The 134,067-nt window shown below is 41.9% G+C and overlaps 2 protein-coding genes across 5 annotated transcripts; both read right to left on the bottom strand.

The window, feature by feature from the left end:
* Positions 1-45,150: 45,150 nt before the first annotated feature.
* LOC147640663 (peroxygenase-like) lies at positions 45,151-46,862 on the bottom strand. Its single transcript, XM_086813981.1, has 6 exons — positions 46,593-46,862; positions 46,260-46,409; positions 45,999-46,084; positions 45,820-45,914; positions 45,613-45,738; positions 45,151-45,446 (listed from the first exon to the last, which is right to left on the bottom strand). Exons 1-6 carry the CDS (start codon positions 46,705-46,707, stop codon positions 45,290-45,292), a joined length of 729 nt encoding a protein of 242 aa, XP_086670107.1. The 5' UTR covers positions 46,708-46,862; the 3' UTR covers positions 45,151-45,289.
* LOC147640662 (Pseudouridine synthase family protein) lies at positions 46,394-101,605 on the bottom strand. Of its 4 annotated transcripts, none has more exons than XM_086813959.1 (8): positions 101,215-101,604; positions 91,545-91,688; positions 67,322-67,594; positions 55,826-56,028; positions 51,138-51,216; positions 50,411-50,586; positions 50,129-50,282; positions 46,394-46,409 (listed from the first exon to the last, which is right to left on the bottom strand). In XM_086813959.1, exons 1-7 carry the CDS (start codon positions 101,482-101,484, stop codon positions 50,174-50,176), a joined length of 1,254 nt encoding a protein of 417 aa, XP_086670085.1. In that variant the 5' UTR covers positions 101,485-101,604; the 3' UTR covers positions 46,394-46,409; positions 50,129-50,173. The 4 variants fall into 4 exon arrangements, with proteins under 4 accessions (XP_086670085.1, XP_086670076.1, XP_086670067.1 ...); XM_086813950.1 differs by lacking the exon at positions 46,394-46,409 and adding an exon at positions 48,888-49,329; XM_086813941.1 differs by lacking the exon at positions 46,394-46,409 and having other exon boundaries at positions 49,880-50,282.
* Positions 101,606-134,067: the final 32,462 nt, after the last annotated feature.

Raw genomic sequence — 134,067 nt, 5'->3', positions numbered from 1 at the left:
AAACCAGCAAGCTCAAGGAGGGTTGTTTTTATAAGGTCATCCTCCCTTTAGTTGGCCACCACAGAGTGATGAGCATCTCAAACTCTCCGTCTCGCCCTAGAAAGCATCAATTGATTATCGATTAATAATCAATTGATGCCTACACTAGCAAGCAATAATGAATACTGAGACCACAGGCTCTTTTTTTTTTTTGTCATGATTCAACCTTACCTTTCTCTTGACCTTAACTTTTGTTGTGCAAAGGATTGGTCAATTGAAACTCCTTGGTTTTATTTGTGTCTTCCCAATACATATCAATGTGCCATTTTGTTGCCAAGCTCTCTCTCTCTCTCTCTCTCTCTCTCTCTCTCTCTCTCTCTCTCTCTCTCTCTCTCTCTCTCTCTCTCTCTCTCTCTCTCTCTCTCTCTCTCTCTCTCTCTCTCTCTCTCTCTCACACACACACACACGCACGTTGGGGGCAAACGGCAATGCCAAAATTGTGAAGGTCCAAAGGGCCTTATATTAAAGGTTGGTTTGGTTGGTGAGCTGTTATTAACACTTTAGAATGGGTGAAAAAGGTGACGAGTTTAATGGATAGAGATGTATTTAATGTAGTCAATGTTATGGATGAGTGTGTCATGATGTGGATGATATAGATTCAACCACATAGGTGGGAAGTGAATTGGCAATCTTGTGTGGTATATAAGCTTATTGAAGTTATAAATCTTGATGTACTTGGATTAATGCAATGTATGGAGATGATTATTGTGTTTAGCCTTGATTAGAGTGCCTTGCTTAAGTCTTTTTAAATCCAAGGTTAATTCTCATAATCTCTTTATCACAAGTTTATTGCTTACTTTGAACCAAGCTAGTTTGCACAATATGCCTTAAGGTTGTTTCTAGCAAGTGATATAGAGTAATCTAGAAGAGGTTAGAGTGATTCAAGTTGTTTTATTTCTATTTTACATTAAGGTGTACTTAGAGAGGTTTGAGTAGAGATGTATTTAATGTAGTCAATGTTATGGATGAGTGTGTCATGATGTGGACGATATAGATTCGACCACATAGGTGGGAAGTGAATTGGCAATCTTGTGTGGTATATAAGCTTATTGAAGTTATAAATCTTGATGTACTTGGATTAATGCAATGTATGGAGATGATTATTGTGTTTAGCCTTGATTAGAGTGCCTTGCTTAAGTCTTTTTAAATCCAAGGTTAATTCTCATAATCTCTTTATCACAAGTTTATTGCTTACTTTGAACCAAGCTAGTTTGCACAATATGCCTTAAGGTTGTTTCTAGCAAGTGATATAGAGTAATCTAGAAGAGATTAGAGTGATTCAAGTTGTTTTATTTCTATTTTACATTAAGGTGTACTTAGAGAGGTTTGAGTAGAGATTGCATTGGAGAGAAAGAGTATGAGCTCTTTGAATTTTTTGCTTGATTTATTTCTTTGAAGAGAGAGAGAGTATTTCCTTTGAAAGAGAGAGAGAGAGAGAGAGAGAGAGAGAGAGAGAGAGAGAAAGAATTTCCTTAGAAAGAGCTAGAGTATTTCCTTTGAGAGAGGGGAAGTATTTCCTTTGAGACAGAGAAGTAGCAATTCTACATTGCACTTAGAAGCTCTTCATTGAGTAACTCCATCAAGCAAGATGGTCTACTAACACAACATTTGGGGCTACTTCAGCAGCATTAAGAAGTAAGAGCTTTGTAAAGTATTGGTGGCAACATTTAAAATCACATCCTTCGCTCTCTGCACCTGCAACACACTAACTTGACACCTTCTCTATTATAGTATCGACATGTTTCTTTGATGTGCAAGCAGCTATGCAAATTTGTAACAATAGAGAAGCCACTAGTAGCATTGTACAAGTTAGAGAAAGGACAATTATCCCACTTAATTGTACCATTTCAAACTAGAAATGCAAAGCAATTTTGCTCTAATCTTAATAAACAAATAGCTAAGGCTCCCACACACAGTCAAATTTGTTTTTGCCTCTCCATTGCTCACTAAAAATGCTACCACACTACTTCGAACACCTCTACAGTTCAACGAGATGGCAAGAAATGGAGAAAAGAAAGGAAGTAGAGCATAATCTTCTCGATAGTGCTTTGACTATAGTAATCCAATGATGCAACTCTAATCTCATAACCTTGCAAAGCTCCAGGTCAACACCTACAACAAACAAACAACTTATCCATCCTCTGGTAGCGCTATTAATCACCATGGTTAACATGACCCTATCCACTATATTACATCCTTATGTTTTGTAAGTGTGATGGTACAATAATGTTTATCCCACACTAAGTGCATAATGAATAATAGATAATGACTATCCACACTCCAAAGCATAAATCTATGAGCAAAAACCATCTATAATAATAATAGATGGTATCCAATCTTGAGTGTACTCTTTGTTACTCTCACATGTGTGATGCTCTCATTGTGTGCTAAGTGTAGTAATGTGCATGATTGAGAGAGTGATCACTTGCAAGTTGAATACAATAAAGATGCCCTTGTGTAGAAGACCAAGCATTGATCATATCTCTACCATAGAGACTTCACCCTTTGTAGCCATGAAGGTGTTAGCATATTCATCCCCATATTCTACCCATGTATTGTGTCCATATTTGATCCCTTTTATGGCCCTTGGTTGTGGGTTGGCCACCCCTATTTTTTCCCCATTTTTCTAGTATTTGTCCAGTCGGCCCATATTATTTAACCAGTCGGCCAGGTCTAGTGCTCTATTCGGCCAACCCTTCATGACCTATATATAGGTGGGATAGCCTCTTCACTTTTGTCATAGCTTGGTCATCTTTTGTATCCCTCACTTATGAGACCTTTATGTCTCTTGCTCGGGATTGCTTTCATTGCAATATATTCAGCATAGTTGCTTCATATCTCTCTCTCTTGCACTTCTCAGATCAGCACACTCTAGTGCTCATCTTGCTTCCACTTTGTGCATTCTTTCGGAAAGACACTCCTATGAGTAGGATCTAGAGTTGAACTTAATGAAAAAGATAACAATTAGATTCTTAATGGTGAGTACTCATATAATGAAGGATATCAAGATTACGACCATTTACACACATTATTTTAGAGGAGATGCATCAACCTCCATGCATGGGTAATAAAGAGGCATCCTCTACATTACATGATGTGTCTAGAGAGTTTTATTAGCCTACAATGAAAAAAGGATATAGCTATATTTGTTGCCAAGTGCATCACTTGTCAAAGATCAAGAGCTACAAAGGCAAAACTCAAGGCCTATTGATATCATTACCCATTCCTAATGAACCATAGGAGCAGATATCAATGGACTTCATTACAAGCTAGCCTATTATTGTTGCGAGTCACAATGATATGATTTAGACAATAGTGCACCGCTTTAGTAAGCAAGCCTATTTTATTCTATGCAAAAAGACATCAACATCTTAACTAGTCGTATACTTGTTATTAAGCAAATCTTTAAACATTATAGCTTACCCCAAGTGATTGTGTTTGATCATGATATAAGTCATTTTTTACTACACTCTTTGAGAACTTAGCCACTAAGTTGGATCTCATGACCACATTTTATCTAGAATCTAATAGACAAACGAAAATTACTAGTAGTACGATTTGGGAGCCAATGTTTCATCCTAACCTAGACTTTGGGACAAATACATTCAGCTTCTTCAATTTTCTTACAACAATACACCTTATCCAACTACTATAGGGCCCATGCACCATTTGAGGTTATTTATGGGAAGGCTTTACCCATTCTTACCTCTTACCTTTGTCATAAAGTAGAGGCTATTAAGAGTTTACTCAAGATTTTGAGAGGATATTTCAACAAATACACCAAGCTATATGAAAATGTACACTAAACAAGCAAACAAGAAACATTAAGCTATATGAAAATGTACACTAAACAAGCAAACAAGAAACATAAAGCCATGAAGGTGATTATGTTCTCTAAAAATTTGAAAAGAGGCATGTCAAAGGTGTTGAGAAAAATCAAGTAGTGAAGGTTTTATGGACCATTTAGGGTCATCAAAAATATAAATGATATAGCATATCGATTAGATTTGCCATCACACTGGCACATTCATAATTCTTTCCACATTACTTTGTTAAAACCATTTAGAGTACCACTTCCTTCACATCCTACTAGCGAAATCATTTAGAGGAACACTTCTTTTCACATCCTACTTATGAAGAGCCACCTCTAATTGTTGATCAAGAAGAAATACCTAAACCTGACATAATCATTGATCATCATCAACACACTACCACATGCAAGAGAAACATATACACCAAGTATCATTTGACCTTAACCTATAGAAGATGGTCGGTGGATGCCTAAGTAATCTTTTTACACTTGTCTAGACCTCATCCACTCATATAAGTAAACATGCAATTGAGAACAATTGTCTAGACCTCATTCACTCATATAAGCAAACATGCAATTGAGAACATTTGCCAACTCAAGCAAGAGGGATGTTAATTAGATCCTTCTATTGGTAGATTGGGGATGCTACAAATAACATTGCACCATGTTTAGTTGGTATTATGGGTTGTTTCGTATGAAATACTAAACATGCTAGTGTTAAGCTAGTGTTAACTAGATCCTTCTATTGGTAGATTGGGGATGCCTAAAATACCATTACATCATGTTTAGTTGTTATCATGGGTGATTCCATATTGAATACTAATGTGCCAGTGTTATTGCTATTGTGAGTGATTCAATGTATATATCAAGCTAGTGTTATTGCTATTGTGAGTGATTCAATGTATATATCGAGCTAGTGTTATTGGTATTGCGAGTGATTCAATGTATATACCGAGCTAGTGTTATTGGTGTTTATGTTTATGCCTATCCTATGTCATCATTTTGGGATTAATTGTGAAGAGTCCAATTGATTATATGTAACTAACATGACTGGAATTGTTGAGTAAAAAGTGATGAGCACTATGATGAAGCCCCAACGAGGACATTGTATGGGTGCAGCATTGTGCATAGCACATATTTATCATTTATGGTATCATAGGGCGTTACTTGATTTATTTGGCAACCTGTAAATTATGTATTTTACCCGTTTTGTACAGTTGGGATGTGTTATATTTTATGCACATCTGAGTTTAATTATTTACGGTTGCAACCTTAGTTTGTAAGACTTATGATTATTTATGTAAAATACAAGTCTAATTTGGTTTAAAAAGCTATTTATGACTCCTTGGGCCATTTTGAAATATATAAAAATACTCGCATGTGGGAACTGGAGCCACTCAGGGGGGGAGATTACACCCAATGATTTGCCTTATGCTATTTTATTAATGCTTTTATGTAATTTCATATGCTTTTGCCATTTGATTTATTTGCTCACGTGATTAATTTCTTGTTTGAAAGGTGAGTGGTGAGAGATTTCTCCTTATACCAAGGTCCTATCATGAAACCATTGTGTAAGTAATAGTTTTAAACCACGGGCACCTTAGACACATAGTCTTGGGACCACACATTTAACTAATAAGAAGGAATAAAACCCCGGGTACTCTCTCATGTGTGATGTTATCTCATTGTGTACTAAGTGTGGTAGTGCATGATCGAGAGAGGGATTGCTTACATGCTTGAGTGGTAGAGTGCTTCAACTCTTCTCTATCATCGCGAGAGTGCGAGAGATTATCAATGTTGTGAGAGAGGCAATACCCATATAGCCTTTTCTCCAAGCATTAATCCCTACCCAATGGATTGAGGACCACAACAATAATGTGGTAATGGAGTGGTAATGTATGCACAAGTTGCTTCTGCCACCAACAATAGGAGGTTAATTGATTAACTTTGAGGTAAGTCCCTTAACAACAACATACATAAGGCAAAAAAAAATTATCATCGTTTGTGGGGAATAACCCCCTTATTTGTTAACTTGGGTTGTCGAAGCAACTATTGCCTAGAGGTAGGCATTCTAGGGGGGCTGGGTGGGGGGGCTCTTGACTTGGAACGCCACTAGTGCTTTCGAGGTGGCACCTAGGTCTCTCCACCCTCATGTAGTTCTACATGTCTAACTATAGAAGGATCTCTCTCTCTCTCTCTCTCTCTCTCTCTCTCTCTCTCTCTCTCTCTCTCAGGAGAACAATGCATTTCTTCTTGCAAGTGTACATAGAGGAGGGCATAAAGGCAAAAAGATAAGGGCGAGGAGTTTTATGGAGGAGAGGGGGCACATAGAGGTGCTCACTTACTATGCCAAGATGCACAAATAACTGATAGGGGCAAGGAGAGCGGTTTCACCAAAGGTTGGTGGGGAGCACTTGGGTGGATTGAGGAGTCAAAGCAGCTGAACTACATAGTAGAGTGTGGTGAATGGAGGAGGTGAGGGTTATTTTTATATCCTCCATAGGACTTGGGGTTTAAATTCTAATTTCTTTGTTGTACTAGCTTGTAAAAGATAATAAAGAGTCTTAAGATCGTCACCTTCTACCTTAGGAGGAATATTGTCTTCATTGTATGGTACTGATGCTATAATGTTGACTGCTAGTACATAACTGCTGGTATGAGAATGGTAATCCATCTCGCAACAACTGCTGGATCTGAGAAGCCAATGTGGCCATGGAGTCTTGAAGTTGTTGTTGGAACTGTTGCTGCATCTATTGCAAAGCTTGCTGCCGATTTGCTGGAGCTCAATTGCCAAGCTAGTGGGTTTGGTCCTCCATACTAGTAGGCTAAGATGAAAACAAGCATCTAAATGAGAAAACATTGTGCTTGGAACATGGTGGTTGTAAGATCATCATCAAAGAAGCTCTATCAAAAGAAGTTATCATTGCTTGTGAGATATGCACCATCATTGAGCTTAAGAGCCCTACACTGTTGTTGGCCATAGCTCTCATTTAGAGAGAGTAGAGGCAACAATGTGGGAAGAAGAAGAAGGCACAATGGTGAAAAGAACCAGACTTTGTGATGTCATCAAGATAGTGTTACTACCTTTATGCCACTGGTAATTACCACTATTCTGATGCTAATTGTTGTAGATGATGCTAACTCATGTAATGTAGATGGTCACCTTCTCTACTAACTTAGGTAAGTGGTAGGAGAAGCTCTACAAGTGTGAGTTTTTAGAGTGAAATACCCAAATGTACTATTATAACCACTCCAAACGATAGTTACCAATTTGTTACCGCTTGTCCCTTTATATTGTTACTAGCCAATGCAAGCATGAACCACATCAAAGATGTCATCAATGTCAAAGGATAGATAAATATCTTGACATCCACAATGTTAGCTCACAATTACTTTGGAATCACTCACAAAAATAATACCGACAAGTGGAAATCATTATCTAGATTCACTACCATGCTTCACACATAAACCATGCATCACACATAATTAATTAGATTCACTCCCACATCATTGGATTCACTCGTAATGTCTTCACACTATGTGAAACATAATTAATTGGATTCACTCCCACATTGGATTCACTCACAATGTCTTCACACACGTCGCACGTGTTCACAGAGTTGATCGGATTCATTCACAATCAAACTCACACCACACGTCTCACACGTTACCAATGATCAGATTCACTCACAATCAACTTAGCCTGGGCACATCTCACATGTGTCACTGTTGATCGGAATCAGTCACAATCATCTTGACCCAAGATATTCTTTTCACTAGTTAGGTCACCCAACAATTAATAAATTAATTACCGTAACATCCCTCTTGCTTGGGTTGCAACTGTCCTCAGTTGCATATTTAAATTTTAGCAAGTGAAAGGAGTCAGGATAGAGTATTCGTCATCACAGATAGAATCCTCTCAATACTTAATTGTGATAAGTTATCCATCATAGACAAATAAATATCGTTAAAAGTATCCATCATGGACATCAAAAAGAGTATCCTTCACGAAAACCAACACGAGTATCCTTCACAGACAACTCATTAATTTTTCTTAGTATTGAGATAAGGATAATTGTAATAAATTGATATAATTTTATGTATAATAAAATCTACGGGCTCAATGTGAAATGAAAATAAGTAAGTCTTAATAGTGACTGGTCTAATATGAATTTTCTTCCACGTTTAGAAAGTATATATTAGTCATTTTCAAAACTATTATGACAAATAGTTTGAATTTAACTAAGCACTATTCTTGACTTTAGGAAAGCAATAAACATATTGTAGAAGATTTTTTTTTGGGTTTCCCTTTTGCTTGGAAAAAAGGCCACCTATGACTAAATTTATTTTCATATTGAACAATGTATAAGAAAGAGTTTTAGGCTTACCTTGCTAGTCGCGTAGAAGTCATGATTTGGTTGGTCACCATTGTCTTCGTCTTCAATCACATTCGTGGTGCAACTTGATTCTTTGTCTTCTTTGGGCACTCATATGCATAATGTCTTTCTTTGTCACATCTATAGCATGTGATTGCACGAGGCTTTTGATCTCCATTATTATTCTTCTTTGATGATTCGGTCTTCTTTCCATTCTCTTGTGAACCATTGTCCCTCGTTGCTTCACCTTTAAGTTGAAATTTCTCAAATTTTTGGGAAAGAGAGTGGGATCAAAGAAACTGAGGAATGTGAGAATCCGCCACTGTAGTGTCTCTAGAAAATCCATTTTCCTTCTGATAGTTTGTCGCTAGAGAAATGGCGCTACTAAGAGAATAAGGATGGAACATGTTCACTTTTGCTCTAATGACTAACTTCAATCCGACTATGAACTGCTTTTGGTCCTTCGATCGCACTCTCCCGATGGCCTGAAGTTGGATAAGTGTTTGCCAAAATTTATCCACATACATCTGCACAGCTTTTTTTATCAAGTTGGCATAACATATCCCATTGTTAACGCGCACTGGCTTTGTATTGAGGTGGAAGAAAATTGTTTCATGAGGTTTTGAAATTCCTTCAAGTCCTTGGTCTATTTGGTCCTTTCTTGATGGCATTCCACCATAGAGATGCACTTTCAACCAAATGGTTGGTAGCACATTTGACTTTGTCCTTCTTAGAAAATTCTTCCCCAGAAAAATAGTCATCAAGTTGACTAAGCTATGACAATACGATCTTTGGTTCATTTTTACCATCAAAATTCTAAAAAGTGAAAGATTTGTGGCTAATCTTGCTTTCCTTCTTCATTTCTTGTGCTCGAAGAGTAGCTTGTATTGCATATGCGATGCCCCTCAGAATCTGAAGAATCATATCTAGGAGATGACCTTCTTCTTTCCTTACATGAGATTCTTCTCTCAAGTTCTTCTCTTTAATTACGCTCATTGGCGAGTTGAGCTTGAAGTGCATTTAATTGATCTTGGATAGTTGGCGATACAGGATAGGTTGCCATTGTAGAAGAAGCAAGCAAAATAATATGGGAGTGCGAAAATAAAATAGAAAAATAACAAGCTTACCTTACTCCTGTGTATTCTTGAAAGAAGGCTTGTTGAAGCACTTGAAGTCGACTGTGTCCAATGAACAATAAGAATAATAAGTGAATATTGCCTTGTTCTCAACAATTCGGAAAGAAGCCAAGAACACTTGTTTTTGTACCAAAATTCAAAAATTGGAGAGTCGAGGACGAGTAAAAATTAATGGCATGGAAACTCCCTCTATCTTCATCTTTGACCAAGAAAAAATTAAAATTTTGAAGCTCTCTGTTATTTGGTACAGAATATGGAATTTGCAAGAAGGGGTTTTGTAGCCTTTATTTCACTTGAGAAAGCATGGAGTTTGAAGCTTGATTTATGAAGAGTTGAAAGGTTAAAAGCTCAATGATAAAACTTTAAAAAGAAGCTATTTTAATATAGCTTATAGGTTGGGTAGGTAGCCAAAGCTTAGCTTATAGGTTGGGTAGGTAGCCAAAGCTTAGCACATGCTTAGTTATGCTTAAGCTAAGCTTAAACTTAAGCACAAGTTAGCGCAAACCAGCTCGTGAGGCTACTTAAAAAAAGTGTGGATTTGTAGGATGAATAGGAGCCTTCCATTATACAAATTATGTAGAGACCAAGGTTAGCAATTGTGAAATTAGACCAATAATCTCCTCAAAAAGCTTATTCCATCCTTAAAGATGGATTATAAAGAGGATCAGAATTGATGAAGGTGGTTTTGGGAGTCAAAGAACAAGTGGTTTTATGCATGGTGGCTTTAACCCTCAACCCTTGATCCAAATCTTGATCTGACGGCCCAAAAATTTCCCATAAACCATTGAATCTTTACCCAAAAGGTCTCTTTGCTTTTGCCACCTTTTCTCTTTGGATTTTTGAATGAATCTTGTCTTTGTCCAAAGCCCTTGTACCCTTGCTTGCAGATTCTCCTCTTCTCGTGAAATTTGAATTTGTAGAAAAAGCCTTCAAATTTGCTCCAAGCCAATAACCTTTGAGAAAAAATCAATTTCTTGATTTTTCTTCAAGTCTCCAATGATCCAAATTCAATACTTGAATTTGCTATGCTCTGATAACATTGTTATAGGACTTTTGGTACATGGAGATTTGAATATTCCATAAATTGAATAATAAAGGAAATAAACGATAGACACCATAGCATAACTCAAGAGCATAAAATCAAAGAACACAAGACTGGGTACAATCCTCCCCCACTGACGTATGTGGCTTCACTCCCACACGCGGTATTTAAATCATATTTCATAAATTTATTCCTTGGAGCCGTAAATAGCATAGATTTTTCAAAATTGGGCTTTTATAAAATTGAACCATAGTCCGATGCTTTTAAAATATGTACAATGGGACAAACCATACAAAATTAATTAATTTGCACACATGTGCACAGCTAGATAATTCTGTCCAATGTCCACCTTTGTTGTCCAGAACTTATGATCTATACTAAAAAACAATCCATAATGTTAGATCATAATGATTTCCACTTGTCCGTATTATTTTTGTGAGTGATTCCAAAGTAATTATGGACTGTTTTTTAGTATAGATACTTTGGAATCACTCACAAAAATAATACGGACAAGTGGAAATCATTATCTAGATTCACTACCATGCTTGTAGAGAAGAGAAGAAGATAGAAGAATATTCATCCATCCATTTCTCTCTTGTGCCTTGCTCTCTCTTATGTGTGTGTGTTTGTTTACAAGGATTTTAAGCTTTCCCTCTCCCCTACATTATCTTTATGGTATCAGAGCCTGGTTCAGGCTAAGGAGTTGATCAGAAATCAAAGGAAGCTATGAAGGCAAAGGAAGCGGTACACAGCTAAGAGCATCATTATCTCTTCCCCTTCTTGTTTAGGTACGACACGTCCTGTGTAGCTTCAGGAGCTACACATCTTTGATTGAGGAGCTTTCTTCACAAGCGTGGAGGTGCCTGTGTGGTGCGCAATACTTTGTACTTAATTTTGTGGGCAAATCCACATTTTGGGTGCATTTCAATCTCTGTTTGGTCAATTGCAATGTGTTTTTAGGTATTTTTAGAAAGTTTTGGTAGAGAACTATCTCTGGTTGAAACTTGGTTATTGCAGTGCAGCAGTGCATTTTAGGAGTGCAGACAATGTTCGCATATGTATTACTGATCTTGGGTGTATGTACATGTACTCTATGCATGTCTGGTCACATACAAGTTGTGTTGAAGTACCGTTGTAGGGAAGTCACATAGGATACTACTATGTTACAAGTTGCATACATAAATTATATGTTTGCAAGTTTCTGGTTATTGTAGGCAAATATGTTTGATGGACTCAATTAGATTGTTAGTGAGAAGCTAGACAAGAATAACTTCCATGCTTGGAAGTTTAGAATGACTAATTTCCTGATGGGTAAAGGATTTTGGGACCATGTCTGAAGGAGACAATGAGAAGCCTCCAGAGTTGCTTGAAGCGAATGTCCCTTCAGTAGATGTAAAAGCATTCAAGGAATGGAACTAGGGTGCAAGGAAAGTCATGTATTGGCTTTGAATCAGTGTCACAAACACAATGATAGGACATATATAGGATTCCAACACTCTAGCAAATTGTATGACAGAACTTGGTGCAGATGTTCCAGACCAATACAAAGGCAAGGAAACTACAGTTAAGACAAGAGCTACATATTGTAAAGAAGAAAATCATGTCTATCAATGAGTATGCTTTAAAGATTAAGGGCATTGTTGAATCCCTTGGATCTATCAATGTATTGATGGAAGATGAGAATTTAGTGAGCGTCTATTTGAATGGGCTTGGCAAAGAGTACAAGTTATTTAAGAACTCCATTGCAGTCAAGGAGAATGCTTCCAACTTTTGGGACTTAGTGTCTATGCTGATTACTCTTCTTCACAAAGCAAAAACATATTAAAAAAGGCATTTTACTCCAATTCAAGTAGAGGTAAAGGTAGAGGTCGTGGGTCGAGGTCAAGGTGGTGGTGACCGACATGGAAACCAAAATTATGGACAACAATAGTCCAATGATTCGTAGTAGCAACAACAATTATACACATGTGTAAGAGCCTAGTCTAGAGGCATGGGAAGCCAAAGGGCCCGAGATGGTTGGCAAAGAAATCAAAGTGCAAATAGCGTAGAGTGCTATTATTATAGCAAACCAAGGCATATAGCAAAGTAATAAAAGTGCAAATAGTGTAGAGTGCTATTATTATGGCAAACCAAGGCAAATAGCAAAGAAATCAAAGTGCAAATAACATAGAGTGCTATTATTATGGCAAACCAAGGCATATAGCAAATGATTATTTTTAAAAGCAGAATGACATTAAAAGTGGGAAGTAAGGTAACTATGCATCATCTAATAAACAGGGTGGTGATGAACAGAAGTCAGGCTGTTTGTGATGCAACACATGTTCAGTTCCACAATAGAAGATGTGTCAAGATCTAAAGGTATATGGATGTAGATTTTGGCACCTCTAACCATATGACCAGTCATGGTGAGTGGTTTAGAGACATGCAAAAAAAAGAAAAACTAGGTTATGTAGAAACAGGTGATGATACTGTGCATCCCATTGCACATGTTGGTAAAATGCCATTGTCTATACATGATAGAAAAATGAAGTAATTGGCAGATGTACTTCATGTTCCAAATATTACAAAGAATCTGGTTTTAGTTGGACAGATGTGGTTGAGCAAGGTCTACAAGAGAGATTTAATCCTTAAGGATGTTTTATGGAAGACTTCAAAAATTAGTGTCGCTTAGTTGCAAAGGGTAACAAAAATGGCAAGATCTTTAATTTGGATGTGAATATGCCTCGGGTAAAGGCATCAATGTTTGTTCATAGAACATGTGTCATTGTTGTAGATATTAACATACGATACAAATGCATTGGTCATGTGAATATATAGAGCAGCTGAAGTCTATGTAGGCCCAAAATATTATTGTAGGTTTGCCAAAGTTTAAGATTGATGGTATGCATAAAGTATGTGAAGCATGCCAGCTAAGTAAGCAGGCCAAACATGCTTTTAAAACTACATGAAAAGTATGTTAGTGCAAGGCCATTAGATGTTATACATTTAGATGTATGGGAACTGACAAAGACTGCAATAATCAAGTTATAGGTATTATATTACATTCATTGATTATCAATGAGGAACGTGCGGGTTTATTTTATGAAGGAGAAAAGTGAGGTGTTTGCTCACTTTTAGAGATTAATAAGTCTTGGTCGAGAAGGAAAAAGGCATACAAATAAAATGCCTGAGATCAAATGGTGAGGAAGAGTATTTCTCCAATGAACTTATAGTTCTAAGCCTTTTCCCACTAGGCCGCTCGAGAGTAAGAGACCCAAGGTGCCCGTAACATAATTATAAGGCTTTTCTTTATGGTTTGGCTAATTAACTATGATCCTCTTGTCTATCCTTTGAAGCTCTAGACTTGGGAGCATCTTTATGGCATTTTCCTCATCAAATGATGGGATTTACAATATAGTACAGGTGCTTGTTACATACATGTGCGGACATAGTTGTCATAAAAACATGTTAACCACATGTGGTTAACATACTCCCCTTCTTAAAATCGATCGCATCCTTATGATCAGTGAAGAAATTGTCAAGGCATGCTGGGAAGTGTCGCACTTGGTTGGTCCTCTTGTCTCTCTGAAAATGAGAGGGGGGGGTTAGTAAGATGAAAAGAAATAGTGGAGTAATGGCGATTATCCATCTAGTCATATGGGCTCTTATGAATTTTGTTTTCTTGTATATGCCTACTAGTAGTACTCATTATTTTGTTTCTGTTGTTATCTTTTTTGCTGCCTTTGTGGCTTTAACATCCTCATGGGAGGAATTAGAGTACTTGAATAAGTAGACTAGCACGGAATACTTAATGACTAGTATTCTCATGGGAGGAATGAGAGTACTTGAAAGAATTGACTAGCACAGAATACTTAATGACCAATATCCTAGTGGTAGGTGGTGGTGTTGATGAGGGGTTAGTAAAACAATGGTGTTAGTAAGCAAGGGGTGAGGTGGGGGTTCTGGAGGGACAAGGAGGTAACTTGCATGGAGACTGCTTACACTCCGAGATGTTGTATTCCGATGGTGATGTACATGTAGTTGTAGCATCTTCATCAAGACACCTTAATGGGCATCTTGGCTCCCTTGGGGGTTGATCTTTTGGTGGTCAATGTTCTCTCTTTTTTTTTTTTTTTTGTTTGTTCGTTTGTTTGTTTGTCTTCTTCTATCAGTGTAGCTCTTGATTGGGATCCTTTTTTTGATGAGGATCCATGGGTGTAGCGGCTTTTGATTATGAAAGTAGAAGCTATTGTAGATCATGATTGCAATATGCATATTGCAGTCAACTTTTGGCTTCCAAAGCTAAGGTAGCATAAGAAAAAGTTGTAGGTAGGGTCAATGAGGCATGAAGTACAATTATTTGGTCGAGGCTGGTGTGATCAAGAAGATACAGGCTATGGATCGTACCATTGACCAGGCTTGTGACCTCCATGGTCCCCCCCTTTAGAGATGTACTTGGATGGCTATCAATGATGAAGCTTTGTACAGTGTGTGCTCAGAGCAAAGTGAGAATTGCAAGTGCCATGCATGGGCAAGGGAAAAGGGTGTGCTTGATGGATTTGTTGTGCTTGGGGTTGCCTAACTTTTGGCCATTGCGCCTTTTGTCACAGCTCCTTGGGGATTTGTTGTGGTGGATGAGCACAGGCTGTATTCTTAGGTAGCCAGAGGTGAGTGTTGCCTTCATAGTAGCCTCGTGCTCTTAGCAGGCAGTCGGGGACTAGCCAACATTGAAGGTTTGGCTTAGGGTTGGTTTTTGTCTGCTTGGTTTACATTTTGCTATTATGTTTTTGAGATGGCCGTCTTGGGATCCATAGTTTTGTGCAGCCATCGTAGAATCCTTGAGCTGCAAGAAGATTCTTGGGCACCCATCATTGATTTTGATGTTAGTGAAGAGATTGGGGTGCTTGTGGTGTGGAGATTATCAAGGATGTAGAGTTAAGGGTGATTGTCGATGATGATGAGGCTTGATTATCTGTGTTGGATGGTTTTGTTAGTGTCCCTTCGACCAACTTTTGTGGGGCGCGAGTTGTGGTAACAGGGGAGACTGCCGGTGATGAGGATGGGACTTGAATGTGGAAGGCTATCAAGGCTGAGGCTGTGTGTATGATTTCCTCTTCTGTGGACACAAGAGGAATGTGGATTTTTTGCCGTTGACTTCCATGGTGGCCATTTCTTCTCGCCAATTGGTAGTGAGTGGCATCGATCCATTCGTTCCCACTTATAATTCGGCCTTGGAGTGCTCTTACATCAATGACATGAAATCTTCACTCCAACTGGTTTTTCTAATGGATATTTTAGAAATGAAATACCCAACTCTTTAGATGCATTTCATGTGAGATTTGAATGTAAGTGCTTTCAGGTGTAAGTGTGGGTTTTCCAAGAGTTTTCCACGCCTCCAAGAATATGAGATTGGTGTGGATCATAGGATATATGTGGGCTGGTCACCTTTGTAGACCATTCTCAATCGAGAATCCAATCCATATTCTTGGTGGGTTTGGTTCTTGTGGTAGTTTGGGGGTAGTGGAAGACTTACCAAATTGGTGGGTGAAAGAGTACCCTTTGTGGGGAAGCAGTTGGTGCCGGCATGGTGTCGGCATAGGATTGGATACGGTGGACTCCCCTTCTTAGAGGATCATCATTACCTTTCCTGTGGGAAGCTTGAGGGTGGATATGTTGTCAATTGAGTTGACTGTACATGGGGTGTTATTGACCCAGCTCCCTCTAAGGATGATTGCTTCTTTGGTGTCACCTATGGGAACCACATAAAACTTACAAGCCAATGGGTTAGTCATACTAAGTACCGTTTGTGTAAAAGATCGAAGGCTTCGTATCCGTTTTCTACTAAGCATTTGAATTTTGGCATGAGCTCTTTGAAGAGATGGTTTGCCTAGGGAGACCCATGTTTCCCATGGCAAAATTTGTGGCTAGTTGTTGGAGACAACAAGGGACGCTTTTTTTTGCATATTTTTGCCAAAGGGGAATCTAACCATACCCAAATGGTTACGATTTTGTGTTGGGGAATTGCACGTACACTTATGGTGTTAAGCAAGGCATACGGCTTGTAGGGTTCATGAAGGTAATAGTAGGTTAGGACCAAAAATGTTGTTCCTTGTTTGTGATTTGGGAGTGTATCGATTGTAGCTAAGATTTACATCGAGTCTTGGTCAGCTTTGTCATCAATGACAGAAGCGACTATGTTTGGCTCCTGCTCTTCATCAAGGATTTAGTGAAAAGCTTGGCAAACAAGGAGATCATTAGTCCTGGATGTGGTCACCTAATCTTTTGCGAAGGGACATTTCATCGTGGGATGTGCCTTCCATGTACGTAGGTTCACTTTGAGCATTTGATCCCATTTGCAAAGGTAGACATGATTTGCATCCTAGTCATAGACCATTCGTGTCAATCTAATGAAGGGCCTTCCCAGGATGCTATCATAGCCAACCAGTTGTTGAGTAAATTCCATGACTACAAATGTGTGTTTGAAGCTCATGTCAAGGACTTTAATCTTGAGGTCCTTCTATAGTCTAAAGGGTTTTGCAGTTGTCCCGTTCGCTAGCCTTATCACCAATTTGGTGTCATCCCAGGGGTGGTTCTCCCCATTTTTCCCAATATTTTCTTGTGATGATGCTTATTCTACCACCCCCATCTAGGATGGCTGTGACCTCATGTCCTTTGTAGGAAATGGGTAGGGCTGCATTTGTGTCATTACTTTCAAAGTGGTGACTCAAGGCATTTACTCGAATTATCGGTGCACCTTTGGGTTATGGGCTTTTCTCATGAAGTAATTCAAGACTATGTGGCTTAGATTCATCTGAGGAATCTGAGCTATCCACATCCTCTATGGGAGCCTGTAGTTTTTCTTCCATCCAATCCTTGAAGTCATTCCATAAATTTGGATTCCCTTGTAACAAGGTTCTAATGGGCATTTGGATTTGGGAGGAAAGAAAGGGCTGATAGGCAAGCAACGTCTCATTGATGAGAGGAACTCCTTCATTTTCAGGGCATGGTTCATAGGTTAGACCAGAAATGGTGTATGGAAGTTCAATTTGTCCTTGTTCGATGAGCTTTCAGGTTGACACTTGGGTGCTATAGGAGGGTAAAATATTTTAGCAAAATTTGTGTGGGCACCTTGTGGGTCTTCGTTAAACTCTGTGTCATTGTTCGCATCGAGTTCTTCGATGTGAACATGGGATTTGGTAATGGCCTCTTGTAGAATATGCAATGGAGGGGTAGGAGGCACAGGTGGGACAAGATCTTTGTTTGTCTCAACGTTAGGTTGGCGAATGGAACTTCCTCGTCCTCGAGCATAAGCTCGTGGGCTCCTTCCTTACATGTTGTGAAAGTTTAGGTTCTTTTCTTGGACATTGAGTAAATAGATCAATGGGGTATCGCATGTCATGGGGTGTTCTTGCATAGGGTAGTGGTAATTTCCCTTTTGTGAGTTGGCTTGGTTGTCTCGTAAACCAATACTTGGGCATGTTGAAGACGATTCTTCTCTTTGATGGGGTTGGGATATTTGACTGGTCACTTTTGTAGTTTGTCTCGATTCCTCGGGGCGACTTAGTGGAGTTACATTTTGGCACTATCATCACTCCCTGAGGATGATGATGTGGCAATGGCCTTTGTTGAGCCACTTCTAATGGTAACCTGATCTTCACCTTTGCCGATATGCTTGGAGTGTTCTTTCTTTTTGGATGTGGCACATTTAGTAATTAAGGTGTTGGAATGCTTTAGTTCTTTGGCCTTCTTGAGTTTGGCCCACAACCGTGTGATTATACTCAATGGGATAATGGATATCTTCCCATGTTGAATGCTCAACATGTTGAGGGGGGATGGCATGCCTTCGACCGTGGAGTTAGGAATTGATTGAAAAGGGAAATCCTTGAAGTAAATTCCACATGACATTGTGGTGTCAATGGCGGCATTTTCTTCTAAGGGCATTCAGCCACTCTATGGGGTCCATGGCAAAGGAAACACTAAAGAGGTGGTTTCACTGCGGGCACACCTATGGTGTGCACAATTGGTTTAGGGTCCATGTGAGGCACATGCAAAGGAAGATGATGTGTTATGGGTGCCTCAGGGGTGTCGGAGTGCATGGGCTTCATGGGCTTGGCAATGGACCAGGTGCTGATCTTTCCATGATCAATGGGGTTTACTCTGAGAGGCAATGGTTGGAATGGAAAGATAGGCACTATAGAAGGTCATGGTGGCTTTATGTGTATGAGTGAGGGTTGGGGACGGTGCCACCATTAATGCATGGTGCTCGAGAGGAGATGAGGGTAATGTTGCAAATGCGATTTGGGTTGTCATTAGCTCAGTGGGCCAACTGTGTGGAATCACTTTCTCACATATTTTCATCAAGAAAGATTGCCCATTTGTGTGGGCTTGATCAAAGGTTAAGGATCCTTCACTAACAGATGGTCTCGTGAAGCTTTGGATTGCGCAAGCCCAAGAGGAAATAGTCCATTAATTGCTTGTCACTCAATCTTTCCCTTTCTTGCAACGCGAATCGAGGTACTTAATGTGTGCAATGTAGTCGCGTAAGGTTTCCTTTGGCTTTTGTTCAACGTGGAACAATTGGATAACGAGGCTCCATTTGGGCCCGTATGGTGTAAATCCAAGAGTGAAGGCCTCTTTCACTCCTTTGAAAGTGCCTTTGTGCCGAGGGTCCAAGTTTTGGAACCATTGCACCGTCTTGCCTTCAAGGCTTAGTCCAGAGATGGACCTTTGTTGCATCATCTAAATCTTCAAATGCTTGACAGATCTGGTTTAAGACCTTAAGGTGGGATACGGGGTCTCCAATACCGTGGAATTTTGGCATGAGCTTGAAGATTTCCACCCATATTGGTTGTGTATGTGATGTCCATGGGTGCAATTGATGTGCCACTCCCCTTCCTATAGCTTGTGCTAAGCTCAAAATGTCAATTTGGGGATCAAGGGGAGGTGGTACATGGGTGGGGGGTGAGAATAGACCCATGGTTATAGGAGGAGGCATGTGTGTGTGCTCGGGGCATCTATTCACGTCTTGGTGCATGTACATAGGTACACCACTAGATGATGGGTCATCATAAATCATTTCCCCTCATGGCTAAACATGCTTGGCATGTCAACCACATATGAATGTACAATGGTTAGGGTGCCGTCCAATGGAATGGGGGCACTCGGGGCATGCAGCCATGACTGAAAGGTGTCCATGGTGTGCAATGAGGCTTAGAAAAGCTTCAACAGTGTTGGAATTAGGGTTGCAGGAATGCACACACAACTTCAAGAAGATGAGGAAGCTTGAGCACAACACAGTAGTGTATTATGAGTGCCAAAAATGAAAGATTACAAGCCCTAGAAGATAATGGGCGTATATACAATGCACGGGGGAAAAAACCTCCTAGTGAGGGAAAAAGTGCCCCGGCGGTCCTAAGTGTGTTCACACACATCACTACTATAATATGGTAACAAATCCCCCCTGGAGTGATGCGGTGAACAAGAGCTAGCACTCATGTATAGGGAAGTGTCTAGCTATGTGGACGAATCCACAAAAGGGAGTAAGCCCAAAGCTTTGCGAAAAGCTTCGAACTTCTCACGAGGCAGAGCCTTTGTGAAAAGGTCTGCAAGGTTATCCTGTGTTGGCACATAAGCCAAACTGATCTCTCCTGCAGAGAGTCTCTCCCTGACATAATGGTAGTGCACCTCAATGTGCTTCGTACGAGCATGGAACACTGGGTTCCGCGCAACTGCCAATGCGCTCTGACTGTCAGTGAAGATGGTGGTGGCAGATGGCTGCCCAACACCCAAATCAGCCATAAGGCGTCTGAGCCACACACACTCAACCGTAGCTGTGAAAGCTGCCCTGTACTCAGCTTCACAACTAGAAGTGGCCACAGTAGGCTGCTTCTTGCTCAACCATGATATGCATGAGCTTCCAAGCATGAAGCAAAAACCACTCGTGGACACGCGTGTGTCATAACAACCAGCCCAGTCAGAATCTGAAAAAACATGTAAATCTGGCGGCAATGATCCCCCCTTGGGATAAAACAACCCAAGATGCCGAGTACCACTCAAATAGCGAAAGATACGCTTCACTGCCTGCCAATGCTTAATGCCTGGGCTATGCATAAATCTGCTCACCTGTGAGACTGCAAACTGAATGTCTGGCCTCGTAATGCATACATAAATGAGGCAACCAACAGCTGTCTGATAGAGTGTGACATCAAAGTGATCTCCAGCATCATGAAGACTCAACTTCAAACCTGTCTCCATTGGAGTAGCAATAGGCTTGCAGTCTTCAAGGCCAAATCTCCGCAACAATGTTTCAATATACTTTGTCTGACACAAAGCAATACCTCCATCACACTGCTTAAATTGTATCCCCAAATAATGATGCAAATGCCCCAAATCTGACATCTCAAAAGAGGCATTCAAATCAGCCTTAAAATCAGCAATATGACTCTCATTTGGTCCTGTGAGCAGCATGTCATCGACATAGAGAGCAATGATTAGATGTACACCATCCACACGTTTAACATACAAAGTGCTTTCTGTTGGACTATTCTGAAACCCATGTGCAGTCAAATATGCATGTATTTTTTCATACCAAGCTCGTGGAGCTTGCTTTAAACCATATAAAGCCTTTTTTAACCTGCACACTTTGTTTTCCTGCCCTCTTTGAACAAAACCACGAGGCTGCGATACATACACCTCCTCATGCAAATCTCCATTTAAGAACGCAGTCTTTATGTCCAGCTGATGTACATTCCAACCATTATGAGCTGCTAATGCACAGATGCTACGAACAGTGGTCATACGACATGTGGGAGCAAAAGTTTCATCAAAATCAATGCCCTTCTCTTGAGCATAACCTTTTGCAACAAGCCTAGCCTTATGGCGATCCACTGTGCCATCAGGCTTACGCTTCAATTTGTATACCCACTTAGTGCCAATGGCCTTCTTGCCAGGGGGCAAGTCACATAAAGACCATGTACTATTCTTCATAATAGCATCGTATTCTGCTTGCATAGCAGCCATCCAATTTTCTAAACTTTGTGCCTCATCAAATGAAACAGGCTCACTTTCATCGCACATACTAGAAACAGCCAATGCATAACAATCTGACGCATAAGAGGCACCATGAGAGCCAGAACGAGTGCGACTAGACAAAGGGGCATCCAACTTGCTGTCACGCAAAGTCTGCACCAGCCATCTAGGCATGTTCCTAGAGCCCTCAATCTCTTGTCTCTCATCCTCAAGTGCATCATGCACATCTGCATCAGATATAGGCTGATCTGTGCCATCATTTAAAACCTGCATAGGCTGAGAAACTGCCTCATGAGGTATTGCACTTGACTGTGCACCACTGAAAAGAGGCAACAATGTATCATAGACATCACGTGAGCTGATATTTGTCTCCTTAGTACATGAAACCAAGGGCTGAACTGCATCTTCCACAAATACAACATCACGGCTAACCAAAATGCGCTTTGTCTGTGGATGATACAAACGATAGCCTTTGCTCTCAGCACTATATCCAACAAAAATACATTTGACAGCTTTGTCATCCAATTTTCTGCGATGTTGCACAGGCACTAATGCATATGCCAGGCAACCAAAAACACGTAAATGGCCAACAGATGGCTTGCGGCTATGCCAAGCCTCATATGGAGTGACAACCTGTAATGCTTTGGTGGGACACCTGTTTAGTACATAAGTGGCACACATGACAGCCTCAAGCCAAAAACCATGTGGTAGACTTTGACTCTTAACCATACATCTTGCCATTTCCATGAGAGACCTGTTTTTTCTCTCAGCCACACCATTTTGCTGTGGTGTATACGGCACTGTACATTGGTGTTTTATCCCACGCTCAGCCAGAAATGCATTAAATTCTGAAGACATATACTCCCCCCCTCGATCTGAACGGAGGGTGCCCATCTTACTTTCTGACACATTTTCAGCCATAACCAAAAACTGTTTGAAGCACAAAAACACTTCGGACTTTGCCTTCAAAGGATATACCCATGCATGCCTGGTAAGATCATCAATGAAAGTCACGAAGTAAAGGTAGTTTCCAAATGATGGAGTTTGCATGGGACCACAAACATCACTGTGAACAAGCTGCAATCTGCGTTCAGCTCTCACTGATCCATCTTTGGGAAAGGAAGCACGCTGCATTTTACCCAATATGCAGCCCTCACAAACATGCTTGACAGGTGCCTCAAGCTTAGGCAAAGAAGACACCATTTCAGATTTCTGCAGGCGCAGCAAACTTGCAAAATTCAGATGACCAAAACGTGCATGCCACAGTTTTGCATCTGAAATAGCCTGCGTATCCATAATAGCACATGCTGAATCCTCTACACATTTGCCATCCATATTGAGCTTATACAGCCCTCGACATAGTGAACCAGATGCTACAATGATGTCACCACAAGAGAGATCATGAACAGTACATCTGTCATCCACAAATTTTACAACCAAACCTGTTTTGGCAAATGCGGAGACTGACAGCAGATTCTTTTTGATCCCTGGCACATACAATGCATCAAAAAGTGTAAAGGTGTTGCCATTTGCAACATTCAGCACAATCTGTCCAACTCCTTTAACGGGATAAGAGGAGTTATTGGCACAAGTGACAGTATTCCCTGTGGGAGCAGACTCAAGGAAAGTGAATAAACTGCGCTGCGAGGTGATATGCTTAGTGGCACCACTGTCAAAGTACCATACATCTGAATCTACTGCAGACATACATGTGTCATGCAAAGATGGGTCATAACTGCACTGCGCATTGAATGCCCAATCTGTATCTAGCACAACATTAGCAGATTCATTGTTAGAAGGAGAGGCATCTGCAACAGCCATACCAGCCTCTTTCTTCCTAGCCTCTTTCGCAGCCAGCTTAGGACACGCTTTGATGACATGATCATTTCCCTTACAGTACTTGCAAAATGTCTTCTGTTTGTCACCCTTCTTCTCATCTTTGTCTTCCTTCTTTGGTTGCGCAGCATTTGCAGATTTCTGCTTACTAGAAGAGAAGCCAGCTTTACCTTTCCCGCTTCTCTGACTAGCAACAAAAGCTTGATCTGCGACACGCATAATATTCCTGTTTTGCCTTGACTGGTCTTCTTGCAGCAAAACAGAAACTAACTCCTCAAATGATAAGGCATTGGGATTGCCTTTCATCATCAAGCGAAGAGTGGAAGCAAAACCCTGATAAGAATCTGGTAGACCATTCAAAACAGTCTGCACAAGTGAACTGTCTGACAGGATTTCATCTGCAGAAATGAGCTGCTCTTTGAAATCCTTGATCTTTGTCAAAAAGCTATCCATAGAATCACCTTCGTTCATATGCTCACTCTCCAACTGTTTTCGGAGGTAAGCAACACGAGCCTCATTTCTTGCCTGATACAATGTGGCAAGTACATCCCAAGCATCCTTAGAAGTCCTGCAGGAGCGAATATGTGGGATAATGGTACGTTTGACAGACAGCGCAATCAAGGCATGAGCCTGCGCATCTCTACCATCCCAACGAATCTGCTCTGCTGAAAGTGGTGGTTCTCGAACAGCTGCTACAGCACTTGTGCCTGCACCATCATCAACAGTACCTGTTTCTGATGTGTTTGCAGCATTCCCAGCCACAATAGGACGTGCATCAATACCCTGCACAATATTCCATAACCCCTTTGCTACCAATACATGTCGCATCATATATGCCCACAATGGATAGTTGGTGCCATCCAACTTATCCTCAGCAGCCAACATGCGGAATACATCATTGTTGTCAGCCATGGCCAATGACTGTACTACTAGATGTAAATGCTGTCTGCAAGAGGTAAACCTGTATAAAATCGACCTGTGCTATATAGCACAGCCCAAAACAGACGAATGGGCACCTGTCCTGCAGATTTTAATCTTGACAGAAAATCTGCACAGTAGGACGATTTTGCCTGCGCAGTACTTGGAATGCAAAAACGGAGGGCGAAATGACTTCAGATCAAAATTCTGAAACGACCAAGCCCTAAGGGCTCTCCCACGGCATATACTAACCTGCAGACGCTCGTGAAACCTCGTCGCAATCGGAGGAGATGAAGCGGCAGGTGCCGGTGATGCTGCCCGGGAGGAGGAAGCCTGCTCTGATACCAATTGTTGGAATTAGGGTTGCAGGAATGCACACACAACTTCAAGAAGATGAGGAAGCTTGAGCACAACACAGTAGTGTATTATGAGTGCCAAAAATGAAAGATTACAAGCCCTAGAAGATAATGGGCGTATATACAATGCACGGGGGAAAAAACCTCCTAGTGAGGGAAAAAGTGCCCCGGCGGTCCTAAGTGTGTTCACACACATCACTACTATAATATGGTAACAAACAGTGTGCGCACGGATCAAAATAATAAGTTTTTTCTCTCTTTTTCCTTGCACATGAACACCTCCTTAGAGTGAAATAAGGTCTTTTCAGGTGTTTCATGTGTGTAAAAACCATCATAGTGGGTCGAGGAGACACCTCTAAATATTTGAAAATCTTGATTTTTTGGAGAGTTTTTATTTCGGGTCGGTACGTTCGTACGCTTAGCATCATATGTCTGTACGCTTATGAGTGAATGGCCATGATTTCGTGTGAGCGAATGGTTGTTTCTTTGTGAATGAATGGTCGTTCGACTTTTTAAGTGAGCAATCTTACTTTTGTAAACGAATGGCTGTTCAATTTATTTTTGGAATAGCTTTTTTTCCTTTTTTTTTGGGTTGATACATCGGTACGCTTAGATCGGTATGGCTGTACACTTATGAGTGAATGGCTGTATGCCTTTTTGGGGCCACGGGCGTCGGGGGGGAGGGGGGGACTATCCTGCAATTTTGAAATTGGGGGATGGGTAGGGATTTGAATTTTTAACTGGGGGACAACTAAGATTCCCTCTTAATGACAAGTAGGTGGGAAGAGGCTAAAGTTAGATGTCAACTCCAAATTAGTGGTTTTCAACTAATCTAGAGATTCTCTAACTTAACTAAAAATTAATCCACCCTAATCTCATTGTTAATGACCCTTTAACCCACTTTTTTCTCTCTCTAATTACTCCTTAATGGTAAGGAGTTTTGAGATGGGGATTTGATAGGTGGATTAGCAATGTCAAGGCTAATCTAATGATGTGATTATCTGTGATTAACTTTTCTAATTAAGTCTCCAATTAACTTTTCTAATTAAGCCTCCAATTAACCCACTCAAAAGAGGAAAAATTAGGTAAATGAGACCCAATTAGTGCTAATTCTCATTAATTGTGACATAATGGGAGAGTTCTAAGCATGGATTTAGGTCAAGGAAAGTGTTTAGAATACTAATTCCACTTCAATTAGTTTAATTGTAAGCAATTAGGCTCAATTTTTTGGTTTTCTCTCTCTTTAAGCTCATTAATCACATAAAATTAAGAGATTATTTGTGATTTTTTGTGTGTTTTTTGGTTGATTAAGGTTCTATCTTACGTTCCTAACCTACAAAGATGACAAGCTCACCAATTAAGGACTTGAACAAAGATGGAGAGCCTACAACAACATGAGAAAACCTGATAGATACTTATTCAGACTAGTATAAGTTAAAGGAAATAGGGAATTGGTGGGACAAATCAGGGATGAAAATGCTAAGAACTTGGGGGAGATTGACCAGGTAGCAAAGAGATGGGTGGAGTTCCTAGGTTCTACTTTAAGCCTCAAAGAAGATTTTTCAAAAAAAAAAAGGTTCCAAGCTGAGAACAATCTTTTAGTATTGATCAACCAAAGGGTAAATGTAGACAAGGCTAGATGGCTGGAGAGAGAGGTGGAACTTGATACATGTTGGTTGGCCCTACTAAAGCTAGGGAAAGACAAGTCCCTTGGTTGGGATGGGCTATCTGTGGACTTCTTCATTGCCTTTTGGACTTCATTAAAGGAATTGATATGGAACATATCCAGAGAGGCATATACACACTATTAGGCCTTCAAGTTGGCCTTAGGGGGATGGATGAGCTCAAAAGAGCCCACGCCAGCATGGGGCCATAACCTAGGCCCATACATGGATCCCTATCATGTCCTACATTACCTGGTGCTGGCCTAGGCCCTTTATAGGCCATACACTCCACCTTGAGGACTTTGAGAGGGCTTGGAGGTGTAACAATGAGTACTAAAAAATATTTTTAAGGCATGCAAATTTTGTTTTTATTTTTTGAAACATTGGATTTAGTTTATCATTGCAAGAAATTAAAAAATGGGATAAATTTTTCATATACATTTTTTAAAACCACTTAATTGATTTTACCATTGTAAGATTAAGACATCCGAATTTAAACAAAAACATTATTAAAAATAGAAATAGTGAGCTTGACACAAATCTCAAAGAGCATAAAAACATATTATTATGTTGGACCACATGTTTGAAAGCTAAAAATTAGCATAAAACTCCCTAGGTTTAAGTAAAAAATCTCACTTTTGAGCTCTCTAATCACTCAAATCTCTAGTTTTTTTAAAGTTTAAACACTTACTAATCCTACTCCAAACCATAAGCTATGCACAAAATCAAATCAAAAACAACAAAACAACCAAAATAATCAACAAAACAAATCCAATAACCTAAAATTGAATGCCATAGTTACTTACTTGACATCAGGCAATGAAGACTTCGTCGAATTCAAACAAGGAAGGCTTCGACAAGAAGTGTCTTAGCGCTCCCCGATAGTGGCGCCAACAAAGATGGTAACCAAAACCTTTCAAGGGAAGTTGCCAATCCATCGAGCTTGAGCCATGCTCAAGAGCTTCACCATTGTGTGTGGATAGCTACTCGTTGTCATGATCCTTTTGCACTTGGTACACCGAGGCGGTTTTTGATCCTACAGGAGGGTGGTGCAACTGCTTCCACAAAGATTATGTGGGATCTCTGTGAAAGCTGATCACAGTGATAGCCTAATCACTCAAGCAAGAGGGAGAGAAGAAGCAAGAGGGAAGCATGAGAGAACGAGCGATTAACGTGTTAATCACACCTAAACCCTATGCTAAGCATACGACACTGCTAGATTAGAGTTGTAAGAGAAAGGGAGAGAGAACACTAAAATTCTATTGCATAAATGGAAGAATGGGTTATAAACAAGAGAAATTGGCTTTTATAGTTCCAAGCCTTTTCCCATAGGCCGCCCACCACGAGTAAGTGATCCGAGGCGCTCGGAGCATAGTTATAAGGCTTTTCTTTATGGTTTAGCCAATTAGCCAAGATTAGAGTTGCAAGATTAGAGAGGGAGAGAGAACACTCCAATTTTATTGCATAAATGGGAGAATAGGTTACAAATAGAAGAAATTGGCTTTTATAGTTCCAAGCCTTTTCCACTAGGCCACCCATGAGTAAGTGACTGAGGTGCCTGCTGAAACATAGTTATAAGGCTTTTCTTTATGGTTTGGCCAATTAGCCAAGATCCTCTTATCTATCCTTTGAAGCTCCAAACTTTGTAGCGTCTTTAGGGCGAAATGATGAGATTTACAATATAGTATGTGTGCTCATTACATAAGTGTGTGGACAAAGTTGTCATAGAAACATGTTAACCACATATGGTTAATAATCTTCATTGGTTATACTTTGGAGTAAAAAGGTTATAGATGTTATAACCCTACCACTTGTGAGATGCGAGTAAGCGGATACGTTGTCTTTGATGAGATGAGTAGCTAGTATGCACCAATGAAGGCAATAGAATATGCAGATGTAAGTACTGATGAGAAGCAATCATAGGTGCTTAGTGGACCTAGAGAGTCTTCTAACAGTGGATCCAATATTAGTCCCTGTTTAGACAAGTTGAGGATACACGTAGGTATACATGTATCACACAAAAGGAAGGAAAAGGTAGATTAACCTTTTAAGCCTGATTTGTTAGCAGGTCACTCATATGTGGATGGTGACTCTAGTGGCTCTAAGCAAAGCCTTGATAAGGAGCTTAGCATTCTATTTATGGTTACTCCTGGTGTAAGGAGAACCAGGGCTGTTTTGAAGACACTTGGCAGTGATCCAAGTGTATGCAGGTCTACGAGGGTTAGGTACCCTAGTGATAGGTTGAGATATGATGGATATACAACCCATCATTATGCTTACATGGTTAAAGAAATACAAGAGTTGGAGCCCACTTGTTTTGAGCAGGCACTTAGAAATAAAAAATGGGAAGATGCCATGAATGAGAAGATGGCAGCATTGGATGCAAATGTAACATGGGAGTTAGTGCCTTTGCACGTAAGGAAAACAAGGCAGTTGGATGTAAGTGGGTGTATACAGTCAAGCATAACACAAATGGTTCAATGAGAAGGTATAAGGCGAGATTGGTTGCCAAAAGGGCTATGCGTAGACCTATGGCATTGCCTATGATGAGACATTCAACCTGGTTGTGAGAATGGAAACTGTGAGAGTTGTCATTGCTATGGCTGTAGCAAAGAGCTGGTCTTTACATTAGATAAATGTAAAGAAGAACTTCTTGTATAATGATTTGCAAGAAGAAGTATACATGATGTAGCCACTAGGTTATGAGAGTGATGCACACCCAGATTTTGTGTGCAGGTTACGCAAAGTTGTGTATGGCATGAAGTAGGCACCTAGAGCATGGTCAACCGTCAAACAAGATCAGGGAGAGTATCTTATTACCATTTGGTTTCAGATATCCAATATAGATTTACCACTTTATGTTAAAAAGACACATAGAGGGATCATGCTATTAGTCATTTATGTGGATGACTTGATTATCACACTAGTGATAGTGATGCTAACATACATGATGATGTTAGGAGTCTTTTGAAGGAGAAGTTTGAGATGAAGGATTTGGGTGGGCTACGATATTCCTTGGGCATAGAGGTGGTGAGATCACCTTATAGAATTTTGTTATTACAGAGATAGTATGGCTTGGACATATTGTCTAAGTATGATATGAAAAGCTGTAAGCCTATTTTAGTGCCATTAGAGCAAAACACAAAGCTTTCCACATATACATTTTGGAGGACCCCACTATGTACAGGTGCATAGTGGGTAGCTTGATCTACATGACCATTTCTAGGCCATACTTGAGCTATGTTATTAAACTTGTGAGTCAGTTTATGTGGGCCCCTAGGAAGCCACACTTGGATGTGGCTAGATGGATTCTCAGTAAAGTCCACAGTTGTTCATGGACTTTTCTGTGAGGCTAGTATATAGATATAACTACATGGCTACACAAATACTGATTGGGCTGGTAGTGTCACAGACAAGAGGTCAACCAATGGCTTTATGTTTTTGTTTGGGAGTGCTGCAGTGAGTTGGATCAGTAAGAAATAACCAATAGTTGCTTTGTCGAGTATAGAGGCAGAGCACAGGGGTGCTGCTATGATAGCTTGTGAGAGGTAGCTTGGTTTCTAAAGCTACTTGGTGATATGGGTGAGCCCATGGATACGGTAGTTTCCATTTATTGCATCACAACATGAGTAGTATATAGTTGGCCAGTAACCCAGTATACCATGATCGAATGAAGCACATCAAGGTGCATTATCACTTTGTCTTCTAGTAGATGATGTAGATCTAGTATACGTCAGCACAGAGGATTAGGTGGCTAACAACTTCATGAAGGCATTGGGCATAGAGAAGCTCCATAGGTTTAGGAGCCTACTTGGAGTACAATATGTGGAGTTGAGATCGAGGGGAAGTGTTGAGATATCGAGCTTAACTAGTGCTACAAACATTGAGGACCCACCTGGGTGATAGCTTCCACACTTATGTCGTTGGCATGGTTGGTGAGATTATGATTGATATGCTACCAGTGGTGGATGACAAGTTGTGTGTGACAGCCACTTTGGAGTACTAGAGCTATGGCATGGTTATAGCGCCAACTCATATAGTCGAGTTCACTTTTTGGAATGACCATTATATGTTATCGTAGGAGAGTATTTTTCCTTATAGTGTGTGCTCTTATCTTTTTAATTGTATGGTTGTAGAGAAGAGAAGAAGATAGAAGAAAATTCAGCTATCCACCTCTCTCTTATGTCTTGCTGTCTCTTATGTATGTGTGTGTGTGTGTGTGTGTGTGTGTGTGCTTGCACAAGAAACTCAAGCTTTCCCTCTCCCCCACATTCTCTTTATGGTATGAGAGCCTGGTTCAAGCTAAGGAGCTGAGCGGCAAGTAAAGGAAGATACGAAGGCAAAGGAAGTGAAACACGAGTAAGAGCATCATCATCTCTTCCCCTTCTTGTTTAGGTACGACACCCCCTAGGTAGCTCCGGGAGCTACACATCTCCGATTGAGGAGCTGTCTTTGTAGGCATGGAGGTGCTTGTGTAGTGAGTAGTACTTTATATTGAATTTTACAACCAAATTTGTGTTTCGAGCCATTCGATCAGTGTAAGGTGTTTTTAGGAAATTTTGGGAAGTTCTGGTAGAGAACTGTCTTTGGTTGAAACCTAGTTATTGCAGTGCATTTTGGGAGTACATATAGTGTTTGCACATGTATTATTGATCTTGGGTGTATGTACATGTACTCTAGTGACATTTGCTGACATACAAGTTGTGCTGAAGTATTGCTGTGGTGGGCAGTCTCACATAAGATATTGCTTTGTTATAGGTTGCATACAGAAGTTATCTATTTGCAGGTTTCTGGTTGCTGCATGCAAACATGTCTGGCGTAGGGAACATTTTCCCTCAGGAGTTTTTTTTCCTCGAGCATGCATACACACTCTTATGAGTGTAAGTGACCTTATCATGTCATTTCACTGATTCTTGTGAAACTACTCTGAGTGTTGTGCTTCTCTCTTTCCCTCCTTGCTCTTTGTGTGTGTGTGTTGCTACCTTGGTAGTATCAGGGCAGGTTCCCTTGGTCCTCACCCCCTTGTTATTTTCTCCTCAATCTGATCATTTGATTGTCTCAGATTAAGCTATTCTCTTAGGTGGGGAAGGTATACCCTATACTATGCTGTCACTATTTAACAACTATTAACTATAACTATATTAACATGGATTTTATGCATTCTGGGGCATTTCGAGGCTCATTCACATGCTAAAAGGTTTCCATAGACATCTTGGGGAAGTGTCACTTCAGACTATCTTTGTTTGAATTTGGGTTTTCTACACTACAACAACATTTAGTGTGCAGACACGGTCATCGTTGACATTGACGTCGCATCTTTAAGCTTATCATTGAGACAACTTTGGTAGTATCATCATCTACACTATAACAACATTTATATACATCTTATTCATTTGTGGATCATGCTCTCATTTTCAGTATATGCAATGAAAAGAAACTTCTTTCCTTTCAGGAAGCATATGAAAATGATCATTGGATGCGGGCCTTGCAAGATGTGTACGATTTAATCCTAAAAAATGACACTTGATTTATGGTATTTCGTAGATTACTTTTATGGTGAAAAAGTTGATGGTAGAAAACTCTATGAGCTCTATATATAGACAGAGTTACCTTATGCATGCATAGGTCTCTCTATGCATGTGCGTACATAAGGTAACTCTCTACTTCCTACTCTCCATTTCCTACATAGGATTGAAATCAAAATATTCCAACATGATTATGGGTGAGGAGAATTACAATGAAAAAATCAAGTTTTGGAGTGATTTTTTTCATGCTAAAATAAATGCAAACAAAGGGTATAAGCTATTGCAATGAAAGAAGCTGCCGTAAAACTAATAAAAGGATTATCAATTAGGTGTTTAAATTATGATGTTTAAGACTTAATCAAGATTAATAGTAAACTAGTGTAAATTAGGGATTTTGCTAAAAATTAGATCCCCACAGCAATAGGAGAAGTTTGCTTGTGAAGTTAGAGGGTAGGTTGGCTTAGTTACATGAAAAAAACCAAAAAAGCTAAAAATTTACAAGAGTATATTTGCTCTTGGTGTAAAATAAATGTTGTAGAAAAAGATGGTGTACTATTGTTTTATAACCACTTACAGACGTATGTGTCTAGTTATAGGAAAAGATAGGGTGTACTATTGTTTTATAACCACTTGCAGATGTATGTGTCTAGTTATAGAAAAAGATAGGGTGCAAAATAATTTTTTCTCTTGGTGCAAAATAAACAATGTAGAGGGAAAATATAGGGTACTATAGATTTTATAGCCACCTCCAAATGACCATTGGCCTTTTGAGCCCCATCAATCACTCCTCAGTAGTAGGCACAAGCTCTAGTGCCTACGTATCAAAACCCCTTACTACAAGACTACCCCAGATCTTGCCATTTGATACTACCACCCCAATCGGTTTCTCTTAGAATTGCACACCAATACAACATCACTCATTGTTGGTGACCCTACCTGCTTTGCCTGCTTGTAGAGAGATAGAAATCCAAGAATAAGAGAGCTATGAGACTTATGACCAACAAGACTCGTATATGAGCAACAACAAAATACGATACTTATGGGTATCCTTGAACAAGCTTCACCCATGGACTACACTGCTTTGTTTGAAGCCATGATGCAACAACGAGGGAGAGACCTTAGTAATATGGTATGGAGGCCACTGTTATAATGATTTCAGTGTAAATATCCACACCATATTGCAAAGTGTCCTCACAAAGAGCTGGCACTTAATCTCCCAAGTTCTCCAAGCACTTCGAATCCCATGCCCAACTCGAATGTAACTCCTTATGGAGGCACATGTCATAAGTGAGTGTGGATTCGACCATGCTTATTAAGATTATCCCAAAAAAGTGATAATTGCTCCCATGTGGCAGAAGCATCTACTTCCACTTTGATGAGCCTTAGCCTATTATAAGCATACAAGGAGGACTTATTCACATAGTCCCTCTTTATACCATTACAAGGCTCCATGCCAAAGGAACATCCAAGGCTACCAACAATAAGTAGAAAGCCTAGGCTTCAATTTTGAAGTAAATATCTAAAGAGCCAGAGGCACATGCCCCAAAGGATACAATAGCCCTTAAAAAGGCTCATGAACTAGAACTAGAGGTCTATTTGAAGAAGACCTCAAAGAGTATGCTTAAACGCAAAGAATAATCAGTTGTCTCAATGTAATAATATCATGACCATTGAAAGTGGTTTGGACAAGAGCTCTGAAGTTGCCTCCCTTTATGGAGATAGCCAAAAATTTGAAGAAGACCTCAAAGAGTATGCTTAAACGCAAAGAATAATCAGTTGTCTCAATGTAATAATATCATGACCATTGAAAGTGGTTTGGACAAGAGCTCTGAAGTTGCCTCCCTTTATGGAGATAGCCAATAATCAGTTGTCTCAATGTAATAATATCATGACCATTTTGGACAAGAGCTCTGAAGTTGCCTCCCTTTATGGAGATAGCCAAAAATCTCTCACTCAAAATTGCTCTTCCCAAAGAAAAGAAACCCATAGATGAACCTTTTTGAAGAAACTCAAGGAGTACCCTAACCCCATGTTGCAGAAAGAGAGAATGCAAGAACCCCAAGAGCTTTTGAGGAAGGTATAGGGTGAACTAGAGCCAATGTTAGAGCAAGTGGTCGAGTACAAACCACTAACCCCATACAAGCATATCCCAAAGCCAATCATAGAACCAATGAGGAAACCTCAAAGTTTTACCAAGGCCTTAGATAGACCTGTATCCATTCTTAAGAGTCACAAACAGAACCTGTTTTGAAGCCTCTACTTTTGGAACCAATCTAACCAAGTGCCACATTACTAGATGCAGTGAGGGAAGACTCAGTGGTGGGAGGTGAAAGTTGGCCTTCCATGGAAGGCCAATTTTCATGGAGAAAATGTTGTGGTCACCATCGTAACATTTTCTCCGAGGTGATTCACGGTGTTTTATCTCATCCCCTTTAGAGGCACCACCTCCTAGGGAAGGATTAGTGTATATACCTTACACATTAGTAGGTCCTAGCCCATTTCAAAGTGAAGTGAGTGTGAATATCACCCATAGGATAAGCATGCCTTATAGCCTTCTTGTCCTCAGAGATCGGAGTTGCGATAAGTTGTCTTCTACAAGGAGATTCACAAACTTTGGAGAGACTTATTAGACTGGATGAATGGGAATTTAAGAGCCCACATAGCTGAACCTTAATCTAATGGAAGAATTAATGTACATACCTTACACCGCCTCCTAGGGAAGGATTAGTGTACATACCTTACACATTAAATGTGCCTCGACTCCTCTAGATTGCTCATGCATGTGTCAATCCATGTCTACAATCCAGTAGACATCACTTTGAGCATCGCAATGCTTGGGTGGTGCATCTATGTGATGAGCCCAACCGCTTTCACACCATCTCAAATGATAAACGTTGAGGTTAACACACATGTAAACAAATTCTCTTTTGAGCTCTCAGTGGGTTGGGTAGGAGAACCCTCATACTTGGGTGAAAAATTATAGAACATTTTGGCTATAGTCGAGCAAAGGACTCATAAGTGAAAACATTTGTGGGAATAAATGTTCAACGGTATGTGTGTGAATAACTCCTTAGGTTGACTAAGGGTTAAGCTATCACTCCATTTTGCCTAAAAGAAAAATCGAATCTTTAGATGAAATTTTTGCATTGCATTGGCACCTTGGCAGTATGCGCCAAAGTCTGCTATGTGCCAAACCAGACCCATGCAGGCGCTTGGTGTCACCATAATCACCAAAGCCCTTACACGCGCATGTGCACATACCCACACACATATTTACACTGAGCATGCACCCACACGCATGTATGCACACACTTTCACCATGTATTACACACATTCACGTGCATATTCATTCACATGCATGCACCCAACATGTGCATATTCTCCCCCACATGTGCATATCCTCACCCACACGCATGTACGCACACACTTTCACCATGTATTACACACATTCACGTGCATATTCATTCACATGCATGCACCCAACATGTGCATATTCTCCCCACATTTGTCGTGCACACGCATGTGGGCATACACCTCTGACCTACACCCCCCGCATGTGCACATTCATTCATTCACATTTGCGCATGCACGTGGGCACACACCCCCCCTTTTCACCTACACCACCTGTGTGTGTAGATTCATTCATTCACATTTACATGTGTACGTGCACATTCAATACACCTTTGCATGTCCACACCGCATATATGCTTGCATGTGCATCACATACGCATGTGCATCACATACGCATGTGCACCACATACACTTACCTCTAGACATGCACACCCATCTACATCACACATGTGCACCCACCTACTTGCATTTGCACCCACTCTTGTATGCGCACATGTATTTCCATTTGCACATCATGCACACATTTACGCGTGTGTGCACACATTTATACCCCACCCTTCTTTATATCTCGCACATCACACGTGCACTCCACCCACGTACACCATATGTGTGTACAACGCGTGTGTGCACACATTTATATGCCACCCTTCTTTATATTTCGCACATCACACATGCACTCTACCCACGTATACTGCAGGTGCACGTACATACACCTTGTATTTGTATGTGTATACCACACCTTGTGCATGCATGCTCTTTCACTCATGCACAAGCACATGCACCCCCCACACATTCCCATTTGCACATTGTGCACCAATTTACACAGTAGCACATGCGCACACATGCACATGTATCCCATGCACATCCGTTTACATGTGCACAAACCTTTACACTCGTGCATGCACCTCACCCCCTAGGCACCACCCCATGTGCGTCCACACACTTTCACACCATGCACGTGCACACTCATGCACATCATATGCACGTGCATCATCCCATATCATTCACATGCGTATGTGCACCTACACCTAGCACATCGCATGTGCACACCATCCACACATTCTCACCTATGTTACACACATGTGCATGCATGTGCACAGACACATATGCACCCCAGACACTTACACCATGCACCTACACTTGTTTATGCACATGCACGTACATCTCACCCATGTACACACACTCTTGCATTCGCGTGCATGCAACCTGCACACATGTGCGCCCCTATATACACCTACCCCCTACGTATACACATTCATTCATTCACATCCACACAATTGTGCCCCATGCAACTATCCGGTAATCCATTTGGACGTTTCTTCCCCAAGGGACCACAAATAAAAAATGGAGGAACCTTCAACCAACCACTCACTCCGTTGGCTCTAGCCCAACTTCCGTGACCTCAACCAACCACACCATTGGCTCCAGCCCAAATATGACCTCAACCTCTTGATACCACCTTCTATTTTTCCTAGTCCACCCAAGAAGAAGAATCTCCTCTTGGCTCTGCCAGTGATATGTTTGAGCCTTAAAACTTCTTCACCATTTGACCACATCTGGGAGACCGAGAGAGGCATGTGGAGCCCATGCTAAAGATGCTCATCAAGGGAGTCACCTAGTGATACATGAGACTGAGACGGCCACCACCCCAGGTCACCAATTCCCACTTCATCCCAACCTCCACCACATCCACTTCGGTCGGCCTTCGACAACCTTCTGTTATGGAAGTAATACCAAACCCACCTCCTCAACACCTCAAGGATGTTATTGATTAGTCTCTCATGGACCATCTCTTTCCCCTAGAACTGGCCCATGATTTTGCAACTCCCCCCAATACTTCTGTTATCGACACTTGCTGGTGGGTCGAGCTTATCGACCATTTCTCTAAAACTTCCAAGCACCACACCTCTGTTACTCGAGAGTTGGGATGCACACATCAAAGAAGAGGGCTGCAAACTTAGGCATGCCCAACACCTACTTTAAGCCGTCCATGAGGAGAGTGCCATCATGCACGAGGTTGAACTCAAGAAAGCCATGCATGAAATCCATTGTCTTTAGCATGGACGTGTGTGGCAACTGGAAGCCACCCCGGAGAAGCTATCCACCAACACTCATGAGCAAGGCATGGATGCCCTCTGCCTTCAATACTAAGCCCGAAAGATGGCCAACCTAGGCACACGAAGCTGAAAGAGACTAACTCTAAACGAGGTCAAGCAAGCAAAAACCAAAAAGGCCCAAGCGGTCTATGCAACTAATCAATTTTCCAAGGGTGTGAGTGATGATGCCCTCATTTTTTTGCAACACCTTGAAGCCACCAAAACCCTCACAAATTTTCAAGAGGAGTACAACCTAGTATAGCCTCATAGTGAGCAAAGCGGCTGCTAGGGAAGCGAGCTACTAAGATATCCTCCTCAATAAAGAAATTGAGGGCCGAGGCACATGCCAAAATTCATCAAATGCAGACCTCCCTTATCTTAGCTCCAATGATACCCATTGGAAGGGTGGGACCAAAGGAAGCTAGACATGCTTCTCTCATGGGGCCACATACCTTGACACACTACCAACCGTGAGTCAGTCTCCCGTGGATATGCTTATCGTTCATCAATCGTACCTTGATCTTGTATTTGCCTCATTTAACATCTTTTTATCGAACCCTATTTCCACCCCCACCTTCCACACCATCTTAGCGTGCATCAACACCACGTGGTAACCCACCCTTGCCACCCTCTTCTTCTTTGGCCAAGCCATCTCTTCAAGGACACTACACTCCTATACTCGATGGAATCTAGCTTGTGTCTAATCTCACCACTTGGTGTCATCTATTTGTCAATTCCACACTCTTTACCAAGAGGAAGATCATTTCCTTGACCTCACAAAAATAGCATCCGGCCTCAACTACCCCATTCATGTAGACTCAATTCACTCGGCCATGATAACCATGAAGACCCTTGTTCACCAAGAGGTAAAGTCTACCTTCTGCTAACTTTGTAGCATTCCCAATCATTAGTACAACCCACCGGCATGGGCATCCTCTGACTATATCATATAGTCTTCTCTTACACCTAGAATAGAACCTTGTCGTTTGATGAAGCCAGCATTCAGGCCATCCATGTGGCTTACCCTATAGGACATCTTTGTGGATGAGGCACACCAGGCTTTCACCTTTTTTCGCAGCCACAAGAGAAGATGAGAAGGACAACCTCGACAAGGCCTCACATTGGCCACATGTAACCCTCCCATCAAGCTATTTGTAGCATCTTCTATGGGAGCCCCTTTGTCTTCCACCACTCAAACCCTAAGCCTCAACCTTCTCAACCAACTAAAACCCCTCATTAACTGCATCCAGGAGTCCCCCATCCTTGAATCATTCCACAAGGGCAACAATGAGGAACCACAGACTACTATTATGAAAGAAGCTAGCGAAGATAACGAGAACAAAAGTTCACATATCCACACCAACCATGCTGGATCTCTTGTTCCACGGTCACATGCAATCAGTAATCGGAGCAAAATCGATGATTATTACAAAAGTTCAATGATTGATGAAGCAATCAGGCGATTGAAGGCAGTTTCGCGACAACAATCAATAAGCCGATCGACGATTTTACAAGTATTCCAATCGGCAATTAGAGGCATAGGCAATTGAGGATTGGATGATGAATGAGGAATGAGCTTTTAAATAGGGTGAGGATACAAGCTTGAATATCACTGAGATGATGATGATTGAAAGTGCCCATCATACTCTCTTCCATTCTCTCCACGATTCTCTCTTAGATTTGAATAAGACATATACTCCATGTGCCTTCTTGATGAACTTCTAGATTTCTACCTAAAATACAAGGATGCTTTTATAGCTTTTACTTATGCAGAATAACATTTGGTTCAATCCTTTATGCAATCCTAATCTATTGGGCATCAAATGATCTCATAGAGAAGTGTACATACATGGGTACACCTTTTGCCCCATTCACATTGTATGTAGGCCATTTTTGACAATAAGCAAGACACAATCATTACTTTGCAATAGTTTTCTTCTGAGCTCTCCTTCTTCCCCCTTCTTGCTGGCTTACATGCTATTGTATTCTTGCTTGATGGTGTGTGTTTGAATAGGTGTGATTGTAGGTTTCTCTCTTCCATTAGCTTCTTTTTCTCCCACCTTTTGTGAGAGAGAAACCATTATGAAGGACCATCTCTTCTTACCTCTAGCTAGGCACTGAGATCTCTCCTTTACCCCTTTGGCAGCAAGGAGCATTCTGGTATGACAACATAGTGCGGATACCACAGATGAGCTAGCACATCCACAATGGGAAGTTTCATTTGTCGCTTAAAGGAAAGATCTAATGACACATGCTTTGGTAGGGCTAAGGTAAGCTCTTGACTTGAACAATGCTGCCCCACCACTATAGGAGGCTCTTGTAAATTCATAGTGCGAGTGCCTCGACTATGTTGGTTGGAGGGGATATGGGTTTGGGAAAATTTGGGTGTAGTGATCTCTACTCTTTGGATAGTGCAAGCACAGTGGAGAGCCTTCTGGTATTAAAAATTGATTCTGGTAATATCCACTCCTGCTGCCACATCTAGGCCTAGTGGGGTTGTTGGCTAGGGGATGCTGGTTGGTGGTTCTCTGAGGTGGCCTAGCCCCATATGCAAGATTAGTAGGGGAAGAAGCTGCATACACCACTGGATTAGATTTAGATTTAGATGGTAGACCTGGGCCAGCTGAGGGATTGGCGCACGTGATTGGATAGGTTTGATAGGTAGGGAGTGTACTAGCTTGGTATTACACTTGCACCACCGAAGTTGTATGTCATCTAAGGTACCCATGATTATGGAGTGTACTAGCTTGGTATTACACTTGCACCGGAGTTGTATGTCATCTAAGGCACCCATGATTATGGAGCTTGTGCATATGTGAGCATGGGGTTGGGTATAAGTGGATACACCCAAGGCTACGTAAACTAGTAGAGAGGCAGAGCTGGAGCAGGTGGTGCGCCAACAAAAAGGATATCACTGAGTTCACCCATTGGCAAGTAATTAGCTAGGGCATGTGTGGCCATGATGGTTCTAGTGGGAGACCTTAGCCGTGTAGTGGCATGGTTGGAGCCACCATGTAATCTTTTGCAAAGGGATTTAGAGGGGTAGCTCGATTGGAGCCACCATGTAGTCTTTTGCCAAGGGATTTAGAGGGGGGTAGCTTGGTGAAGTTGTTGGTGCATTAGCCAAAGACCCTTCAGGGTAATAGCATTCCTTGTCCTTTTATGGCCACCTTTTGAGCAAAACGAGCAATTCTTCTTGGGGGAGGAAACCCACCTGAGAGAGGACCTTGAGACTTGTATACAATGCCCCACCATGGAATGGCTTTGGTATGCTTTGGTATCTTTGGTCTTGAGCTCTTTAATCTCCTTCCTAAGGGTCACCAAGGTTGCATTCTCTTATTGAGACCTCTTATAATATTCAAGCTCCTCCTTGATCTTGATCAGCTCATCTAGGGAGGCCGATGTAGAAGTTACCAACTAGAGCTAGCGAGATTATGGGTGGACTTTAGGTCGAGGAGACAGACCATGGATAATGGGAGGCCACAAGGTATTATGCTATGCTATGAGTCAAGCAATATCCTGTTGAGTGGCTTGGTCTTGAAAGTCCTACAAGGGTGCCTTGTGGTGGAGGGAAGCTCTGTGTCTCAACTTCTACTCCATCTATGTAGGGAGGGCTCTAAAGCATTGTTTGCAACTTGTAGTTTCCAAGGTCTTGAGGTAGCTAAGCTAGCATAACCTTTGCCCAAGTGTGGTGAGATAGGCCATTGACTCTTACCGGCCTTCATAGAAAGTGATTAAGCACTTGGGAGATAAAAGGTCATAGTAGTTCTTGGGCTAAAATTGTTGCTTACGGTAGTTAAATCTAGGAAGTTATTAGCAAGGAATTGGCTATGCCACTGGTCTTTGCACTTTCTTCCAAGGTAGTTGGAAACAAAACCATTTGTCCATCGTCTTAGTTGATCCAACTAGTCTCTGCACTTTCATCCAAGGTAGTTGGAAACAAAACCATTTCTGCATCATCTTAGTTGATCCATGGGAGTTGGACAACACTGTGAGAAACTAACGCACATGGTCTTTAATGTCTTCTATGAATAGCCCATTTAAAGGTCGATAGCTTCACCTACACATGATTGATTATTGTTTTGAGGGGCTCTAGCCTTGAACGGAGCAATCATAGGAGCAACCGTAGGTGTAGGAGAAGTAGCTGTAAGGGGAAGAATAAAGGATTGGGGGCGCGGGGGGAGGGGGGGGGGGGCAAAACCATACAACTAGTTGGAGAGGAGGCAATAGAGGTGAGGTACCACCAAAATCTATAGTCTTTGGGTGCATGCACTACCCTTAATAAACACTCACCATAAAGAAAACAAAAATGTAAAACTATCCTTTACCTCTAGAAGTGTCCCATCGTGATTTTGCCAAAGTTTTAGCTATTACCTATAGATGACTCCGTCAATCTCGGCTCACTCACACAACTATTAAGACGAGGAAGAGAAGGAGATAAATAAGGCCTTGGGGTTCTCTTTGAGAAGCATACCCACCAAGGAGGGCTACTCTCACTCACTACCTAGACTTGCAAGCCTTCTACTTACACCGTCTACAGTGTTATTCAACCATCTTGCGTTGCATATCCCTTCAAGTCGGCCACCCTCTCGCTCAGACTACACTACTCTAACAACTCATAGTAAAAACATAGCCACAAGAGGAGAGCTAACAACATGTTTATTTCTCATGAGCTTCTACAATAAAACACATACTCTTTTCCTCCTAGCTCAAAGAGGACATGTAAATCACCCAATATGCTACTCTTGTTTCTTGTTTCTAGGGATGGATTCCTTTTTCACAATACACATGTTGTGCACTATATAGGTTAAAATCCTCTTGGTAACACTTGCCTGCCTCAAGATATCTATTACAAGACATATCTTTTGATCTAGAGTTCATCGAGGAAGGGGAGATAATGCGTAACAGAGATCTCCCCCACCTTGGGAGAAAGGGAGGGGGAGATGGCCTCAAGAAAGATCTCCGCTCACCTTGGGAAAGTAAGGGGGAGATAGCACTCAAGAAAGATTTTCGATCACCTTGGGAAAAAGGGAGGGAAGGATACCGCTCATCAAGGGTGATCTTCTCTTGCCTTGGGAAAGGGAGGGGAATGTGCAAGACTTAGTCATGAGTAGCCTAGCACAAGGTGGTCACGCACATTATGAGTGCACATGGTGGTGCATCAATGGACTTGACATTATGAGTGCACACAGTCGCACATAAGTGGACTTGACGGTCGGAGAAGACTAAGGGCACTAGTGGTGATGGTGAGTTGAGGACGTGAGAGCTTGACAGTTGGAGAAATCTGAGGGAACTTGTGGTGACGGCAGAGGCGAGTGGGGAGAGCTTGGCGAGTGCACACAATCAATGGACTTGGGTAGTTGGAAAAGTTTGAGGCCACCAATCGGTAATGGTGGAGGCAAAAGGAAAAAGAGAGCTCGGAGAGACCACCAATGACAAGGGGGGCCAGTAAGGTTGGAGAGCTCAGAGAACACCGATAAAGAGATGTCGATGAGGTTGGAGAGCACCAAAGATGATGGCGAAATGATCGATGAGGTCAAGAGTTTGGAGAGCACCGACAATGAGGTCAGAAATCTCGAAGAGTATTGGCGCGCGTTGAAGGTGGCTGGTGAGTTCAAAGAGCTCAGAGAGCACCAGATGGTTAGTGAGGTCAGAGAACTCAAAGAGCACCGATGATGATGGTGTTGGTTGAGGTCGGAGAGATCGGAGAGCACTAGCGATGATGGTGACTCGTGAGGTCAAAGAGCTTAATCAGTATGGTGGAGGAGGCAAGGGCAAAGTGCAGAGGACCTGGCTAGCCATCTATTGGCACGAAAGAAACCACTAGCCCTACCATCCATACCAAATTCTTCTTGATACATAATCTAGTGCCCATTTTTCAAAACACCTTATTGAGAGGTATGTGCAAACTGCCCCATCAACACCATACCCACCTCCAATATTACCACCCCAACCCCCCCAATCCATTCCTCCTAGAACTATCACCAATACAACAATACTTGGTGACCAAATACAATGTATATGGATATTCAATGCAATCCCCACCCTAACCCATTCCTCCTAGAACTGTCACCAATACAACAATACTTGGTGAGACCAAATACAATGTATATGGATATTCAATGCAATCCCCAACCATTGAGACTGACTCCTTGTTCAAAGCTATGGCGCAATAAAGGGTTTCTTGAAACCCTTTTGAGTTTTCAAATCTTGCAAATTTTTGAGTTTTGAAAACTTAAATCTATAAGGCTTAATATTTGAGAAGCGTTACACATTAAAAGGAGACATGGGTCCTCAATACTTTTCAATCTGAGTAGCCTAGTAGGAAAAATATTTGAGAAGGAAATGGCTATGGTGATGGCAAAATAGTAACCTAGAAAGAAAAACAAACCTAGAAAAAGCGTAGGGGAGGAGGAGAAAGAAAAATGTACAATAATAAAATTTCTTGGATCAAATAGCAATATTATGGGAATTACTTTTTACTTCAAATTTTATAATATTCTCAAGAGATTTTCCATGTGGATAGAACCATTAAGCTCGCTTTTTTTTTTTGCCATGTGTTGCCTACCCCAATCATATGTTACTTAGAACTTAACTTTGCTCTACCCTATCTATTAGTACACTAAAATTGCAAATAGGGTTTTTTAGAATCACAAGTGTTCCATCATCTTGATCCAAGTCTCAATATATAGATTATTTTTGCACATTAGAAATTGAGAGAGAGAGAGAGAGAGAGAGAGAGAGAGAGAGAGAGAGAAGGCATGATCTTGTAAGAAAGAATCTTATAGATTAAGGTGTGATTGTCAAGAACGCAAGGGCAAGGGGGCAAGGTGTGATTGCCCCTTGCAAAGGAGAGTACTAGGTGTATATAGTAGGTGCATATAACTCGGGTTTTTTGCTTTATCTTAGAAAATTCACGCATCCCCTTTAAGGCATCTTATATTAATTTATAAATTGTGTTGACTAGTCCCTTTCCACTTCCAGAGTCCCTTCCATTATTACATTATTACCTTAGCCACTTCGAGGTCAGACTCATTATACACTATTACAATGCCATTTCAAATGAATTAAGAGTACTAATAATACACATCACCCTCATATTAATGTCCCACCTTTTTTAAATAGTTGTAATAGTACAACTATTCACTTCCCTCTTATTTAGTGGTGAAAAATTAGAACTCATTATACACTATTACAATGCCATTTCAAATGAATTAAGAGTACTAATAATACACATCCCTCTCGTATTAATGTCCCAACTTTTTTAAATAGTTGTAATAGTACAACTATTCACATCCCTCTTATTTAGTGGTGAAAAATACTAATTATACACTATTACATTACTGTGGCCTAACTCTTTCCTTATTTGTTCAAAAATAGTAGTACAATACACACCCTTGATTTAATGTTTTATTTTTCTTAGTCTTAAGATCCCCCTCTTGTAGTGGTCTAATTGTCAATTGTCAGCCCCTTTTTAATAAACTAGTACAAATGTCTTCTTCCTTCTCCCAAGGGGGAGGACTCTCCCTTTGCAGGTTCCATGTAAAAGCTTATTAGTACAAACAGGATGTTGTTCCCTTTCCTCTCCCTCGAGAGGGATCTTAATAATAATCCCACTTTCCCCTTAAAATGTCTAAGAGGAGGGTTGTCCCATTTCTCTCTCCTAAAGGATGTGGAGGATTAATAACCCCTCACTTCTACAGGCGCGAGGGGGAAAGTAATAATCACTTCCCCTTAAAACAACCCTTAGTTCCCCTTCAATCTCTTGAGACAACCCTCACTTCCCCTTAAATCTCTTGAGACAACCCTCACTTCCCCTTAAATAATCTCTAAGAGGAGGGTTGTCCAATTCTCTCTCCTAGAAGGTTGAGGAGGACTAATAATCCCACACTTCTACAACTGCCCCTAGAAATATAAAACTTCATGTTACTTCCTAGTTTCTAAATTACAACTGCTTACAATTGTTTTGGGAGCATTCTTGGCAAACTCTTCGAAGACTCAAAAACTTCACACTGGATGGATATTTACATGACGCGTTCGTCTTCGAGCATCTGATTACGGCTACAGCCTTATTACATGATGGTAATCCACAATGGATGAACCAGCTAAAGATCTGAAATCACAGTTTTTGCTCAAAAGTACTTAGCAATACTCCTTGCAGACTCTTTCTTCTCCAGGTAATAGAAAATGCTGCCATCATACACAGCCCTTATTGCCTCTTTGGGTACGAAGCACTTTTCATCTTTCACCAACCAGTAGGTAACGCCCCATTCTAGCTTATTTGCCACCCTGCAACACAATGCGGCAACTCGTCAGTGCCGCAACCAGATGAGATGCTGGGACATACATTGCCTTGATTTAACCAACAGATCAACACCCCGCCCCCCCCCCCCCCCCCCCCCCCCCCCCCCCCACACACACACACACACCCCACACACACCCGAACTTCCATTACCATCCGAAGAAATCGAAAGCATCCCTAAGGGCCTCTGTCATGTCCCACAACTCGCCAAACGTTAACCTATCCGGATAGGTTCTCGCGAACTTGCTAAAAATCTCCTCAAACTTGGCTGGAATAAACCTGCACATAGTAATAATCCATGGTTTAATTGCCATCCCTCGTAGAGTACATGGTAGCAATCCATGAGAACTTGCCTTTTACCTTCCCTCTGTGTCGTAGACCCCGGTGTCGCTACCATGCATAGCTCGATGAATGTTCTTTATGTGTATGAAGAAGAGAGGGGATGGGATCCAACTCTGCAAAAGAGAGAAGAGGAGGACTCACAAGGATTAAACTTGGTATGGAGAGAATGGGAATATGGGGGGAGTCATGTGAACCACCTCTTGTGTGGGATAGCTCATAGAGATGTTGATGAAGAGCATCCCCAAGAAGGAAATGGTCCAGCCAAAGCCGATTGCTCTGAAACCTAAGATCATGAGATATGGGATCATGTTAATACCTACGAGGCCGCGGATGAAATACCGCAGGGGGTCATGCAAAGACTTGTAACAGAACATGCGCATCAGACAGGAATCTGAGCAGATTTGATATAAATAACATAGGAATCTGAGCAGATTTGATATGAATAGGGCTGTAATTACCAGCAAACGTTTCCCATGGGTAGATGATGCCGTCTTTGTTGCGGTCGAAGAACTCCACATGCTGCTGCAGCACCGTGTAGTTGCGATGCTGGTGCCCTACGGAGCCGTGCGGGTGATCGTCGTCCGCGGCGACGAGAGCTCTCGGAACATCTGATATGTAACAGGGTACCGATCATCATGTTTGAAAAAACAAAAAAAAAACAGCAAGAATCAAACATCAGAGAACAGAGATTCATCAGCAGAGAATCAAACATCTGGTGTAACAGTATCAATCATCATACAAACGAGAAGAAGAAGAATCAAACATCAGAGAACAGAGATTCATGATCATACGGGGCTTGGGCAGCTTCATGTCACGCGTGTACACTCTCCTACGAAGGGTGACGGGGGCTCTGCGGGTAACGGTCTGCATGGCTTCGTTACCTGCTGCTACTGCCGCCGCCGCCATCACGTACAAATCTATATCTACGCACGAGGGCTGTTATCAACCACCTTCATCATCATCATCATCATCATAGGAGGAGGAGGAGGAGCAAGCAATACCACCACCAGCAGCCGCCGCCTCCTCATTCCAGAGCACTGCTATATTCTAAACCGGCATGGCTCCACATGCACAGACGTGGCATAGCACACATGGCTCATTTTCTTAAAACCAACAAAATTAGAATCTTGGGTGCAAACACACTTTCACAAGTATTAATTCATTAATACTAAGGTTTATCTTTAACACTAACCCCATCTTTAACACTAAGGTTTAACCCTCCACACCCTCTCTCTCTCTCTCTCTCTCTCTCTCTCTCTAGATCAATAAAGTGGCTCTGTCTCCGTCTCTCTCTCTCTCTCTCTCTCTCTCTCTCTCTCTCTCTCTCTTCCCAACCATTGTATACCTTAGTGGTAAAGTAAATCTTACCCCTCAATAAATAATCCAAGTAGCACCAAGGCCTTAAAAGCAAATTGTGCTCCTCCATGTAGCCCTCGCTCGTCCAATGCACTATCATCCACTTCTTGTTATCTTCTCTCGAACAACTCTTATGTACTCATCTCTCATTGTAGTAATTATTTTACTTCACATGCGTGCGTGCGCATGTGTGTGTGTGTGTGTGTATGTGTGAGAGAGAGAGAGATGCAGAAGGTTCCCAAAGAAGGGATGTTTTCCATAAAGTGAAGATATGTCCTTAGAAAAAGAGATCCTTTTCTACATGCTTTGCTTAATACACTTCCTCAAAACACAACACAAAAGCAACATATTCCTTCGGGTAGATATCAGAATGGCATAAGAAACCACTAACGAAGGGGAAAACTTTCACTTAATTTTCTAGTTGTTGAAATCTAGAACAATGTAGAATTAGTGAGACCAAACAGCGGCTATTGGGATCATCGTGTCAAGTGAAGACCTTGATTGCAAGTGCATAAGGGTCTAGCCCCATAAATGTGATGGTCTAGTCACTTCTTTGAACACTCAGGTGAGGAATCCTCTTTTATCTTTTGAGGATTTCTATGCAATGCATTTAAAGGAAGGGATGCATCAAAAGGCTACAGTTGGTGGAGATTTTGCCTTCTCAACAAGCACAAGAAAAGGTAAGGACTTTGGTAGTCCCTCTTCTTTGATTGGAAAAAAAGAGAAAAAGGTGGTGAAATTATTTTGACCTTGCACTCAAAGCCTTATGGAAAAAAAATCACTATATTGGTGACTTTCCAACCAAGAAGGTTCCAAAGGTTTTAAAAAAAGGATATTTTCTCCTCTCCAAAAGATTTGAGGCATTCTTTAACACATACACTATTAAGACAAAAGGGTTGCCAAGTGGGTAACTTACAAGAGGCTTCCTTGATCCCATTTAAGTTTCGAGTATTCCATAACTGGAAACACCCATTTTTTAACAGGTTAAATACTATGAAGCCTAGAACAATATGCCACTATCCAATCTTTTTCCACCATGTCCCCCTCAAAGTGGTTAGCAATGGTCTCCTCAAATCCTTGTCAAATACATAGGTTCTCTGTCAAGGATTAATGAAGCAGAAGGGGTTCGATCCTTGAAGATGCAACAAATCTATGTGAGTTTTTCTACATATGGACTAAAGATTCTCAATACAAGGTTCTATCAAAATCATGATTAGGTTTTCTAGGCTTTGAAAGCAGCAATTGTTTAGCGCATAAATGATCCTCGCTAGATTGCAACTTTGGCTTGTTGTATACCAAACCCTCCCCCAAAGAACCACTATCTTCACCTTAAGCTCAAAAAAGGGGAGTAGTCCTATTGAATCCCACGAATGGACATTTCAAAGAACACGAGTTCAAAACATTACTCCAAACAGATAATGCCATCTTCAATGTCTGATTCTACACCATGCAAAATGGATGTGCCAAACAGCTAGAGACTAATTGTATATGTTTGAAAATAAGCATCACTTGACACTAGAGAAAAATGCCATCTTTAAGTGTGCAAATCTTCATCATGTAATATTGTCAAGACAAAAAACCAAAAGCTTTGGTATTGCTGACGATAAATGCACCAAATATAAAGTGTATGTCAAAGATATGCATCATTTGCTTTTTGCCCAAAAAACAAAATACTTCAATTTTGTTCATGCTCTAATGAGACATGGGAAAAATTACCACCCATCTTAGAAATACATTAAATTTGAAGACATGCTGCATGTCTTACTTCACGAACACCATTAAGGGAGCATTGTGGGCGGTCTAGAATGTTAGGAATAAGAGGTCTTCATTAATGGTGATACCAACACAATCTTTGAAATTTGGCATTGCATGTTATGGACAAATTAAATACTAAGGCAGGCTGCCGATGATAAAAACCTTTGTGATAAGGATGTCTGCAAAGGAAACCACACCAAAGAAGTGGCCATCAACTCAATTAATGCTCTTAAAACGACGAAGGGGAGGGAGATTTTACATCAGCATATGCTCCATCTCTGACATTACATTGCTCTAACTCCAATAATACATAGCTTCTATAATCAACAATGATCAAGTGGGAATGGTTCTCCCCACTTATGATGGCATCTTGGGTCTCTTTAAAGTTTTGACTTTAGCCAGGCATACTAGCAATACCTAGAAAACCATTACTCTCTTTTAGTTCTTTGTGTTGTTCACTTTGCTCTAAAAGAAGTCATGCACAATTGAAACATAAAGACCAAGAGCGTGAATAATTATGCTGATCACCTCTTCTTCAAAACTCTTTACAGAAATGAGTTCTCTAGGTGATAGGCCGTACTCATATCTAAGTGAGTACCCATGCATTGAGTCACATGTAAGCCATTACTGAATTAACCACCCTCAAGCTACAAAAACTATTGCTCATATATGAGAGAAGACAAGGGTGCCCCCTCCTAAATTTTAGAAACGAATTCATCCCCCACCTTTCTTTTGGTATGCTGTCTCTTGTCTAGTAAAAAAATGACTACTACATTATGATATGATAACACAATTTATACCCAAGAAAAATTGAATGCAAAAGCAACCTACAAATGATAGTGAAAATAGCAAATGACTATTTCAGCCCTTGCCAAAGGCCCTCTCCATGCTTGCACAGGCCCATGGGAGAGAATAAGACCAGCATGACTTTGAAGAATGCATAAATTCTAGATTTGGGGAAACAATATTAAAATTGGGCAGAAAACCCACGTTTTCATTCTGCAATATCTTTTTGTGCAAAAAATTGAAATGTTTTCCTGTAAAGCACAAATCTATGAAGGTTATGACTGCTCATGGGAACATATGGATTAAGGTCCTGAAGGCCAGAGTGCACTCTTTTCCTGAAGGATATCATGCTGAAAGAAAAATGGCACGGTACAATGCAACATAAAACCTAGTAAATTATATGACCATACTCAAAGATTGAGATGCTCACATGTTATGAGAAATTACACTGGGCAAAAAACTGGAGAGATGGTTATCATTGTGGCCTCTTATCCAACTTTTGAAGCTGGAGCCAGAGTTCTTCAAAATCATGTGGTAAAGGACATGTAAAAGTCATCTGTTCATGATTTTGAGGATGAATAAACCTGTGTCATACAAATCATTCCAAAAAATTAAGCGAAAGTTATTTCATGAATCATTCAAAAAGACAAAAAGATGGTTTCAAGTTCATATGCCACAAGCTATGTCTTGCAAATCATAAAGAACCAAATACCCTAAAGTAGCTGCATGAAGGTAAGGCCTCTGCAATTGACCAACAAGCCTCCGGACCACTCCATGAGTGGATGATGTAATCTTTGGTAAGATACACGCCAAGGCTGCCCCTTTTGTACCACCATATACTTCATCACCAAGCAAAGGATGGCCTAGATGTTGTGCATGGACTCTAATCTGGGAAAGTCACCCCACAAAATTTACACAAGAACACACATCAGAACAAAAAGCCACCACTGATACCACCAAAACACAACGTTTGAGGACAGCACAAAGGGCTGAGATACAATGGGTAAAGTTTCTGGTTTCAAATTCGTCTAAGAAATCTATTTTCACTGTAAAAACTATGTTTTCCTACATGCATAAAATGGAATACGCCGTCTTCCATGGAAAATGGGGAGCCCTGCAGGACACCGCACTGCAGTGGCAAGATCCATTTTTTAGGTGTGGAATGAGCAAGCCATGATCCATTCCTAGGCATCATGGGATCGAAGAGTAACAATAGTAACGGTGATGATGGTATAGTGCTTGTGCCTGCCATTCAGAAAAAATTCTGATTATACTGAGCTGTCAGTGTCTGGCAGTGTACTGTCAGTGCCGACTGTACAGCAGTGATGCCGTTTCTGCCATCCCAAGCCATGACTTCTTGAAACCATACAGTGCAGTTTGATTGTAGATGAGCACAGGTACCCCAAAATGCAGTCACAAACATGGCTCTTATCAAATACCTGATGTGTTCGTCCAGTTTCAAGTTTCCACTCCACAAGTGCCGAGCCCCCATTTGCTAACACCTCCACTACTCTATAGCTGTAACATCCAAATCAAAAACGAAGCCATAATGAATTCATGAAAACAGTACCTTTTGATTAGAAACTTGAATCCTAGATCACTGATAATTGCCACGATATTAAACCATCAAGGTGATCTGCATGGTAAGCTCACACTTGTCTTTTATTGGTGCAGCTGCTGGAGCCTTACAAATTTCAAAAGAAAATTGGTAGGTAAAAAAGAACTTCAGGAACCCATGCCCACTCCTACAAAGGTCTGTGTAATAAGTGCACTTTAGCCCAAAAGATATCTTATCTTCATACATAACATAGATGACACACCACGATGCATGACCATTCTACCAAGAGTAGGACATTCTTGTTGAGGTTTTCATTATTACAAGAGTCTACTCACAAAGCTTCAGACATGTAACTTCATTTTGCAAGCATTGACTGCAAGCCATGATATTTTTAAACATTTGTCGGTGTTCATCTGATTATGACAAGAAAGGGTGCTGAGCTTTAAACATGGCAAAGCTTTGACTCTTCGAGCCATTATAATCAGATTTACAGTTCTGAGTAACATCACTTGCACATCTTACAGGAATACTGATCCCACAAAATCCAAATGTTCTAAGCATTGACACTCATGATTGAAAGACGCTCATGACTGTGAGAACTTAAATGGAAATGAAATGCAAGAACGGCCAATTCATCGATGAAAGAGAGCTGGGTGGCTGTGCTAAGCATTCCTTTTTCTTCCCGAGAATAGATCCTAATTTTAGTTACCACAATTTCCCCCATTGGGAGCATCTTCCAAGGAAGAGAAGAGATGACGCTATGATGTGATGTGCTTGCTAGGACCACTATCAAAGTACCGTACATCAGCATCATCTGTAGCTGCCATGCATACATCATGCAAGGGGAGATTATAGCTGCATTGTACTTGGACACAAGCAATACCTTGATCCCAACAAACCCTCCCTCAAGAAATTGCCTCTATACTATGTCAAAGATAAATCTAGGCTCATGCTAGTTTTCCTGGTCAAGGATAAATCACATGGCTCTAGTTTCACATGCCAGTTATAGAGTCCCAAGGGTAAGGAGATTATAGCTGCATTGTACTTGGACACAAGCAATACCTTGATCCCAACAAACCCTCCCTCAAGAAATTGCCTCTATACTATGTCAAAGATAAATCTAGGCTCATGCTAGTTTTCCTGGTCAAGGATAAATCACATGGCTCTAGTTTCACATGCCAGTTATAGAGTCCCAAGGGTAAGGACATATAAGAGATCATGTCACAACTTAAAAAGCCCAATCATCAGTCCTGTTTTGGAAGAAGAGGACTGTTGATTTCAATTGTGATTCTGTTATAGCTACATGCACTTGTTATTAAAAGGTAGTAACAATACTCTCCTAATTCTTTCTATCTTTAGCGGTGCGTTTGCCCTATCAACTACTTATTTGCTGTACTAATTCTTTCTATTTGTGACTTCCCTTAGTGCTAGGCTTCATTATGGTTGAGTCTGCCCTGCATCTCTGGAGGTTTGACAGAAACTCAGTACGAAGGGCTTTGTCTGAATATATGCTCTTATGTGTGTGTGTGTGGAGTGCGTGTGAGAAAGCATATCTTGATACAGAGTTCTACACCCACTATTGCGTACTGATGATGTTAGTGGGGATGTCGTAATATCTAGTCCATACTATGCATAATGAAGTTGATAGTTATATAGTCTTGTGGGTTGACTACCATAAGTATATAACATGCACGTTCCTAAAAGGTGAATTTGGGCATGTTCCTGGATTCATCTAGGTATATAATTCAGCCGTATTAGCGGACATGTAGATTTCACATTGTGAAGTTTTCATCCGAGTTGCGGCCAGTTGATATTGTGCTAATTCTTTCTATCTTTAGAAGTGCATTTACCCTACCAACTACTTATTTACTATACTAATTCTTTCTATTTGCTACTTCCCTTAGTGCTAGGCTTCATTATGGCTGAGTCTGCCCTACATCTCCGGAGGTTTGACACAAACTCAGTACAAAGGGCTTTGTCTGAATATATGCTCTTATGTGTGTGTGTGTGTGTGTGTGTGTGTGTGTGTAGAGTGCATGTGTGAGAGCATATCTTGATACAGAGTTCTACACCCACTATTTGTGGCACTGATGACGTTAGTGGGGATGTTGTAGTATCTAGTCCATACTATGCATAATGGAGTTGATAGTTATATAGTCTTGTGGGTTGACTACCATGAGTATATAACATGTAAGTTCCTAAAAGGTGAATTTGGGCATGTTCTTGGATTCATCTAGGTATATAATTCAGCCGTATTAGCGGACATGCAGATTTCACATTGTGAAGTTTTCGTCCAAGTTGCGGCCAGTTGATATTGTGCTAATTCTTTCTATCTTTAGCGGTGCATTTGCCCTATCAACTACTTATTTGTTGTACTAATTCTTTCTATTTGCTACTTCCCTTAGTGCTAGGCTTCATTATGGCTGAGTCTACCCTGCATCTCCAGAGGTTTGACAGAAACTTAGTACGAAGGGCTTTGTTTGAATATATGCTCTTATGTGTGTGAGTGTGTGTGTGTGAGAGAGAGAGAGAGAGCATATCTTGATACAGAGTTCTACACCCACTATTGGGCACTAATGGCGTTAGTGGGGATGTCGTAGTATCTAGTCCATACTATGCATAATGGAGTTGATAGTTATATAGTCTTGTAGGTTGACTACCATGAGTACATAACATGCATGTTCCTAAAAGGTGAATTTGGGCATGTTCCTGGATTCATCTAGGTATATAATTCAACCGTATTAGTGGCCATGCAGATTTCACATTGTGAAGTTTTCGTCCGAGTTGCGGCCAGTTGATATTGTGCTAATTCTTTCTATCTTTAGCGGTGCATTTGCCCTATCAACTACTTACTTGCTGTACTAATTTTTTCTATTTGCTACTTCTCTTAGTGCTAGGCTTCATTATGGCTGAGTCTGCCCTACATCTCCGGAGGTTTGACACAAACTCAGTACAAGGGGCTTTGTCTGAATATATGCTCTTATGTGTGTGTGTGTGTGTGTGTGAGCATATCTTGATACAGAGTTCTACACCTACTATTGGGCACTGATGACGTTAGTGGGGATGTCGTAGTATCTAGTCCATACTATGCATAATGAAGTTGATAGTTATATAGTCTTGTGGGTTGACTACCATGAGTATATAACATGCACGTTCCTAAAAGGTGAATTTAGGCATGTTCTTGGATTCATCTAGGTATATGTATATATATATATATATATATATATATTCTATTTAATGCCGATACTATAAGTTCTCTCGTGAGTTATTTTTTTGACCTTTTTATTTGTTCAGGCCTTCTTGTAGAGTTGCATCTAGTTTTTGAACATTTTTTTGTTGTGAATTTTTTTGTACACAGACTCAAATAAGTCCATCCTCTTTTGCAGACAAGGATGGAGGTTACTAAACAATCACTCACCCAGCTGCTTGGACTACTTGTTAAGTTAAACGAAGTTTGCATTGCTTGACCTTGGTAGAAATCATCAAACTCTAGGCAATGGTGACCAAAGCTGATTGGAATGGTCAATGTCGGAGCACTCTGTTGAACCAAAAATGGTTTAAGAGTCTACCAAAGCTGAAGAAATATCACCAAACTTATTATCCATTAGCTCATGTAACTCTCCAGCAATGCTTGCATCCTTGACAAAATAGTTCATCACCTCTACCATAAGGACATGCAATAAAGGTGCAGTGTAATCCTTGGCAAATCAAGAGACAACTAAAATTTCCATTGTACGATAAGAATCCCAACGGGTCATAGTCCCTTCCAAGGCGAAGTGAATTAGCAGCATAACAGTTTGCATTTATCTAGGAGATAAATGTAAGAAACCACTTGCTTGGAAAAATGCCAATGCCAAAACTTGACTTAATCAACCTTGTGACCTGTTATGATCAATCTTTAATTTGCTAGATTCAATCTAGGGCAATATCTCTTGTTGGCTTTTTTCATAATGTGTAGAGAGAACTACTCTTCTCACATTACCCAAGCATGCACTGCAAGGTTCTAATGTGCACTGCAAGATATTTCCTGCATGCAGTTTGTAATCACCTGCTACCCAGCGAGTGGTGATGGTTGAAAAGCTACCTCACTATGCTTCAGCCCCATTGAAAGGTCTTAAATCCACCTTATTACCAGTATCATGAAGTCCTCTAAGAGAGTTAAGAGACAAGAAAGCTACCACCACGACAAGAGGATGAGGCAACACATCATCTAGACATGAGGTGGGAAATAGAAGTGTCAAGGAAGATGGTGGAAATCCTTTTAGGGTACAACCCATTGGACATGGAGAACCTACATCCTGGATAAAACCTTCATAATACGACCCGGTCAATAGCAGTCATCACTACTGGAGGATAATTACACCAACATTGAGACCTGCTCTATTCACGCATTAAACTGAACACTCTTTTGATTTGAAAGCTGTGACGGTTTTTGCATGATTTGCAAAATGTGTCTCGACGAAGAGAAGGAAATAAGAGACGAGACAATAATTTTGTTTGGATCTCCATCTCATTGTTCACATGTGTATATGTAGAGCTTATAATAAACAAGAAAGTTAGTATTCTTACCCACTAACAGCAGTACGAGCCTTTCTACTAGCACTTGAACTCTGCACAACAGCCATCCGGGTACGATTATGAATATCGCGCCCAATCGCAGCATCAACACGACCTCCTTGACCGAAAGGAACTCCACAGGTGAGACTCATATAGGATCTCTTAACAGTACGGTCCTTAAACTGTTTGGACAAATGCTCATGTGCATGTTCATCCTGACAACAACCCCAATGAGTGTCACTAAGACAGAAAATCACAGCCTGATCAAGGTTCTTGTAATTAAAAAAGCTCGTAGAAGACAAAATTGTTAGATAGAAGATTCTAACGGGCACAAGGATTGACTTCAAAAGAAAAAACTCATACAAACTATTATAAAAAAAAAATATCCTGAAATCCCCCCTTGAGAAATATGTTTGATGGTTTGAATATGAGTCATTTTGCACATTGAGCAATACACATCCATTCCCTTACAATAGAATACATGTATGCTGTTAAATCTTGCTAGTTTGATGGATGCATGCTAGATAGGCTGGCTTGTAGGTTTCTCTCTTCTTGCCTCCATCTAGACAAGGGAAGCTCTTTCTTCACCCCCTTAGCAAAGGAGCATTCTGGTTTGACAACAGAGTGAGGACACAACGGATGAGCTAGTGCACCCATATCGTGGGAGTGCATTGCGGCTCGAAGCAAGACCCAACGACACATGATTCAACAAGGCTAAGGTAAGCACTTGACTTGAACATATTTGGCACTGTTGCCGAGGGTAGCCTAGGACTTGGCTCCATTCTTCCATCCATTCCTAGCTATTGGAATCATCCAATATTGCCCGGTGTTGATTAGAATGTCACACTTAGAAAAACATACAGTTTTGGAGCTTTGGTTGTGTTCAAGTGGTTCTTTTTTATTTTGTTTTGAACCTTGTTGCATTAGGACATTCTATTTTCATATCTTGACAAAAGAGAACATTGGCCTTTTGCATGATTTTGAAGCCCACACAGCTTTGATCTTATTACATTAAGCCAAGGAATTGCTTCGCAATTGTGATTAGGAATGGAGTCCACTCCAAAAACGTAAGCATTGAGCTCCACTAAGTGTGGATTAGAGTGAAAAAGTTAATTTTTGTTCATGCATTTCATTTTTTTAAACATACATTGGTAGCTTAGAAGAATACAAATTTAACCATAATAATCAAAAAACACACAATCACTTGCATAAACACCATAAACTAGGATTAGGAACCTTAATCATCCCAATTCAAGTCCAAAAAATCTCAAAAAACTCGAAAAACCAAGCCATGAGCCCACAATCCATGTGAGTCAACACATGTGAGCTTGGAGACGTGAGTCATGAGCCTGGACAAGTGAGCCATAAGTCTCGACACATAAGCCGTGAATCTCGAGACTGAGTCTAGAGATAGGTTTACCTAATATTGTACCAACCAATTAAAACTGCCTTGAAGACTTCTAAGGACATACCTACTCTTCCTTTATGATTATTGGAGCATTAGGTACAATTATTACCCAATAATTACTCACCAACCCAGTCATAGGCCTATTTTGTAAAAGTCCGTGCCTGAGTAGGCCGTGAGCCATAAGTCTACACAAGTAAGCCTACACGCGTGAGGCCCAAAAATGTGAGTCTAGAGAGGTGAGCCCACCATGCGTGACGTGAGTCTAGCTCACCAAACCTGCATGAGCTCATTTCATACAAAAGGCATGAGCCTCTAAGAGTGAGTCTAGAGGCGTTGAGTTGAGATGTCCTCGACCAATTCATTTTGTAAGCTTTCTAAGCGCTTCATGATCAAGAAGAATTTCTTGTTCATGTCTTATCTAAGCCCACATGCATATTATACGTGAACCCACAGACGTGAGCCTAGAGTCGTGAGCCTAGTCCTCCCAAAAAAAAAAAAAAAAAACTCAAACTTCAAAGAAAAAACTTTTTTTTTTTTGTAGTTTGAGCAGAATAAACATGTCTATAATCAGTTTCAAGCCTGCTTCACGAAGCACTAGAGCCCGTTTCACCAAGGTGAAACCCTTTGATGTGAATCTGATCCGAACTAATCGTTGAAACCGACAATACAATTGATTGTAGTGCACCAAAGAACACCTCCTCAACCCCACCCAGCCTTGGACTCCCAACTCTCAACAAAGTGCTCTCCAGTTAGGAAGGCAAGACTCCTTCAAATCCACCTCAAGCGACGAGATTTGGGATGAGATGAGCCAATCAAACTAGATGTGAGCGGAGGAACAACAAAACTCTTGGGAATGCGAGCCATCAGAGTTCTCTAAATCCTAGATTCAACAACTAGTTCTGTAAAAAGGACATTAAACCATCCTATCTTTGGGCGAAGCTCTAGTGACGAAGCAAGACCAGGACTAGAAACCTCAAGGTTCGCTCCTGAAGGCATATGCTTATATGTAGTGCTGCATGTAAACATGCACTAACTCCATTGTCCTACGCGTTTTCCCCCCTGGACATTTGGTGCGAAAGGACACCTAGACTAGGTTTTATTATTATCACTTGTACTTGTCTCTTATCTTCATTGTGTGAATATATGTGCAGATACTAAGTGCAGATATCTTAACCAATTGCAACCACACTCACGCGCACTTATTTTAGCGAGCATTAAAGGTTAGGAAAACTTGACAACACAATGGGTCCGGAACGGGACGCCCCCCACCCCCCCCCCCTTAAAAACTTTAGTACAGGGAATATTTATAGATACATGTAGAGGGTGCTCTTGCACCAGATTTCCAAGTACTAAGGATGAAAACAAAGTAAAACAAGTCCTCCGCCCAAGCCCAAGGCAAGGGATGTTTCCAGCCTCGCACCGGTCCAGTGTGGATCTTGCAGGAGGGGCCCACTCTCACATAGCCGGCTATGTGGATATGTGTGTAACATCTCTTTCTAACACATACCTTCCTTTTGATACTCCTTCGAGGCACTTGTATCAAGAGAGGAATTCGATGAAGAGCCTATATGCAGCCCCGATGTGTGTGTGAGTGTCATGTGCATCAGTAATGCCATGGACATTCTGAGAGCTAGATCCAGAAGAGGCAACCAGATAAAGAGTATGAACCCAGGAGAAGAACCAGGATGATGGAGCACAGAACTCAGGGCACCTCTGAGTGCAGACTGAAGCAAGGCTTGGAGAAAGAACCAAAGGGATGCTGTCGGCTGACATCAGCATGGTCAAAGAGCTGTCGGCAGCATACTGGAGTGGTCGGCTGAGCCAGCAGATAAGGGCAGCAGGCAGGCGCCAGAACCAGGACCAGTCGGCTGAATTAAAGGGATTTAATGAATTAAAACTGGCCGACCAGCAGTCGGCCAGCTCCTACCTTGTCCAAGAAGCCTATAAAAGGCATCAAGTGCTCATAGAATTACTCATTCCACCCACTAGGGGTGTGAGTCAATAGGAGGTCCCATAGGGGACAGAATTTAGGGTTAGGAACCTTTTTATGAAGGCAGCCCATGGATGCAAAGATCTGTACCTTTTTTGTACATAGTATATACTGAAATTCCAGCACTTCTCACTCTCTCTCTCTACTCTCTCTCTACTCTCTCTCTACCTGCGTTTTTGCATCAGATGGTGCTTTTCTGCATCAGAAGGTTTTCAAGAGTGTTTAGGGCTGAGAGAAGACTACCCAGAGCTTCCGCGCGTTACATTGGTATCAGAGCATCAGGCTCAGCAAAGCTAAACACTGAATCAATCCCATATGATGGTGTACAGGTCCAAGGTACAGGAAAGTACTCGGATTCGAAGCCCAAGGCGGAAACACAGATCGGGAAGAACTCCCAGGAGGTTTGTTGGTGGTGTTCCACAGTGCCAGATAGGGATGGCAGTTCCGTGAGCCAGATAGGTTCTAAGGGAACGGTCCCAAGGGAGGTTGATCCTCCAAGGGTGATGTGAGAGTGCCAGACTCAGTTCCAGGAACGAAGACCAAGACGGTGTTCAGAGTCAGGGCAAGAATGGATTGTGGACTAGAGGAAGACCAGATGCATAGATCTTCATCAGAGACAGAGTGGTTTGGAGAACAGATAGGATTTTCAGAGAAAAAGGTTTGCCAGGGATGGATGATGACAGAGGGACTTCGGAACAGGATTGGGATGATGACAGTCATCCAAGAGCAGGTTGGATTCCTGTCATCAAGTTTAGCAGAGGGGGATGTCATGTGCATCAGTAATGCCATGGACATTCTGAGAGCTAGATCCAGAAGAGGCAACCAGATAAAGAGTATGAACCCAGGAGAAGAACCAGGATGATGGAGCACAGAACTCAGGGCACCTCTGAGTGCAGACTGAAGCAAGGCTTGGAGAAAGAACCAAAGGGATGCTGTCGGCTGACATCAGCATGGTCAAAGAGCTGTCGGCAGCATACTGGAGTGGTCGGCTGAGCCAGCAGATAAGGGCAGCAGGCAGGCGCCAGAACCAGGACCAGTCGGCTGAATTAAAGGGATTTAATGAATTAAAACTGGCCGACCAGCAGTCGGCCAGCTCCTACCTTGTCCAAGAAGCCTATAAAAGGCATCAAGTGCTCATAGAATTACTCATTCCACCCACTAGGGGTGTGAGTCAATAGGAGGTCCCATAGGGGACAGAATTTAGGGTTAGGAACCTTTTTATGAAGGCAGCCCATGGCTGCAAAGATCTGTACCTTTTTTGTACATAGTATATACTGAAATTCCAGCACTTCTCACTCTCTCTCTCTACTCTCTCTCTACTCTCTCTCTACCTGCGTTTTTGCATCAGATGGTGCTTTTCTGCATCAGAAGGTTTTCAAGAGTGTTTAGGGCTGAAAGAAGACTACCCAGAGCTTCCGCGCGTTACAGTGAGAGTAGCAGAAGATGGTAACCTACTGTACCACGCTGTATGCAGCCCTGTGTTGAGAGACAGGTGCACTAGACCCGGAGAAGCTGAGGAGGTGGGGGTGCCAGGGAAGAAGAGGAAGAAGCACGAGGATGAGGAGCCTCTATGGTAAGCTCTGGGTGAGACCAGGAATCATCGGGCGAGGGTTCAACAAAGTGAACATCGTGGGAAATCACTAAGGACTTCGTCTCCAAATCCCATAATCTGTAAGCTTTGGATTGAGAGCTATAACCAAGGAATTTGTACTTCCTAGATTTAGGATCAAATTTGGACCTCAGGGATATAAGCATAGGCATCATAGCCAAAAACCCTGAGATGTGAAACTGAAGGTTTCTCTCGTGTAAAAGCCTTCTCTGGTGTCATATAAGCAACCGCCTTTGTGGGAGAACTGTTGATGATGTAGACAGCAATGGTCACAACTTCTCCCCAGAAAGAGGGAGGAAGATTGGAAGAAGAAAGCATGATCCGGGCCATCCCTTGAACAATCCTATTTTTGCGTTCAACCACACCATCCTGCTGTGGAGTGCTAGGTGTGGAGAACTGATGGCCAATACCTTTCTATGAACAAGAGTTGTGGAAGGCTTTGGAGAATTCTCCTCCATTGTCCAAACGGACTTGGCGAACTTTCTAGGTGGTTGCATTCTCGCCCACTCTCACATAGCCGGCATGTGGATCTCACAAACCCTCCCAGTCTCACACTAGGCTAGATGCACCTAGAGAGCCTTGCTCATCTAGTCTTCAATCTCAAGTTGAAACATATGTGTGTAACATCTCTTTCTAACACATACCTTCCTTTTGATACTCCTTCGAGGCACTTGTATTAAAGAGGAATTCGATGAAGAGCCTGTATGCAGCCCCGATGTGTGTGTGAGAGTAGCAGAAGATGGTAACCTACTGTACCACGCTGTATGCAGCCCTGTGCTGAGAGAGAGGTGCACTAGACCCGGAGAAGCTGAGGAGGTGGGGGTGCCAGGGAAGAAGAGGAAGAAGCACGAGGATGAGGAGCCTCTATGGTAAGCTCCGGGCGAGACCAGGAATCATCGGGCGAGGGTTCAACAAAGTGAACATCGTGGGAAATCACTAAGGACTTCGTCTCCAAATCCCATAATCTGTAAGCTTTGGATTGAGAGCTATAACCAAGGAGTTTGTACTTCCTAGATTTGGGATCAAATTTGGACCTCAAGGATATAAGCATAGGCATCATAGCCAAAAACCCTGAGATGTGAAACTGAAGGTTTCTCTCGTGTAAAAGCCTTCTCTGGTGTCATATAAGCAACCGCCTTTGTGGGAGAACTGTTGATGATGTAGACAGCAATGGTCACAACTTCTCCCCAGAAAGAGGGAGGAAGACTGGAAGAAGAAAGCATGATCCGGGCCATCCCTTGAACAATCCTGTTTTTGCGTTCAACCACACCATCCTGTTGTGGAGTGCTAGGTGTGGAGAACTGATGGCCAATACCTTTCTATGAACAAAAGTTGTGGAAGGCTTTGGAGAATTCTCCTCCATTGTCCAAACGGACTTGGCGAACTTTCTAGGTGGTCGCATTCTCGACCAAAGTCACCCACTCTTGAAAGTGGGAGAAAGCCTAAGATTTTTCTGCCAAGAGATACACCCAAACTTTACCTGAGAAATCATAAATAATAAGCCCTCCTAAGAAGTCCACATGAGACCACACAAGTCCATATGGATAAGCTCTAGGATGTGAGAAGCCCGATAAGTAGCCTTGTGAGGGAAAGACTCTCTATGTTGCTTGCCATAGGTGCCCACCCTTCCAAGGACACCAAGAAATATTTGGGGAGGGTGTCCACTCATTAATGAGTGTGAACCTGCAACCTTATAAAAACAAAGGTTAAAAAGAATGCTATAAAATAAACAAGTGCAATACACTTACCACCTGTTCACACGCAACAAAACTCGTCAGAAGACAGAGCAAACTTCACGACTCACTCGCAAGCATCCCCGCTCAGTAAGTGGCACATCAAACAGGCAAACACAAGAATACAAGTCATGCGAAAACAGTTCCAAACATGCAAAACATGAATGCATGTGCAAACAGTATCATGGACATATCTCCCGTTCATGGAACAAGTACTAAACATTTCTGTCGGGCACAATGATGGCACGTCACAAAACATAAATCCCGGTCTTTTATGGAGTGACAGTCCCATAGGTAAGACACAGATCCAGGCACGAGCCTCCCTATGGAGTGACAATCCCATAGGCAAGACATGGCACAAATACTGGCTCTTCCATGGCGTGATAATCCCATGGATAGAACACAGTCCAGGTCATACACGGGTGGCACCAGTCTAGCTCCCGTCCATACGACACCATCCTACTAACACACGGGTGGCACCAGTCTGGCTCCCGTCCATGTTATGCAAAAATACTCGCCCCTTCACATGAGACACCGGCCTGGCCTCAAGTGAACGAGACACAAATCTGGAGATGGACCAAATGGTCGGCCAATTGGTGACACTAGCACTACCAGAAGAGCTACTGATCATATTAGCAAAGCTCCCATCCCTCTAGAAATACGAGCCCATGCCACAAGACTATTGATCATATCAACAAAGCCCAAACACTAGACATCTTGAGGGTGATTCACCAGTCAAATTGGTGTCCAAATGCATAGAAAGGTCTAGTGAGAATCCATCTTTGCATTCATTTAAGGATACCTTGTTGTTCAGGGAGCCAAATGGTGACACTAGGCATACCATCTATTATGAGTACTTGATTAAATGGAAGGGATGCTCTGAGATCGGGCTACATGGAGTCAGTGCGTAGTCTAAAGAGTGGCTTCCCCGAATTCATCGCTAAGGACATCAATGGTTCTTGAGGAGGGAAGTATGTTATGTCCCAAGGCTAATCAAGCTTAAGACCTTCAAGTTAGGTCAACCATAGCCTAGGATTAGAGGTATCTTAAGTGGGAGTTAGTAGCCTTTATGACACAAGTGCTATACTTGGCTCCTAGTTTACAGGAGGCCTTATAAGTGACTTTATGAATCAGTTTGAGAGAGCTCCTCAGACCTGGACTCGAGGCCTTGAGATTGAAAGAGTGCACAGAGCGGAAGCAGAGTGGCACTAGAATGTGCTGAACAGAGAGTGCAAGAGAGAGAGAGATATGGAGAAAACTATGCTGAATATACTGAAGCAAAACAGTCCCAAGCAAGAGACACTACAAGTCTCATAAGTGAGGGAGTAAAATATGTACAAGACTGAATGAATGATGAGAGGCCAACCCCACCTATTTATAGGTGAGGAGGGCTGGCCGACTAGAGCTCAATAAGCTGGCCGACTGGAGCAGAGGAGCTGGCCAACTGGTAAAATACCAAAAGGGCCGGGAAAAATCCCAGAAAAATATGGAAAAAAGGGATGGCCAGCCCACAATCAAGGGCCATACAAATGGGACCAAAAGGACACCAAAAATGGGCAAAAACTGGGGATGAATGTGCTAACACCCCCTCTCAGTACCAGATACTGAACATAACTCCGAGAAGCCGAAGAAGTCGTCCTCTGTCAAAGACAAAAGAAAGCAGCAACAACAGGTACCAAGAAAGCTCCACAGCAACTCAGCTACAAAAGTAACAGAACAAGCTGCCAGGTACACTGTTCTTCTAGAAGAGAACAACCATGTAGGTTGCGTCGTGCTGCTCCAAATATCGGTGCCAAACCCAAATATAAACACAGAGTCATAGGAATCCCTAGAAGCCTGTAGCTCCAAGAAGATAATACCCTCAAAAGAAATAGAGTCCATCTCCTCCAACTCTGTACCAAGAGTAGCCAAATGTTGTATAATATCACCCTCCTCGAAGGTCGGCATCGCCAAATGTAAGAACTCAACTGCCCCCTCTGAAAACTGATGTCGGGACTCCACAGGCCCAACCAAATCCAAATCCCAATCCTTCAATCCCTAGAAGTACCACTGTGCCCCAGGCACGGTCACGGACACACCTGACCACAATCCAAAATCCTCACACAGATTAAGGAAAACAGGAACATCCATAGTAGTGGTAACTGAAGTAGTAGTAGCCTCCTCAATAGCATCACATAGCGTAGAAGCAGGCTCCTCCATAGAAGGCAAAGGGACCGGCAACACATCCTGGTCACTGGTTGTCGAAGAAAGAGTCATACGCGAAGCAATAGGAGAAAAATCCCCCTCAGAAGCTCTGAGCAAAGACAGCCCACTATCTTCCTCAAAAACATTAACGATATATCATCCTGGCAAGGAGAAGTATGCACAGAAACTGAAGGCAGGGCAACAGGAGAAACAAACTCCTCAGATGCAGTGAGCAAAATTGGCCCACTATCCTTCGCTGCAAGAACATCTCCAAAAGAAGTATACATAAGATCACTGGCTGCATAGCACCCAGAAGCAGAAAGCATCTGCCGATCGCTGGCATCACCATACAGGTCACAAAGCAATTGCCACACATAGAAGGTAGAAGCATCATCAGGAGCATAAATGAAGTGTCGAAGAACCGAATCCTGACAATTCAGGAGGAGAAAGCCATAGATCTGTCCGTCAGTCTACCTCCACCGACACACATCCTCTGCAGAGGCAAGGTCCAGCAAGCACCGATTCTTGTATGAGAGAAACTCCATCAAACCATACTCCCTGAGAATAGAAGTAACCTGCAACTTCCATGACTGAAAGTTACCACCATCCAACTTGTCTGCCTCATCAAGGAAATAACAAGAGAGTGGTACAAGAGCCAAATCTGAAGCTGTCATCATTGATCCAATCGATAGGACCAACCCTCATAAAATAAAACTGTCCAAATCAAAAAACACTGATATAGGGTCTTTCCTCCCACCAAAACGCAGCCCTAAGAGGCTGGACAGCACCCGAGAATATGCTGTAAGAGGGTGTAAGAGGGAAAGGCAACAACAAGGACAGTAGCTTGGGCTCTCCTCAAGAAAACGCACAATCTCTGAAGAAGAAGTGTCCTCCATAGGTACCAAGAGTGCCACCAAAGCTTGCAACACCAAAGACCCCCTCTGCAAAGGAGCAAACCCACGGGAGAGGAAAAACGCAGCAAAGGAAGCTGCTGTCCTGAAGAAAACAGGCCGCCTATGTCCCAAACTCCACGTGGAATAGAAGAAAACTGATCAAACAATACCAGAAGGCTGTGTTGATGAAACCACACTGAAGGGCGCAGAAACCAGCAGGTTCAGTCCAGAAAACGCAGCAAAGGAAGCTGCAGATCTGAGAGAAAAATGCAGAGGCAAAGTGACCAGGTTCAGTCCAGAAAACGCGGCATGACAGAGCTGCAGATCTGAAGGAAAAACGCAGGGTGCTGAAAACAGTGCTGAATCTGGGGCAGCAAAGAGGTTGCTAAACCGGGAGCGATGATACCATGAAAGAGTGCACAGAGCGGTAGCAGAGTAGCACTAGAATGTGCTGAACAGAGAGTGCAAGAGAGAGAGAGATGGAGAAAACTATGCTGAATATAGTGAGGCAAAACAGTCCCAAGCAAGAGACACTACAAGTCTCATAAGTGAGGGAGCAAAATATGTACAAGACTGAATGAATGATGAGAGGCCAGCCCCACCTATTTATAGGTGAGGAGGGCTGGCCGACTAGAGCTCAATAAGCTAGCCGACTGGAGCAGAGGAGCTGGCTGACTGGTAAAATACCAAAAGGGCTGGGAAAAATCCCAGAAAAATATGGAAAAAAGGGGTGGCCAGCCCACAATCAAGGGCCATACAAATGGGACCAAAAGGACACCAGAAATGGGCAGAAACTGGGGATGAATGTGCTAAGAGAGACTACCCCGATAGGTGTGTACTAGTGGTATGGGACGCCAGGGCCTTTGTACTTGGAGCCATGTCTCGGATGCTACTATCCCCCTGTGATCAGGGTTGAGCCTGAACAGCTCTATGGTTGGGCGGTGAGCTAGATGCCAATGTCTATGCTTGTTTTCCTTTTTGTTTACGCTTAATCGCAGGTTCTGTTAGCATGGGGGCTTTACAGAGCTCAAAGATCTCCTCATTCATCAAGGCACAGCCTCACTTGTTGTTAGACTTCCCATGCATGGCAATGATGGACACTCAGTGGTTGATTACATTACTACAATTAATTCTCTACACCATCCTCTGATGCTGAGAGTAGCTAAGTCCCACATATGCTTTGTCATGACATTTTCTGTTCCACTCTATTGCCTGCACCTTTTTCCTTGCAGAAAAACATTAAAGATATGATGAGAAGTCCAGAACAATCACCAGAATGGTATAAAGGTTTATGAATTATGAGGATGTACAATATACTTTCATGTGTTGTGTTACTAGATAAAGCATTCAAGGCTTCATCATATTCACACCACAAAGGGGCATGATATTTGTCAAGAAAGGGCTGCTTAACTGTCTACTTTTCCATGCTAGCTGAGAGTTTCTCATAGGTTGTGCACCCACTCTCAAAAAACGACTGTATAATGTGTGATAAAACCACTCTCTTACAAGACAGTAAGTATGTGCTTCAACAATAAAAGAAACAGCATGAAATTGGTGAGAAAAACAACAGAATCACCTCAGCAAGCCACTTGTGAGAGTCACTAAAATCTAATACAAACGCGTAACTTTGTATCAAGCAAGGCCATAGTGTCTCTTAAAATGAATGTTGAGGCAAATAACAACAGAACTACCTTGGCAATCACAAGCAAGCCACTTGTGCCTTTGTCCAGCCTGTGGACAATACCTGGTCTCACTGCAAGAGGCAGTCCTCTACTTGGAGAAAAACTCCCTGTTTGTACAGTATTTGATCCTTCAACTTCATCAACATCATCTTCCTCAATTTCATCATCAAATATTTCATCACCAAAGTGCTTTGATGAATTGCATGTCACTGGAAGGTCGCAATGATGCACAAGAGCATTAACTAGTGTGCCATTCCAATTGCCTGGAGCAGGATGTGTTACCTAGAGGCAGTAGCATATTAACAATGTCAGCCACTTACATACTTACTAGATAAAATCGATCTAGAAACGGTATCCTTTAATTCCTTCAAGCAACTTTTGGAAATGAGATATTCATTTAAAGGTGAAGCAAGTAAGCAAACACACAAACTCGGAAAGAAAATTACTACTAGTCTTCATTAGAGCACTTCCACATTTCCAAAACTTTCCACTCCTTCAGTGTAGAAACAAAAGAAAAAGCTTCTAGCCTGTGAAACCTTCGAAATGTTTCTAGGCTGAAATGTTTTGATACCCAGGCACAACCTTTCTGCAAAATCGTTTTGCCAAATTCTGTTTTCCCTCTTTTGTATGTTTGCTTCAGATTCCTCTTCCGTGTGTGTTCCACCCAAAATGTGTCCAAACTTTTACCCACCGACTCTTCTCTTGTTGCCTCTGTTTCTCCTCCTCCTGCCTTGCTGCAGCCAACTGCCATCTCCTTCTTCTTCCAATTCTTCTCATTTTCTCCTTAACTTCATCCTCCTCCTCCCACTTCTTCTCATTTTCTCCTCTTCTTTTCCTTCTTACTCTTTCTCCTCAACTTCATCCTCTTTCTAATCACCATAGTTGTTCCTCTTCTTTTTCCTTTCTTTCTCTTCCTTTTATCTCTTTCCTACAATCATTTGCATTGCAAATTTGCAATCTTTTCGAAGCAGCCCCTTACTTCCAACCTGGCTGGCCGCTACAAATGTTCCATGTGGAAATTGAAGATCATAAACATGGAAACAAAAATACCAAAAGAAAATGGGCCCACATACTATGTGGGTCCTAGATGTACAATAAGTAATGAGCCCGCTATAACCAGTGGTGCTCATTATGTGTATCCTCCTCTGTGATTGTGTGTACATGGAGGCGATATCCACTCCTTGAGGTGGAGCCACTGTACGTCTATGAAGAATGTCTTGAATCTGGAGCTGACAGGAAGAGGGTCTGGATCTTGGAGGATGGGGGCCTCTGACTCTCTGAAGGGTCTATGCCTGATCCCGGATATTACTTCATGTGTGCAGGGCACTAGCAGGTTCTGAGTCCAGGGGCCTATCTCGTGGCAGGCGTGGGTGTCCTGTCCATGGTCTCTCAATCCCATCGGGTGTCAGCTGTGCTGAGAATCTGTCTCAGCCACCTGGTGGGGTCTACAGATGTGTGATGGATGACTGAGTGGTATCCTGCTGATCGTGACGCCCTGTGCAAAGCCTCAATGAGGCCTCTTGGTGATAGCACAACTCTAGTAAATTGAGTCCCGAGCATCTCTGATCCCTGCAGTGCACTGTGCATCACCCTCATGAGGGGACCAAATCCCTGCATGAAGAGACAGGGGAACCTCCCCCATATCTCATAATACACCAGGCATCTAAACAAGCAGTGCTTCTTGGTCTCAACTGTGAGGATTATGTTGTTAATCCTTCATATTGTGTACTAATTACTACTTAAATACTTAACTTAGAACAAGAACCTTCAGGGGAACACTTGAGAGAAGATTGAATTGACTTGTTGTGGAATCAAACTCATCCAAGTCCATCCACTTTCACAAGAAATTCTGTAGTCAACTTTCTTCTTGTTTCTTTCTGTCGTACGTCAAGAATTACTTCTGGAACAAGGATAATATGGTCATCTTCAATTTCTGGTACATATGAAGATAAGTCTGGAACAGGCGAATCTCCTTGAACATACTGTTTGAGCCAAGAAATGTGAAAAGTCGGATGAATCTTTCCCCATGAAGGTGGAAGTTCCAACTTGTAACTGACAACGGAATTTTTCTTAAGAATCTTGAAAGGCCCATAGAAGCGAGGTCGCAACTTTGAAAAACCTGACTTCATTGTTTTGTAGCGGTGAGGTGCCACATATAACAAGACCAAATCTCCTTCTTGGAAATCTGCATGTCGACGATGCTTGTTGGCCTGTTTTTGATATTTTTGTTGCACATGTACCAATTTATCTCGAACTTGCACAAGCACATCTTGCATCTCCTGAACCAACTGATCTGCCAACGCCACTTTGTGTTGTAAAACAAAGTTTGTAGGCACAAGAGGAGTATGCCCATATGCTGCTTGAAATGGAGTTAATCCAATTGCTAAATGATGGGAATTATTATAAGCAAATTCTACGAGTAGCAAATAATCTTCCCATGATGCCAAACGGAATTGAATGTAATGTCGAATCATTTCTTCCAAAATTTGATTGACTCTTTCAGTCTGTCCATCTGTTTGAGGATGATAGGCTGAACTGAACAACAAATTCGTGCCAAGAGATTTGAACAAAGACGTCCAAAAATGTCCAGTGAACTTTGGATCTCTGTCAGAGATGATGGTCTTTGGCAAACCATGCAATTTGAAGACATGTTGCACGAACAACGACGCCACATCTGGGGCTGAAGCAGCTTTCTTGCAAGGAATGAAATGCGCCATTTTGGAAAATCGATCAACCACCACAAGAATCTAAGCATTGCCTTTGGATGAACGAGGCAACGTGGTGATAAAATCCATACTGATACTTTCCCATCTCTCATTGGGAACTGGCAATGGTTGAAGTAACCCTTGAGGAAGTTGTCGAGAGGCTTTCATTATCTGACATGAATGACAAGCTTTGACAAATTTGATAACATCTTGCTGCATCTGAGGCCAGAAGTATGTAGCAGACAAAAGCCGATATGTCTTGTTGATACCAGGGTGAGCAGCATAAGGAACTTCATGATGCTCTTGAATAAGAATCTTCCGCAATGAAGTATTGTGAGGCACACAAATGCGATCAGAAAAGAACAGCAACTCATCCATGATAATGTAGGCTGCAAACATGTTCATTTCTGCAGGACTGGGATTAGAAGATTTGAGAGCACGGAACGCATCTCCAAAATCTCTATCCGTCAAATACTCATTTTTGAAACAAGCAGGGATTTCCATTTGCACATCTGTGATGGCAAAATTAATGGCTCGAGGCATGCGGCTTAAAGCATCTGCAACCACATTTTGAAGACCAAGAACATACTGAATAATCATGTGGAAAAAAGTATAGGAATTCTCATAAGGGATGTGATGGAACTAAGTGAAAATGTACGTCAGAGATTGATGATCTGTACGTACAACTGAATCTGCTCCAAGAAGATAATGTCTCCAAGTTCGATAAGCATGCACGATTGCCAAAAACTCCTTATCATAGACAGGATACCTGCTTTGAATGGCTGAAAACTTCCTGCTGTCAAAAGCAATGACACGATCATTCTGCATCAAAACTCCACCAGAAGCACGATATCTGAGACATCTGTCATTACATCAAAGGGCTGAGTGGGATCTGCAATGGCCAAGACCGGGGTTGTCGTCAAGGCATGCTTGAGATCATTGAAGGATTGCTCAGCTTCCGAAGACCACTGAAGTTTGTCCAACTTTGTCAATTCTGTCAAAGGGGCAGCAATCTCTGAAAATCTATGCACCTTGTTGTGATAAAAGTTAGCAAGTCCCAAGAAAGATCGAACATCTGAAATGGTGAGAGGCAAAGGCCAATCCACAATCGCCTGAATCTTCTTAGGATCTACTGCAATCCCATTAGCAGAAATGATGTGACCAAGATATTCCACATGGTTCTTGAAAAATTCGCTCTTCTTTTTGTTGATGTACAGCACATTGGTGCGTAGTACTTCAAAGACAATCTGTAAATGTTCTTTGTGATCGACCATAGATCGGCTAAAGACCAGAATATCATCGAGATAAACGATCACAAACTTGTCCAAGTACGGCCCAAAAATTTCATTCATCAGGGTCATGAAAGTGGCCGGGGCATTGGTTAACCCAAAAGGTATGACCAAGAATTCATAATGGCCATATTTTGTCCGAAAGGCTGTCTTATATTCATCACCATTACGGATACGAATTTGATGATAGCCGGACTTCAAATCAATCTCGGAAAACACCTTAGCACCAAGCAGTTGGTCGAACAACTCATCAATGCGAGGCAAAGGGAATTTGTTCTTGATTGTCAGCTTGTTGAGAGCACGGTAATCAATGCAAAGCCGCATTGATCCATCCTTCTTTTTGACAAGCAAAACTGGGGCTCCGAAGGAACTTTTGCTGGGACGGATGTGACCTTTGTCCAGCAACTCCTGCAATTGCTTTTGTATCTCCTGAGATTCAGAGTAAGAAACACGGTATGGAGCTCGGGTTGGAGGAGGTTGACTTGGGATAAGATCAATCGGGTGATCCACAGGACTACGAGGAGGCAATGTCATCGGAAGATCATTCAGAAACAAATCCTGAAAAGGCCTGAAGAAGGGTTGCTCCAAGTAAGCAGTTGTTGATGACGAGGCTTGAGACTGCTCACTAGTTTCTGCTTCAATCTCCCGTAACATGACCAGGGATGTTGTACAGTCACGTTTGCGGACGAGGCGTTTGACTTGCAGGGCAGAAACAACAGTGATGGGTTTGGCACTGAAAAGGCCATGAAGTTCCAGCTCTCGACCATCATGATATAACTGGATTGAATGAGAACGAAAGCTGATCGCCGGATCATATCGATATAGCCAAGATTGTCCCAATATCATGTCATAACGTGACAACGGCATCGCTGAAAAATTAAGGTGACCTTGGTAATCTTGAATCTCGAACTGGAGCTGCTGCACCTTTTTGTTACAATTAAGGAAGGAACCATCAGCAAGCTCGACTTGAAAAGCATCCACAAAATGTCGGGTCTGTAGGCGAAGCTTGTGAACCAAAGAAGTGCCCACAAAATTAGTGGAACAGCCACTGTCCCACCAGCACATTGATGGGATGGTCGCCAATGAAACCCAGAAGACTAAGGACCTGCTTGGAAAGGAACAGGGTTGGTACTTTGGCCATTAAGCATCAAGGTACTAACAAACTCAGAAACGCGAACAGAACAAGCCATCTGTTTGTTCTTGTCTTTCACAGGAGGCTGGTCATGATCAGCATGGTGGCAACTGTCCACCTGAGAATTGCGCCGAGTGTTGGAGGGTTTAGGACGCTGAGGACATTCATACCACTGGTGATCGCCAGAACAAATTGTGCAGAGGCCTGGGCGACTAGGTTGGGATGAAGTGGCAGTTGATGAAGAGGTTTGCTGTCCTGAAGAGGTTTCTCGCTTGAAGTTGCGCCGATCATTGCTGCGACGGTCTTGTCGAGACCGATCTCGGTTTTTGCTGCTAGAGGATTCGGTCTGAGAGGATCCTGCATTTGACGCGGGAGCTTGCCCGAAAAAGCGCGGCCGGAAGGACTGTTGTCCAGAATATGGTCGCTGAGAGTTGGGTTGTCCAGAATTGGGAAGCTGGGTTTGGCTAGTCCCATTGGATCGATTCCGCTGGTAGGAACGGGCGCCAGAGGAAAAGTTCCTGGGAGGACGCCGATAATCACTAATGCGCTCGACATACGAGATTGCTTCATCCAGGGTGGCAGGATTGTACTTATGGACTTCGTCTTGGATCGTGGGTTCAAGCCCGTCAATGAAGCTGTGAAGCTGGTCAGAGGGGCTGAGTGTCTCTATCTCGAGAGCCAGTTTTTGAAACTCTGAGATGTACGTGGCCACGGAGCCAGTTTGACTCAGGCGGCGGAGAGAAGACCTGGCATGGAAATTCGCATTTGCAGGCTCAAAAGCCTTGCGAAGAGCACACCGAAATTTTCCCACGTTGGAGTAGACTTGCCATCTGAAATCCTGCGTCGCCACCAAAGGAAGGCGGTATCTTTCAAGAGGGTACTGGCCAATGCCACCTTTTTATTTTCGGGCAATTCGGTATTTAAGAAATAAACCTCCATCTTGTACAGCCAGTGATCGATTAACCGCTTATCGCGACGGCCATTGTAGGGCTCAGGTAACTTGATATCCATCTTTCGTGTTTGTGTTGTGGTCATTAATTTATACAAAAGTTTGAGTTCAACATTGTCTACCTCGGCAGTCGGATCGGGAGGAGTTAAGGGATCGTCCTACTGGCCCATCGAGGATGATGATGATGATGTTGGAGAACGCGAACGACGCGCTCGCTGTGACTTCCTGGATCCCTCGCGTTGATGTTGGTGCCGTTGTTGCATGTCCTCCATTTGTGATCTCATTGATGCCATATCGTCGAAAAGGGCCTTTTGCAAGTCCTCCATCTGTTGTTGAAGAGTGGTCATCTGCAAGGCCTCCATCTGAGGATCAACAGGTGGCATGTTGTCGTGCGAAGTCGACATCTGGAGAACTCAGAGAGAGTACTGAGGGGAAGCAGAAAAGGTCCACCCGAAATGTAGGATGGAAGAAACAGCTGCTGGAGAGGTAGTAACAGGATCCTCGTACTCGAAGCCGGGGTCTTCCACTTCCTCGGGATCGTCCTCGGAGGTTACTGCGTCTGCTTCCACTTCTTCGTTTGGTTCCGCCAAAGAACTGGGCACCGGAGATAATGGAGTATAGTCGGGGACGAAGATCTCGCAGTAGAATGTCACAAGAGGGCGCGTGGAGGAGATATTGCGGAGGCCATCCACACTGCACTCTCGAAGCAAGTGTGCCAACTGCGGGTACCGTGACAGAAAATACTCGAAATGAGTAAGATGCAGTGGCTCGCAGGTGAGGAAAATAGTCCAAATCGCCCAAGTGTCGGGTTCGGTTACATCATGCGGGCTGCTGACATGTATGCGGTACACCTGAGAGGCCGGGGATGCTGGGATAGGAGAGGCCGGAAGACTTGGAATCCACCCAGCATCGGCAGGAAGTGGCACTGATTCCGGAGTGGGGGCACGAGGAGGGCTGTGTTCGGGAAGAAGAGCCTCGGGGATCTCGTCGATGTAATTCAGGTAAGAGATGTGCATGTCGGGTTCCTCCGGAAAGTTGTCCATGAAGCATGCCCGTAGAGGGCGAGAGCGCGCAGATTATGTGGTGTGGGCAAAGCCAAGAGAACCCACGAATAGCCAGGAGGGTGGTCGCCAAATCGCTGGGAAGAGAAAGGCGAATATGAATAAGGCGGCATCCTGACAGCCGGGAGGGGGGCGGGTGGTGGTTGCCGAATCGCCAAGGGGTGGCGGTTCACACCAGCGCACGCCCGTTGGGTTTTTTTTTTTTTTTTTGAAGAGAGACCCACGTGGCAATGCACGTATTTATTTTTTTTGTATTGTTGTTGAAGGTGCCAAGGTGACGCGTCGCCGAGACTGGAAGGGGTGCGCCGCTTCGAAGGCCTGGATCGCTTGCCGACGGGAGGGTGCGCTGCTTCGAAGGGTGCTGTTTGGCGGCGAGGGCTCAGGACCGGCAAAGGACCGCCAGCTGCGCCCAGCAAGCAAGGGCTCACGCTGGCAGCGAACGAGGCGAGAAGAGGGGGGAATTCCATATTCGGCAGCGAGAGGGGCAATTCCCGCCATGTTGCGAACGCCTAACACCACCGGTCAGCAGGGAGGGAGGATAGTCCGGATATTCAGCAAGGATTCTCTCTCTGCAATACACACGATGCGTGTGTATGGGTGTGAAACCTTTTTGGTTTTGTTTACATCACTTTGAGCAAGGATTTACGCCAAGTCCACCATCGCTCTGCTTCTTCCATACAACACCGAGAAGAGGGGTGGATGAGGGAGTGCCGCGGAGAGGGTGAGGGCTTCACAACCCACGGGTAGGAAAAAAATTTGCTCTGATACCACTGTGGGGATTATGTTGTTAATCCTTCATATTGTGTACTAATTACTACTTAAATGCTTAACTTAGAACAAGAACCTTCAGGAGAACACTTGAGAGAAGATTGAATTGACTTGTTGTATTAAACTGAGTACAATAGGTCTCTTATATAGGAGATGAAGAGACACATTTGAAGAGGCATGTCCTTTGACGAAAGGACATGACCTTAGACGAAAGGATACAACTTTAGGCTAAGGGATGTGTCTATTCGATGTAGAGGCACAACCATTCATCAAGAGATACAACCATTCGTTGAAGGGATGTGGCTATTCGATGAAGAGGTACATCCTTTGGCGAAGAGCCGCAACCAATCGAGAGTAGGGGTTCCCTTGGCTGGTTACTCTTTGCATCTGCAACAGGAATCAGCAATGAAGAGAGTATCTGATATATACATACGTCACAATCGTGACATCAACCTCCCCTGTTCTGCATAATTGTGGTATACCTCTGCTCTTGCGGTCTCCATCCCTAAGGCCGTGAGAAGATACCCTCCCTTGACCAATGGAAATCCTCATTCTGCATGGGACATGTGTCTGTATGGATACCCCGGTTTCTCAATAAAACGGTACTCTGACTCTCTAGAAGTGATCCTTGTAGAACTGAAGCTTTGTACGGAGCTCCGTTCAGGACAGCCATGTCCGACTTGTGTGGAGGGAAGTGAGGTCAAAGCGGATGATACAGTTGATCTCTTGCTGAGAGAGATTTAATAGAGGTGCATCTAGGCTATATTCAAATGGAGAGAGGTGATCCATATGGAGGACATGAGAGAGAAAGAAAGAAAGAAGAAAGAAAGATATACTAAGCGTCTATTAAAGAGAGAGAGAGAGAGAGAGAGAGAGAGAGAGAGAGAGAGAGAGCCTGTCGGCTCTATCCAAGGTGGCTCTTGGGAGTAGTGATGACATGACTACTGGCTGTATATGTCATTTGGTCTAATCATCATTAATTAGGCTTCCGCATAGTTAGCATGTCACCAATTGGCCGACCATTTGGTCCATCTCCAGATTTTGTGTCTCGTTCACTTGAGGCGAGGCCAGTGTCTCATGTGAAGAGGCCAGTATTTTGCTGACATGGACGGGAGCCAGACTGGTGCCACCCGTGTGTTAGCAGGATGGTGTCGTATGGACGGGAGCCAGACTAGTGCCACCCGTGTATGACCTGGACTGTGTTCGACCCATGGGATTGTCACGCCATGGAAGAGCCAGTATTCGTGCCGTGTTTTGCCTATGGGACTGTCACACCACAGGGAGACTCGTGCCTGGAACTGTGTCTTACCTATGGGACTGTCACTCCATAGGAAGACCAGGTTTTTATGTTTTTATGTCGTGCCAGTTTTGTGCCGACAGATATTTTGTACTTGTTCCATGAACGGGAGATATGTCCATGTTACTATTTGCACATGCACACATATTTTGCATGTTTGAAATTGTTTTCACATGACATGTATTTTTGTGTTTGCCTGCTTGACGTGTTACTTACTGAGCGGGGACGCCTGCCAGTGAGTCGTGAAGTCTGCTCTGTATTCTGACGAGTTTTGGTGCATGTGAATAGGTGGTAAGTATGTCGCACATGTTGTTTTTAATATTTTATTCCTAAACTTTTGTTTTATAAGGTTAAGTGTTCACATTCATTTAAAAGTGGGCACCCCCTTTGGGCACCCACTTAGGGGCCAAGGTGGGGAGCCCCACTTAAGTGAGTGTGGGGGTGGGCATAGTTACCTACCCACACTAGTCACCCACATGCAAGCGTGGAAATCACTAAGGTTTAACATGAACCGCTTCCAGCTTCTTTCGTAAAAACAAAGACGGCGACCACCTCCTACGTTTGCTTTTCCCAGGCGGCTGGCTGCCCTATCGACTGCATCACCAGGCGGCTGCAGCCAGGCAATTACTGTTCCTCAGGTTGCGCCTCCTCATCCTCCTCTCCTGCAGGCGGCTGCTTCACCTCCCATACAGGCGACTGCACCTATTCTGCAGGCGGCTGCTTGTACTCCCCACAGGCGGCTGCAGCCAAGTATCCCTTCTCCATACAAGGTGGCTGCACTTGCTCTCCAGCAGGCTGCCCCTTTTCTCTAGCTGGCAGCTGTGTGTGTGCCCACTCTTTTCATAACAGGCTGCTCCTCCACGCCATCTTCTTCCCACGCTGCAGCCAGGTATCTTCTCCTTGCAAGTGGGTACTCCTCCTTTCACAGCAGGCGGCAGTGGTCTTTTGCGGTGGTACTTGTCTGGATGGTTCATCACGAGGCGACTGCTACTTCAACAAGCTGTTATCTCTCCTAAGGCTACCTCTCTTTTCCCTACTTTGAAAGAGGTTGCACATTTTCTCTACTGGCGACTACAAGAGGAACATCTCCTGGGTGGCTACATCTTCTACACAAATACCATGGGTATTGGTTCTCTATCAGCCATCCACAAGTAAGTGAATTTCAGATTTAAGTAAAGTATTTTGTGTTTAAATCTGGTAAGGGATTCCCGACTCCTTATACCGCCAACACCCGTTCGGTGCCGGGTTGTGCAAGCTCTATTGGAGAACCTCGGTCCAAAGGTGCTGAGATCGGGAGAGCCGGGCGTTAATACGAGAGCGCCTATTTGTGCGTGGTCTCGGAACACCAGTGAGGCGCTCTCCGCGGAGTCCAGTGAAAGCACAGGACTGTCAGAATATGCAGCGGAAATGATAACCAAACTTGGGTAGACAAGAGCAAGTAGACTGCAGAAAATAATCAGCACAAGAAACACAGAGAGATAGGTGTGTAAACTCTTCTCTATACACAAGATCCCGGAAAAAACTGAATGAGAAAGTGGTGGGGGCTGAGGGGCTATATATACATCTCCTAGAGGGCAGTCGGCCAGCAGCAAGAGTGCCCACGACTGGAGAAAATAATCCCACGACTGAATAAATGCAGTCGGCCAGCATTCTGATGCCCATGACTGATCAAAACCAGTCAGCCAGCAGCCCTGAAGCCCACGACTGATGAAGATCCAGTCGGCCAGCAATGGGGTGCTCCTGGCATCATCTGGCAGCCCTCCCACCACTAGGAAAAATGGGAAAAAATAGGGAAAAAATACGGGGAGTGTGGAAAAATGATATACGAGCGGGCACACCCACAACAGAGGCCCTGGTGTATACAAATAGACAGGAGATGACTTCTAACACCCCCTCTCAGCTCCTGGCTGTGAAACTAACCCAAGGGAGCTGGAGTGCCGCCTGAGCGTTGCCTGAGGTAGAGACTTCGTGAAGAGGTCCGCCGCATTGTCCTCCGTCGAACAATAAAGTAGCAAGATGTCACCAGCCAAGATCTTCTCACGTACAAAGTGATACTGTATCTCTATATGCTTGGTCCGGGCATGGAAAACCGGGTTCCGAGCAATAGCTATACAACTCTGGTTATCGCACTGGATGACTGTGGGCTCCCTCTGTGGAAACCCAATCTCGCCTAGCAGCCTCCGCAGGCATACAACCTCACAAGCAGCACCACAAGCAGCCCGATACTCTGCCTCTGTCGAAGAAAGGGCAATAGTTGGCTGCCTCTTGCTGCTCCAGGAAACTGCTCCTGAGCCGAGGGTAAAACTGTATCCTGAAGTAGATCTCCTCGTGTCTAGATCTCCTCCCCAATCTGAGTCACTCCAACCTTGGAGCTTGACTCCATTCCCTCCTGTGTAAAAGAGTCCCAGATCCTTCGTACTCTGCAGATACCGCAAGATCCGCAATCCTGCGTCCCAATGAGTCTTCAATGGCCTCTGCATAAAAGAGCTCAACAGCCCCACGGAGAAGCTCAAGTCCAATCTGGTGTTCAGCAACCAGATCAATGAACCAACCAACTTCCGGTACTGCGAGGCATCAACTGGCTCACAAGGATCTGTAACAGTTAACTTTGTGTTCGGGTCCATCGGCGAAGTAATAGGCTTGCAGTTCTCCATCCCAAAGGCCTCAAGCAACTCATGAACATACCGCTGCTAAGAGACGAAAAACCCCCTCTGGGTCTGCCAGATCTCCAATCCTAAGAAGAAGTGGAGTAAGCCTAAGTCGGTCATCTCAAACTCCTTTGACAAGGCAGCCTTCGTCACTCCAATGTGCTCCACATGACCGCCGGTGAGAATGAGATCATCCACATAAAGGATGATAAGTGTGACCATGCCGCGTTCCCGAAAGAGATACAGGTTCGGATCTGCAACCGATCTCTGAAATCCAGTCCGAATAAAGAAGGAATCAATCTTCTGATTCCAAGCCCTGGGAGCTTGCTTAAGACCATACAAGGCCTTACGTAACCTGTAAACCATCCCTTCCGATCCTGGAACAATAAAGCCTGGAGGCTGCTCAACGTACACCTCCTCCTGCAGGTCACCATTAAGGAACGCAGATTTTACATCCATCTGGTACACGGGCCACCTCTGAGAAGAAGCAAGGGCAAGAACGGTCTGAATCGTGGTCATCCGCGCTGTCGGTGCAAAGGTATCCTCGTAGTCGATGCCTGGCCGCTAAGCATAACCCTTAGCCACAAGCCTGGCTTTGTGTTTGTCCACCGACCCATCAGACGCGTACTTGGTCTTAAAGACCCATTTGACACCAATGACTGACCGCTTCGACGGCCTCGGTACCAACTCCCAAGTGTTGTTCTTCTCGATGGCATCAAGTTCCACCTGCATGGCTTTCCTCCAAGTATCCTGTGAAAGGGCTTCCTTTACGGAAGTGGGCTCTTTGTCCCGCATGATACGAGCCGTGACACTTGACTCCCGAAGGGTGTCTACCAACCACCTAGGTACTCGAACAGATCGTGGAGCCTCCTGTGGTCGCAGGGGCTCAACTCCAGCTGCGGGCTCAACCTCCTGTGATGACTGAGGTGGATCAACTCGAGTAGTAGACTGGGAATCATCATCAGACTCCTCTGGATCTCCAAGAAGTGGCGGCTCCTCGACAGTGGATGCGGGAACATGCTCGTCAAAGACCACATCCCGGCTGACAACAATCTCGTTCCTCTCTGGATCATACAACCTGTATCCCTTGGAAAGAGAGTTATACCCCACAAATACCAGCTTGCGGGACTTGGAGTCAAGCTTCCCCCTCTACTTCTTCGGAATATGTACATACGCGTCACTCCCAAAGACACGGAAGTGCGAGACATCGGGTTTCCTGTCAAAATATGCCTCAAATGGAGTCATATGGGGTACAGAAGTCGTCGGAGAGCGGTTAATGGTATGGACAGCCGTTGCCACAGTCTCACCCCAAAGTGGACGAGGAAGATCACGATGCTCCAGCATGGTCCTCACCATCTCCACCACAGTCTTGTTCTTACGTTCAACAACTCCATTCTCCGAAGGCGATCCGGTATTGGCCAATTCCCTTTTGATGCCATGATCTGCACAAAACTGGAAAAATACAGTCGAGGAGAATTCACCTCCTTTGTCAGCCCTGAGAGTCTTGACCTGAAATCCAGACTCTTTCTCCACCATCACGTGCCAATCCTTGAACCGAGCAAAAGCCTGGTCCTTCTCGGAAAGAAAGTAGACCCACGTGAATCTGGTACAATCATCAACAAGCAGCATGAAGTAGAGAGATCCTCCCAAGGATGGTATCTGCTGTGGTCCACACAAGTCAGTGTGAATCAACTCCAATGGTTTCGAAGCCCGCCTGGAAGCCTGCTTCGGAAAGGATTCCCTGTGCTGCTTACCACGTATGCAAGAACTGCAACGTCCTTGCCTATTACCAACATCTGGCAAGCCAACCACCATCTGGTCCCGGAAGGCGCGCCGCAAAGCATCCACATTTAAGTGGCCAAAACGAAAGTGCCACAAATCTCCGACCTGAGAGCCTGTCAATGAGGAGAGTGCAGAGAGCTTGTAGATGCCATTCTCCACACCGCCTTTCCAAACAACTTTGCCTGTCTCACGGTCCCTTAGAGCAACTGAATGCTCCTCAAATTCCACCCGAAAGCCAGTCTTGCATACCTCATGCACTGACAGAAGATGAAAACCCAGAGCAGGGACATAAAGAACACGGGAAGCATGCTTGCCGTCGGGAATAATCTCCATCCGGCCCTCACTATGTATCGGAATAGTTGGCCATCACGTTACTTTCCCACTTGCCTGGTCAGTATTCTGCTTTCTATTCCTCGTTGATCACGAGTGGCAGGCTCAGCACCATTACTTGGGAGGAGCTTGTGCCAATGGTCTTGGACCAGGAGGAACGTTTCACGAACCCTCCTCACAGCGGAGTTTCAGAGGCCTTAACTGGCCAACGGTCGAAAGGCCGCAATACCAACAAGGGCAAAGGGAAGGCTTCACCGGAGAAGTCTTCTAAGAAGAAGCCTGATCCAGAACGAGAGAAGCTGAAGGCCGAAAGATCGTGTAATGATTGTGGCGAGAAAGGCCACTACTGGAGGAAGTGCCCTAAGCGGACAGGGAAGAGTGCTGATTCCTCAGCCTCAGCTGCGAAGACTTCGGCATTTGTGCACTTGGAGATGGTGGACTCCGATGCTTCATCATCTTCGAGCGAGGAGGCAGTTGGCTTCACCGCGAAGGATACCCGGGAATGGATTCTCGACAGTGGTGCTTCCAGGCACATGACTCCATCCCGTGACTTCTTTCTGGATCTGAAACGGCAGTCAGGTCATATCTTTATTGGCGATAACTATATCTTCGGATGATATCTCTTTCCCAGCTTGAAGGACTTCCTACTGAAGGGCCTGCAGCTTGTTAATGTGTTCCCGCATCGTCGAGGACTTTGCAGGGTTCATAACCCGTATCTGCACTTCCAAGGATATCCGCTTCATGGGTGACACCCTGTTATACAAAGAAGCCAAGTGCTCCCATATGCCTCTCGCCAGCGTCATGTGCTTCACATGGTTGATCACCTGTGGTGTGCAATTGAGGAAAATAAACGACCGGACCCTGGCGTTGACACGATCCCACATGTGTGCCTGTGCCTCGCGGTCCTTCCTCGTCGATAATAACTCCCCTTCCTCAGCTTCCGGCCGTGGCACCCCGATCATAATAAAATCAGCAAGGTCATATGACTCCAAAACTGACTCCATCATGACCTTCCAGATGCCGTAATTGGACCCGTCCAACTGACGATCCACTGGGAACGTGGGGAGAGTCGGAATCTTCACGTGCTTCTCAGCCATCTCTAGTAAATCTGCCATCGCGGAGAGTAACCTGAAAGGGTGGGTGGGTGGGTGGGAAAAAATCTGAAAATCTGCAAGTGGCTGTCCAGCACCTTTGCCCGCCTTCCTCTTGCACCTTCTCTTCCCGATCAGCCCGAAACAGTCCACCAATCAGCAACCTGTTGCTCCCCCTCTTGCTCAAAAAAACGCCCAAGATCTCCTAGAGCCTAGGGCTCTGATACCATGTCAGAATATGCAGCGGAAATGATAACCAAACTTGGGTAGACAAGAGCAAGTAGACTGCAGAAAATAATCAGCACAAGAAACACAGAGAGATAGGTGTGTAAACTCTTCTCTATACACAAGATCCCGGAAAAAACTGAATGAGAAAGTGGTGGGGGCTGAGGGGCTATATATACATCTCCTAGAGGGCAGTCGGCCAGCAGCAAGAGTGCCCACGACTGGAGAAAATAATCCCACGACTGAATAAATGCAGTCGGCCAGCATTCTGATGCCCACGACTGATCAAAACCAGTCGGCAAGCAGCCCTGAAGCCCACGACTGATGAAGATCCAGTCGGCCAGCAATGGGGTGCTCCTGGCATCATCTGGCAGCCCTCCCACCACTAGGAAAAATGGGAAAAAATAGGAAAAAAATACGGGGAGTGTGGAAAAATGATATACGGGCGGGCACACCCACAACAGAGGCCCTGGTGTATACAAATAGACAGGAGATGACTTCTAACAAGGACCGTAGAGACTAGACCATGCTAGTGGTCATTCTGCTTCGAGTATCTTCTTCGAACGTCGGCTTCGAGCATATTTGTTTGGTACTGTTTTCATATGTACATGGACATCATCTGGTTCTTGGAACCCGTGGAGCATTGTATTTATTAAATACTCCCAATAAATATATCATATATTGAGGGGGGGTCGGCCCGTTCCGGCCCCAGTGTTGGTGTCCATCTTTCCATTTCATTTCATTTCAATTTCAAGTTGTATTAAGTTGTCCATTTCAAATTTGTGGTTTTAAAGTTGTTCTATTAAGCGTGTGGGTGTTCAACGGAGTCTTTCCCACTTGACGAGATCGGTTTCATTGGTATCAGAGCACGGTTGTTTCCCTCTTCTTAGTGGGGAAACGAACCTGTGTACTGGACATCCCGCTTTTAGCAAACTTAAAACACAATGGATAGCCAAGGCAACCCTTTGGAAGTGCCAAATTCGAGGGGTCCATCTAGTAACTCTCGTGGGTCTGATGCCCTGCGAGGAAGACACAAGCCCCTTGAAAGGGTTATTGACAGTGAATCAAAGGGTCAACTGTCTCCAGGAAAGACAGTTATGCTTGAACAAGAGCCTGATGCTATGAGGGCTGAAATGGAACATATGAGAAAACTTTTGCAGGCTCAAGAGCAAGAGTTAGAGTTTTTGCATGAAGATCCCCATGTGCAAAGTGCTATTGAAGCCAGGAAGGCTGATGCAATGGTAGATGTAACTTTTGAATCAATGGCTCGTGAAGTGGGCAAGAAACCAAGGGAGTTGGCACTTGCCTACCTCCTCCGCAAAGGTGATATCAAAGAGGGGGATGACGGAGAGCTGAAATTCAAAAATCCACCTCGTTTGAAGCATGGAGATCCCGCATCTCAAAGGCTGAAATCTTTTATGCAAAAGGAAGAGGTGACAGTCACCTCTCGACATGCATCTTCTCCACAAGGCACAAAGCCTAACAGATATATGTATGCCAGTGCTCATGGAGGGCATGAAAGTCACATGCATGCAAGACATGTATCTCATGGTGACAGGTCTGCTTTAAGAAAAATTTTACCTTCTGAGTTGTCTCATGGAGAGACATTGCCATATGCAGGTAAGTCACATGCATCTGAGTTTCGAGTTCGTGGAGCACATGCCACCGTGCCCCATGAAACTTCTATGACGGCCCATGGAGCCCATGCAGATAGGGCTACCCCGTTGGATAAGGGGAAAAGAAAAAGAGAAGACCATGAGCCTCATGCGAGGAAGCTTAAGGAATTCAAAGCAAGTGACAAATATGTCAAATTTGATGTCTTTCACAGTGAACATGATGCTTCTAAGGTGTTAGCATTTGTGGCACAGTTCGACATTGCTTTTAGCGATGAGGACTTTACTGAAAAGTCAAAAGTACGCCATGCTAGCATGTTTTTGAAAGGGACTGCTGCTCATTGGTGGATCACTGAAAAGATCACCAAGGATCCCATCTCCACTTGGAAGGAATTTAAAGACAGATTTTATGCTCAATTCTTGCCACCAAATACGGAGCAAACTCTCACTCAAAAGTGGGACAGGCTGGAGCAAAGAGATAATGAAAGCGTGCAACAGTATGTTAACAAATTCTGGAAAGTGTTGCTGAAAGTGACTCCCTTTATGCAAATCACTGAGGATGAAAGAAAGAGGAAGTTTCGTTCTGGACTGCAACCAGCATATCGTTCGGGCATTGAATTGCACCCGAAACATACGTTGCAACAGCTCACAGCTTCTGCTCTTGCTACGGAGCAATTGGTGCTCAAGATTAAACAAGATCAAGGAGGTTCAAAGGGGAAGGACAAGGCTGTCCCAAATCAGCAAAAGGGTGGACAGCCACCTAAAAAGAACTTCCGGGAGTCCTACAAGGGTGGTAAAGCTGAAAATAACACATCTAAAGATCAGGGCCCAAGAAAGAACAAATTCGGCTTAACTCCGGAGCAAAGAGAGCAATATGCCAAGGATGGAAAATGCTTTTCTTGTGGTAGCAAAGACCACATATTTCGACAATGCCCAGATCGCAAACCAAAGCACGAGGACAAGCACACCAAAGCTAATGTACATGCAGTTCATGATGTGCAAGGAAATACAGGTCATGATGCAAAAGAGCGAATGGTTTGCAAGGCTTGGGGCAAATCAAGGATCAGCCCGCACTCTTCATGTTTGATGACTGTGCAACTGACAATTTCATCTCTATGCAAATGGCAGCTGCATTGGGTATTGAGGTTGAAAACATGGGACCTCAGATTGAAGCCGAAGCTGCATTTATTGGTAAAGAGGTGCAGGTTACCCCATTGATAGGGAAGTTGCGTATCCATATCCAGGGCTACCTTGATAATGAGCATTTCCTAGTTGCTCCACTGAATGGATGTGATGTATTGTTGGGCAAGCCGTGGCACCATAGGCTTGAGCCTCGCAAAGACAACAAGTCTAATATGATTTCTTTTATGCATAAAGGCCGCATGCATTTTATTGATGCTGGCAAAGAAGGGGATTCCATCCCACTTGTATCACACATCCAAATTAATAAAGCAATGAAAAAGAGTCTTTCAGCGTACTTGGTTTTTGTCCGTGATAGTCTTGTGCCAAATCATCAAAATGTGGATGCTATGTCTAATGATAGGCTGAATTTTCTTAATGCATTCAACGACTGTTTTGCTGACTCGTTGCCAGGTGAATTACCTCCCCAAAGGCCCGAAGATCACCGCATAGATCTTGTAGTTCTCCACCTAACAAACCCGCATACCGAGTGAGTGCTGCACAACAAGAAAAAATCATGAAGCAGGTAAACGAGCTTTTAGAGAAAGGTTTGGTTCAGCCCAGTTCCTCACCTTACTGCTCTCCTGTGCTTCTTGTTCAAAAGAAGGACGGATCATTTCGTATGTGTGTGGACTATAGAGCTTTGAACAAGCTTACCATCAAGAACAGATTCCCAATTCCACGTATTGATGATATCTTGGATAAGCTTGATGGTTCAGCTTGCTTTAGCAGACTCGATTTGAAGAGTGGTTATCACCAGATACGCGTGGTGCCACAAGATGTCCATAAGACTACATTCAGGACAGCCTTCGGATTATATGAATTCTTGGTAATGCCTTTTGGTCTCACCAATACTCCTGCTACTTTTAATCGTATGATGGATAGGATATTCCGACCCCATCGCAAGTTCACAGGAGTCTTCTTTGATGATATCTTGGTTTTCTCCAAGAATGAGCAGGAACACAGAACTCATTTGGTCACAGTGTTCGAAGAGTTGCGGAAGCATAAACTTTTTGTCAATGCCAAGAAAAGTGAGTTTTTCCTTTCAGAGATTCATTATCTGGGTCACATTGTATCCAAAGATGGAGTTACAATGGATCCTGCAAAGATAGAGACCATTCGCAATTGGCCCGAATTGCAAAACGTACATCAAGTACGTAGTTTTCTGGGATTATGTTCGTACTATAGGCGTTTCATAAGGCATTTCGCCATGATTGCCACTCCTCTACATGATCTCACAAAGAAGAAAACTGCTTTCAAATGGACTTCAAAGGAACAGGATGCTTTCTTGCAGCTCAAGCATGCGATCATATGTGGTCCAGTATTGATTGTTCCTGACTTGCATAAGTCATTCGTGGTTGAATGTGATGCTTGTGGTGATTGCATAGGAGCTGTCCTAAATCAGGAAGGGCATGCAGTTGCATACGAGAGTCGTCGTTTGCATGATGCTGAGCTTCATATGGATATCTATGAGAAAGAGCTCTTGGCTGTAATTCACGCCTTAAAGATATGGAAACATTACCTTCTTGGGGCTGAATTTGTAGTCAAGACAGATCATCAAAGCTTGAGATACTTTCTATCTCAAACAAAGCTTTCAGAGAGGCAGATGAGAATGGCAAATTTTCTTTCCATGTTTCATTTTCAGATTGTGCATACTCCAGGAAAGAAAAATGTGGTGGCCGATGCACTATCCAGGAGGCCTTATGTTGCTGCAGTCTCAGTGGCCTCTCATGGAGACTTATCTGCTATGAGAGATTTGTATCATTTGGATGCTGATTTTTGCCATATATGGACTGATTTGATGGCTGGTCATTCACATGCCTCTTATGTTATCAACGAGGGTTATCTCATGAAGGATAATTGCCTATGTGGTAAAGGATTTGCGTCCAAAGGTTATGGACGAATGTCACGCTCCACCTTATGCTGGTCATAAAGGTATTACTACTTTGATAGAAGCATCGATATTTACATACTCGTATGATTCAGAGGTATTTCTTTTGGTCGAGCATGCGTAAAAACATTGAAGCTTATGTGCGTGCGTGTATTACTTGCCAAAAGGTGAAATTTGACAGGCAAAAACCTCCAGGTTTGCTTCAGCCATTGCCTGTTCCCTCGCAACCTTGGGAAAGTATCACGATGGATTTTATTATGGACTTGCCTAGATCCCAGCATGGGAATGATGCTATTTGGACTATTGTGGACAGGTTTAGCAAACAAGCTCATTTCTTGCCCGTCAAGAAAACCATCAAAGCTGATCATATGGTAAAGCTTTTTCTTGCTAATATTTTCAAGCATCATGGTATGCCTAAATCCATTGTTGGGGATAGAGATCCTAGGACTACCAGCCTCTTTTGGAGGGCTTTATTTGATAATATGGGTACTAAGCTTGAGTTTTCATCAGCTTTACATCCCCAAACGGATGGCCAAAGTGAAGCTGCAAATTCAGCCGTGTTGGATTTGTTGAAATGTTATGTGGCAGATCAATAGACTGCATGGGAGAAGTATCTTCCACTTGTTGAGTTTGCCTACAACAATACGATCCATGCTTCCACGGGAAAGGCTCCGTTTGAGATTATCTATGGCAGAGTGGTATTGCCACCCATCCTTCGTACCAAGGATGAGATATTTGTAGCTGATGAATATGTTCGTGACTTGGATGTTGCCTTTGGTCAAGTACGGACAGCCATTGCAAGATCTCAGGATAAGCATAAAATGGCTGCTGACAAGCATAGAAGGGACATGGAAGTCAAAGAAGGTGATTGGGTATTGCTGAAATTTGAGAAGGATAGGCTTCGGAAGAGGCCAGGACGAGAAGGATCATATCCTAAGCTTTCTCCTCGCTATTATGGACCCTTCAAGGTGATTCACAAGATCAATGAAGTGTCATACAGGCTTGCTTTACCTAGTCATTGGAACATTCACAATGCTTTTCATGTGAGTCTATTTCGGAAATATGTGGGGCCAAATCCTGATGAGCCTGTCACAGAAGATCCGCCAGAGATTGAAGAGCTTGAGGAAATCCTCCAGCCAGAACAGATTGTTTTTCACAAGGAGAGAAAGCTACCTGCAGGAAAGCTTTCCAGGAGATACCTTGTGAAGTTTAAGAATTATTTGCCTATTGATGCCAAGTGGGTAAATGAGGATTATTTTGTTGATTATCCACAATTGTTGCAGGCATATCTTGAGGCTTTTCAGTTGAGGACAACTCTTTAGAAGCCCGGGGGATGTCACCAATTGGCCGACCATTTGGTCCATCTCCAGATTTTGTGTCTCGTTCACTTGAGGCCAGGCCAGTGTCTCATGTGAAGAGGCCAGTATTTTGCTGACATGGACGGGAGCCAGACTGGTGCCACCCGTGTGTTAGCAGGATGGTGTCGTATGGACGGGAGCCAGACTGGTGCCACCCGTGTATGACCTGGACTGTGTTCGACCCATGGGATTGTCACGCCATGGAAGAGCCAGTATTCGTGCCGTGTTTTGCCTATGGGACTGTCACACCATAGGGAGACTCGTGCTTGGAACTGTGTCTTACCTATGGGACTGTCACTCCATAGGAAGACCAGGTTTTTATGTTTTTATGTCGTGCCAGTTTTGTGCCGACAGATATTTTGTACTTGTTCCATGAACGGGAGATATGTCCATGTTACTATTTGCACATGCACACATATTTTGCATGTTTGAAACTGTTTTCGCATGACATGTATTTTTGTGTTTGCCTGCTTCACGTGTTACTTACTGAGCGGGGACGCCTGCCAGTGAGTCGTGAAGTCTGCTCTGTATTCTGACGAGTTTTGGTGAATGTGAACAGGTGGTAAGTATGTCGCACATGTTGTTTTTAATATTTTATTCCTAAACTTTTGTTTTATAAGGTTAAGTGTTCACATTCATTTAAAAGTGGGCACCCCCTTTGGGCACCCACTTAGGGGCCAAGGTGGGGAGCCCCACTTAAGTGTGTGGGGGTGGGCATAGTTACCTACCCACACTAGTCACCCACATGCAAGCGTGGAAATCACTAAGGTTTAACCCCACTTTAATTTTATAAAAGAAAACCTTCTCTCTCAAGCGTGGGCATGAACCGCTTCCAGCTTCTTTCGTAAAAACAAAGACGGCGACCACCTCCTACATTTGCTTTTCCCAGGCGGCTGGCTGCCCTATCAACTGCATCACCAAGCGGCTGCAGCCAGGCAATTACTGTTCCTCAGGTTGCGCCTCCTCATCCTCCTCTCCTGCAGGCGGCTGCATCACCAAGCGGCTGCAGCCAAGCAATTACTGTTCCTCAGGTTGCGCCTCCTCATCCTCCTCTCCTGCAAGCGGCTGCAGCCAGGCAATTACTGTTCCTCAAGTTGCGCCTCCTCATCCTCCTCTCCTGCAGGCGGCTGCTTCACCTCCCATACAGGCGACTGCACCTATTCTGCGGGCGGCTGCTTCTACTCCCCACAGGCGGCTGCAGCCAAGTATCCCTTCTCCATACAAGGTGGCTGCACTTGCTCTCCAGCAGGCTGCCCCTTTTCTCATGCTCGCAGCTGTGTGTGTGCCCACTCTACCTCTCTTTTCCCTACTTTGAAAGAGGTTGCACATTTTCTCTACTGGCGACTACAAGAGGATTTCACATCTCCTGGGTGGCTACATCTTCTACACAAATACCATGGGTATTGGTTCTCTATCAGCCATCCACAAGTAAGTGAATTTCAGATTTAAGTAAAGTATTTTGTGTTTAAATCTGGTAAGGGATTCCCGACTCCTTATACGGCCAACACCCGTTCGGTGCCGGGTTGTGCAAGCTCTATTGGAGAACCTCGGTCCAAAGGTGCTGAGATCGGGAGAGCCATGCGTTAGTACGAGAGCGCCTGTTTGTGCGTGGTCTCGGAACACCAGTGAGGCGCTCTCCGCGGAGTCCAGTGAAAGCACAGGACCGTAGAGACTAGACCACGCTAGTGGTCATTCTGCTTCGAGTATCTTCTTCGAACGTCGGCTTCGAGCATATTTGTTTGGTACTGTTTTCATATGTACATGGACATCATCTGGTTCTTGGAACCCGTGGAGCATTGTATTTATTAAATACCCCCAATAAATATATCATATATTGAGGGGGGGGTCGGCCCGTTCCGGCCCCAGTGCTGGTGTCCCATCTTTCCATTTCATTTCATTTCAATTTCAAGTTGTATTAAGTTGTCCATTTCAAATTTGTGGTTTTAAAGTTGTGCTATTAAGCGTGTGGGTGTTCAACGGAGTCTTTCCCACTTGACAGGATCGGTTTCATAGCATGTTACATTTCTTTTTTATAATGAGGGTCTACAATCAGAGTTATTCACTCACACTTGTAAAACCCTGGCACAACTTTTCAACGAGACTTTTTGCCACAGCTACACCTTACCAGTTACGTGAAACCTCCACATATCAAAAAATTACCAAACTATTATGGTTGGCATTTTATGGCCAAGATTTTCCATCACTAGTAAAGTTATGCTGAAGTGAGTGAGTAAAATGCCATGGAGTTTGAGCCATGAGCCAGGCAAGCTTTTTGGCCAGGACCATATTTTCACACTCAAAGCCATTAAAACAGATACTATATTGCTCCTTTGTAGATTTCCACAAGGCTTTGGATACAGTTCCAAAAGAAAGGCTGATCATCCGACTAATATAAATAGGTATGAAGGACAAGTTTGGGCCACAATCACACTCTATGAGCAAGTCATCGGTTGTGTATGCACAAAGTAAGGCCTATCAGACCAGGTACTGCCTTAAGTATACTTACGTTTTTTTCACTATATAAAAACCAGATCCTAGGTTTGGGCATAACCATAGCCAAATCGTCTTTGGCTCAATCTGAAAAACTCACATTGTATGCACTATTTTTAATATCTGTGAGAGATTCTTTATTGAAAGTTATCATCATTCTTGGCTCAGCTTTCAATCGATTACGCTCAACATGAAAATACTCAACTAGTACATGGGCAAAGACATATAAAAAATACACTATGAGAGATTCCAATGTAATATCTGTGAGAGCTTCTTTATTGAAAGTTATGATCGTTCTTGGCTCAGCTTTCAATCAATTAACCTCAACACGAACATACTCAACTAGTACATGGGCAAAGACTTCTAAACATACACTACGAGAAATTCCAACATAAGTAGTTACAACCTTGATAAAATGTCATACCATTTGAGCTGGCTTGTTCACAACAAGTACATGATCATCCTCAAATACAATGTCCAAAGCAATGTCTTCAGGATCTGCCTTCAAAGGAACCAGAGCAGCAATTGCACATTTCACATGATCACCAGCTCGAACAGCATATGAGACCTGCAATCACAACATGAAATCAATGCCACATGCAAAACCCTTCACAATCAAAACTATGAAACCACACAAGAACAAAAGAAACTTGACTTGCAACCTTTCTATACTCGATATTAGCCATTTCACTACCACTTGGACTGTATCGAAAAGAACTCCCTCTTCTGATAAAAACTCAACCTAGATAACATGCAAGAACACAACTTGCATTTCACCAACTCAATCTAGAAGATGTGATTTACAAGCTCAAAGCTTCTCTTCTCATGACTACTTCGAATCTGACTGTTTCTTACATAGGTCTACCTGTAGGTTGGACTATGACATGAGGTGGAGGTTGGGGAAGGATTGATCTACCACTTGTCAAGGTGGCTAAAAGTCAATAATTTATTCGGAATACGTTGTTCTTCTAGGATTTTAGAGTTTGCATATCGGATAATGATGAGATTAGGAGAGAGCTCTTGTTGTTGAAATGTCATGACACTCCTACGCCAAGATATCCAAGGATACAGTGAACTTATGCCACGACCCTGTGTTTTTCTCTGGACAGTATGCAGGTGTGCACCGGGACATGGTGGACAGTGTGAATGGCACCAGGTTGGGGCCAAGTGATTAAAGTCCTTTCACATAACCCAAGGGGACAAAGGGTTAGGGGGACAAAGGTTTAAAAGCCTTAAAAAATAAAAGAACACTTTTTATAAAAGGATGGTGGCCCATAAGCTATTATTGGGGGGCCACGCGTGTGCTTTTCTGAAGAGGGACTGGCGGGCTGCAGCAGGCGCCTCTCTATTGGTGAAAAAGCAAAGGGCTGGATGCGCCTCTATTGGTGGAAAAACAAGGGGACTGCACACGCGCTTGGGCTCTCTCTCTCTCTCTCTCACTTGGGGAGGGGCGAGCAGATGGCATGACAGCTAGGCGCCTCTCTATTAGTAAAAAGGGGAGGGCTGAACAGCAGGAGTCGGGCTGCAGCAGAGAAGTGTGTGTGTTTTTCTTGGTCGGGCAGAGGCAGCCAGGAGGATGTACTTTCTCTCTCCCTCCCTCGCTTGCTATGAAACGCCCAGCAGCACTAGTGCTTTTTCTTGGGATGAGCTGGCGGGCTGACCTGCTGGAAACGCAGGAATATTCTATCTCTCTCTCATGGAGGGCTGGCGTGTTTTTGCAAAAGGCAGGGGGCTGGTTTCTCTGGACATACAGGCGGCCAGGGGCTGGTTCCTCATGAACATAGACATCATGTCGATGGCGTTCAACTGATGGAACTTTCAGTTTCTCTTTGCTTTGGTTCAGGACTGTTTTGGAAAGGGTTTATGGATTAGTGCATGTGGCTACAAACATGAGCAATTCCGGAGTTGTTTTGAGACCCGTTCAGGAATGTTTTGAGACTGTTTATGGGCTGTTTTGCTTGGCTGCAAGTACAGTGTACATGGGTTATTGGCTGCAAGTACAAGGTAACATGGCTATGTTTCTTGGCATGGGAGCGACGCAAGCTCTCATGGGTGGATACCCATGGAGCAGATTGCTTTCTTCCTGCTTGGAAGGAACAGAGAGACCTGCAGTTTTGGGCAAACCTATGTAACATAGTTGTGGGGCAGAAATACAGCCAGACATATTCAGTAAGAGCTCTCTCTTTTGTTTGTGTGTTGTGTTGGCACTACATTTGAGTATGTGCCGAGAATGTTTTCACGTGGAAACAGGACATGGGTTTCATGCCAGACCAGATGTTTAATGGGGAAACAAGTCACCCAATGTTTGCTGATACAGGTCTTTGTTTCATGTGGAAACATGTATTTGGGTTTCTCCAGGAGATAGGTCACATGCAAGCAGCAGTCACAGGAGTGGACACATGTTTATTATGTTGAGTTAGAGAAGGTCACTATGCTCCATTGAGGTGATCTCATTATATCGTTCCAATGTTTTCTTACATCAATGCACTAGATGCTATCAGAAGTGCTCATAACAAAGCTTGATTTTATGCTAATAGTCAATGTTCACCGAGGGAGTTATCCGAGGGAAAGCTAATATAGTTGAGAGTACCCAAGAGTTCTGAGATGTTACAAACGGCAAAGGAAGTTATCCCCAATTACTATGGACCTTACCAAATTCTGAAAAAGATTGGAGAAGTGACCTATAAGCTAGATTTACCTCCTAATGTGTGAGTTCATCCAATTGTCCATGTGAGCAGACTCTAGGGGAAACTGGGGGCTAAGGATAATATTGATACTCCTCAAAAACTTGTTGAGGTTGATGGCTTGTCCTTTGTTCCACATGAGCCGGAGCTCATGATTAACTTCAAGGAGAGGCAACTTAGAAAGAATTTGATCCCTGACTACAAAATTAAGTGGAAAGATAGGACGGACGAGGACTCAACTTGGGAGACAATGGCTAGTTGTAACATGAGTTCCCTGACTTCATTTAGGCGTAAACGTCTGAGGAGGGGAAGTATATTACGTACCTAATACTGATCCTCGAGATTAGAGCCTAATTTGGTAGGATTAGGAGACCCTAAGATTAGGGAAAGCATGCGAATACGGATGGCTAAGACTCATAATTAATAATTCCATGTGAACTGACTATTTATGAGTGGATGATTATTTATAGCAACAGTTATCACTATATAAGTGAGGAGTGGGTTATTACCATGGAGGACTAACAGTCAGTATCTGCCTGGACCAAAGTAGTAATACTTCTGCTGTGGACATGGCAAATCACAAATAGTCTTGCTAAGGGCATGTAGGTGCAGGCTCTCATGGTATGGAATGCAAGGGGTGATTTGGCATGGATATGTGGGAGTGAGCTTTAGCCCATGGCTCGTGGGAGATCTACCACACTGACCATGGTGGGGTGGTGAGCTTTCCTCCACGGTCCACCCTTCTGTGTTGTTGGTATTAACCTTCTGTTTAGCCTGTGATTTAGGTGATTTTCTTAGAGGATCTTACACAAAGGATGAGAATTTGTCGTTGACAAGTATGTCAGAGACAAAGAAATTACCTTTGCACACGTGGACAGCCATTGAATGTTCTCAAGAGACACATAAGAGGAATGCTAATAAGCACAAAAGGCAATTGGACATCAAAAAGAATGATTGGGTATAGCTAAACTTTAAGAAAGCCAGACTCTAGAAGAGGCTTGAAAAAGAGGAGATGTGTTCAAAGATCCCTACCGGGTACTATGATGGACCTTTACAAGTGTGAGTGTGAGAGACGGTGTGGAGCACACGAAGAAACAGAACAAAACGTGTGGAGGCAAGGAGCAAAAACGATGGAGCTCAAATAATGAAGATAAGTTTGTTACAAAACTTAGGGCATATAATAACCCTAACTGGTGCACGTTTCACATAACGGTAAGTTGGGCGCCTTATTGGGCGCGGGGAAAAAACCTCACTTAAAGTGAGTAAAAAGTGCCCGGCCGGTCCTAATACATTGGCCACTGCCCATAATAATGTCAGGACATTATTTCTAACACCCCCCTGCAGTGCCAATGTGGGTACAAGGCATGATGTCAATCACCAAATGGAAGTAAGCCTAAAGCTTTGCGGAAAGCTTCAAACTTTTCTCGAGGTAAAGCTTTGGTGAAAATGTCTGCGACATTGTCATGTGTTGGACAATAGATCATGCTGATCTCCCCTGCATGAAGTCTTTCTCTGACATAATGATAATGTATCTCTATGTGTTTCGTTCGTGCATGAAACACAGGATTCCGTGCTACTGCAATAGCACTCTGACTGTCAGTGAGAATCGGAGTAGGCTCCTCCAATAAAGGATGAAGATCTGCCAAGAGTCTGCGTAGCCAAACACATTCCACTGTCGTTGTGAAAGCTGCCCTGTACTCAGCTTCACAAGACGAGGTAGCTACTGTAGATTGTTTCTTGCTCAACCATGAAATGCATGAGTGTCCCAAAAAGAAACAATTACCACTGGTAGACTGCCTTGTGTCGAAGTCACCAGCCCAATCTGAATCACTGTATGCATGTAAATGCAAGTCACCCCCCCTGGGAAACATCAAGCCATAAGACTTGGTGCCTTGCAAGTAACGAAACACACGCTTTACAGCTTGCCAATGAAGCATCCGTGGGCTGTGCATATATCTGCTCACCTGGGATACTGCATACTGAATATCTGGTCTGGTGTTGCACAAGTAAATCAGGCACCCAACAGCCTGACAATAGAGAATAGCATCAAAAGATTCACTGCCATCATGTACTGTAAGTTTCAGCCCTGGTTCCATAGGAGTGGAATAGGCTTACAATCTTGAAATTTGAATCTTTCCAACAGTCTCTGTACATACTTCGACTGTAACATAAAGATACCCTTCTCACTTTGTATGAACTGTATGCCCAAGTAATAGTGCAACATACCCATATCTGACATCTCAAAAGCAGATTTGAGTTCGGACTTAAAATCTGAAATTTTATCCGCATCAGTACCTGTGAGCAGCATATCATCTACATAAAGAATGATTATCAAAATATCCCCCCCATCTCTCTTGATGTAGAGGGTGCTTTCAGTTGGACTGTTGGTGAACCCCTGGCTAGTCAAAAATGCATCAATCTTTGCATACCAGGCACGCGGTGCTTGTTTTAAGCCATACAAAGCTTTTCTCAACTTGCACACCTTGTGCTCTTCACCAGACATAGCAAAACCAAGAGGTTGTATCACATAAACCTCTTCCTCAAGATCACCATTCAAAAAGGCTGTTTTTATGTCCAACTGATGTACAAACCAGCCATAATGTGCAGCCATAGCAACAACAACACGGATGGTGGTCATCCGAGAAGTGGGGGCAAAAGTTTCTTCATAATCTATGCCCTTTTTCTGAGCATAGCCCTTAGCAACCAGCCTTGCTTTGTACCTGTCAATGGTACCATCTGGTTTGCGTTTAACCTTATAAACCCACTTTGTACCAATTGCCTTCTTGCCAGGAGGCAAATCCACCAAATCCCATGTATGATTCTTAACAATAGAATCCAATTCAGCTTGCATGGCCTGCATCCAATGCTGATTTTCACTTGCATCTTCAAAACTCTCAGGTTCCTCTTCATCCATAATAGAACTCACCCAAGCTGACTCTGAAAAATGAGAGCTTTCAGCCTCACGTGTACTCCTACGTGTCCTACCTGGTAATGGAGCAGCAAGTCTACTCTCTTGAAGAGTCTGTATAGCCCAACGAGGAATGGTTCTAGCTTCTTGCAAAGCTGTCCTCTCTTGTACAACAATATCCTCTTCTGCTTGCTGTATGTTAGGCTCAGCCTGGGGCTGATTTAAAGCATCAAACACACGAGGTGGTGGCTGCAAATTCTGAAATTCAGCCGGTATATCAGCTGTGGTTCCTATGCCAATGGGTATCAACCCTTCAAATACATCAAAAGACTCCTGAGGTTGCTGAAATTTAAATTCAGCAATGGGTTGTGCTGAATTCTCTGCAAAAACAACATCTCTGCTCACAAAAATCCTGCGTGTGACAGGATTATAGAGACGGTACCCTTTACTTTGACTGCTGTAGCCAACAAATATGCACTTTATGGCTTTATCATCAAGCTTCCCACGAAGCTCCTGTGGTACATGTGCATAAGCCAAGCAACCAAACACACGAAAATAATCAACACTAGGTTTCCGATCAAACCAAGCTTCATAGGGTGTAACAGATCTGAGTGCCTTTGTAGGGCACCTGTTCAACACATGAGTGGCACACATAAGAGCTTCCACCCAAAACTTATGTGGCAATCCCTTTGCTTTCAGCATACACCTGGCCATCTCCATGAGTGACCTATTCTTTCGTTCGGCCACACCATTCTGCTGAGGTGTATATGGTGTAGTACACTGGTGTACTATGCCCTTTTCTAAACAAAAAGCATCAAATACTTTAGATAAGTATTCCCCCCCTCTGTCAGTTCTGAGAGTCTGCACTTTTTGTCCTGTTGCATTTTCAACCATGTTGACATAATGTCGGAAATGCATAAAGACATCAGATTTGTTCTTCAAAGCATACACCCAGGCATATCTGGAAAAGTCATCAATAAAAGTAACAAAATACCAATGACCTCCCAAGGATTGTGTCCTCATTGGACCACATACATCACTGTGAATGAGCTGCAATTTGCGGACAGCTCTAACAACTCTATCCTTTTTGAAAGCCTGACGATGCATCTTTCCCAAAATACATCCCTCACACACATGTCTAGGAGGAGTCTCTAAATTAGGTAGAGCATCTACCATTTTCAGCTTCTGAAGTGCCATGAGACTGCCATAATTTACATGCCCAAACCTGGCATGCCATAACTCTGCATCCTGCATAGCAGATGTAAAGGTAGAAACAACCCATGCACTGTGCCTCTCATAAGGATCAAGACGGTACAAACCGCGACATAAGGTCCCTGTAGCAACCAAAGCAAAGTCACTTTCCCTGTCACGGACCATACATTTAGTATCCTCAAAGGAAACAACCAGCCCTCTCTTTGCAAAAGAAGACACTGAGAGAAGATTCTTCTTTATCCCAGGCACATACAATACATCCTGAAGGAGAAATTCTGAGCCATTAATGGCTGTAAGCATAACATCCCCTGTGCCCTGAACTGGATAAGAAGCATTATTTGCACACGTAACCTTTCTGCCACATGAAGAAGGTACCATCTTGCCAAACAAATCCTTTCTGGACGTGATGTGCCTTGAGGCACCAAGGTCAAAGAACCATACATCACCACTTTCACTCACACTGAGTGAATGTACCTCATTTGAGGGATCATAGCTGCAAGTAAAGAAGCACCAATCCTCTTCCACAAGATTGACTGTGGCATCATCTTTCTTGTTATCCACATCTGAAGAGTCTTCAACTGAATTACCAGACTCTTTCTTCTTTTCCTTGGCTATCCTCTTAGGACATTCATGAATATAGTGACCTGTTTTCTTGCAGTAATGGCACTTACCCTTCTTTTTAGGTTTCTGTGCATCATCCTTCTCTTTACTAGATGGCTGTCCTGATTCTGACTTAGGCTTATATGCACCAGATTTTCCTTTGCCCTTGTTCTTGGCAAAGAGTGCTTGCTCACCACTTCTTTGCATGACATTTTTTCGAGTCTGCTCTTCCTGCAGCAAAAGTCCAACCAAATCCTGAAAGGATAGAGGGACTGGATTACCCCTCATGGACAAGTGAAGAGATGTATGAAAACCCAAATAAGAGCTCGGTAAAGAGTTAAGTGTAGTGGTGACCATCTCAGCATCAGAAATGATTTCATCAATATTCAAGAGCTGTTCTCTCAAATCCTGAATCTTCGTAAGATGATCCTGCATAGAATCACCCTCATCCATGCACAAGTGTGATAGTTCCCGCTTCAAAAAGGCAACTCTAGCCTCATTGCGAGCCTGATACATGTGCTCCAAAGTATCCCATGCAGCCTGAGATGTCCTGCATGAACGGATATGCGGAATAATGGACCTCTTAACTGAAAGTGCAATCAAAGAGAGTGCCTGAGCATCCCTGGAATCCCACCTAGTTTGTTCCTGTGTAGGTGCCTGAGGAGCTGGTGGTACAACCTGCTGCCTGCCATGTTGTGGAGGGGTAGCTGGGGCCACATGCATAGGCCTTGCCTCAGCTCCACTTACATAATTCCACAAATTCTTTGCAACTAGCAGATTCCTGATCATAAAGCTCCACAGGGAATAGTTGGTTCCATCCAACTTATCTTCCTGGGCTAAAAACCCAAACACATCAGCGGTGTTCTGTGCCATGAGAGCAAACTGTAACCTGCAAAAGAGACTGACTGCACAAGAGTCCACAAATATTGCTCGAGACTGTCTGTTTCACACAGATAGACAGCACAGCAACAAAAGCCCCAAATTTTTGGTGGCTCAAATTTCTCTGATTCCCACAAAAAACCTGTGGGAGCTGTCACAGATTGTGCAGCAACACAAAAACAGCAAAAGCCCCAAATTTTTGACTTGATTTGCTGACAAAATTCACAGTTAAGCTCCAAAATTCAGCAGGTAGACTCACCCGAGTTGCTGCTGCAGATTGCTGAGGTAAGAACTGATGCAGAAGACGGTACAGAAGGCTGTACGGACAGCAAACAGCAACCAGCAGGTGCTGTACAGAACTGTACGGACAGAAAACAGCAGATAGGGCTGTACGACTGCTGTACGGCTGCTGTACTATCAGAAAACAGCACCAAAACTGGTCGTACAGACCTGTACGAACAGAAAAACAGCAACCAGCAGCCACACGTGCTGCACAGATGCTGTACGGCCTGTAGAAAAACGACCAGCACTGCTTTTTGCACCAGAACAGTGCCCGAGACACACAGAAAGCAGTCGCCCAGGTCTGTAGAAGGAGGGCGACCTGTTTTTCAGCACCAGAAGCAGGCGACCAGCACAATAGACCTGTTTCTTCGCGACGAAAGTGCTTCACCAGCAGTAGGGAAGGCGGGAGCAGGAACAACAACCTGCTCTGATACCAATTGTGAGTGTGAGAGACGGTGTGGAGCACACGAAGAAACAGAACAAAACGTGTGGAGGCAAGGAGCAAAAACGATGGAGCTCAAATAATGAAGATAAGTTTGTTACAAAACTTAGGGCATATAATAACCCTAACTGGTGCCCGTTTCACATAACGGTAAGTTGGGCGCCTTATTGGGCGCGGGGAAAAAACCTCACTTAAAGTGAGTAAAAAGTGCCCGGCCGGTCCTAATACATTGGCCACTGCCCATAATAATGTCAGGACATTATTTCTAACAACAAGGTCATTCACATGATCAATGAAGTGGCTTTTCAATTGGCTTTATCGAATTATTGGAGAATACACAATGCATTCAATGCAAGCCTCTTGCGCAAATATGTGGGACAAGAACCTAAAGAGCCAATTATGGAAGATCCACTTGAAGTGGATGAGTTGGAAGAGATGTACCAGCCAGATCAGATTGTGTTTCACAAGGAGTGTATGCTTACAGATGACAAACTTCGAAGACACTACCTTATGAAGTTCAAGAACTATTCACCTATCAATGCTAAGTGGATGGATGAGATATAGTTCCAAAGTATCCGTAGCTCCTAGAAGCATACTTGAAAGCTTTTCAATTGCGGTCAACTGTTTAGAAGAGGAAGGATGAAACTATTTGGGCATTCTCTACGCTTACGACCTCTGGACAAGTTTGGACCTATGAACGAACTCCATAGACCCCTCATGCATGGCAAAGGACTTACGTCTACACCAAGGGTCATGTGGATTGGCACCTCGTGGTAAGACACTTATGTCTACACCAAGGGCCAGTAGGCTGAATCTGTGAGGTTCGAGACTTTGGTCCAAACTCAAATTCAGAGTACAGTATTCCGATTAGCCTGGGGACATAACATCTACACCCTGAATTACCACCAACTACAAACTAAATGAAAGGAAGATTATACTGTATGTGTTTTCACGTGAACTGTTGCCCTTTCGTTCCTTACTACAGTAGCGATAGATAGCTACTATTTCTTCAAAAAGTTGACCATGTACTAGGTACTGATTTTGCATGCGATGAAAAGAATAGAATTTAGAAGGTAGACACGAGAACCTTGTTCACTGACTGACCGTTTACGTGTGCCAATCCGGAGCGGATGCTGCTTTGGACGCGCGCTCGGCTGATATGCGGAGGCAGCTGCAGCGCAAGCCAAGCGTCCAGACGCATCCTGCCATCCTGCACTAAGCCGTCGAAGACGAGAGCCTCTTCCGGGGAAGAAGAGGTCGCCCGGAAGCTCCATAAGCAGACCCCACCCGATAACAGACGCCTCTGGATGGGAAGCCGAACAAAGACGGGAGGAGGAAGCGGCATTGTAATCGGCATCCTCCTAAGCCCCTGCGATTAAGAGGGAGCACGACGCTTCGTACATCCTTGCAGGGGATCGAACAGTGAGCTTTGTTTGGTAGGTCGTAGAACACACACACGCACATAAAATAAATATCATTGAATTGAAGGCAAATGCATACTTATGGTAGTGCTAGTATGAATAGGTCCTAACCAAGGGCATATGGTTTTTTCCCTGGATATCCCGTGTGGTGTGAAAGGACAGTGTTAGACATCTATCTATTGCTTTACACTTTCATATTTATTATTATTATTATGATGAGTGGATATAGGTTGACTCCATCACCTCCACTGATTCTCACTCTCGCTTGTTGTCTCCATCTCTATTTTAACACTCCCTCTCTCCCTCTCTCTCTCTCTCCAACATTTTGGTGGGCTCTCTTGAAGAGAGCTACCCACCCCCACGGGACTGCCTAGACATGCCCGTGAAAAAATGTTGTGAGCGGAACTCTGTGTGCACCAAAGATGGTTATTGTGCACCTGCTACCCCTCTGTTCAGCCCCCCTTGGCAGCACTAGTGGGCATTGAACTGTCGTCGCCCATTTTCGCAAGCTGACCAAGCAGCACCAGTGCGGGAGGTCCATCGCGCTAGTGTCGCCCCTCCGCTCAGCCCCCCTTGGCACTAAACCATCGTCGTCCATTGTCACCAGCTGACCGAGAGACACTAGTGTGGGGAGGTCCACCGCCACCCAGCCAACAGCAGTGCTGCAACCACAACGGGCGGCGCTTCGCCTCGCCCATTTTGAGGCGTATGTGGCAGAGGCCTCATTCACGTGCAGTTTTGGACCTCTTCTCCGTCTCGACATGGCCGTTCCGTCTAACTTTCCGTCTGGCTGTTTGTACGTCTCAAGTCCCGCCATCATTGCTCTCACAGCAGTTGCCATCTCTGTTCTCCAATCGTCGTTGTTCTTCACCATGCGCATGCTATACCTACTAACTACTATCACTTGCTGTACGGACCAGCTTGTAGTCGCATGTACACCTACCTAACCAGCTATTGTTACCTGTTGTACCTACTCGACCAGATCGTCGTAGTCGCCAAGTAGCTCCTCCCCCTCGAAGGTTTGCAGGTCTGCACTTTTGAATTCAATCATTTCATGATGCTTTAAGCTTGTAAGTGCTACGGTACACAGATCGACAACTTTTGGGACTTTTCTCAAATCCATGCAAATTGAAGCCAAAGTTGTATAATGCAACTTTTGGGGCTTTTGTAAAATTCATGTAATTTAGCTTAAATTGAAGCTAATATTGTGTGCAAAATTTGGGGCTTTTCTGATTGGAACATGTATCAGGGTTAGATGGTAGAGATTTGAAACACATGTACATGCATTGAGTGTTTTTGATACTAGAGAGAATCTATAATAAGAATAATCTTGCTTGAGATTAGCATTTTTGTAGGCGAAAAGTTTGCACAGAACCATTGGGTTGCTTGGTAGTGTGGATTCTGACCTCATCACTCAAAATGTGACAGATGTATTTGGTTTACTAACCCAAGAGGATACCTCTTTGCAATCATGCCTTTGGATGCGGAATCATCTAATGAAGCTTATATCAAGAAATCATTGAAACCCAAAAGCAAAACTAGAAAACCTAGGATGAAAATCAAGTCTAGGCCCAGTTATTATTACTATGCAAAAGCTTATGGGTTTGGGGAATTCTTGAGTAATATTATGCATCTATATGGTGAAGGGGGATTCTAGCTTTTAATATTTTGCATTGTTCAAATCCATTCATGGAGTCAACTTACATATCATCCTCTTTCATCAAGAAATTCAACGGTCATGACTTCCACACTTGGCAAGTCAAAATGAGGTTTTTACTAATGAAAGAAGGAGTTTGGGGCATAGTCAATGGTGTAGTCAATGGTACTATACCTAAACCTGCCACACGAGAAGGAGAAGTCTCTTGGCAAACCAAGGATGAGAAAGCATTAGCTCTCATTGCCCTTGGAGTTGAAGATAGTTATATACATTACATTGGTAATGGAACATCTTCACAAATTGCTTGGAATTCACTGGATAAATCCTTTGGTGCTCAAGGCCTCCACAGCAAAATCAGTCTCAAAGTAGACTTTTACAGTCTAGAGTACAAGATTGATGAGACACTTGCATCTCACATCAACACCATGAAGAGCTTGATGGCCCAGCTCGAAGCCATCAATGAACCAGTCAAGGAGAGTGATGCCATAGCCATCCTCCTAAAGTCAATGCCATCCGAGTATGATACACTCATGCCAACCTTAAAGTACATGTAGGATCCCACTTTGGAGGGAATAGAGAGTGTTCTCTTGGAAGAAGAAAAGAAGTTGAAAGGTAGAGCCATTGATCTTGTCTCAAACCAGGCATACCTTGTTCAAAAGCAAGCCAGCAAATCACTCCAATGTACACATTGTGGAAGGACAGGACATCTTGCCAAGAATTGCTACCACAAAGACAAGCCAAAGCGAATATGCACCAAATGTGGAAAGCCAGGTCACCTCGCCGACAAATGTTACACCAACCAGGCAAATATGGCAAGCACTTCGAATGATTCCGAAGAAGCAATTCAAGCATGTAACAATGTTACTACCTCTTTTGATGAAGCGGTAGATGCAGAATGGGCTTTCTAAAGCCAACAATGTTTATGCCCTCTCTTACCAACAATGTTTATGCCCTCTCTTACCCAAATGTTTATGCCCTCTCTTACCCAAATGTTTATGTATGGACACCTCTAACCACCGATGATGTAGGTTATGTGTTATTATGATGCCCACAATATCTCTCAGTAGGCCATGTAGCCCTCAAGGGGGGATTGATGGGGAGTTGGGTCTCCATGACCAACAAATGATGATGATGCCCATGGATATGATGATGATGATGCTATGATGATGATGGGGTATGGGAGAGGAATGTTTTCATGTAGGAATGTTTTTCATGTCATGCTATTTTCTTTTCGCAATGTAGAAGCTATGCTCCCTATGAGCAATGCTAATTTCTTTTATGTACTGTAGAGCTATACTCCTTATGAGTTAAGCTTTTTCTTTCATGTAATGTTTGGATCAAGGGAGGGCAATATACCATGCCATGATCAAGGGAGGGCAATATACCATGCCATGATCAAGGGAGGGTGTTGGAATATATGATCAATGTCATGGTCTAAGGTTAAGGGCCACAATGAAATGTAAAAGGACCATGTAATATGAAGGGAATCCAGGTGAATGAAGGGTAAACCCCCACTTGAGATAGGCGAGTTTCATTAGATGCTCTTGAGGCTATATTCTAGGGAGCCATGTGGGGGGAGATGGCCTTGGATGCCTTTGATAATATGTAAGCAGTGATGTCACTCAACCATGTACACCTTGGCTATAAAATGGTGGCCCTCCTAATGAGAAAAACATGAATTTATATGCTATGAGAAGCTCCTTATTATGCTGTCATTATGTTCTCTTAATCCTTGATTAAGTGCTAGTTAATTACATTTTTGCTCATGTGACCACCATGGTTTATCTTGAACCACCATAGCTCTTTTATCACTCCTTGCTCACATTAAGCTTGCATTATCACTCATTATGCTTTTCCCAACAAATTGGATACTCTTTCTATGGATGAGGGTGACTCTATGACAGATCACCTCACCAAAGTGAAAGATTTGCAGGAACGGTTGTTGAACTACTTTCCATTCTTTGCCTCCCTCATATGTGGACTTTCACACCTCTCTCAATCTCTCTATGAGAGGAGGTGCACCTGTCACTTTTGAAGAGTTAGTGGGTTTGCTCTTGGCACAGGAAGAACAAACAAGAGTAAATCTATCAAGAAACCATGGTCGTAGGGCATTTTCAACAAAGGACAAGGGGAAAGCAAAGAGCTTTAAGCATGCAAGACACAATTTCAATAAGGCTAGTCATGGAAAGCCCTCTTCTAGAGGTAATACATATAAAAAAAAGGGGATGCTAGCAAGCCCCAACGGAATTGCAAATGTCACTACGGTTATAAGCCTAGCCACTACAAAAATGAATGTAGAAAGTAGATGGCAAAAGAGAAGAAGAAAGATGCAAGTAATGCTAATTGTCTGCTAATGACAAATCAAAGCAATCTGCTAATGTAATCCACGAGGAGTGAACATTTTTGGTCACATGTAATAATGGAACACCAAATTCTATAGAATATGATATGTCTCTGATTACATCCCACAATAAGGATATAACTTAGTATTTTGATAGTGGTGCTTCAAGTCATATGTATTTCAGAACTTGGTTTATGCTTATAATGGTGGTAGCATTTTATCAGGTGCAGATCATTATACTTATCCAGTAAAAAGGGATAGGCAAGGTTATGTTTATTGTAGCCAATGGTGCAAATGTATGCACAAGAAATGTATTGTATGTTCAACAGATAAAGAAAAATCTGCTCTGCAACCATAATCAATCAAGCTTTGGTAGTTTAATTTACAAATAAGAGGTGTTTACTCAAGGATCCTTTAAGGGATTATGCTATAGTCACTTCTGGAACACGATGCAAAGGCTTGTATAAGCTGGACAATTATACCAAGTGTTCATATGATACACATATAGTAGTTGCCCCACTCTTGCTATGCATGATGCAAAACTATGGCATGCCTGTTTCGGGCATGTAAACTTTGGGAGCTTGATGCTTTTACAAAAGCATCAGATGGCTCACAATATGCCACCTCTCGAGTCTCCAACAAGATATGTATGTGATGAGGGGTGTATTTTGGGAAAGATGCATCGCAAACCATTTACCAAGGATGGAGCTATTAGAGCTCGAAAAAAATTAGAGCTCATACATAGTGATGTATGTGGTCCAATGAAGACACCATCAATATGGCCCCAAAGTGTTTTCTTCGACACATTAATTAATTAATTAATTGTGCGCTTCGAAAAAGTGATATATTTCAATAACAAAAAAAGGTTTCAAAACCTGTGAAATTGTCCCGTATTAGTAAGCTTCTTTATTTGTGTGGTCTAACATGTCTTGCATGCACATCACCTCCGTCTCAAGCGTTCAATGTTGTCTCTCTATCTCTATCTGAAGTCAATGTCCGTTTTGCTATGCTTGTGCTTCGCAGGTCTCAAAACGGCCCAACTTCTCTCTATACTCAAAACTTCTCTCTCTCTCTCTCTCTCTCTCTCTCTCTCTCTCTCTCTCTCTCTCTCTCTCTCTCTCTCTCTCCCTCTCTCTCTGCATGCGCCCACTCTCTTTGTTGAGTATGCAGGCGTCCACACAAGAAGGGGAGGGGAGGGGGCAAACATGTGAGGAAGAGGAGGCACATGCGAGTAGGCTGGAGAAGGACACGGCAACGGGTAGGCTGGAGGAAGCCAGCGACGACGGGTAGGTTGAGGAAGCCGGCAGCAAGTAGGCTGGAGGAGGACAGCGAGTAGACCTGAGGAGGAAGAGTCAAAGGTATACCGTATTCAAGGTATACAATGCATATTTATTAATACCAAGTGAGTGGCATTAATAAATATGCATACAAAATGTTTTGTGAATATGCATACAAAATAATGAGAGCAAGGGTTACCATCTCTATATTTAGTAACATGTGAGATTTTTTTCAATAGAGATGTGGTATTTGCTGAAAACTCAATTCAACCCATGCTCAGCTTGTATAAAAGTCATGATATAAGCTCACAGAACATGTTCGATGGGCTTTTACCCATAGCCCTTAGTGGGGATTCAATGGTCAACCAACCCCTATTCAAAATATGTCATACGTTGAAAAAGATGTAAGACATATGGAATAGCTAGCAAATCAGGCCCTTCTATAAGAGGTTGAAGATATTGTCAAGGAGAGAAATAAGGAGCCAAATCTGTGCCTAGATGGTTGTTGAAAACCTTGTAATATAGCAAAATTTCAGCTCCACTAATGACAAAAAGAACAAGGGCTAGTTTCTAGCCATGCATTGAATGTACAGCACAAGGAGTCTACATTTGCCATGGGGGGTCTCTTTGATTCAAAAGAGCCTTCTTCTTATGAAGAAGCACACGAGAATGAGCACTGGGTGCAAGCCATACAGGATGAGATTTCTTCTATCATATAAAGAATAATACACAGAATCTTGTAGACTTGCCAAAGGGCAAGAATGTCACTGGAACAAAGTGGGTATATAAAGTCAAAAGAAAGTCTAATGGTACCTTTGACAGGTACAAGGAAAGACTTGTGGATAAAGACTATTCTCAAAAAAAGAGAATAGATTATGAGGAGACTTTTACTGCTACTTCTAGAATGACTACAATCTGTTCAGGGAGAGTGCATTGGCTGCCCATAAAGGATGAAAGTGCATCAGTTGGACATCATGACTGCATTCTTGAATGGGGATTTGCAAGAGGAAGTATATGTAAATCAGCCCATTGGTTTTGAAGTTCATGTTGAAGAACATAAAGTATGTAGATTACACAAAGCATTGTATGGTTTGAAATGCCAATATTCTCATAGTCATCTTGTATGTAGAGTACATAAACTTGTGAAGAAGAAATTTCAAATCTTAAGGTTGATTTGAAAGCTGAATTTGATATGGCCTTTACACTATTGTCTTGGCATTTAGTTTATGCACAAAGATGATGGCTTTGTTATGCAACAAACTAAGTACATAAAGAGTTTGCTGAAAAAGTTTCACATGGAAGACTGAAAGCCGCTTTCTACTCAAGTAGAACCATGTTTATAGCTCAACATGCATGACATTGGTGAACCTTTCAAAGCCAGCATTTACAACCAGGTAGGAAAATGCCTCATTTACTTGTGTAGCATGAGGCCTAACATAACTTTTAGGATGTCTCTATTGACCAAATTCATGCACAGCCCAGGCATAAAGCATTGGCAAGCAATGAAACACATTTTTTATTACCTATAAGGTACCCTAGATCTTGGTTTTTTTCTATCCCAGGGGGCAGCTTACATCTTTATACATACAATGATTCAGACTAGGCTGGTGATTATGATACAAGGCAATCAACTAGTAGGACTTGCCGCTTCCTATGTTTGTTTTAGTTGGTTTATATACCAGGGTGGTTCCTGGAGTACTTATGCCTCATGAACATGTGTGTGGTGATGGTTCGTATACCTATTGAATAATTGTTTACCAATTTATTACTGGTTTGTATACTTATAAATAATTATTTACCAATTTATTGCTGGTTTGTATACTTATAAATAATTGTTTACCAATTTATTATTGGATATTTTATAGGTGAAGATGACTCGAAAGGTTTGCCAATTGAGGGCTCGTTAATTATTATCCTTTCAAGCATCTCCTTTGGCCACATCTTTATCCTTATATATCCTAGATTTATCAAAACTACCCGAAGGGAAAGAGGATTTAGAAGACTTTCCATAAGTAGTATCCTACATTCTAGAATCTCTAGGAGTATAAGTTTTGCATTCAAAATTGAGAGCAAGATAGCAGAACTGAGATTACAAGGATAAAACATATTAACGTCTTTCCCAATGATTGGTTTTTGAGGCCAGTAATAAATTTCCTTCTTTACTCTCTTTCTTTGACCTTCTCAATTACTTGAACCTGTATAATAGAATATCCTAAAAATTTTTGATGTAAGCTTAGACATTCTCTTTCTCCAGTTGGCATAAAGTATCCCATCATTGATGAGCTTTAGCCTTGTATGTAAAGGAAGAAAATATTTCTTTAAAAGCTTATAGAACTCCTTCCATGTACTAGGTCAATGCTTTCTCTGCTTAATCACATTCCACCATAAAGTAGCACTTCAATCAAATGATTGCAAACACATTTAATCTTGTCTTTTTCTGAGAATTTTACACATGAAAAACCAGCTAATTGAGCCATGCAGCAATAAGCACTCGAGCATCTTTCTTTCCATGATAGTTTTGGAAAGTGAATGCCTTTCAGCTAATCCGTGAGTCTTTCCCAAGAATCGTGGTTATGCTTAGAATGCTTAATACGATGCTCTGACTTGTGTCTATGATCATGCTTATTTGCTATTGAAGTGTAGCAATTTGCTCTTGCATTGAGGATTATGTAAGTAAATTGGCCATTTTATGCAAAAAGATAAATAAATAAAGCAAGTACAATAAATAATTTAAAAATAATTAAATAAAGAAGAAATTGACTTAGCTTAATACTCCCGAGTTATCTTGGATTTGTATTGAAGCTGAAAAAAAACTTTTTATCAAAGGTCAAAACTCAAGTCTTGCTTCACACAATAATTCCAATGGAGTCTGTATGGGTATTAGACCTCGAGTATAGGTCAAATATGGTAGAAATTAATCTTTGCACTTTGCCCATTGCTTGAAAATTTTAATTCTGGTTTTCAAAGATGAAATGAAATTTTTAGATTTATTAGGTTTATTTTATATTTATGGCATTTTTTGCTATTTTTAGGCCTTTTATGTTTAAAATAAGTTAAACATTGAGTTTCAAGCCTCTTAGTACCCACCAAAAATTTATAGCAACTCATTTTACCACCAAAAACTTCAAAAATTGAAGATTTGAGTCTTTTTAAAGTTTTTTTGGACTTTTGAGATTATGGGACTTAATCACAATTCATCAAAATCTCAATAGCTAAAAGTAAGCACATATTTCATGAGGGAGAGCTTATTCTCCGTTGCCTACAGCCCTTGAAGAAATGGAGAAGATAAAACACCTTGTTTTGATAAGATTTGAGTGGTTGACACCTCCCTTACTTGCTAAACACATATATGGTGTCTGATTAAGGAGAGGATTAAGGGATTGAATAGTGATTTTTGATTCTAATGTGGTTTTGAGTAAATAAAAGTGGCTTTTCACCTTCCTTTGCCCTTTGGTTGTTGTCCAATGTCACAAAAACCTTTAATTTCTTCAATCCTTTTCAATTTCTTCCATAAATTGACCTAGCTCGTGCTTTGATATAAGTAACACAAGGATCCCCATCTAGGAATTTGTGAACAATAGTTTCTCAAGTAAAATAATTATTTAACCATTCAATTTAAGCTATTGCAACAAATTTAACATAAACCAAACTTTAGAAATTATCACATAAAAAATACTTAACTCTTGTATGACACAAACATTGGGTGCAATCTTCCCCCCCTCATGTGTGTGGCCTATTCCTCACACGTGTATTTTTTAGCATTTAATTACTAAAATAGACCATAGCCTCCAAAAGTATAAAAGTTGTGCTTTTTCTTATACGACGCTCTCTTTTTACCCAAAATAGAGAGCTCTTAAATATTAGATTACTTGGGGCTAGGGTATAGCTTTTAAGCTTTACAAAATAATTATTTTCAAGACTATGCTTTAAGTCTAAGCTTGTAAAAATAAATAAATGGATGCACCGTCTCATCAAGTGTTATAAATGTCACAAGGAGAGGGGCACATTGCACCAGAATATCGAGAGAAGAAAAAGAATGCACTTATGGCTCGCATCAACATGGTTGAAGATGATGACGATGATTCACTCAAGTTGAAGATGACAACGATGGTTCACTCAATCAAGAGGGTATTTCTAATCCTAACATTTTGGATGAAGGTAAGGTTCCTATTCAAGATTTGTTGAGAATTGAAGGAAAATAAAAGGAAAGTAAATTTTTATTTTTATGATGATGGTAGCTCTCATGATTTCATTTCCGAAAAGGCATTAAAAGCACTTAACTTAGATGCATCGCGCTCTAGTTATAAAGTGAAAGGCATTAAAATATCTTAACTTAGATGCATTGCACTCTAATTATAAAGTGAAAGGTGCATTGCACTCTAATTATAAAGTGAAAGGTGCATTGCACTCTAATTATAAAGTGAAAGGCATTATAAATATCTTAACTTAGATGCATTGCACTCTAATTATAAAGTGAAAGGTGCATTGCACTCTAATTATAAAGTGAAAGGTGCATTTAAGGAACTAAGTATAGTTACACTAAAGAGGTTAAGGACATTGAATTGGAAATGAACTCATTGAAAAAAAAACATTTTTAGTTGCTCCTTGCAAAGTGTTGATGTCATATTAGGAATTCCATGGAGACATGAACATAATCCTTAAATTGATTATGACACTCCTACGATATGGTTAATGAAAGATAATAAAGAAATTTATCTTCACTGGCAAAATAAGGGTGATTTAAGTCCTCTTTTAACTCATACTAAAGTTAAAAGAGGTATAAGAAAGAAGGAGAAGACATTTTTTATTCTTATCAAAACCAGCTTAATGCTTAGACTAACTTTAAACCAAATGTGTCTCATGATCCTTTTATTTCTAAGTTCTCAGGGTGTTTTATGGAAGACCTACCTTCCAGTTACTTGAAGTCCGCCCAAAAGATCATAAAATTTGAGACAATCCCTTGTATCTCTCCACCATGTAAATCTCTTTATGAGTTAATATGCTTGAACAAAAAGAGATTCAAAAACAAGTAGAAGAATTATTAGAGAAAGGATTGATTAGACCCAGTAGTTCTTTATTTGGTGCTCTAGTTCTTCTCATCAAAAAGATGAATGGGACATCGATTATCATGCCTTACACAAGATTACTATTAAGAATCGATATTCGATACCATGAGTTAATGACTTGCCAGACAAGCTCAAGGAAGCACAAGTCTTTAGTAAATTTAACCGCAAGTTTGGTTACCTCAGATTCATATGGATGAAGGAGACACATTAAGACTGCTTTGAGAACCCAATTGGTCACTATGAGTTTTTAGTTATGCCATTTGGTTTGACTAATTCTCTAGCTACTTTTAACAAAATGATGAATGAAATATTCTTGAAACATCAATATTTTATTGTAGTGTTTTTTAATGGTATCTTAGTTTTTACTAAGAATCATCAAGAGCATAAAAAACATTTAGAAAAAGTGTTTATACTTCTTTGAAAGAATCAGCTCTGTGTGAATCCTAATAAGAGATTTTTTTTTCAAGAGGAAATTGAATACTTAGGACATATTGTATCTATTTGATGGTATTCAAGGAGACCCTAAAAAGATCAAAAGCATTGTTAATTGGCCTAAACCGCGTGATATTCACTTCGATCTTTTCTTAGCTTGTGCAGCTTTTATAGGAAGTTCGTTATTGCACATTCTTTAACTGAACTTCTTAAGAAAGCTAAACACTTTGATGACTGGACTAGTAGATAGGACCATTCCTCTTCTCAGCTTAAGAAAGCTTTGACTCATACACCAGTTCTTACACTATTAGATTTTCAATGACCATTCTTTGTAGTAGTCATTGCTGCAAGTGGGCAATGTTTTGGTGTTGTTATCATGCAAGATGGGCATTCCATTACCTATGAGATTCTTAACCTTAAAACAAATTATAGTACATATGACAAGGAATTAGCTATTGTTGTTCATGCTTTGAAACTTTAAAAACATTAATTAATGGAATCTAAATTTTTAATCAAAATTGACCAGCATAGCATTTGTCATTTGTTAACCCAACCTTTAATTTCTAACCACCATATCAAATGGGCTTCATTTATCCAGACTTTCTAACCCATGATCCAATAACCAAGGAAGGAAAACATTATGGCATATGCTTTAAGTAGACATCCTAGTGTCCACAACATCTGTGTGATTGAGAGTGAACCCTTGAGTCCTATGAGAGAGTTCTATGAGCATGACCCTAATTTCTATGAAGTTTGGATCAAGCTTAGAGACAATAATTGGAACCCTATTTGGTGATTATTTATGTCATGATGGTTACCTCTTTATTCAGAAAGTGATTGTGTGTTACACAACCTTTTCAGACAATTTGTATTAGAGGAAATGCATCAACCACCATACATGGGTCATCGAGGTGTTTCTGCTACTTTTGTAATTAGTGTCTAGGGAATTCTTTTGCCCTTATCTTAAACAAGATGTAGCAAATTTTGTAGCTAAATGTTCTATTCGTCAAAAAAATAAAAGTTATAAAGGTAAGATTCAAGGCCTTCTCATACCTCTACAAATTCCTAATGATACTTGGAAACAGATATCAATGGACTTTATTATGTATTTGTCTACTATATCTGGTCACAATGACATCATTTGGACTATAGTGGATCATCAGTGTTATGAGAATGTATTTTAAGCCCTCTTAAAAATATTATTCCACTCTCTTAGATAATTCAAGGAGGCCTAGATTATCTTTGTATCATCCCAAATTATGTTAATATTATAGGTAATGCCATTTTCAATATTAATACATCTGGTGCACATTGACATATGCTTGCAGCTTCCTATGCTTACACGATACTCTCTCTTTACCCAAAATACAGAGCTCTTCAATATTAGTTGGGGATAAGGGAAAGCTTTTAAGCTTTACAAAAATAAATATTTGCAAGCCTATGCTTCAAGTCTAAGCTTATCAATATAAATCAATGAATGTACACAAGCTAGCAAAAATAAATGAATGTGCATGAGCTAGCACATATATACAAAGCTAGCACACATTCATTTATTTATAAAAATAAATAAATGAATGTGCACAAGCTAGCACATACATCTAAATATTGTCCAAAATAATGAATGCCTTTCAAAAATAATAATTCGCCTTAATCTTTTGAGTCCTCTTCACTTATGAAATATCAAACAATAAATAACAATTATCTCATAGGCATACAAACCATCACCACACATGTGTTCATAAGACATAAGCACTCCAAGAATCTCCATGCCATATAAACAAACTGCAACAAAAATTGTATGTTTAGAGGTTATGGCCTATTTTAGCAATTGAATGCTTAAAAATACATATGTGTGGGGAATAGGCCATACGCGTGAGGAGGGAAGATTGCACCCAATTTTGTGTCATACAAGGGCTAAGTATTTTCATGTGTTAATTTCTAAAGCTAGCAGGATGAACAAGGGTAAAGATGTGGCCAAAGGAGATGTTCAGAAAGATGATAACAACAAACCCTCAAATGGAAAGTCAAAGAATCTTATTGTCAAGTGTTACAAATGTTACAAGGAGGGACACATTGTACACAAGAATGTCTAGAGAAGAAAAAGAACTCCACACATGTGACTTATATCAACATGGTTGAAGATGATGATGACAATTCACTCAAGCAAGAGGGTAACTTCAATCTTGACTATTCGGATGAAGATAAGGTTCCTATTCATAACTTGTTGAGAATTCAAGGAAAAATAAAAGAAAAATAAATTTTTATTTTATATGATGATGGTAGTTCTCATGATGGTAGTTCTCATAATTTTTTATTTTATATGATGGTAGTTCTCATGACTTCATTTTAAAAAAGGTTTATAAATAAATGCATTTCAAGGAACTAAGTATAATTGCACTGTAGAGGAGGGGGGGTGGGGGGTTGGCGAGCATTTTCGAGCGAGCGCTTTTTAGGAATTAGGCAAGCGGATTCCAAAAAGATAGCCCGCCTTCCCAAAGACAGAGAGGACCGAAGTAAGTTGGAGAGAGCAACATGACATAATTATTTGAGAGAGAGTGAACACAGAAAAACATGTCAACAACACATCCTCTACAATTGAGGTTATTGGTTCAAACTAAAAATAAAACCAAGTTTATTCACGTACAACTTTCAATTACAGAAACATATAAACACATGTCAACATCACATCCTCTACATTGGGGTTATTGGTTCAAACTGAAAATAAAACCAAGTTCATTCATTTTCACCTTCCAAATACAGAAATGTGAAAACCATCATCTTTACTAGTATGGGCCTCGCTTGTTCTCTGGGGTATAGGCACAAAGTAAGCGAACCGTGTTCGTACCCTTTCATACTTCCTCTAGCAAGACATGCTCATAAAATTCATCAATAAAACCATGGAGTCGCCAAATTGCAATTAAGCCCACCACTTTATCCTTAACTTGAGAAATAGCATCATAATTTTCAAGAAGTGGAAAGGATGTAAGACCTTTCCATGCTTGTGCACCATCTATGGTCTTCTGCTTGACCTCCACATTGGTGACTTGCAGCAACAACTTCAATGCATGTCAAAGATGAAATCTGTAAAATTTGGACATATACAAGATGGTTCCTCTTTCACATGCACATTATGTTTTCCCACATATGAATATACCTCCTCGTTTGTGAGGTTTGTTCCTATAGCAACTCGCCATATCTTGGGTGGTGGATTGGGCTTTGGGTCTATGTTGTTGTCCACAATATAGAAATGAAGCACGTGGTCAAGAAAGAACCACATCCATTGTCTAATGAGGCCATTAGGGTTCTTGCAATGGCCTTCAAAGGAAGGTGCAGGCACACCCTTAGCAAATCTGACTATGTGTTGCCCACACCTCTTACCCCCACCACCTCACAATTGTAGTTGGCTATGGAAGTTGGTTCTTCCCGCCGACAATCGTGTAGCCAACAATAGTGCCATGATTGTAGAAGAAGAGGAGTCTGTGAAAGAGAGTTTTGGCCAAGTGGTTGATCGACACATCTCTACGAATTGGGTGGAGGACCACTTGGCTGACAACCAAAACCGCCTTCTTAGAGTGCCACTTTGTCACCTCCTTTGTAAACCTAGCAATTTGCACGAACGAGGATTCTATCGAGTGGTTGATCAGAAGCATCAAGGAGAGCAAATATCAATCTACAATGATGGCATTCATTGTCTCATAGGGATTCCCAAGGCAATGCACCCATCCCATTCAACCGTCGAAGTGCAGCTGGCCACGACCTATCATTGTCAGGTGAATTTGACACGATATTAGAGGAGACCAAAGGATGGCAGCACATGGTTTGGGAAGATGTTTGTTATTTGGGATGGAAGCCATCGACTCAAAGCTTGGCAAGAATGGGTGACAACCAATCGAGTCGAAAAAGAGAGGATTCCCAAGGTGAATTGCAGAGTGGTCCGGTTCCTTGAGGAAGAGGAGACGGAGTTCTTGTTGGTGCTACGCATGATTAACATGTAAGTACATTGTACAATGATTTTTTTTGTTTATGAAATGAACAAACATTGTGTATGTGATCATTTGCCTTGTTTAAAATGCATGCAAAGTTTTCAGGGTCACTACCATTCATGTGTCGAATACAACGGCACATGATATATTTATGATGCAGCGTGTGGGTCTTGCCGATCAACAATCATTGTTGTCAAAGTTTGGTGACACTGATCATGCATGGGCCTAGAAAGCACTTACTCATGGGCCTAGAAAGCACTTACTCATGGGGCCCCAACACATCCAAGTGGTTGAAGCTTCCCATGACACTCTTGTCACAATTAGTTTTCAAGGTGTGTGCGCATTGCAATATGTTTTGATTTCGAATTATGTTTCTTAATGTTTTGATTTTGAAGTATGTTTCTTAAATAAATATAAACGCATTGTAATCGGACTTCGATGCCACGTTCTAGGCCAAGATCAGTGGCTTGCCTGAGCGAGGGAGTAGAGAATACATGATAAATGTAGAACTGTTCAACAAGAACTATAGGGTTGCCCTAAAGGAGACAGAGGCACTTTTCACTAAAAGGGGACATGAGCTAGCTCAAATTGCCAACCCCGACTGTGCGAAACAATTCTTTAAAAAAGTGATCTTGTACCAGGCTAGGGTGAAAAGGCTAGCAAATTCACTACTTCAAAGTTAGTAGAGATTACTCGAGCACATGTTTCAAATGAAGAGTAAGATCTCCAACTCTCTTGATGCATTACATTTATTTTTTTTTAAAATTAGAATCTTAATGCTTGTTTACAATGCAGGAAATGTAGGCTACTTGACATATTAGCTTATGGCAAGTTCGCCCTATAAGGGATGTCCAGATTCCACCATCCGACAGAGCCTTCTTTATGTGGATCCATCGTCATGTGTACTAGTTCCAATTGACCGAGTACACGCTAAAACTGTATGCGAAGCTGGAGGTGGGCACGAAAGAGCCATAGTAGACTGTAGAGTAGGTATCACGGATGCCCTGAAATCTTACAGGAATTCTCATTTTAAGAAGGCATTCATTAGGTGGAAAGGACAAATGCGTGTCACCTTGGATCCTGACCAGCAACCACACCTGTCGTGCATAGCATGACGTCTCTTGTACATGTATAAAGTATCACAACTCTTTTTTTTTCCACCTTGCATGGTGGAGAAGTTTTCATGCCTCTTGTATTGGTTTCTTAGACTTCTTTAATGGTTGTGTATTGAGTGGTGGAGAAGTAGTGTACGTGATCGGGTCTACATTCCCAAGCACCCTTCAGACATATGGATGCTGTCTGAGGTAGAGGAGACAGGATTGTACCCTAAAGAGTGCATGGTGGAGAAGTTTTCATGCCTCTTGTATTGGTTTCTTAGACTTCTTTAATGGTTGTGTATTGAGTGGTGGAGAAGTAGTGTACGTGATCGGGTCTACATTCCCGAGCACCCTTCAGACATATGGATGCCGTCTGAGGTAGAGGAGACAGGATTGTACCCTAAAGAGTGGATAGACGAGCTTCAGAGCAAGAACACGTGGATACTTTGCCCATGGTGGTTAGACTACCCAGAGGGGGAGTTTCCTCTAGAGCGGAGGTAGAGCAGTTTCAGAGTACGCTTCCTTGTGTACAGTATTTAGTTTGTACGAAGTATGAGGCCTATTTTTTGAGAATTTAAAGTTCTAATGTTGGTTGAATAGAAAGGGGAAGAAGCTTGCCAACCGAGCAAGAATTGACCCCCGTGAAGAAAAAGAGTAAGAAATCCATGCCTCCATTGTCCATAAAAAGGTCACGGCCAGAGTGGGAAGGGGATGACTTAGATGAGGAATTTGAGGACATCCATTCTAAGGATAATGAGCATGAAGATGAGTAGTAGTCTCATGCACAGTGCGAAGAGCAGGCAACCCCTTTGCATGGTCAGACCTAAGAGTAGGGGTCAAAAAGTTTAAAAGATGACGAGGCGGACCTCTTGGGATCTAGTAAGTAAACTTAACATGTTTGAGCATTTATTAGATTATTTATTCATCAATGCTCATAACATGTATTTGGTGTTGTGTAAATGAAGACTACCGTCCTGTTGCGGTGGACCCCTTGTACTTAGTTTTGAGCTCCAACATTGATCACCTCCATCTCGCACTTTTGGGAAAGTGAAAACACAGGTACGATCTCTCAGGCATGTGAGTGACTCTCTCCAGTCATCATCATTATAGCATTTGCACTCCCTTACATGCTTTGTTGTTCCAGGAATCTTACAGTATTATAACGATTCATGGGATCTCTGAGACGAGTTGGGGAAGCATGGATGCCTTCGATAGCCTTGGAGGCATGCACTTGGTGTGGGCTAATTTTCCTACAGATATGTGTCTCCACAAGGACAATTAGTGGTTCCTCGATGATGGAATGTTTTTCGGGAGGTACTTGTGGAGTCCACTTTTGTGCTTGTTGCTGCAGAGTTCCTATAGGCCGATGGCACTATGGTGTGCACTCTACATGCGGAGCACCTTGGGGATTGTTGTGCGGAGGCAGGAACTTGGAACTTCACATTGCGAAGGACTTTGTTCTTGCGCATCCCGCAATATCTATATGTCATGTCAGAAGATGGCTAAGAAGAGGTGAGTGTAGGATTCTTTGGTTTTCATCAAAGTGAAGCTCAATGATTTCCCTCCCTAACGTACTTACTAGTGTGTGCAAGTAGGTCTCTACTTTGGTCATCGCTATCCTCATGCACCCCAGTGAGAGTGCATCCACTCATCCAAAGTATGATAGGCAGGGAGGCGAGGTAACTGCAGATCGTGGAGGTTTTGAGGTGGGCGACGATATCTTCTTGGAGTCGAAAGCGCAGGAGGAATCCTTCCCATACCAGTTGGATGCAAACGGGAATCCCGTCTCATATACTGCAGATTGTGGAGGTTTTAAGGTGGGCGACGATATCTTCTTGGAGTCGAAAGCGCAGGAGGAAACCTTCCCATACCAGTTGAATGCAAACGGGAATCCCATCCGATATACTGCAGATTGTGGAGGTTTTGAGGTGGGCGACGATATCTTCTTGGAGTCGAAAGCGCAAGAGGAAACCTTCCCATACCAGTTGGATGCAAACGGGAATCCCATCCGATATACTGTTGAGCATAACGAGCCTTTTGCAAGGTAATTAAAACATTATTCGAGTTGTGATCAGTATATAATCATTGTATTAAACATTGTCATCCATTTGTACATATGGTAATTGTGAGCTTCTACTATGGTAGATGGTTACTCGAGACATTCACTAATCATGGGGGGGATGGAGTCCTAGATTGCTTTGCTAGTACTGGGACCATGGCTAGAGCATGCAGGACATTGCAACAACGTTGCATCAGCATGGAGAGTGACGAGGTGTGCCTCAATTCATGTCTGCACCACTTGCCGTTGTGCACGATGATTTGGGTAACCAATTTTTTAAGGGGGGTGAGGTCAGTGAGATTGCTCGACGAGAGCAGCAGATGGACGTGAGGGCACCATATCCTTCCAGTACCCGTGAGCCCAACACAGTCTTGTGCTTCGTCATGGCCACCTGGGGTTCCAATGGAGCCCCAATATCAACATGTCATGCCACATACATCCCCCGTAGGTTCATTTGCAGTTCCCTCATGGTTGGACACCACGGCCTGATCTTGCAAGGCCACTTTTACCACCCACACTTGCACCATTTTTCAAGGGGGGTGAGGTCAGTGAGATTGCTCAACGAGAGCAGCAGATGGACATGAGGGCACCATATCCTTCCAGTACTCGTGAGCCCAACACAGTCTTGTGCTTCGTCATGGCCACCTGGGGTTCTAATGGAGCCCCAATATCAACATGTCATGCCACATACATCCCCTGTAGGTTCATTTACAGTTCCCTCATGGACACCACGGCCTGATCTTGCAAGGCCACTTTTACCACCCACACTTGCACCATTTGGTAGAGCTCCCTACCCCATACCACCTTCCTTCTTCAACTACAATTGCAACTCATTTACAAAGTCACCATATTATGATCTTAAACTTCCATTATATTCCCTAGCAAACTTACAAGGCCACATTATTACATGACAAACACCTACGACATGACACAATCATTTGTACTTCTTTACAAAGACACCATATGAAAGCATTTTGGACCTTAACTATCATCTTTGCCTTTTCCATCTACCCTAACTTGCGAATGAATGTGGCAACTTCAACTATAAGAGGATCCTCCTTTGCCTCTTCAATGATGCCGAAAGCTCTCCATATCCCAAGGCTGAAGCTGCTTTCACCTCTAGTGTGTTCTTTTCTGCAAGGTATACCGCTTGGCATGTTTTGAGCTTCTTGTAGAGCTTCATACGTTGTTGTCCATGCTTCTAAAATGACATTCGATCTGGGTTCCTTTTCTTTGAGTTGCATGAAGGATTGAAGAGCTTTACTTAAGATGGTTGCAAATGTAGTAGTATTAGAGAGATTACTAAATGAAGGACTCTATTGCAATATGAAGATATAAGGGGAGGGTGGTGCGGGATGTGTCTAGAAGAAGAGTATTGGAACATGGAAATCTTTATTGTTTTTATAACTTTAAAAGGAATAAAAATTTACTTTTTGAACACTAGAATTCTTATTTTAAGCATTAGAATAACTACTTTAAGCACAATTGTTATTATTTTCATGTCTCAATCAAACTCTCTCTCTCTCTCTCTCTCTCTCTCTCTCTCTCTCTCTCTCTCTCTCTCTCTCTCATGTTGTTGAGATCTCACTCTAATTGCTACATCTCTCTAAAAAATCAATGCCATGGAAGAAGCAAAAAAACAAAACCATTTTCATAACATGAGTGAACAACAATAATGTCTAAAACCAATATATTTCGGGCATTACAAGCTACTGAAATACATCAGTATTATGGATGTTGCACTCCTCAGAGGTATAGTTTATTTTTTAGAGAAACTTAAATAGGGAGTTTTTATGAGTTTCATGTGCATAGGTGACGTCCCCTTTCTATGGTGGAAAGTGAATTTCGCGGGTCCTCAAGCTAAAAGAGCTATAAGAAAGAAGGAGAAGACATTTTTTATTCATGTCAACTAGCTTAGTGATCAAGCTGTCTCTAATCCTTTTATTTATTGTTTTATGGATGACCTACCTCCTGGTTTACCTAAATCCCTTTTAAAAGATCATAAAATTGTGATAATCCCTAGAATCTCTCTGTCTCTATGTAAAGCTTCTAACCATGTTAACATGTTTGAGCAGAAAGAGATTCAGAAACAAGTAGAAGAATTGTTAGAGAAAGGACTGATTAGACTCAGTAGTTCTCCATTTCATACTCGAGTTCTTCTCATTAAAAAGAAGAATAGGATATATCGAATGTGTATCGATTATTGTACTTTAAACAAGATTACTATAAAGAACCGATACCCGAATACCTCGAGTGGATTACTTGCTATACAAGCTCAATGGAGCACAAGTCTTTAACAAAATTGACCTCAAGTTTGGCTATTGCCATCAGATTCGTACGGATGAAGGAGACATTTTTAAGACTGCTTTTTAAATCCAAACCGATCACTAAACTAATGCTCCAGAGAATGATAAATAAAATATTCTCGAAACATCACAACTTTATTGTGGTGTTTTTTGATGATATCTTAGTCTTTAGTAAGAATCATCAAGAGCACAACAAGCATTTAGAAAAAGTGTTCTCACTTCTTTGAGAGAATCAACTCTATGTTAATTCTGATAAGAGCAAATTCTTTCAACAATAAATTAATATTGTATCTGTTGGTTGGACGGTATTCGAGTAGACCCTAAAAAGATCAAAAGCAATTTCTTTTTAGGATCTACTTGAATAAGAGCAATTTCTTTCAAGAGGAAATTGAATACTAAGGACATAAGATCAAAAGCAATGTTCATTACTCTAAACTGCATAATATTCATGAACTTTGATCTTTTCTTGGCTTGTGTGTAGCTACTATAGAGATTATGTACTTTTGAGAATTGAGAAACATCGACTTAAGAGAGTTAAGAAATTCCTAGCTATTAAGCTCGCCCCAAGATTTTATGGACACTTTAAGGTGATTCACAAAATTAATGTTGCTTACCAATTAGAATACCTTCTCATTGGCACATTAACAATTCATTTCATGTTAGTTTGTATAAACCTTTCAAGGGATCACTTCCCACTCATCTTGTTTATGAGGATCCACCTCTTATTGAGGGTGAAGAAGAAGCTTTGATTCCACATACTATTCTTGACCAACATATTACATCGACCTCTAGTGGCAATCAATATATTAAATATTTGTTGACTTTCAAAAAACATCCTCATGAAGATGCAATATGGGTGTCTGAGAAATATTTTTGTACCTTCCTTGAGATCCTCCATTCTTTTTTAACAAACCCACAATTGAGAGCAATTGCAAACTCAAGCAAAAGAGAATGTTATGAGAATGTATTTTAAACCCTCTTAAAAATATTATTCTACCCCCTTAGATAATTCAGGATGCCTTATTTGTCTTTTCGTCATGCCAAATTATGTTAATATTGTGGGTGATGCCATTTTAAATATTAATACATTTGGTGCACATTGACATATGCTTTTGCAAATTTCTATGTTTGTGTTGTAGTTGGTTTGTATGGCAAGATAATTCCTGGACTACTTACACCTCCTAATGAACATGTGTGGTGATGTTTTGTATGCCTATGGAATAATTGTTTACCAATTTATTATTGGATATTTATAGGTGAAGAGGACTTAAAAGATTAAGGTAAAATTGCATAAATGATTATTTTTGGAAGGCATTCATTATTTTGGACAAGCTTTGTATATACATGCTAACTTGTACACATCCATTTATTTATTTTTACAAGCTTAGGCTTGAATCTTAGACTTGCAAATATTTATCTCGTAAAGATTAAAAGCTTTTCCCTAGCCGCAAGTAATCTAATATTTAAGAGCTCTATATTTTGGATAAAGAGAGAGAGCATCATGTAAGAAAAGGCACAACTTTTGTATTTTTGGAGGCTTTGGCCTATTTTAGTAATTGAATGCTTAAAAATACTAATGTGTGGGGAATAGGCCATACACATGAGGGGGGAAGATTGTACCTGATGTTTGTGTCATACAAGAGCTAAGTATTTTCATGCGTAGCTTCTAAAGCTAGGTTTATGTTGAATTTTTTGAATGGTTGAATAATTATTGAATGGTTGAATATCTTAAGTTGAATGGCTGAATAATTATTTTGCTCGAGAAATTATCTTCCGCAAATTCCTATATGGGGATCCTTGTGTCATTAAGTAAGCAAGCGTATTTCTTTCCCTGTAAGATAACATTGACTTCTTGGCAAGACGTAATCATATTTATTAAGAAAATCTTTGTGCATCATGGTTTTCCAAAAGTCATTGTTTCTGACAAAGACTTTAGATTCTGTAGTAATTTTTGGATCACTCTTTTCTCCAACTTATGAACTATGATAGACTTATCCACCACCATTGCTTTCCATCCAAAAACGAATGGACAGACTCAGGTTACCACCAACAGCACTATCTTAGATCTACTTAGAGCCTACGTTGCCCAACAACCTAGTTTTCCATCCGAAAATGAATGGACAGATTGAGGTTACCAATAGCACTATCTTAGATGTACTTAGAGCCTACGTTGCCTAACAACCTAGTTTATGAGATAAGTACATTCATCTTCTGTAGTTTGAATACAATAATATTCCTCGTTTGACTGGCTGTTAACCCATTTTAGGGTTAACAAGGTTTGCCACACCTAATTAAATACCAGTCATGAGTAATCTACATCAAATGTTAAGGATAGACACACCAAAGTCATGTACAAACAAGCTGTCATGAAGCAATGGTGTCCAAATCTCAAACTTGGATAGGCACCAGTAAAGGTCCGATGGATAATTAATGGCATTTCCCCGATCCAAGAGCATGTGGTAGTGAGCTAGGATGTACTCCCTATCCAAATCTCAAACTTGGATAGGCACCAGTAAAGGTCCGATGGATAATTAATGGCATTTCCCCGATCCAAGAGCATGTGGTAGTGAGCTAGGATGTACTCCCTAGTCTTGTAACACATCAGTGTATTACGAGATAAAGTCATGTATAAGCAATAGGCCATCTAGAAGATTTGGCCACCTACGCGACCATAGTTTAAGTGTGTGAACACTTATGGTGGCCATGTATATATAAGGCAATTTCTCCCATAGTGTAAGTACACTCGCCCATTGTGCAATTGAGCTTTCCCTCTTGCAAAACCTCTTTCTAATCTTCTCTCTTATGCATCCTAGTGAGTGTGTGAGTGATTTGAGTTGAGAAGAGGGAGTAGTGCCCATAGTGAAATGTGACGGTGTGACAACGGTCATGATTGAGAGAGAAGGCAAATGGTAAGCTACCCATGGCGATGTTGAGCTTGGAGACCATAAGGGTTATAAGCTCGACCATCAAAAAGAGCCCCATTACACATTTAGGTGATTGGTTCCCTTGAAGCTATCTCTCACCCTTAGCATTTTTTGTGCCATTGTTGCCGGGAAACAATCCCTTGGCTTTATCATTTGTTTTTCTCTAATCTGCGCTTTACCCATTGCTCACACTCTTGAATAGTGGACTACCACGAGAGTGGGATTTGACGGAGATTCATGTGGAAATGGTGTGGTTTTTGCTCTCTTTTATGTGTTAACATAGAGCTTAGATGCTTAATGCTTGCATGATAACTACGTTTTTAGTTGTATTTGAGTGTATTAGAATGTTAGTATTCATACTAGGTACCTTAATCAACGAAAAAAAATAAAACAAAACACTTGATTTTTGCTAATTTTCACTAATATACTAGTTTTTTTATTAGTGAAGTCAAGAGACAAATATCACCAAAAAAAAAAAGAATTTAGTGAGTAGATTGGACTCCATTGTGAACACATATTCATGATCTTCATGCTTAGGAGACTCATACTAGACAATTTGGTCAAGCAAAAAACATCAAAAACTTTACAAAAATTTAAATTTAAATTTTCTATAAAATTAAAAAAACCTACAAAATCACGGCCGTGATTCTTCAGCGTCATGTCTATGATTATCTTTCAAGATTCTCATCGTGCTATAGACCAAACATAGTAAATCTTATCTTATTTTGATTGACATGATTTTTTAGTTACATAACAAGGCCAAACATAGTAAATCTTATCTTATTTTGATTGACATTATTTTGCAGTTACATAATGAAAACCGACGTGATTTTGCATTCCTCGTGTATAGACAAATCATGTTGTACGACAAATCCGATCTACGGACAAATCATGGTGGACGAGCGACTTGATTTTTCAATCATGGGCAAAAATCGACATGATTTTGCAACAATCACAACATACAAACAAATCATGGTGTTCGAGGGAAGTGATTTTACAATCATAGTAAAAATCGACGTGATTGTACAATCACAACATACAACCCAGAATCACGATGTATCAGCAAATGTGTAAAATCACGGCCATGATTAAACTTGTAAAATCATGATGCAAGAACAAGGTCAAAAGAATAGGGGTTGCCGAAGATACCCACGCGTGCATCGAGGAAGATATTGGAACAAGGAGTAAGAGTTATTTTCTGAATTCGGGCATGGATCTGGTTGATTGACCTTGCTGGTCCTCAACGGATAAATCCATGGCTCTTTTATATGGATATGTTGGTTGATCTTGCTGATCTTCAATGGAGAGTCCATCTGGATTTTTATAAGTGAATATATTTTCGGATACTATGAGCTAGAAACTATTGAAAAGGCCCCTGAGTGGACAAGTGGTGAGCGTTCTGGTTTGCCAATGATGTTATAGGTACACCGATGAAGGAATGATTGGAAACTAGAATTCAATCGAATATTTTGGAGGATTATGATCAGTGATACTATGATTTCATTAAAAGATTATTTTAAAGCTAGCTAAATCTGTGAAACAGGCAATTTCATATTGGGTGTGTAAGTGGTGTGACTATCGTGAAGTTTGCATGAAACGCCGGCTAGGGGGCCTGGGAACTCTTTTCCCTGGTACCTAGGACAAAACAACCAAATTCCTAAATGGATTCTATCACTACAATGGTTGGGCGGTTGGTTAACCCATGGGACTGGATGGGGTTAGTAGGCTGTTGGGTGAGCATTTAGTTAGTGGGGATCAACAAGCTAGTTCAAGTTTTTTGCCAAGGATGAAGGGCGTTAACCTCAAAAGTGTGAATTTTCTTGAGGGATATTTCATGAGATTATGCCCAAGTATTCAAACGTGTTTTTCAAGAAACTATCGTATCGTCAAGGGGTGTAGTGTTGATGATTGCTTGTCGGCCAACGTAATATCCATGGAGATGGTAATTGTCATTGCATTAGAGTGCTTTGCTTGAGAATGCCAATGGCCTTCAAAAGAAAGGATGTGATGCCATTATTGGCAAATCGCACATTCATATACATGAATATTTGGAATATGAAGATTTCTTAATAGCACCCAGTTGTGATGTCATGGAGAAACTATCATATCCTCAAGGGGTGTAGTGTTGATGATTGCTTGTCAGCCAACTTAATATCCATGGAGATGGTAATTGTCATTGGATTAGAGTGCTTTGCTTGAGAATGCCAATGGCCTTCAAAAGAAAGGATGTGATGCCATTATTGGCAAATCACACATTCATATACATGAATATTTGGAATATGAAGATTTCTTAATAGCACCCAGTTGTGATGTCATGTTATGGCATACACACATGAATCTTGATAAGGTAAATAGGTCAAAGAGGATAAAGTTTGTGCGTAAGGGAGATAACCTTGTGATTGATGCATATTTTTTGAGGGGTTAGACTTTAATATCTTTAAGAGGAATTGACCTTGCTTGTGGAGAGAATTATGTTCTTCAAATGATTGATCGTGGCTCACCAACTATATAAAGAGAAGTTTATCCTTTTGGGCATAGAAATCTTACTCGATGGTTAAAATTGCTGGTGCCAAATGGACATGTGTTTAGATTATGATGATTGATCAATTTTGTACGATTCCCATAGAGTTGGGTGAGAGTTAATCTATCGTTGCCTATGTCCATCATCATGGGTTACTTTGGTATTATTTAAGCTACATCTCAAAAGTAAGAGGGAACTAAGGATGTCATCGTTTATGGCCAAACAACCCATCAATCCAACAACATACCTCAAATATGGCCTAGTAATAGTCATGTAAATCTAACTCCAATGTGCCTATACATAGTAGGGTCCTCTAAAAGATCACCTGTAACTATAGCTAATTTTGTGTTCTTCTCCAATGGCATGAGATTGGCTTACAACTTGTCATCACATACTTAGACAACATGATGTCCAAAGCATTCTGTCTTTATAAAAGTCAGATCCCATCATGTAATCCAATCACCTCTATATTGCAAAGTATTGCAGCTCACCCAAAGCATTATATCTTTATAAAAGCCAAATCCCATCATATGATCCAATCACCTCTATATTGCAAAGTATTGCAGCTTACCTAAATCTTTCATTTCAAACTTCTCCTTATGGAGCATCTTTACTTCATTAATGTCAACATCATTGTCCCTTGTACCAATCAAAGTCATTAACATAGATGGCTACTAGCATAATGCCCCAATTAGTATTTTTTCAAATAAAGTTAAAAATACGATGTGGATATCTAAAATCCAATAGTGATAAGATACTCCTTATGGAGCATCTTTACTTCATTAATGTCAACATCATTGTCCCTTGTACCAATCAAGTCATTAACATAGATGGCTACTAGCATAATGCCCCAATTAGTATTTTTTCAAATAAAGTTAAAAATACGATGTGGATATCTAAAATCCAATAGTGATAAGATACTCTCCTATCTTGTCAAACCATTCCCTAAGGCTTGTCAAACCATTCCCTAAGGCTTTTATGCAAACAAAATTTGGGTGTGCATGGTCCTTATATCCTAGTGGTTACACCATAGAGACCTCCTCTTATAAATCACCATGTAAATATACATTCTGTACATCTATTTGATGCATACATCAACATGTAAAATGCATTCTTTACATCTATTTGATGTATACATCACCATGTAAAATGTATTCTTTACATCTATCTGGGTGTGCATGGTCCTCATAATGCATTCTAGTGGCTGCACCATATAGACCTCCTCCTATAAATCATCATGTAAAATGTATTCTTTACATCTATCTGGGTGTGCATGGTCCTCATAATGCATTCTAGTGGCTGCACCATATAGACCTCCTCCTATAAATCATCATGTAAAAATGCATTCTTTACATCTATTTGATGTAAAGACCATCTGTTACTATAGCCATAGTAATGGCTGCTCTCATAGTTGCCATCCTAGCAACCAAGATGGAAGTTTCCTCATAGTTAATGTTATAGGACTATACATATCCATTGACTACCAATCTTACCTTGTACCCAATGTTTTTCATATTTTATGGCAATAATATATGATATTCTATGGAGATGTAGATGTAATTACAAGTGTAAGCAAGAGACCCATTTGAATTATGCTTTACTTTGGTAGACCCACTTGTATCTAATTGCCTTCTTCTGCTTAGGTAAAGGCACCGAATCCCATGTATCATTTACATCCAATGCAGCCATCTCTTCATTCATGGCATCTTCCCAATGCTTATGTCTCAAAACATGTGGGCTCTATTTCTTGTATTGCTTTGACCATATATGCATAATGATGGGTTGTATACCCCATCCTATCTTAACTTGACTATTTGCAATATCCAACCCTCATAGGATGGGGTTGTACACCCTATCACATCTCAACCTATCTATTCGATATTAACCCTTATAGACCTGCATCGTACACTTGGATCACATCTAGGTGTTCCCAACATTGCTTTAGTTTTTTATGCACTAGGTGTTCCCGACATTGCTTTAGCTCTTTATACACTAGGTGTTCTCATCACTACTTGGCTCTTTGTACACGAGGTTTTCTCACCATGTGTAACAACAACCAGGATCGCAAAACTCCTCATCAAGGCTTTGTTTTTAAGCCATTATCCCCATCAACAAAGGAACAACTTACTAAAACATCAGCTTATGAAAGGCCGCTCCACCTTTTATTTTCCCTTACGTGATGCATGTGAATTTGCCAAATTTTCAGCACCTCAAATGATGTGTCAAATTCTTGGCATTTTGCCTCAACCTTCTCAACCAAGGTCTAACAATAGACCCACTGCTAAAGGACGCTCTTGGTCCATGCATTGTTGCTATCCATTCACTTGCAGCCACATTATTGTTTACATCAGCCTTCATGGAATCCTTTATTGGTGTTTACCAAACACAAAGTCCCCGTTCACTCGCATTTCATGCTACATGTACTGAGGTTATAGTATCTATAACCTTTTTGCCCAAGGGAACATCCAATAAAGATACATTTTTTTGCCTTGGGATATCCAACTTGCTTCTCATCTCCTCTGGTACATGTACATAGGCAATGCACCCACACTTTAAAGTGTATTGAATTTGATTTTCTTCCACAGTAGACTTTTGTTGAGGCATTGTGCCATGAATTGCTATAGTGGGGGTTTTATTGATAATATAAATTATTCAAGCATCATGCTATGAATTGCTGACTTACATTCTTATCATGTGAAAATGTATGCTTAGACCGTTTTCCCATTTGGCATGCTTCACACATTCCATCCACTTTGAACCTCGGTAAACCTATAACAATACTTTGGGTTTGCATATTTTTCAGCCGTTGAATATTGACATGACCAATTCGTTTATGCCAAATATTAATGTTTACAATCACACTTGTACCATGTGCAAACATTACAACCTTCACTTTAGGCACGTTTACATCTAATGGAACATTCTACCAATTCAGTTCCCCTTTTCAAACCATCCTTGTAACTACACGACATTGGTTATTGAAATCTGCTACATAACATCCACGAGAGTTAAACCTCACTTATAAACCACATGTTTAATAATGTTTAGAACACGAAGTACATCAACTAGGTAATTTGCCATCCTAAATAGACAATGACACCTTGCCAACTTACGCAATAGCATGCATAATATCATCACATGTTTTTACATACCTTGGTTTTTTCATTTTTTGCATATCTCTAAACCACTCACCATGATTGGTCATGTGAGCATGCGAGTCAACATATCATACGCCCCTTGGATTCCATGAATTTGTAGACATGGAACTAAGCATACGTTGTATCACAAAAACTTGCTCCCTTTTATCTTCGACTTGCTTATTAAAGATGCATAGTTCCCTTGCTGGAATTTACCTTTTTTTACTTTTTATATCAACCCTATGGTATGTGTCTTTGTTTGCCACAATAATTAGCACCCCATGCTAATTCCACTATGATTTCATTGCCATACCTTGGCCAATTTGGCTCCCCCTGCATGTAGAGTGTCCTTTTTGACCTATTTGTGCATTATATTTCTATTGTTTTGTTGATCACGACTTGCATCTCTGCCTCTAGAGATGAAGATCTACTTCTACCTATTTGTGCATTATATTTCTATTGTTTTGTTGATCACGACTTGCATCTCTGCCTCTAGAGATGAAGATCTACTTCTACCTATGTCCATGTAGAAGGCCTGCTCTTGCGCAATATCGAAGATGATTTCCTCTCCACATTCATATCCTCAGTGATCCACAAGGGCTATAAGGTTCTCAAAATTTGGAAAGCTTTTCTCAAGTTTGGTTATATGTCCAAAATTGATTATTCTCTTTGCCAAGCCCATTTAATGTAAATTGACACCAAGTAGTCGTCTCATTAACTAGAGCTCTAATAGAGGCCAGGGCATTAACAAGTTTTCAAGGAGTAATCACTGATACTTACCTAGCTTATTTCTTTACACATTATGCAACTTTTGCTTGAATTGCATATTTCTTACCTTGATACTTGTTTTATAGAGATTAACCTTGGTTATCCCATTCATCCTTAGGTGTCGCTCTATCCCGATCATAGCATCCAACACACTTACATACATAACCAAGTACATTACTTTGTTGGCTCTCTCCTCATGCTTTTCCTTAAAGGCTTGCGCCTGCTGAGGAGATGCATTTTCTTATGGAAGCTCTGACTTCTTTTGCTCACTTGAAACAAACTCCTAATATCCTTTTCCCGAGGAAGTTTCTCATCCTAAACTTCCATGCTTGGAGGTTGTTTTTGTCTAGCTTCTTGCTTACAATTTGGGATAGATTGTCAAACACGATTACCTGGAAAAAAGAAGAAGAAGAAGAAAAAAACTTATACACTTATAGCAAGCTTGTAATCTCCAACAGAGTCAGCTCATGCGGCACTATAAATCTTTTATATTACCATTGTATGTGAACCAGTCACATAAACATACATCCACCATCAACCTACAAATTTTAGATTCTATCCACAGAGAATGTCTTACAACCAAATTTCTGCTACAACTATGCACACCAAACAAAAAATTGAGCATATACAGTTAAAATCAACACTTTCACAAAGTGCTCGTGAAAAACTTGTGGAGTCAAAACAAGGTCCAAAACAGTCTTGAGTCCAAAATATGAGAACACTAAAGTCCTTATCCACACAAATATAATGTACCTCTACTTCATCGAGAAGGGTGGCTTAAGATGTGACAATGCACCTTATTGTTGTGCCTCCATGTTGCTCTTGACTAGCAGAGATTTGCTTTCAAACCAAAGAGAAAAAGAACGAGTTATCCTTACCCGTGTACTACTTCTTTTGCTTGCCTCTTGAGATCTCTTCATGACCTGACAATATGATACCATGAGAAGGATGTGGGGGAGAGGGTGAGCTTAAGCTCCTTGCAAGCAAACACACACACACACACACGAGTAGATAAGCACACAAGAGAGATGGATTACTGAATTTTCTTATATTCTCTTCTCTTCTCTTCAACCATAACATAAAGATAAGAGTACATACTATAAGGGAAAGTACTCTACTACTAAACATACAAGGTTAGTCCATAGTGTGAGCTTGACTACTACATAAGCTAGTGCTATAACTATGCCATAACTCTAGTGAGCCAAAGTAGTTATCTCACATCCTGTAAACTACTAGTGACATATTACCCATAATCTCACCACCCTATTTAATGTGATTTATGTTATAGTTGCATGTTTCTTTGGGAAGTGAATGTATGCGTATGAATAATGCTTGATGAGTATGAACATTGCTTTCTAATAAATGTTTGTAAGTTTTTAGGACGTTTAAAAGTCCTAAAGACACTTGCGCATACATGAAGCTAATGTTATGGTTCAATGTGTGCACTCATAAATTGGTTTATGGGTTTTATAGGTGGGTAAGCGTGAAATCCAAATATTTATTTCATTAGGCTCTACAATGTTTATTACCCCTCCCCCCATCCAAGAAAATGATCACTCATTTGGTGATTAAGTAATTTTTTGATATGGGAATTCTGACAAGTTTTCATATATATCTATCTACATGTCCACGATTTAATATAGGAATTTGGCTATAAAACCTTAAATGCCATATAAGATAGTTTTTGTGGCGAAGACAAACCTAAAGAACAAGCTCTAGAATTTACGAGATTTTATAATTCAAAAACCATTTTTAGCCAAATTTGTGAAAATTTACCATTTTTTAAACATTGGTTGTAGCTACTAAAGTTTCAAAAAAGCAAAAGCACGAATCAATGATTTAGCAAAAGCACGAATCAATGATTTAGCAAAAAACTTAGAGAAAATGAGTGCACAAGGACAAAGCATTGGGCAAAGCAAATTGAAGCATAAATTAGGCAATATCATGGAGGGTAGAAGCATCGGTTTATGCAAGTATTGCCCTCTCACTATGTGTTTACTTTCAAGATGAGAAGAGCCACTTGAGTCATGCCACTCTAGTCGTATGGAATGATGTTGCCCACCAACTATGTAAGAAGTACCCAACTATACGTGTCATGTTAACATTGTACATAGAGTTGTGATTTGCCATGTTAGTCCTAGTACGTATACAATAGGCTACCGCTTGATTGATGGTAAAGTCGCATTAGCTATGTGCGATCATTTGTAAAAGATTTATAGTCGAAATTTTAGCTTTTAGGGTTGATTTTCTCGACAAAGCTTATATGGACAATTGATTTATGAGCAAAGCTTGTGCTATTGGTTGATTTCTAGGCAAGGTTTGTGCCAATAATTATTTTTCTCAGTAAAGCTTGTGTCAAGGATTAATCTTTTAAAACTACCTAAGAGCTGGCAACACAATGTTGTGCAAGATCTAGTATAACTAGTTGACTAATATGAACAACATGTGCGGCATTATTGAAAGGCACAACAAGGTAATAAGATCATTAAAAGTGATGTGGGCAAGCTACCAATTGTAGGTTTCAGGTACCTAGAAAGATGTGCGCTGATTAAAGAGTTAGGCATAATAACACATCATTGATTTGGCCCTATTAAGTGTGGACTAACACCTTTAGGGTGGGCTCTAAGAAAACATAAGCTGATCAAATCCAGAGTATCTTTTGGGGACGAACCTTGGTGTGTATAAGGTTGTGTGTTGGTGGAATGCGGAATCTTCACAAGTTTGAAGGTCTTGAGTAGCTTGCAATTTCATGCTCCTTGGACCTAAGTTGGGTTAGCGAGGAGACACATGCGGACAACTCGTGTGTAGTTGCTTCTAAGTTAAGGCCATGAGGTTGTCACACAAGAGGTGTGAGAGATCAGATATTGGACTTCTTATTGGATGGGCTCGATTGCCAGTGCGTGAGCTAGGTGCAAATTGATAAACTACCATTGGTGCGCAAGGTATTGGGT

This window comes from Cibotium barometz, chromosome 2 (genome assembly GCF_041138505.1).
Source record: "Cibotium barometz isolate CiBa-2024 chromosome 2, ASM4113850v1, whole genome shotgun sequence".
In the NCBI taxonomy this organism is placed as follows: Eukaryota; Viridiplantae; Streptophyta; class Polypodiopsida; order Cyatheales; family Cibotiaceae; genus Cibotium; species Cibotium barometz.
This window is presented reverse-complemented; position numbering and strand designations above follow the sequence as displayed.

Bases quoted from the DNA above. Each gene is read 5' to 3' on its own strand.
- LOC147640663 (XM_086813981.1), bottom strand. From the start codon at position 46,707: ATGGCGGCGGCGGCAGTAGCAGCAGGTAACGAAGCCATGCAGACCGTT. The intron at 45,915-45,998 runs GTGGTTCACATG...TCTCTTTTGCAG, and splicing joins TGAGCTATCCCACACAAGAG to AGTTGGATCCCATCCCCTCT. The intron at 45,447-45,612 runs GTAATGGAAGTT...ATTGTGTTGCAG, and splicing joins GCTTTCGATTTCTTCGGATG to GGTGGCAAATAAGCTAGAAT.
- LOC147640662 (XM_086813959.1), bottom strand. From the start codon at position 101,484: ATGCCGATTACAATGCCGCTTCCTCCTCCCGTCTTTGTTCGGCTTCCC. The intron at 91,689-101,214 runs GTTCTCGTGTCT...TTGTGATTGCAG, and splicing joins ACGGTCAGTCAGTGAACAAG to GTCTCATATGCTGTTCGAGC. The intron at 56,029-67,321 runs GTAGTTCTGTTG...GGTTGTTGTCAG, and splicing joins GCTTGCTTGTGATTGCCAAG to GATGAACATGCACATGAGCA.